Source organism: Perna viridis, chromosome 9 (genome assembly GCF_037379345.1).
Source record: "Perna viridis isolate PV_CMFRI_1.1 ecotype Kerala chromosome 9, ASM3737934v1, whole genome shotgun sequence".
NCBI classification, from domain to species: domain Eukaryota; kingdom Metazoa; phylum Mollusca; class Bivalvia; order Mytilida; family Mytilidae; genus Perna; species Perna viridis.
The window spans coordinates 3,575,531-3,695,559 of record NC_142453.1 but is presented as its reverse complement, the minus strand read 5'-3'; the positions used below and the strand labels follow the sequence as shown (position 1 = coordinate 3,695,559).

Below are 120,029 nucleotides of genomic sequence, written 5' to 3'. Positions count from 1 at the left end.
CACAACATATAAATCACAATCAATTTAAAAATAGGTCATATACTCGTATTTCAAATCTTTACAGATATACATTTTTCAACACAATTGACTTTGAAACCATTGTTCGGGTTGTGTATACTGACTACAAAGTAATTGTATACAACTTAAGCGAAGATAGCTAAAAACTAGAATTTCTAACCAGAATATTGAGTTTTATTGATTTTTGATGGAATTAGGTGGCTTTTGCTTTGGGTTATTCTAATTGATAAAAAAAGTTTTGTAATTTATGCATAGTTAATGGAAAAGCTGACCTTAAACAAAACCAAAACTATTTCAAACTTTTCACATTACTATAACCGGATTATACTCACTTGCAATATAACAAGTGCAGTTGGGGGAGCAGAACATGCTTACATTTCCGATGCACATGATGCCACACTCATTTTGTGTTGGAGTTCATATTGCAAGTGCTTTATTTTCTTTGTGTTTCGTCTTGTTTTCCTGCCTTTTATATGTAGAGTCTTCTTTGTTGTTTTCGTTCTGAATTCTCCTTCAATTAAAATATTAATGACGATACAATTTAAAATTACATTATTTCAATGACGTCAAAAGGTTATTCAGAGACAAATCAACGGTCATTCCGAGCAAAATGACAAGTGTGAATTCGTGTATTGTCCAATTAATGTTGATACTTCGGTATTTTTTGTCAATATTTGAATCAAAGTCACATACAATAATAGTTTCTTATCATTGTTTGATTAATCAGATTCTAGATATGTTTGCGTCAGGATCAATTTCATGTGTCAAAGACTACAAAATTATTGATCGCAATTCCAACCCGTATTTATCTTAAAATGCTTGAAATTATTCTTTTTCTCAGTATTTTAAAATATCTGGGGAAAATATCGAAACAACCAAATACAATGACAATTCAGAGACGTCAATATCCAAGTACAAGACGTGAAAAAAAAGAAACAGAGAGACACAGTGAAGATAAACAATTACATATAACAACTGAGGATGATATACGAACAAAAACAAATTTTATAAGCTCCTGGTTTGGAATGACAACTAATGAGGAATTCCATCAAAAGCTAAGTTTTGAACATCTTTTTAAATCTAAAACATAAGTTTCTGCAAAACTAATTTTGAGTAACACACAAAATGTATACTCAAGCTGCTAATTAACTAACGGGTGTTTCAGATACATTTGAAATTTTTTGTCGGTTTTATAGTCTCATATTTAAAAAAAAATAAATCGTTGTTTCACATTCGTGTTTTTTAACCAGTCCTCAAAATGTGATTGTTTAATCAAAAATTAATCAATCAGATTAATAACAACCTTTAAGGAAGGATGTGAAAAGTGATGATTATTCATTAAATCACAATTAAGAGACATAAAATGAAAAAAAGAGCTGATAAATACTTCCCATAACAAAAAGCGAAGAGAGCATATTAAGAAAACAAGAAGGTTCTTTAAATATTTCATTTGTATTTCTAACAAACAGATCATTTTATATTCCTCCCACCGAAGTTAACCGATTATTACTAAGTACACAAACACGTCCATTATTCTCTTCCTATATTCCAGAATAAGGATTGTCTGTACAATTACTAAATTACTAGGAAGTATTAGTCAATCATGTAAGCCATTGCACTGTTTTAACCGAGGAAAGTGATCTTAGTATGTGAAGAATAACTGTGTTTAGTACACTTTACTCTTGATTATCAAGACGTTTGTCCTTGCCTGTTGTGAATTGTAAATTTTGTATATTAAGGTGATCGATTTGATTAACTACATCTTGTAATTTGATTTGATATACTTTGTAGGCGTAATCGGCTCTGGATTTGATTTCACATTTCGACACTTTCGGTTTGAATACTTCTTGTATATAATAATTTATATTGGAATCTTGAACTTCCCAAGTATTTATTTCTTCTAATGCTGCTGATGAGAGGTTACTCCTAGAAACACATGTAAGCATACTAAAGTTTGCAATGTTTATATGAATGGTAATTTTGTATTAATAATATAATCAATGTGGACTGAGGAGAAGAAGTCAGAGTAAAAAAAATGCTAGTTAACAAATAAATAAAGTCACAACAAAGGAAGGGGAGACAACAAAAATGTTAACAAGTAATGGTGACACATTCAAAGAAACACAAAACGGACTTAGTGCACCTACTCCTACTTATTTAAAGCAATCTACCTTATTAACTACCATGTAATGTTTGGTATGAAACAGTGGAGGAACACAAAGATTACTCAGGGAAAATAGACAAACACAAAAAGAACATGAAATGACAATAAACACGTACAAAGAAACATAAGTAAATGAGAAACCCGAAAACCGCTAAAAACTTGGAGCGTGGACCAGGTGCACCGATAGTGTAAGCGTCCTCTGTTTTTTCTAGAAATCCCCTACGAGTTGTTCATAAAATGTCACGTCGACGGACAAGGAATGCAATGCTTATAATATGATAGTTAATAGACAGGTAGTACTTCCAGTTTTGTATGCGCAATACATTTATTGACGTCATGAATGACTAAAATGATTCAGAGAGTAATCAAAGGAACAAAGATTCTAGCGGAAAACTAAAGAATGTAAGATATGAACAATACCAGACATGGAAAACAGACAAACACAACAAGGTACCTAAAAAAACAAAAATAATACATACAAAAGTAAATGTGCAACTCAAACTCCAATAGAAACTGGGAGCGTGGACGATGTGCATCGGTAAGGTAAGAGTCCTCTACTTTTTTAGATATAGCTATTGAGTAACTAAAAAATCAAATCTAGGGTAGACGAAAGAGGAAAGGAAAACAATGACAAGTTGAACAAATCAGTTTTCATGGTGCAAATGGATACACCGTAACGATCCACGAGTGAATTCTGACTACAATCTTGTAGCTACATAACCCTGTTCCAGAAGCCTAACTGTAAGAAGTCTAGTGAGATACAAAAAGTCAGGTGCTGAAGGGATGTTGCCACAGATTGACAGTACGGAATGAAAAGTCATCTTGTTTGTCGTATAATTTGGTCAATAGTTTTCCTTTACCATCGATCACTAAGTGTAGGTCAAAATATGAGGCTGACTTCACAGTGTTTGTAGTATCCTTTATTTCAAGTTTTTTTGCGTAGATGCGAAGTATCAAATCCTCGAAAATAGGAATGTTTAACGATAATACGTCAACCATATAGCGGAAACGGAGTTTACAGGATCTAGCTAAACAATGTTCCTTCTTTTTGGTCAGATCAGTTATAAAGCCACCCTCATAAGAGTGAAGGAATAGGTCAGCACGTAGAGGAGCACACTTTGTTCAATGCTGACCGTTTGTTGAAAAATGCGTCCACCACACTGGTCAAATATGTTAAAAATGATAAAAAATCAAGCATTTCGAAAATATCTTTATTTCTGTATATTTGGTAGGGGATTCGGAATTTTTTTTTACAAAGTATGAGGAATCTCTACCAAGACCAAAAGGGGTTCGGCACAGGATTACTTCACCGTATTTGATTAAATGTGAATTTTAAAAGAAATCTTTATTTATCTACATTGCTTGCAACCTCAAACAGTATAATTTCAGACAATTAAAACGGCCATTGATATCACGAATGTGAACCCATGAACTGTGTATAGTTTCTAGCACTGACAGACAATTATGCTCCTCATATATAAACTCTATGAGACACTTAATATAATTCTCACTCGTGAAACTTTTTTTTGTTTTTGTTTTTGTTTTGTTTTGTTTTTTGTTTTGTTTTGTTTTTGTTTTGTTTTGTTTTGTTTTTGTTTGTGCAGAAAGTGTTCGTCACGCCAAATTTGTAGCCTGTGCAAACATGATGTATTTTAAAATATTTATTTTTGCATGTTTCTTAATTGGATTACTTTTTCATGTAGAAAAAAGCTATTGAAACAGGATAGTACTCAATCAAATTAGTTCCAATTCCGGCATTAACATGCTGTTTATTGATAGCTTTTGTAATATAGAAATATCATCCGATATTAATTACATACATTATTCTGTTCGAAACCGCAACCTCATAGGGGAAACAACCAATATTATTGACTTTCGGAATTGGTCACTTGAGAGTTCCGGATAAAACAAAACGCTCACTTGGGGGAATCGAGTGAACCTTAAATCAACTCATCAATACTGACATCAATGATTAACTTAATTAGTTAATTCATTCTACCAAGTTAACTTTTTCTACTTGAAAAATGTTTTTAAACATATGAGATGAAACGATTTTTATTGGGATATTGGGAAAAAAAATATTACTAGGCTAAATTGCAAATTACTGAACTGTTACAATTAGCTGGAAAATATAATCGCGCATGCATATGTTTGTGTATAATACAAAAAGGTAAAACAAATAAATTCACTGTTTTGCCGACTCATAATCTCGTATTTCGTTCAAAGCCATGTGATGTAGCGACATTTCCTTTTGAAATATCAACTTTTAAGAAACAAAGCAAAGCATACCTATCAGTAAGCAATTATTTAGCTTATTACAAAAGTACATTAAGAGAAAAAAGGTGTATCTGGTGTAGGTTCTCAAGTTCTTTTTATAATGAATACTAATTAATAATGCATGACCTTTAGGGTCAAATCCAAGGTTAGTAACTATGGCCAATCTATTATGTAGACCCATCAAAATTTCCCAAGCATATCATGGTTAGATTCGCCTATTCGAGCGATCCTGTTTTGGTCTCTCTACCAAATACGATGTGATCTACAGTCTATGTACTGGATTCCCAAACTCCACAAGAATCCATATAAACTACGCTACATAGCTGGATCTGCAAAATGTACCACCAAACCCCTTTCAAATCTGTTAACTTATATACTCACAGCTGTCAGGAGGACTTCAGTCCTACCACGACACTTGTTATTCCCGTAGTGATATTAATTCAATGTGGATCCTGAAAAATTCTAAAGAACTTCTGGAAACCCTCAATTCAATATTATTATCAGAGTACAAAAGCATGAAAACCTACGATTGATCAACTCATTATACTTCTATTCTCCATACTCAGTTAAAATCTCGACTAAAAAAATTATTAATAATACATTGTTGTTACGCCAAAAAAAAGACGGTACACCGCGATATATAGTCCTGAAAGATTTTGTTTTAATTTATACAGCTTTCTGGTTTAGACATGTTTATTGTTTAGACAGGTTTCTGATTTAAACAGGTTTTTAGTTTAGACAGGTTTCTTATCTAGACAGGTTTTTTGTCTAATCAGGGTTCTGTTCATACACGTTTTAATGTATACGGTCTTCCTCATTACGGACGTTGCCTTAAACTGCTCAGTTTAATATCAAACATCGATATAACTTTATTATGAATCATGAGAGGAATGCCACTATTGTAAATATTGTAAATGAAATTGAGCAATGAATCGTTTTAAAGCACTAAATTATGGATATAAAGGCACCACATTAAGACGGCTGACGAGGTCAGGTGAATACAAACGGTTTGTGATATCTCTTCCAGGCCTTAATCCTGGAAATGTAAATAACGTGTTGATTAAATATTTAAAGAAAATTAACTAGCATGGTTCAGTGAAGCACATCTGGAAATGCAACCAGTGAAAGAAAATTGTCATCGTTTTGTTACCTTGGGTTTTATTACTTTTGTTGTCGGGGCTTTTCAGAGCTTACTTAAATGTCTGTCTACACTTGCTGAAGACATTCTTGTGATCTCTGAAAGTATTTATTATTTTGTATTTAGGTTATACGCAGGTGCATTTGTTGCGTTTCACTATATCCGTTCCTTTTTCTATGGTTTGATAAGGTGTTCATCATCAATGATATCAATTTCAATTTTATATTTAAAATATTAAAAAACAACAAACAAAACAAACTCTCCATGTCACATTATGTGACTCAGTCCTCTTTCAATGTTTAGGCGGGTGTTTCTAGAAATGCAGAGAATGCTTACCCTACCAGTTCACCTGGTCCATGCTCCCAGTTTATAGTGGAGTTGCTCATTTCCTTCTGTTCTTTTTTATGCATTAGTTATTTTATGTTCTTTGGTGTGTTTGTCTGTTACCTGTCTAGTCTTTGCCCCTGGATTACATTACAAAAAATAAGGAAACAAAAACCAACACGGAAGAAAAACGAAGAAAATAAATGAAGGCACACATTACATCAAAATTTTATTTAGATTCGCCAAGGAAGTGGAGTTTTTGTACGACGGCTAAATGGACGGACAGTGGTATGCCAGAACATGTATGTCAAGAGATGGGCGGAACAAGTCATTTATACTCAAGACAAAACTTTGCATAACACGTAACACATTTCATCAATGCAAATTTTCTTTTTTGCGGTTAATTTCACTACTAGATCCAAGTTTAACCCGAGTTATCAGAACAAATTAGCCCTGAACCATGTTACGTAATCGATATGACTAATTTAAAGAACTTTTTACCTCGATAAAGTCTGTGAGTTTGATTGTTAACCATGTGTAAACATGATATCGTTAATTCGTTGGCACAAGTATCCACTTAATCACCAATATTTCAAAGACCGAAGCGGATGCTGATGGCTTGCTGTAAAATAAAGTCAGACTGCTTTTGTTGATGTGTAGGTATCGACAAATGTTAATTATAAATGTACAGTTTTACTTTCAAAACTATGTATATGCAGAGATCAATTACACATATTACAATATGTACTTTCACGCTTGATATTTCTACTAAGAAACTTTAACTTAGCGATCGAGCATACGAACACCCCGTTAATTTAAAAAAAAAGTGACCTCGTCTATAGTTGCTGTTTAATGGTATCGAATGAAACAAAAATATTGAGACAAACGGCAACTTTCATTAAAATGGCTAAATAAAAACCTCCCAAGTGAGGAATTTAAACACAATAAAAACAAAGTTGTAAGAAAAGCCCTTTCATACAGTTGAAGTTCCACTGATAATAATTTTACATGGACTCACCCTTTTGCCTTCTAATAAATTATTGACTGAATATATATGAAATCGTCTAATATATTTTTGCAACCTGATGAAGTCTGTGAAGCGCTATTAAAATAAAATGAATAGTTAGATAAAACAATTCTGATGATAACTTTTAGTGTAGACAACAACAAAAGGTGAACATACGCCATTCGCTTCTAAATTTACATTTTGAGTCCATTTGAAAATGTGGGACACAAAATATTGCAAGTTAAACCACATCCTATTGACTCGTGTTCTCGGTAAAATCAATCATACATGAGAATTCGTGACTACTCCGGATTTTCCACTATGCCCATTTATAAAATAAGTTGTATGAACGAAATTAACAGTGGATTAATAAGCGAAATCTATCAGTTCGAATAAACGTACAAAAATGGCAGAATTTTGTGGAACATGGCAAATTGACAATAGCACTGGATTCGATGATTATATGAAGGCAATAGGTAGGCATTTTTTTTTCTTTTTTTCCTCATTTTTACTGCTTCGATTGATAATAAAAGATATAAGTTTGGAATTTATACAAGTATATGTCATGAAAATTACGGTCTATAAGGTTTATTAAGATTAACGAGGGAAATAATCTCACAGATATAAAGGAATGCGTATGAAATTAGTAGCTGCCATATACACTTCTAGTTTTTTGATATGCTACTGGGATTGATTTTGGAAAGTTGTGTTTTAAATAACTTAGAAATAGTCTCGAATTACCCGTCGAAATAATTTTTTGAAATATATGTTTTTATTTATATTAATATCAATACTATCAAAACTCTCTGTACATCAGATAAACATTGTAGATATTGATACAGAGAAACTTGTAGCAAGTTAAAATTATACGATTTCTTCTATGATGAAATGAATTAATGAAATACTCCATAAACTGCTTAATATTGCATTAAACTGTAAATAATAGACATATCTTTCATTTGCCAAGATAATTGTTTTATTAGCATTCACCAAGATAAGAAAATGAAAAAGTGGGTGACCTTACTCAGACATTTCTCTAATTCATAACCTTTTACTGCTCGTTTCAAGTGTTGAATAGGCGGATATAATACGAAGAGCTGCACTTAAAACATATATTATGTTATTAAAATATTTGTAAATATGTAATATGAGTCAATTCATACTAATGAGCATTCCTTCAATTCTATATATATATAATCTCTAAACATATTTTAGAATTAAGCACACATGTTTGTAATAATCAGGCAGGATTTTTGCCAAACTTGTTTTATATACTCCCACGTCCATTCGTCCGTCCACAATATTTCTTTTGCATTTATTTCCGCAACTACTTATTACAGCCACTTGTTATTTTGACAGACGCTGTATATATGTATGCCATGACTTAAGATTCGATTTCTGACTGAAGCGACATCCACTTCCTGTTTGACAGTTTTGTTTATATTTTGATTATATGCTTACTTGGGTGGGGGAGCGGGGTTATCCTCTACTGAGGTTTGCTCACAATTTTTCTTCTTTATTGCTGTGTTAATTGATCGAATGTGTCAAAAACATTTAATATACTCTTCAAAGTTCAGATTAAGGAGGGTTATTTTAATTCTTAAAAAAAAAACTCTTTGTTTGGACTTCTTTTCTTCAAAGCTGTTCACATCCTTTGCACAATTATTTGCACCATGACTTCTACTTTGTTTATGATTATTGAAAAATCTTTTAACAGCAAAAGATAAGTTCCACAAGTATAAGTTTGATTAAAAAAGTCCGACTTTGGACACTTGAAAATGCATCGTCCCATGTGCAATCATAATTGCATCGTAGTTTTCATCTATCTCAATTTTCTTATCATGTCTTTTTAATTACCGAAAATGTATTTAATGTTTTTATTGTATAGAGTTCCTGTTAGTATCTCCATTCATGAACTTTTATTGATAGGAATGAAAGACAAAGAATTTCCACATATATAAATGGTCAAAATCAATTTAGAAGTTTGATCACTGTTTAAAATTGTTTGTTACCTTGATTTTACTGTATTGATTTTTAAGTATCGAAGAATTATACAGAGGGTAAATGCATACCGCATCTCCCATTAGTAATTCTACAACCGATAGAAAAAGAAAACGGTAGAGGAAAAATTGACTGGATATATATCGATTTGTAGTGAAAAATGCAGACAATGTTTTTTTTCAACTAATTACCAAATGTTGAACAATCGAATTGACTTCACAAGACTCTTTTTTATCCATCATTAATATGACTATCGGAAAGATATTACGTTTTAATCACAAAAACATACCATTTATATAATAGATATTGGAAAAAAAATCGGTATGCCGTACACGTATTTTAATGAGCATCCTTAGAACCCAGTACTAAGGGAGTTCAAAATCCAGAAACACATTGTTATGTATTTACAAGAAGTACGCAAGACCAAAATATTGAAGTAGAAAGCAAAAATCCAGCACCGATAAATCCTATTAAAATATGTCATAGGAACTACATTATTTCAGTTACCATGTCTAATGCAATGAATGAAAACTTACTAATACAGAGATTTCGAAATGTGTGCTACTGAATATATCGGTAATGATCTTTGGTATATAGTTAAGGTCAGGCAAGTCAAGGGGCCTGTGGGCAATACTCCAAGTGACCTAAGGTCAACCAACAGTGGCATCGAATTAGAGGTTTGACAATACACAATTACAAATCATATAAATATACAAAAATAATGTGCATGCAAGAAGAAATCAGAACCAAAATTTCGAAATAGGAAGTTGAAAAAGGGTTTTATTTGACGATTCTAGGTAAATTCAGTCATAAAAGGTCTTGATCAATAGTCAATAGTTAAGCTGGCAAGAATAATTTATTCAGTTGTTTCGTCAATAATAATATATAAGTTTCTAATTATGGAAAGGTAGTCTGACTAGATCTATATCACAGTCGTCCTCAAAGGCTTAACTATTTTACTGTATAAGAAATTTATGAATAATGAAACGGCCTTATAACGGTAGACGAAAATTAAAATATACATTTATATACATGGAAAAATCTCAAGAAACTTTCATAATGTCATGATAAATGTATACGTTTGAATAGAAGGAATAAAAACCGCTGTTAGGATTCTTTCTTTAGTAAGCAGGTTCCAGACCCCATCAAATTCATGAAAGTTTCTGCACATATAAAACAAGAAGAAAAAAGAAGATAAATTGCTTTTAAATTTGAAATGATTTACAAAATTAACACTATACATGAATCTCAATCAAAGTTGTGGATTTATTCATACCAGTCTACAGGTTATGAAATCTATCTCGTACCACTGTGACATCTATGGCAACACCGCCTGCACAAAGTCCAGTGCCCTAGACCACTCGGCTATAATATCATTGGGAATTTTTCAGACCCTTATATAAATATAGGAAAACCTCGGGAGTGAGCTGTTGTCCACGAATGTCATATATTTATGTTTTTCTCGGAAACGAATATAGATACAAATACATGTAATTATTAGTCATCAGTTATTCAGCTGTCTACATATTATATGTTCCTTCCTGAGCTTATTTCTAAACTATTGCCTATTGTTTTGTGTCAGCAAAACAGAAATCGTCTGAATATAGCTGAAATACTGCTGCTCGGATGTTAAACCCCAACAATCAATCATTCAACAAAACAGAATACAAAGGGAACGATGAAAGATGGCTTACTCTAGGCAAGCAACTTTAAATTACCGGAACGAATGATTGAATTCCAAAACCCATTAAAGAATTCTTTCTTCAATGGTTGAATATCAATGCTGTGGGAAATTATAAATTGAAACCTTTAAAATGCATTTCGCAAAACAAGCTGTATTAAACACATTTTCCCCTTGTTATGATTTAAAAAAAACGAATATTACCGGTTACAAAGATTAGCCAACATTTAGATGATATTACTACATTTCGCATTTATAGCGTTAACATACGAAATATTTTATTTTGTGTTTATGTAGGGTAATAACAAAATTTCCGAATTAATAAAATCTAAGCAGTGGTCAAGAGGATCGAATATCATTGATGATCTGTAACATCACTTACGTTGCTCAATAATAAAAAAAAGTCTACTGCATAACACTAAATTCAATGTATATTGCGAACAAGTGGTTCTGTATAGCTGTTTTCTTTAAGGCATGCATTTGGCATAATACATGTGAATTTCAATTACACACATAGTTTATAAATGCGGTAAGTGATTTAACAAAGATTTTCACACAAGACTGGTAATATATCGGCTGGCAACGCTTATTCGTGTCAACGTTTTGGATCTATAAATACGATGATAATCGGACACTCATTTCTTAACAAAATAATGAACAATTTCCGATTACATAAGTCATTTATATGGTATGCACCAGATGGTACAGCAACAACAAAAAGGAAATTTGCTGTTATGAAACCTAGTAATCCTATTTGCTATTTTTATAGCGCGTTTACTCGGAAATTTCTTTAATAAATCACACGATAACTTAAAGAGGTCTGAACGCAAATGTTGAAAGTGAATTTATGCAACATTTTTATTTTATTTACGTGTCAAAATGTGATCCATATACTGAAAGCTGTAGGTTGGGTATATAATATATTTCTACTACTTAAGGAGGTAGACCTAGGGTAAGGGACATAACTCTTAAAATAAGTGATATGTTTGTATCATATTCAATTTCACGGCAGCTCTCAAGCTTTCCTTTGAAAAATGATTAAATCGGGCCAAGTTACTTTGATGCTTCTATGCGATTGATGTAAAATGGTGAATGTAAACGTTCCAATGATTTGTATAAGAGTTGTGTCCCTTGCCCTAGGTCTACCTCCTTAAAGTTGTACTAGAATTGTAGTGTCAATTGTTTTTGCTTTAATAATGGAAAGAAAAGTGTTATAGTCAGAAATTCGTGGAGGCGAGGTTTAAGTTTAAATCATTCAGAAATAAGCAATTGTTTTTTTAAAAAACTATATCAGTATCTTAAAAAAATACATAGTGCGTACAGAACAAGGTCATGCACTCTTAAGGAAGCAAATTTATATAGTAAAGTAAGCAATTAATTTTCGTTATAAAACAATTGTTTTAAACACCGGATAACATTACTTATTGGTTAAAAGGACATTTTAAGTGGTTACCATTCGATTTTGAATTATGACTGAACAGTTTTAATTGTTTGTCAATGTCCTTTGTGTTTTTTCTTATACAAAGGAAAAGGTCCTTTACGAAAGATACAAAAACGTTTTCGTAAGAAAGTTGAAATTGACGACCTCAAAACGCGTTTTCCTTTATTTTTAAAGTGAAAAAATAGCACTGGATGTTTCATTGTTTTTATAACTTTTGTGAGTCAGCATTTACAATAATCTGGCACAATGAGATAAATCTGAAACATTCATATCCAAAACCAAGCTATTCGACAAAGTACTTTCTCTAAAGGAAGCATTCTCTCTTTTAAGGAGATAGACCTAAGGTAAGGGACACAACTCTTACCAATCATTGGAACGTTTGTATTCAGCATTTGACATCAACCTCATGTAAGAGTTATGTCCCTTACCCTATGTCTACCTCCTTAAATGACCAGGAAATCTTGTGGTTATTCTTTGATTCCCATGCCTCAAATCATCAAATTACACCGCCAATGTATTATTTCATACCACGTGATTTGTACGAAGACTGACACTTAGACACGTCGATGAAAACCTTGTTGTTCTAAATGTAAATGACATTAATATTACCAGATAGAACCGAGAGTAAGCTTTAAAAGTTTCAAGCGAATACGATCATAAAAATATCTAAATGGACTTGCATGATAGAAGAACAGAATGCAGGAAGTCAATAGAGATAATCTATGAACAAATGTCTTCAAGAGGGTGTCCATGAAGACCCATGCAGTGGGTGGCACACGCACAATTTGGTGTGATTTAATTTACTCTTTGTCACCCATATAAAAGAATCTGTCCGGTTTCTACATGAACAGTTTCTTAAATCTTATCTTAATTGTACGAAAAGTTAATTTTATTTAGTGTTTTGTGTATTCTTTTATTCCTTTTCTATAGTATTTTATCTGTTGTCTTGGTCTAGTCCTGTCCACGAATCATAAATATATTGTTATTCGTTCTAATCAGGACCTTATAGCTTTTACTTTAAATCTATTTTTGAACAATTACCAGACGGTCATGAAGTCAAATATGCGTTATGGTATTTTCATTGTGGATGATGTTGCATTTAAAATAGATCATCTGGACATTTCCCATGGCTATGAACAATCCGGCAGTTGTAAATGATATGCAATATTGAGAATTGTTACTTTAAGTTGCGTTTTGAGATAAATATTATATAGACTGTACATGAAATTGACACTTTGCAAGAGTTGTTGTTCTTGATTTGGTTTCATTTCTTGATTTTACTTTGAGATGAATGTATGATTTTCTGAAAAAGTGCAGACCTGAATGCAGAATTGATTATCGTTATGTGGAAGTATAGAATATTTAGCATCGTTTGTTTGGTGGGTTTTTCTTCACCATAAATTACTTTACCATTGTCAGTGTCTGAATTTTATGTTGACTGGTACTAAAAAAATATTCAACTTGAAGTAGTACTTTATCCCAAGATCTGTAATTACATATTTTTAAAAATTTCTTTGTCCTCCTCGGTTCTACTTTTGATTCCACGGTCGTCATTCAAAAATTGACCATGCAAATGTATGAAAAAAATCCCTGTGATACGGTGCTATAAGGTTCTGAGTATGACACTTCCCTGTGTCTCGTGATATAAATTGACCTGAAATATATCATTAGTGAATAATTTAATTTAAAATGTAACAAGCTTTCTGATTGGATAAAAAAAAATTGTCCATTATCTCATAGACCAGATTTTGTAATGTGTATAGCTGTGATGTCATCAACCTATTTTGATGATTTACTCCTTTAATTTCGATACTAAAATTAAATTATAAGGAATGACTGTTACATTTTTTTCTTTTTCAGTCTATTTGAAATAACATCAATGCCAGTAGTGCACACTTGAAAATAACCTGCAATGCATGTTATCTAATGTGCACCACGTTAATGAGGTTATTTCAGAAAGAATAAGAATCAAATCTGTGTTTCTATAACATTGACAGTATTTTGGCCTATCCTCGATAATACTATTAGTTTAAACGTATATATAAATACCTTAGATTTCATACAAAAAGCATGAACATCCCTCTGATACCGTGTTACAGAGTTCTAAGTTGAGTTATGACGTTTCCATTTAATTAAAGCACTCCTATGACTTATGATATAAATTGGTCTAGATCATTAGTATGAAAATTCTGTGATAAAACAATGGCAGAGTTTTCTGGAAAGTGGGAAATATTTAGCAGCGATAATTTTGTTGAGTATATGATTGCAATCGGTGAGTTTAGCATTTTGCATTTAAAACTTTTGAATTATAAATACAGTAGTTACGGATTCTGTGGTGAAAAAAAAATTTCATTATTTTTTGCAAGGTGGAATGGGAATATCCCGACCGTATTAAAGATAAATTTTGTTTTAATTCTAAATTCTCTTTTTTTCCATTTTATTAAATGAAAAAAAGTTTCAAAATGATTGCTATTATTTTATCAGTATTAGATAGACCAATTAATCTCATCAGCACAATAAGACAATTTTTGCATGATTTCTAAAAAACTAAACACCAAGTCCTTTATACCAGATAACATTACAAATAACAGTGTCAATAGAAGGCATTGTCATCAAGAAAATTTGACTTGAAACGTCATGCTATACGTAATGACTGGTTACAAAAGACTGTCTGCCTGAATTGAAAAGGAAACTGATAGGACTAAAAGATAACTAAAAACTGCACTTCAACTTTTGATACGAAAAAAAGTCTACTCTCTACTCTCTGACAACATAATGAGTATAACATTACATTGGAGCAAAATGATAGGTGGGATTTTATTCTTTCTGCATGTGCCATTCATATCATTTGGTCTGGCCTGGTTTCTACATTGGCAGTCTTTAATTTCTTCCCTTTTTTTTTCTTAATTGTATGGGTTATTCTATTTCATTAAGTTTTTAGTGTTTTCTTATTCTGCCCACGGATCATTAAAATATTGTCCTTTGTTCTAGTTATGGTTTCAATGCTTTTGATTTAAATCTATTTTTGAACAATTTTCAGTTAATTGCTGTAGGCAATTTTCATTGTGGATGATGTTGCGTTTAAAAGGGATAACCCAGACATGTCATATGGCTATCTTCAAGTAGGCAATTGAATTTATAGTGTAAAATGAAAACTTGAGTATCGCTTCTTGGAAAAAAAAACAATTGAGTACTTAATCAACCGGATCTGTACTTATATACGTTTTTATATAATTTCTTTGCCCTTCCCCAAATATACTTATGATTACTATTTTATGATTTACTAATTTTACGAATAAATGAAAATCCCACTGATTCGGTGTTGCAGAGATCTAAATTTAGTTATTATGACGCTTCTCTTTAGATTATGGAACTCCTATTACTTATGATATAAATTGGCCTCGATCTCCTCATTATAGTGTAAACGATCAGTTATGAAACAATGGCAGAATTTTCTGGAAAATGGGAAATATTTAGCAGCGATAACTTTGTTGAATATATGATTGCAATCGGTGAGTTGGACTTTTGCATTCAAACCCTCCATTTATTAAACAGTTAATGATTTGCAATAATTTTGTTAACTCGGTATCAGTAGTGCTTGCTTTTTTTTCGCTTTGTAAAACCATTTTAATTCATTTTAAATATTGTTTTCATAAATGTTTTTAAACTACCACAATTTAAATAAAATTTTCATTTATAGTTTTTGTATAACGTGTGTTTTTTTATTTGCTTCGTTACTTGATCGAAAATGACGACAAAGTCATATAAGACTCCCATTATCCCATAACCCCCCCACCAAAAAAAGGTTGACAATATAAAAAAAAAGGAAATTGAAGCGGTTCAGTTTGGCCTGTTAGACCCCCACACCATTTCATATTTTTTGTACGCCACTGAAAGTACTCGATTCAATGCCATGGACTAGAAGGTTCCATCATACACCCCAAACTCAACAATTTCATGATGATTAACGTTTACATTTGTATTTCCTACTTACGAATCACTTTGTCGCCAAAAATATTTGCGGATTCTTTTTTTTCTATATTTTCTAACACACTGGGTCAAAAAGCACAGATTTTTTGTGACTCAATAGTACGAGTGTTTACGTCTTCCTGGGCATGTTGGGGTGCTTGGGGTATCTAAGCCCACGTAGTTAAACTGATTTTTGTAAAAGATTTGTTAGACGTTATAAATTGATGCTGAATGCAATATTTATGAATTCACAATATATAAATATTATTGACAGACCAGCTCGTTTATATACACAGTTTGTTATCAAACGTAAAATGGATCCATTAAGATACAGATAACGAACGGTAAGAAATGCACTTAACCCAATAAGATAAGAATCCAGATAAGAATAAGGCAGGTTAGGATTACTAATCAACTAAAGATATTGCTGAATTTATATTGATTAGAGGCTTTCGACAAACAGGTACATTCTTGATACGAAGAATGGCAATGACATAAGTTGGTGACGCTTGGTACTTTTTGAGTGGTAACATTTTGAAAAAAGTGAATTTGTCATGCAGTAAATCTTTATCTACATAATAAAGAATGGTTTTTGTTTAGGTTTATTAACGATTGTATTTCTATATCAACTGTATTTCTGTTACGCAGGACTTACATATCATTAAGATCTCTTAAATTACCACTGTACAAAAAGACGAACCTGATATTAATATTCAACATCAAATACTACTTGTAGTAATCTTTTAACCGTCGACAGAAGTGTTGGATATGAATACAATGGTGTCATTTCATTTTCAAATTGGGAAATAAATTTGTTTTAACAGATATTACAAATGACAATGTCAGAAGATGACATTTTGGCCTGTAACGTCATTTGAAAAAAAGAAGGTGTGAGAAAAGAGGGAAAATTACATAATGTGTTTTAAAACAAACAATTTTTTATGTAGTGAAAATGAAATAATTTTTGTGGTGAAATTTTCATTCATCTTAGTTTTTGTGTTGTATGATTTTCGCTTGTCTGTATGGTGTTTCCGGCTATTTTTGTCGCTCGGCATTTCTTTATTTTATGCATAAAATATATCATTTTGCTAAAATACAATTATAATCTTGTTTCTTACTTTAAATGTATTTAACTGTTTTTCTCAGGCTGTTGGATATATGATATATAACTCTGATAACATTATAAACTACATACGAAATATATGACCACATCGTAACACACATCATATGTGAAGCAGATTGATTGTAGCAATCAATGCCCTCCACTTTTGCAGGGCGATTTTATTCTATTAACACCCTGCCATAAGCTCCGTCAACCTATGCCACGATTGTACTACGCTCATCGCGATATATCAACATGATTTGTTAAACCGTTTTTGTTTTAATATTGATAATACATAATTTACACGTCTTACCGGTTTGAAAACCTTCCGTACTTGACATTTATCGGATTTTAAGGAGGTAGACCTAGGGTAAAGGACACAACTCTTAAAAATCATTGGAATGTTTGTATTAAGCATTTAACATCAATCTTATCTAAGGATCTAATTAACTTAGATTCATTTTATTCTGCTTCATATGAAAGCTTGACAGGCTTTGGTGAAATTGAATATGATACAAACATATCACTGATTTCATGAGTTATGCCCCTTACCCTGTGTCTACCTCCTTGATCACTTACGATATGACGGGTGCCGCAGGTGATTCTTATCCTTCCAGAGCATATGATGTTATTCCTTGGTTTCCTTTCGTGTGAGTTCATCTTACAAGTACTTTAGTTTTTCTTTAGTTGTCTTTTGTTCCTTATATTCATTTCTTTTATTATATTAAATTATGCATTATTTTGTTCGCTATATTGAGTACTTAGATCGGTTACACAGGCAAATATTTTTCACGTGAAATTCATGTAACTTGAGCTTCACATGAAATTAACGTGATTTTCACGTGAACTTCACTGAACATGTATTCCTTCTGAACATTTCACGTAAAGGCTCGATTCGCCAGATTTTTTTCAGTTTATTTCCTTAATTCAGGTGAAAATCATGTAAAATTCGTGTGAAAATCAAGTAAAATAATTTTGCTTGTAAGCTTCCAGTTTTCAAGTATTGGCCATATATTTTGATTTTGATGTATCTGAATTGTCCTTCTGTTCTGATGCCTCCATATCAATTTTCTTTTTTCGATATACAACTTACCATGCACTATATGCAAAGTTTTCTTTCATGGAAAGTGTTGAAAATCAACGTTTAAAAAGATGAACGCAAATGATTTGGAATACTTATCGTATGGAATTAATCAGCCCAGATACCAGAAATTTTCATAAATACGGATAACCACATTTTAGGTACAAGTCCTTCTAAGAATCAGGCAACATGGGAAAAACCTGAAACCTACATATCAAATATCCACTTTTTAGACAATATAATTGCACTCAAGGAAGTGAAATGACCATTAATAGATCACTGCATTACTGGATATGTTTGGGTATTTTCATTACAATGCTACATTAAAGTTATTGAAATGTTCATTTATAGTGCACTTCGATGAAAGTACAACTCATTTTACCAAATGATATGGAATATTTTGTCTTATTATTGTTATTTCAAACCTTCCTTTCACCCATTGCTTTATTCTTACAGAGACTGATATTTATAACAAAAAAAGAAAGACTGTCCTGTGGAACAAAAAAAAAAATAAATACATTTTAAAAAATGACAACTAAATAGATGAAAATTTTTTAAAAATATTGTCTTATATCCAAGGTAAGATTCAATGCAATTCAGTTCTTATTCTTGAAAGAAAATATAAGCTTTTCGTGGTTAATCAATTGGGAAAAACATGAGAAGTATTATTACTACTTTATCTGCCACTTATAATTTTTGCCTTCGTCATCATGCGTTATACTCATTTAGTTATTTTGCTATTATGCAATTCAAAATTTGATCTGATAATAGAAGACATCTCCTGTTTACACAATGCTATAGTGTTTGCACAACTGCACTATTTCTCTGCAACCGTCAAATCCTTTTTTCAAAGTAATCTATCAAATTCTTTTCTGCAATGTTTACTTTTTTACATGGATTGATCATGCAGAGGCAAAGCTGGACCTTGACTTCAGTAATAGTATAAAAAAATGATTAAGTAAAGATAAAAATATTCAAACAAAGGGGTTTACATTCAGCATTGATGAATCCTTTGACAAATGCGGAAATATTTTCCACCGGCATTGTGCCTTCAGTAAAAATTGAAGATCTCTTGATTTTTACACAAAGTATGGTCGAAAGCTAATAGCATTTGCTTTACCGTTGACTGTAAAAACAATAAATGTACCAACCATCTGTTTAAAATTGCATCACCAGCTACATCAATAATCACAGAAATATAGAGTTATATCACCCATATAGACAGCTTATTCCAGACCGATGGTATCAGTTTTTTTATTTGAATAATCAGACATTCTTACCTATAAAACGCATGTCGTCCGAAATTCACGGATAAGGGCAATCAATTTTGTATTGTAAGCAATTTAAAAAGAGTAATCAAGGGAACTAACATTTTAGAGGAAATCAACAGATTTAATCCGGGGACAACAACCAGTCATGTAAAACGGACATACACAACAAATAAACATAAAATAGTCAAAATAATTTTTAAAAGTTTGTTTGTTTGTTTGTTGGGGTTTAACGTCCGAACAGCAATATTTCAGCTATATTCAGACGATGAACATGAAATGGATGATAAAATGAACATGAAATGATGATGAAATGAAAAAAGGATGGGACAAAAGGATAATAGGGTCGACAAAGTTTGATTGCCACTAGAAAAAAGGGTGATGGGTAAGGTCGGGCAGTTTAGCCTCTTGTGGCGGAGCGCAAAGGTTCCTACTCCTATCGTATACCTCAGCAGGGTTCTTTAACGTGCGAGGAACGTGACATCTTTCCCAACACGGTGCACCACTATGGTATGCGGTCAGGTTTTCCGTATAATAGCCTGACAACCCCAGCATGCAACATGCCAGGGGTACCCCATTCCACCACCTGGGGCACACATCCCATTTGCTCTGTGGGCAGAGCGCCTAGCCCCCGGCTAGGTTTCTGAGCATTATTTAGTCGCCTTTTACGACAAACTTGGCGCTGCTGCAGGCCTATTCTTTTAACGCCTGGACCTGCACGGGGCAAAATAATACGTACAAAGCAACAAAAGAAAAGTAAATGAGCACCTTGGACTCCACAAAAAAAAATAAATAAACTGGGAGCATGGAGGTTGTTATCCTAACACTTGAATTATTTAATTTGCTGACAACCGTGAATAAAATCAGATTAGTCATAAGAATATTCTGAATTGGGCAAATACCATCCATGTGTCCTTTTTTCACAAAAAAAAAACAAAACAAAACAAAAACAAAAAAAAAAACAAAAACAAAATACAAACAAAATCTGCACGTGCACCAACTACATATTTTTATTAATTCATACAAAAAAAAACGATACTTTATAACTTTATCGAGGGAGAAGTGATTCATATTATCAAAAACAACAAAGAAAACATCACTAATGAAGCAACGTCTTTTTGGACAATATTGTTATCTTCATAACGATATAACATTCATAGAAAAATATTTGTAAAAAGGATAGTGAACGTGTCATCTATCATCACATTTGTTTCAAAAACTTTCGTCGAACCCAAGCCACACCCATTTAACTAATGAATAATGTAAATAATGTGTATATTTCCTTGTCTTTAGCAAGCAATTGACATTTTACATTTGACATTAGCAAAGTTTGCCATAAGAAACTGCTCCAGTCATTTCCGATGGAAATGGTAGGTTAGCTGTTATTCTTGATTTTACTGATGTTTACTCAGCAATCATAAGTGAGCTGAAATAAAAAGAAAAACATTTATATAAGTAGCAATCTCCATAAAAATCAGACAGGAGGTGATTTATGCATGTAAATAAATCACCGGATTCAGCTTCATTTCCTGATCAGAAACAGTTACTGATCAACATAACCAGCCTTAGTTTGTCATATGGTTGTTGTTCTTTTTTAGATAATCATTATATAGATTATTGTAGATGAAATTGGAACTTTGCAGGATTCACATTTCTTAATTTGGTTTCATATGGTTAATTGTAGTGGGAACTTCATTGTAAAATTTTCTCAAAAATGCAGATCTGAATACAGAAATGATTATTATTATGTAAAACTGCACCATATTTAAGTTCAAAAGCATCGTTTGCATGGTCAGTTTTTCTACACCATGAATTACTTTATCATTGGTATTGTCTGAATTTTCTGTGGACTGGTACTTAAATGATAAACCCATTCAATCGATCTTGTATTCAGCATTTAAAATTTAAATTAAACGCATCTTCCACGCAAACTAGTAGTATTCACATAATTTGAAATAGGTACGAGCGTCAAGATTAAATGTTAAAAAAGGTGTAAATCTATACCTGTTCCATTTCAGATGCTTTGTAACACAAATATACGGTATATAATCCTTTTAGATTTTATCACCCTGTATGGATACTTACGTATTCATTCAAATACAACAAAGACCATTTATCTCGTTCCGTTTCCGAGGACTGTTTATTTGACGAATATCGTTTTAATTTGTTGTGTTCGAAGCGGAAGTGCAAAATCTAATGTTTAAAATGTCCAATGAGTTAAGGGCCAATATTTTTGAGAAATATCTTCGAAGAAGAATACAAATTTCAAATTGAAGAAGAGGAGGAAGAATTTATCGGAACTAGCATAGAAAAGCTTTCAAAAAAGGATGTCGCCAAGATCTTCGAATATCACCCTCTGCAAGAACCAGATCCTCAATTTGCTTTTATACTACGTGCTCCTGTGGTTCAACTGGAGAGAAAGATCAATCATTTTATGGATCGAGGAGGTCAAATTTAGAAGTGCATTATCGAGTGGGTAGTTCTTATGAGGGAACAAGAAATAAATTTCCGCTGCATCATCTGAATATGTCAAGTGAAATGCAAGGTCATTTTGACGAAGATGTGATAAACATTGCATTCGATTCAATAATTATTCATCAAAATAATTTATCTGTGCTTCAACAAGAAGATATAAGAACCTTAGTTCATCATTCAGTTGACAAAAAAGAGGCGAGTGTACTTTAAAGCGGTATCGGGAAAAAAATGGTCCTGCTTGGACATTGCAGTTTGGTTATGTAAGCGGAAGTGTCGAGAGAGTTATACATCTAGATCTTGTAGCCGTTGCAATTGTTTCCGGTGGCAACTTTCAGAAGGTTGTAGAGGAGCATTGTGGTCTAAAAGAATTTCGAAAAGAAATTCACAAAACTGGTAGAGTAATTTAAGTTAAAAAACAAGTATCCTTCACTGAAACAGAAGCACATTTTGTCAAAAATAAATTGTCGAAGGACCATAAGAAGGTATATCAGCTCTTAAAATATTTTATTCACGGGCACGGTAATTCGGTTGATATAGGTCATTCACTAGACAAACAGGAATACTCATCATACATTCTGAAAACATTGATCATTCGTCACCATGACAGTTGTAAAGAACTTCCGGGTCAGCTGGGACCATGTTTATTAGCTTTGCTAGAAGATATTTGCAAATTTGAAAATACAGAAAACTTGCCTATGTTATCTAAGCAAGACAAATCCAGGGAAAACGACAACAAGAAGCTTTTTCTGCGGCCTTTCCTTGAACATCTTAAAGATGATTTAAAATCTATTGCTTTATCAAGTACCGAGAGCAACTTTGATGGACTAACGAAGCAACAGAGCCTGGCTATATCTGTCAATGCGAAATACAAGAATAGTCTTTAGGCTTTGATGTGCTTTGTTACATTTCTGTGTCATTTGGTAATAACTTGGAAAGGTTTACAGACCACAACAAGTAAATCTATCTTGAAGTTTAGTTCAGGGCGCTGAAACTTCAGATTAAATTACTCTTATCATTTGTTATGAGAAATATCTTTAATTTCTGGTTTTACACATTCGTTAATAAGACGAGAGCCATTTTTCGAATGGTAGTTTAAAATCCATAACGTATTTTGCATAGCATGCTTCATTTAAGAGAGATACTCTATGAAATACCCCACTCACCACAAATATAAATAGTTGATATTGCCCTAATGAACCCTGTAATGAAAAATATAAGGTAAAATAAACCAAGAAGGTTTCATTCTTGTTTTAACAAAGAATATCAAATACCTGGCGGTTTTTTTGTTTTAAATTTAATTGTTATATAGTTTTAAAAATATATGTTTTTATTTACAGAATGCATATAACGTAACAAAAGAATATAGAATAAATAAGTCAAGAAAATAATGATGTTGAACTACTCGCTAATTATGTTTTTATCATACTTTTAACATTCAAGCGCGTGAGAATGACCACTGATTATCAATGACCTCTTTTGAATTTCTCCCTCAAAATCTAAAGAGCACAACTAATGTTCAAACCTGCACGATTATTATACCGACTGATACCAGGTTAAAGTTGTACTTCTATCAACAGTGCACGTGCAGACTTGTAGAGTTACGTGTATATTAATTAATTCTGCAACTTTAGCCATGTGGTCTACATTATAACAATTATATAACTGTACTTTTATTAAAAAGATTATATGAATCATCTTAACCATCTCGAGTAGTACTACATGGATCACATATAACTGCTTTCACTATGTGAACTTTTGTTGCTGCTCTCATCTACAACCTTTTTGAAACATTGGAAAATATATTTGAAAATAATAGAAACTGAACTACTACATACTAGTTTCGCAGATGTTATAGTAAGGAAGTATTGATATACATATTTTCATAACAGAAACCTCTTTGAATTAAAAATAAATCACATACCAAAAACTTTTCGACTTAATGGATAATTAGTTTCATGAGTAATAACCTAAGATGAAAAGAAAAAAAAATCATTTAAGGTTACAGCATACCTTAACCAATTATTGAATTATATTTACAAAAATAAGATATTTACATTTTAATCAAAGGTAAAAGAGCAATGTTTACATTACTAATCATATCAAAATATACCTAATATAAGATAAAGGCAATCACATGTTCTTCCACAGAGATTTTACTACTTGATTACCACTAAACAATTAAACGGCATTCTCCCAGCGTCGAGATAGGTGATATTTGATCACGTTTTCTGCTTTGTTTGGCATTATCGTACCTACAATGTTTACAGGCAAACGAATAGTCAGATTAAAGATATTTTCATTACCCTACGATTTTAAAAATGAGCAATACACAGATAATGTATTTCAGAAATCTAATGAATATATAAACTGAAAGGGGGACTGGGAAAGAAATCTCCAGTAGAGTATGATGGTAAAATATTAATTATTGATGAAACATGAAAAATATTCTCTATTTTCTTTTAACTATTGGCATACCATGTCATCCCCCAAAAAAGCAAATCATTTTTTAAAATTCATCACAATTTACTAATAGTATCTGAGATACGGGTGTCATAATTTATGCAATTGATTCTTTGCAGACAATAAGAAATGCAAAACAATTTTCTAAAAGTTGTTAACAGATTAACAAGTGCCATAAGATATTAATATGTGAATACTTCTAGGGTTTTCATTCTTTTTTTTTTCATTTTTAAAAACCGCCTTAATGATTTTTATTGAAATGTCTGGTATATAAGTCACTCATAGCTTGATGAAGCCTGGATTGAGTATCTGTGTGTTTTATGTTTTTTATGCTATTTCCTGTCCTGTAAATGAGAGCAGAAAAATCAAATATGAAATTATTTTTATTAATGATCTGATAAGATTATGCTTTATCTTCATATCGCACACTGGTATATAAGCATTTAAATTTACTAGTATTTCTATTTTTGTCTTATGACCATTTCTTTTGACTACTGCTTAAATCTTATTAGTACGGTAATTTTGTTATTATTACACTTACGACGGATTAAAAAATAAGTATAGAAAATATTCACGGTTACCAAAACCTTATCTGCCCATATACATGATTCACTCCATTTATAATGAGCGTTTTTTTCAAAGGGACATGACCCACAAACACCTGGTTTGTGGTCTCATTTGGTAAAGAAAGAACAGTAAACATTTTTCTTTGAAACTTAAGTAATTAACACTACGGTTAGTAGCTAAATGGTTTGAAATTAATTATTCAAAAGTCACCAAGTACTTACTGCAGCTACAAAAAGTCAAATATTTGTATTTGAAGTCTACTGCTGTCCATTGCTCCAATCGGACGGACAGTAAACCAGTCTGTCAGGTTGGTAGGTTACTTCCTTCTGTTAGAAAATAAAAAAAAAACAAAGTCGAAGTCGGGAATATGAAACAGGTCTTTTAACTACTTTTTTTTATTTGTTCTAAATCGTCCCTCACAGTATTGTCTATACATTAAGGCAGCAACAATTTTTTGACAAAATGTTTGTTTCTGGAAAATGTGGAAAAAATAGTTTGACTAATCACTGGAAAGAAAAAAAAAGTTTGTTTTAAAATTGACAAAAAAAAAATCATGCTGTAATAGTGAAAGGTGCTATGCAGTAGTGACTTGTAAAAACAATATTTTCAATATTTGGGGAAACAAGTATTTGATTTTGAAGTTATTTTTATTCAACGGAAAAAGTTTGTCTCAGATAAAAATCCATAGCCCCTCTCCCCCAATAGAGAATCAAATGGCTGTTGCCTAAGTTGGTAAAGCAATTTGTCTTGCTATTATTCATTATGCCTCTGTTGATAGATTGATAGATGGAACAATGCAATTATTGTAATAATTAGCTTGAAGACTTATTATCCCTACAACAAAATTACGTATTCGCTGCATTCTTTGTCTCAGAACGAGTACAAAAATCTGAACTAAATTCTGTAATTGGTAAACCAGTAGTGTCGAATGTAATCGACAATATGATATCAAAAATATCATGTATCGTTTACTACATTCTTATTTCATATTAAGCAACATACCAAATTTCACTTCAGATATTTCACCATATTTAACGACAGCCTTTAAATTAGCAAAATGTGCGTCCAAACTAAAATTTCTTGAAAAAAACATAGTGGCTGCCAGATCTCGTTTGAATACAAAAAAATACCAATCATATAATATTGCATATTTCGATATGCCGTACACGTGTTTCAAGGAGTAACCTGTCATCAGCAGCGATATGCTGTACACGTGTTTCAAGGAGTAACCTGTCATCAGCAGCGATATGCTGTACACGTGTTTCAAGGAGTAACCTGTCATCAGCAGCGATATGCTGTACTCGTGTTTCAAGGAGTAACCTGTCATCAGCAGCGATATGCTGTACTCGTGTTTCAAGGAGTAACCTGTCATCAGCAGCGATATGCTGTACACGTGTTTCAAGGAGTAACCTGTCATCAGCAGCGATATGCTGTACTCGTGTTTCAAGGAGTAACCTGTCATCAGCAGCGATATGCTGTATTCGTGTTTCAAGGAGTAACCTGTCATCAGCAGCGATATGCTGTACACGTGTTTCAAGGAGTAACCTGTCATCAGCAGCGATATGCTGTACACGTGTTTCAAGGAGTAACCTGTCATCAGCAGCGATATGCTGTACTCGTGTTACAAGGGGTAACCTGTCATCAGCAGCGATATGCTGTACTCGTGTTTCAAGGGGTAACCTGTCATCAGCAGCGATATGCTGTACTCGTGTTTCAATGAGTAACCTGTCATCAGCAGCATTAAAATACGAAGGAAGATCTAAATAAAAAAATGTATGCAGGGTGTTCTCAAATCCAAATGTATCGGAAAGAACTGATTCATTCATCTGACTCTAATGGGAGGTCAGAATGGTCTCTATAAATATCACATCAATTCATGCACTCTAAGTCATTTTTATTTTTTTTGTTTTTTTTGTTTTTGTTTTTTGTGTCATATTAGTTTAAGTTTAGCGCCATTGAGTATCTCCCTAATTAAGCTTCAATATTCCTGTTACAGACATAGATACAAACCAGTCAGGATACAGAGACTCTTAAGAGCTTCGAGTTTGATTTCAATGGAAACCTAAATATGACATTATTTTCCCAACACATTTTCTGGTTTAGTGGGTCGTATTAAGTTTGATTAAAACCTAATGAAGCAGTAACCTTAATTAGCTTCAGTTTCTGTTCTTGACACTCAAGGGGCGACCTAATCTTGTTAGTATATATAGAGAGACTCTTAAGGAGAATTCTAGAGAGCTTTGAATTATTTTAAGTACCAGTACATATAAAATTCAGACACTGTCTACTATTATGTAGAGATGATTCATTGTGTAGAAAATCCAACCGAAAAAACAATGCTTTTTCGGTCTACATATAATATATTTTACCTAACAATAGTCCTTTCTGTATCCAGATCTGTACTTCTGAGAAAAGTTTACTCTCATCCTCCACTTAAATCAACCGAATCAAACCAAATTAAATAGGATAACTCTTGCAAAGTACCAATTTCAGACATAATCTATATAATTGTTATCTCGAAAGTGCAACTATTCAATGACCTACTATGACTGGTTAAGTGGTCTGTATATATTTCTGAATTAGAAATAAGAGTGACGTTGGTGGGTATTTGACATTCATGCATCACCCCTGTCTGATTTTTATGAAGACTGGCATTTAATACACCATTTCGTGTAAACAGCCGGTGTTTCATGAGCATGCTTGCATTGGAAACTTATTTCCCACACCTCTTTTTATTTTGTCATTGAGTAGGATTCTATAATTGCATTTGTAAATAAAATTAAAATAGCTTACATCGAACATTTGACATAATTTTGTTCTACTTGATATCATCGACTTTATAGTCAATAGTTGAAAATATGTAAGTACTACTACTGTGCTGCTAAAAACTAACCACTAACTAAATGAACTTTTAAACCCAACATAACAGACTTAATATTTTGTTTTCCTAGTATATAATAAGCATTTATATTTCTCGTTCAATAACTCCAGTCTTTCCAGAGGAATGAAAGATAATGTACATTATTGTTTACTAAAATGTTTATTTTGCAATTATATGTAATTTCCTGTGGTTTATACAGTCTTTAGTAGTGACTGGAGGCAATTACCATTTGTCACGAAAAATGATGATCAAAAGAGAGATATATTTTCATACAGGTAGGGCCTAAAATTTGAAAATTTACGCAATCGTCTACGTCCGTGTCAACAAATTTCGTTACTTCCGTCAGAATATTTTATTAGCCACTTATAATTCTGGTCTTACATTCTACATATTTAGGACGTCGCTGGCGCTCCGTCCATATAAACTTTTAAAATAGGCCAGTAAATAAAACAAACATATATAAAGATGATTAAAAAAGCTAAAGCAATTTCTAGATCTAGAATTTGGACATGACCTTTATCTTTATATTGATTAACAGCATGCACATGTATATTTTTATACGTTGATCATCTTGGCAATTATTTTTGACATCTGTTCATCGTCGGTTAGACAGTTAATAAATATTAAAATGACTAGATGTAAACTAGTTAACATACTTTTTGACATGGACATATGCTGAGATTAATACTAAAGAAATATTGCAATACTAATTGTGCTCTGTTGTTTTAAAGTACCCCGACACAAAGCGAGGAAAATTTGTTAAAACTTGTTTTAAAAAAAAATATGCCTTTTTTCTAAAAATATGATTATAAACTTAATTTCCCGAAATAAAAATATCCTTTTTTTCAGGTTATACAACTAAGATATTCCTGCCATATTTTGTGGGCATTGGAATGTTTACAGCTTCAACCATAAAGATCATAATGCAGTTAATTTTTTTTAAATATTATTGCTTCATCGATCATTCTTTTTAAATACTACTTATCCAAGAAGTGTGGTTTGAACGATGACTTTTTATCATTGGTTAAATTAGCGTTAATTGGCGGTTTGAAGAGTAGAGAGCGCGGTTTTATACCTTCCACCCACTTTTGTTTTGGAAAATTGTGTTCATATTTGTGCAAATTCCAGGCAAAATGAGCAAACGGAGGCCTTGCACCAATCTCTTTTTATTTTTTTTAAATTACTGGTTCTGCTCCTGATTTTTCATGATAGTTCAAACACAAAACATAAATTACTTCAGCTTTTCGAATCCAATAAGCATATAAACACAGTGTAGAAATAACATCATGTTGAACCTGATATACCATAAAACAAGTAGATAATCTGAGACAGAAAGTAACAAATAACAAAACAGAACAGTCAAAAGACGTTATGTGTTCAAGACCGTACAAGTAACTTGTAAAAATAAATACACCATTCATCTAAGCCTTTAGAAGTATGCCTGTCATGTGTGGTATGCATTCAAAAATGTCTTGAGATGAACAGACTACGCATCTTATCTTATAGTTACCATATGACTTTTATGTATTTTTGTTGTCTGTGGTTATGTAATCTCATATAAAGATTGGGGTTTTATACATGCATTTCTGGTGGCAAGCTCATATTTTTCGACTTTTTGTTAATAAATCTGACTGCATTCTTTTTGGAGGATACATGGCGTGTTCTATAACATATTAATTATCCGAGAGTATGTTTTTTTCAGTATCGTCTTTGTAGTTGCAAAGTAATTCAACATCATCTTTGTTCATGTGTCTGGTTTTCAATCGAAAACAGGAAATAAAATGATACGCTTTTAATTTGCTTTGTTTGCCAACAATCTAAGGTTAGGTCTATGATAGAATCAGGCAGGTTCTGCAGCAAGCTCCGATCACTGTCTTAGTCTCAACTCTATACTCTGCAGGCTGTCTTCTCAGACAGTACAAAAATCTTGGAATATCTGGATTTACAAAATTGTTATACGCTACTTATACAATTGTCGAATTACACCTGATTTAAATATTGACCGATAGATATTTTCTGCATTGGGTAGTTATAGAGAAAACGAACAGTTGCCGCTAAGTTGAGCATGATTCAACAGTATAACTTGTACATCAAAATAATTTTGCAGAATTTTGAATTGCTGAAAAGCAAAAATTGATATATTTAGCAGATCAAGGATTAAGAAGAAAGATTGTATCATTCATTATTGATTTGATTAAAATTGCATTGCAGAATTCAATCGTTCAAACAAAATAACGATTTCAAAGCGATAATCATATAATTGAGGAACGATGTGGACTACAGAGAGAAATGAATGCCATTAATTCTTGCATGATATAATGAAAATTCACGGCTTCTTTTCTTTCTTTCTTTATTTTTTTTTGAGGGAGTGGGGTGGGATCATCACTTTTGTTTATGCTCTATTTTTGTTTTTGTTGGTCTTAGTTTTTTTCAACAATAATGTTATTATTTTTTTTTGTCTATGTGAGCCAGACAAGTGGTGATCCAGATCAATTTATTCTGAAAAAATGGTCTTCTGTATTTTTGTACATTTTCTTTTGAATTCCGAGTGATGTCTGTACTGACCTTAGAATTGTAATGCAAATTATTGCCAGTGAAAGCAGTGTAAATAAAATCAACGGGTATATTAAAAACTAGAGATGTGTATATTTTAATTATACAGCATACATAAAAATCGCCCTATTGGCGCTTATCAAAATATACTGACGTTATTGTTTATGGAATAGTTTTACTTCTTTGCAGGCGTCCCAGATGACAAAAGGGCGGTTGCTATGAAAACATTGGGTGATGACTCCAAAATGACCTATTCCATTAGTAACAGTGGTTCTGATTGGACGTTTGGGGTATCTACGTCAGCAGGGTCACGAGAAATAAAATTTACTTTGGGAACAGAAATAGATACAACTACTTTAGATGGAAGACCACTGAAGGTAAGCAATGTTTTTTTTTTTCGAAAGATGAAGGTGAAATCAAAAATACTTTAGGAATATCAAATAATTAAAAAAAAAATAGAAAAACTATTTTATAAACCAACAGTAATTCTACCGATTGGAAACAAGAAGAAAACTATACGAAAAGATGTATTGCTAGACATATAATTGTACTTAATAGTTTCAGGTTAAATTCATCCCTGAACTGAAAGATCCTTAAAACTGGAAATTTGCTTGACTCCCTGTCAGCATAACCGAAATAGTTTATTGATTTTAGATACTTTTATATATTCCAAATCTATATCCTCTCTTTAGATGACTCAAAAGCCAACAATTACGTCGAATACATGTTTATCGAACCATTGTTCATGCGTTGATTGCTATATGCTACAACAGTAATATCCCTATGTTTGCAAATTATAAAGTGATTTGCATTTATATTACCATAATTATATTTTCCATTTGAATGCGAATGAATTGATTGCTAAGATGGTTTTGACATGATATAATCATGGATAAGTCTCCAGTAACCTAAGCATATTCAATATAATGTTGCTTTTTTTGTTATGTCTGAAAAGCTGTATCAGCGTTTGTAAGCGTCATGCCTAATTTTTGGTCGCGAAGTTAACCTTTTATTAGCGATATCAGAATCGATCAGACATAAAGCTTTCAATGAAAGGGTAATCAAGGGAACCAAGGTAATAGCGGTAATCAAAAGAATGTAATCCAGGGACAAAGACCAGACATGGAAAACAGACATACACAACAAAGAACATAAAGTAACTAAAATCATACATACAAAGTAACAAAAGCAAATGAGCAACTCGGACTCCACTAAAAACTGGGAGCATGGACCAGGTGCACCGGTAGGGTAAGCGTCCTCTGCCGAGTTGCTCATAAAAAGTCAAGTCCGGGGTAGACAAACGAGGAAAGGAAAACTATGAGCCGTTGAATAAATCAGTTTTCATGGTGCAGATGGATACACCATAACGATCCACGAGTTCATGATGACGACTTTCAATCTTGTAGCAACATAATCCTGTTTGCCAAAAATTGCCCATATGTTTTAGATCTATGGTCGTAACCTAAGAAGGCAAAATTTCAGGCAGTAATAACAATTAAAAATTAAATATATTGCCGATAAAATTTCGTTAAAGACGCATAAATGACAACCAAATCTAAACTACACAGATGTCTCTTTTTTTGTGTATTTTTGTTGTTGTTAATGTTTTGTTTTGCAGAGCAATTCCTATTAACCACATACATGTACTTGTTTCATACTGGTGACATACTGTATAAACTCTTCTGTTAGTTCTGCGACTTAAAATTCTGCTTGTTTGAATTGTTTCTGAATTGAAATTTGTTGGCAAATTAAATAATGACGACTGATTATATTGTTTAATTGTAGGCTTTGTTTACAATGGACGGGAACCAGTTGGTTGAAAAACAAAAGGGACCAGATTTCGAATCAGTGAATGTTAGGACCGTCGATGGTGACCAGATGACAATGGTTAGGTTATGGTGTATTTCAAGTATTAACATGTCATATGTAAATCATAAAAGTTTTATCATTAATAGGTGTTTTAAAAAAAAATCAGGCATTAGAACCCACTTCTGTCACGTCAACAATGACAATTTATGTAAATTCTAAACTCGACTTGAATCTTTTTGCTGCAATTTGCATAAATGAAGTTAGAAGTTATGAAGTAAGCTTTTATTTGTAACTATCGAGGCTAAATTCGTAGGGTTATCAACATTGACAAAAATACGCGTTTTGTGTATACTTATTGTGCATTGATCGCGTTTCATGTATATTCAGTTAATGTTTTACAGCATTGTAATTAATTCGCTTTATATCAGAATCTTTTTCTTCAACTTTTTCGATTTCACATAAATGCTTTCTTTTCTTATTTTTTTTTTGCATTTTTTAGGTCATGACTGGTAATGGTGTCAGCTGCACCCGTAAATACAAGAAGGTGTAAATGCGTCAACTGCGCCATCTATTTCCGACACTGCCTTTTATAAAGTGTCTGGACATATAGTTTAAATGTGCAAATGTTTTGTTGAATGGTGTAATAAGTTCAAATATATGCATGCTAACTATGTTTAAACAATGTTTATCAGTAAATGTTATGTACTGTTTTATGGAAAACCGAAAAGTCGAGGAATCTGAAAAAAAATATACGAAAAGTTCTGAAATCAATGACCTCACACGAGAACTGGAAAAGTTCTGACTGTAACAATAAAAACTTTTTTGGATAGCTTTTTGTAAATGTAGATCTGCCATGAATTATTTTGTTCATTAATTTAAATGATACATTCAAACAAAGAAATAATGTTAAGTGCCTATCTTTCCAGTATTATTTATTTTTCATTCTCATTATATGTGTAGATGTTTATTTACTTGTTGTGTAGACATTTCAAATTTTTTTTATCATTTTCGCAAATAAATTGCAATACTGTCGTTTATGTATGTTGTGAGTAAAGAAATGTCTTATGAAATATGAAAGTAATATGAAAGATGAAAGTTTTGGGTAACAAAACCATTTTGTGTTTTTGAATTTATTCTTTGCATACAAACTAAATCTAAACCATTAATGTTCATTTAAAGAAGTAGCATGCATCACAAACACTGTATTTTGTAATTAGTGAAATTAAGGGCTCTTTAAGGATGTTCGTTGGTGTAGGTCATTTTGAGCCATTTTTGTCAGATTTTCGGACTCCTTTGATATTATCCATTTCATAGCATGTTTTGCTATAGGCAAGAAACATGGTGATAAAACATTGGATAGGCAAGAGACATGGTGATATCAATTTATATCCTTAATATTCCTTCTTTAACAATGTAAACACTAAATCTGTGACCTACACTATGAGATAACAATTTGATAACTTGCAATAAAATTGTGATAACGAGTGTAAAGGTATGACATCATAGGTAGGTACATATACACAAAGCAACATAATTGCTATCGGGTGTCCACAAAGGAAGATAATCAAACTTAATTTTTTTTGTCTGTTTAGTGTACTGTACGTGAGGGTCGTACTCAAAGCGGTCACTCACAGTTCTAGGTCTCCATTGACTATCAGTTACATTCACATTTTCAGTCAAGAATGGTTGTCCTCAGATAACAAACAATACTAATCGTATGTATTGTAAATTTCTATCTGTCGGTTTCAAGGAGTAACCTCTCATCAGCAGCATTAACATCAAATGAATATGAAGATCTAAATCCAAATTATAATTGTATACAAGAAGTACTAAAAGCCCAAATTTTATAGAAGCTATCACCAAGAGTAATACAAGGAATGAAGCCTAAGTGGTTTCCTTATTTTGAAATTTACGGTAAATTTTGATAAATATGATAAATAAAATCTGATATAATTCGTGGTCAGACAAGTCTGACTACTTGATTGGTGAATAAATTTAGTACCAAAGCATATTTGATATTAAAAGGACGAATATTCAATGACCAAATAAAAGTCAATATTTTCGATGAGCAATAACTTTTCTGGATAAACAAGTGAATAAACCTCTAATTATTTCAAAAAATATAAATTACCAAATGATTCAAATTACATAAAATACATATTCATTCTAGTTGATTTATACAAGTTCATTTGCAATAACTGTAATAACTGCAGTTCCCTATGCTGCTTTCGTAATCTTAGCATAAAATCATGCAACACAAGTAATATTTTCCCTGATAATAATGTCACGACATCTTACTTTATAATCGTAATTTACTGCTTCAGAGGAATGTCCGATACAACTGTCACTGTACACAACATGGGAGTCGATGTTTGTCTTTTTTAAAACTTATATTGGAACAGTTCGAACATTTTTTAAAAATCATCTTTTAAAATAGTGAAATATCTTACAACATTCGTTTTTTAATACTCGGATTCGCTGCTTTTATTTTAAGTTATTGAAAAACTTTCTTTCCTTCAAATGCCTCATATAATATGTACAGAAATGTGTTCTCGTTTAGCTAGTTGGTGTATAAATCTAAAATTGGCGAACATGAATAAATCATTCCTTAAACTTAAAGCAACCGATTTAAGTTAGTAAACATACCGTCTTTTCATGTTGATTTTGATGTCCCTCAACATTATCTCTCACAAGATATCACATTCCTCCACTTGACATCCTACTTCCTGATGCATTCTGCTTTATTATTCTGATTCCCGGTTACCTATGAATCTTGTCAACCTTTAATCTTTAAGCGATAAGTAAATTATGCGTGTGTGTGTTAGTATTTTTTTCCGAAAATAAGTTGTCTCCGACTCGCATAGTGCATTATTTTACATTTGCGACTTAAAACACAAGGAAAATATAAGTACATATTCTCAATGATGGCAGCAACATTTTTTGTGTTTATACTCCTGTTTATCGTCGTATGTGATTCTAAAACCAAAGAGGACTGGAAGTCCCGGGTAATTTATCAGGTAAGAGTTCATGTGTAACAAATTGGGCGTCTTCGATCCATCATGTACACATGGATAACATGTTGAATGTTCATGCATCTTAAGTCAGGATACAAGATATTCAACACACACACACACACACACACACACACACACACACACACACACACACACACACACACACATTAAATTGAAGTCTATAAATGTTAAAAAATCATTTAAGTCAGTTACACTAATATTGGCATTACAGCAATAGACAGTACTATTTTAGTAAAGTTGATCAAAATTGAAGTCTTCATTTCAAAAAAGTTCTACGATAATCTTCGTGTATGACCTGATCGCCTAATATGAAATGACTGTTTTACAAAAAGAACGGCGACTTTCAACTGTCAGGATTGTCCTCCCTGCTCGCCGGATTTAACTTTAATCGAATGGTACGATGGGTTTATTGCAATAAGCAGGAGCTGCTTACCGTCGTGGAGCACCCGATTTAACATCGTTTTTATTGGTTTTCGTGCTTATTTAGTTCCTTGGTATTGCAAGGTTTGGTGTTACCAATATTGTCTAAACTAAGGATGTTCACTAACAATGTGTGCCATTATGTATTACTACTAATTCAATAGAACGCTTCTTGTTTGTGTGTCTTTTGACGAAATATATTTAAAGGATATCAGCCACATCATCCGATCTGAATACAAACCTTCCTTACATTGCGTTTTTGTTTCTTAAGATATACAACGAGAATAGATATAGTGAATTTGTCAAAGAGGCAACAACCCCACCAGGATGAAAATGTCAGCCCAAGGCCACCCATTGGCCTTCAATGGACGACGAGGAAACCAACACAGCCATAGAGTGGTTTACATTGCCCATTTGCGCCATAAACAACCCCCCATTCCCCATAGAGAATCCCCATTTTCTATTGAAAAATCACAATTATTCATAGAATCTCATTGTAGTTATCTTAATTGTTTAAATTTGGTACTTTGAAGTCTTCGTCATTTAAACTATTGTCGGAAATAAAACTATATATATAATTACATGTGATACTATCTAAGCCAATCTCAACATTAAAAATCCCGATTCCCAAGAGATACTATCTAAGCCACTCTCATCATTAAAAATCTCGATTCCCTGATCTGCTTCCCCATGTACAAAGCAAAGTTTCCCCATGTAATTGCTGCAAGAACACGTTCAAGGAGCGCATTCTAATATGACATCACGCTATATGTTGAGCGCACTCACGTGACTGACCCATTTAAATGTAATCAATATTGAGTATATTTTTATACAAAGTAAGATGATCCCACCGCGACAGGCTTGATAATGTTATATGGACTTTCCATTTGACTATTGCTCATAATTTATCAGTTCGGTAATGTTATTACCCTTCATCAATTGTGATGACGCCATTATCAAGAGCAAAAATGTCATTTATTCCTTTGTCGATAATTTATTGGTAAAATATGGAAAATATATTTTAGATTCGGAATACTGCTGAGAAATATCTTAAAACGAAAATTAAAAAAAAATTATCCCGCACTATTTTATTTTTGATGATTTATTTGAGATACAATCCATTCTAATGTATCACAAGTTTCAACATTGAACGCAGTTATGTAAGAGATTCGCAGTTACTACAGTGTGTTGTCATTGTCTTGATGAAAAATGACGATGACGATCACAATCACCTGATGGTCACATTAGATGACGTGCATACTAAAAAAATGATATGCTGTTCAAAGACTTGTATTCGATTGATTTCGTCTGTAATGATGATAGAGTAATCAAGGGAACCAAAAGAATGCATTCAGGGACAAAACCAGACCTGGAAACAGACACAACAGGGAACATAAACAAAACAATACATACAAAGTAACAAAAGTAAATGAGCAACTCTGATTCCACTCAAAAATGGGAGTATGGACTAAGTGCATCGGTAGGGTAAGCGTCCGTTTCTATTCAAGAAACACCCTCCGAGATGCTCATAAAAAGTTATGTCCGGGGTAGACGTAAGAGGAAAGGAAAACTATGACACCTTGAACACGTTGAACAAATGAGTTTTTATGGTGTAGATGGAAACACCATAACGATCCCCGAGTTTATGATGACTACCATAAAACTTCTTTAATGATGACTTCAATCTTGTAGCAACATAACCTATTTCATGAGCTTAATTGTAAGAAGTCTAGCGCGATACAAAAAGTCTGCGTAGTTTCGGCAAGCTCTGCTATAACGAGTTGTGATATGAAAATCCCATACGCAGGTGCTGAAGGATGTTGTCACAGATGAAACGAAAGTTGACAATACGTCATCGCGTTTGTCGTATAGTTTGGTCAATAGTTTTCCTTTGCCCTCGATCTCTATGGTCAATATATGAGGCTGACCTCACGTCTGTAGTATCCTTTATCTCAAGTTCTTATGGAGAGATGCGATGTATCAAATCCCAAAAACTAGGATCGTTTAACGATAATACGTCATCTATAGAGCGGATTCCCAGATGCTCATTTATTTGCGTTGCTTTATAAGTGTTATTTTATTTTCTTTGTTGTCCCCGTCTGGACTTTGTCCCAGGATTAAATTCTTTTGATTTCTGCTAGAATCGTGATTCCGTTGATACTTTTTCACCTTATCTTGATATTACAAGATTCTTGCATATCTAAGGGCATTAAACGTCAGAAAATGTTCAGAGCTTGAAAGGATGTATATTTCATAAGTAAACCGGGTCGTTCTTCCGGTTGTTATTTGAATCTGAATTTCCCTTTTTTCTCTACTGGTTTTCTCGATGTTTTATTTATTTATTTTTTTGTTTTTTCTGCCTCAACCTTCAATGCTTAATATTTGTTCCATGACTCCCTGAACTTCAAACCGCTGTTATTTTAGTTGTCGAGATTTTACATACATTGTCATATCTGTTCTTACTTGGAGTATTCAAGGCAATCAATATTTGAGCGGTGATCAAAATAATATATTCCAATTATAAGGGATAGGGGAAATAGTTTCACACAACACAGAACAAGGAATTGCCAAAATAACATGTACAAAGAAACAAAAGTAAATGTGCAACCCGTGCTCCACTAAAAACTTGAAGTATGAACCAGGTGCGCCCGTAGGGTAAGCATCTTCTACTTTATAAAGAAAACCCTACCGAGTTGCTCAAAAAACAACTCATGTGTTTATAACCTGTTTACATATCCTGTTTGTTTTTTGTTTTTGTTTTTGTTTTGTTTTTTGTTTTATTGATTATTTTTAGTCTTAGCTCCACATTAGTCTAAAAGGAAATATGTATTTATAAATCATGGCACATTTGGTTTTTTTTTTTTTTTTGGTTTTAGATACTGACTGACAGATTTGCGTCAAACGACCCAAATATTCAACCTTGTAATGACCTTCGGAGTTACTGTGGGGGTAACTTTAAAGGTATTTTTGAACAACTTGATTACATAACTGGAATAGGTAAGTAACAAACCTGCAAAATACACATTTGGGTTGAAGAAGGGCAATTATGATTAAAAATCTCTCATTTTTGTCTTAAATATTGTATTTCAGAAACAAACACATAGTCAAAATCTTTGCAAGGTTTCAGATGCATACTTTTTAAAATTTCCATATAAACAGTTTAGTTTTGTAGTATACTTTGATAACAAGAGACATGTGTGCACGTTAAACATATTCGATGATCGACTTCTTCTCTGTGTAAACAAATAGTGTCTTTCTTGTAGCTAAATCGGTAGCCACTGCTACTCTGCCAGGCACGCCGTGTTTCTGGGAACAGAGTGATGTTTTGTTGGTTCGGAGTCAGAATAATGTGTCCGAGTGGGGTGGTATGCAAATCTGCGGGCTGTTGCTTCTGTGAGCTATTACAATAAAGATCCAGTTCAGTGTGTCGGACAGTATAGAACAGATTCTGTTCGATTTGTAAAAGTTCTCGTCCTGAAATGCATGAAATATCTACCATATAGGACGTTAAACTTTAATCAATCGATAGATCAGTCAATCTTGTAGCTAACTACACTGTTTTGCTGATGAGAGGTCACTCCTTAAAACATATTTACAACATAGTGAAATCTGAAATATCTATATGACTGGTATTTTTGTATTTAGACACCACTGGGTCGATATCGGTGTTTATGGTCCCCGAGAGTATATTTTAACTGAAATTTGCAATATCACAAAATTCAAAACCCAAATAACACAGATGTCCTTCCTTGTATAGCAAATAATAAATCTTATCGGTGCTTGATTTTGATAACTACAGAAGTTTTATGGTCGTCATCATGAACTCGTGGATCATCAAGTTGTATCTATCTGAACCATGAAAACTGATTTGTTCAACGAGTCATTGTTTTCCTTTTTCCTCTTTCGTATATTCTAGACTCGGCAACTCGGTGGGTGTTTTTCAAAGAAGCGACGTTTACCCTACCGGTGCACCTGATACATGCTGCCAGTTTTTAATGGAGTCCAAGTTGCTCATTTACTGTTGTTACTTTGTAAGTATTATTTAAGTTATTTTATGTTATTTGTTGTGTGTGTCTGTTTTCCATTTCTGGTCTTTGTCCCTTGATTACATTATTTTAATTTCCACTAATTCCCTTGATTACTCTTTCGATACATTTGGTTTTGAGCACGTCTTGTATTCAATTGTTTGTTCAATATATATCTTCCAGTTGATAGATTTTGTTCTACTGCTGCTGGTAAGTGGTTACTCCTTTAAACACGTTTACAGTATACCGATATTTGCAATATTTATACGATATTTTTGAATTTTGTACTAAGTCTGTGTTACTCTAGCAAATGAAATACTTGAAAGTAAATTGTTTTTTCGTTCGAACTGTAAATTAAATTAATCGTACGATAACTTTATAAAATTACATTTGTTTACATTGTTCAGTGTTCTATACGGCTATATTTATTGGCAGCAAATAATTTGCATCGCTAACATATGGTGTCAGAGCAAACCAATCGATATACCGTCTGTTTTATCTGTAATGCTGACCTTACAGAAAGTTTGAATAAAAAGTTGAAAGAGTAATCAAGGGAACCAGATTATAGCGGTAATCAAAAGAATGTAATCCAGGGACAAAGACCAGACATGGAAAACAGACATACACAACAAAGAACATAAAGTAACTAAAATCATACATACAAAGTAACAAAAGCAAATGAGCAACTCGGACTCCACTAAAAACTGGGAGCATGGACCAGGTGCACCGGTAGGGTAAGCGTCCTCTGCTTTTCTAGAAACACCCTCCGAGTTGCTCATAAAAAAGTCAAGTCCGGGGTAGACAAACGAGGAAAGGAAAACTATGACTCGTTGAATAAATCAGTTTTCATGGTGCAGATGGATACACCATAACGATCCGCGAGTTCATGATGACGACCATAAAACTTCTGAAGTGATGACTTCAATCTTTTAGCAACATAACCTTGTTCCAGAAGCCTATTTGTTAGAGTTCTAGAGCGATACAAAAAGTCTGCGTAGTTTCGGCAAGCTCTGGCATAACGTACGAGTTGTGATATGAACACTCCATACGCAGGTGCTGAAGGGATGTTGCCACAAATGAAAGGAAAGTTGACGATTCAAGCTGAATGAAAAGGCATCACGTTTGTCGTAAAGTTTGCTCAATAGTTTTCCTTTACCATCGATTTCTAAGTGTAGGTCAAGATATGAGGCTGACTTCACAGTGTCTGTGGTATCCTTTATCTCAATTTCTTTTGAGTTGTAGTTTTATTAGTATATGAGATTTAGAAATATTTCATTATTAGCTGTGTAAAGAGCAATTTTAAATACAGAATTTGACGTAAGTAGCACAAATCTTGTCAGATTGAGTAGTCTACTTTATACATATCAATATTTCTACTAAAAATGGGAAAAAGTAATCAAGGGAACCCAGATTCTACCGGAAATCAAAATAATGTAATCTAGGGACAAAGGCCATACAGGGAAAACACATAAAAAACAAAGAACATAAAATAACCAAAATAATGCGTATAAAACAAAATAAAGAAAACAGAAAATGAACTCGGACTCCACTTTAAACCACTTATCACAGCAGGATGCTGATCAGAACGTATGACATTGTGTCTAAAGACATTATCATGTCAGAGCTAATTGGATCCCTTCCTGCTTATCAGTCAAGTATTAATCTTTATTTACTTTGGAGATTTTAAGGATGAATCAATTGATGTCAAATCAATAATCATGTGTAAAAAATGCTAATTGTAAATCACATATACGGCAACTAAAATGCCAACCCTTTTCATATATCACTAATTATAAAAAGTAGATCGATAAGGGCCGCACATCTGAACTTAAAGTACCCCCTCCCCCTCGTGCGTATGACAGGTAAAAAGTGAAAAGAAAAACAACGAGATATATCTGAGAAATCGCTTCATCGGTGGCGGCATAGAATACATTTAAACTATCACCCGTCATGAAGTAATATAACCCTATCTTCTTACTTTCTTTCCTATCACATAGGGGCCAATGCAATCTGGATATCTCCAATAATTGAAAACACGCCGAAAGGTTACCATGGATATTGGGCTAAAGATATATATACAATCAACCAACACTTTGGAACTGAAGACGATTTTAAACTCTTGATATCAGAATGCCATAAAAGGGACGTCTGGGTGATGGTTGACGTGTAAGTTGAACTATGCAGGCAAGGTTATACACATGCAACTGAAAGTATTGCACTTGAAAATCAAATGTTTCTCGATGCACATGTAAAACATGTGTTAATTGCATGGTAAATTTAGTGTGTTCAAAATATAATTTGATATGTTAATTTCAACTCAGTCATGCATGATCAAAGCATGTAATAAGAATATTGTTTTGTTTATTATCCCATGTAAATAATGTGTGAATTGTGTGAAGCATGTATTAATCACGGTAATGCCACGGTAAAATATTGCTCGATTAATATCTAGGTCATATGTAACAACTGTCAAAAACAAAAGAGTTGTGCAAATAAATTGGTAGAAACATGGCTCCCTATTTCGATATCCATTTTGAATATAATGCCATCACCATTTTACACCATTACGTGACGGTATCACCTAATGTTCCATTAATGTCCTATTCTTTTTTTATTTGGTATTTCTAATATAACAAATGTTTAAGGATGTTTGTTGCTCATATTCAACGATATGTGTCATATTTTCGGAATCCTCTGGTTTTATGCATTTTTATAGCATAATTTTTGCCACGAGCCCCCACTTCTATCAAAGTTTATTTAACACATCTGAAAATGTGTTTTTAGGAGTTTTTTTTTAATGAATTCCTTGTTATTTTCTTAATAGATAAAACCTACTTCGACAAAACCTACCGAAAATCAAGAGAAAACCTTTTCCCGCCATGACTTCAAATCCTTATATTAAAAAACCGAGCGCAATGACCCATTTTTTAACTTACATTGTTCTAGCATGGAAGGTCTCAAAAGCTTTCACAACCCAAAATCCGTATCATTCTGTTAAAGAGTAGCAAGCATTCTTAAACTATTATTCATGATCATTTCAAATTGAATTTTCAAATAAAACATTACTTATTTAAAACATATGTTAGCAGACAATACAGAAATGATTTGCAAGTGTAATAGCATAATGACAATTATTTTTATTAGATCTGTTATACTTCCTTAAGCACTAATCTAATTGTCTCTTACGTATTTTAGTTGTAAAAGAATGGCTGAAATTTTTGGCTGATAAGTTGTCAAACGTTTACAAGTTTTGATATAAAACTTTCTCATCGTATTCAATTAACTTTCAATCAACTATTTATATATATTATATTTAGCCTGCGCTCATATTTTACTGTTAGATTGTCTATTGATATTTGTTTTAGTAAGGCTCTGAGCTCGAGTCGTTTGTCATCTATTTAAGTAGCATACCAGCTAAGAATCATTCAAACTGTGATAAATGGTTAGAAAGCCTACATATGTTTTTTTTTAAATTTTAATATTTTATTTAAAAAGCAGAAAGTATTATGTGACTGTTCGTAGAAATCTTAGGAATTTAAAAATTGTATAAAATGCACTATACAATTCAAAACTAAGGGAAATAACTCTGTAAATGACAATAAATTCAATAGAACTGTTGGGTTTTCCATGTGGATTATCTCATAAGGTTAAACAGATTGGAACGATTACAGATTACAGATCTCATCATATAGACATATAAAGCAACTTAAAAAACAAAAATATGTAACCTTTTTTGTGTGTATCACATATTACAGAATTTGCATGATTTTTACGAAGACTGATACTTAACTAATTATTTGTTTAGTATTTTGTCTCAATAAATACCAATCATATAAATATAACAAAATTATGTGTCCTGTATACGATTGTGTCAAAGAAGAATTGAAAATAAATACATAAGAAAATTACAATCAATTTGTACTCAAGAAGTATTCAAAACCAAAAAATATCGAAAAAGATAGTCAAATATAGTACCGAGAAGTTATATTATGTGCAATGCAAGGAATGAAGCCTCAGTGTTTTAAGGGGACTAAATTTCGCGATACTGCAATTTTCGTTTTATGATATAATCTGGGTCAGATATGTCTAAAACACGTGCTCATTATACCGAAATTTGCAATGTTCATCTGATTTGTAATTTTTTCCTCTGGATTGTTGAAAATATTTTCTTCAAATCAAAAACATCGCTCAAGAGTCATATATATTCATACATTTACTTCTTGTTTTTAGAAAACTAAGTATTTTAAAAGTATTTTAAACAATAAAAACTTGAAAAAGTTACTATTAGGTTAAAATGATGCACTAAATAGACGTCATTTGGTCAAAACGGTATTACCCTAAAAGTGTAGAAACTGCCATGAATATTAAACAGTTCCATTACAATTTAGTGTGGCTAATCACATGGGATACAACGATGGTTGTTTCTGGGACATCAATTGCAACATATCACAACTCACCAACTTCACTGGATTCACCCCTTTCAATATGGCCGAACACTACCATAGCCACTGCGAAATTACCAACTTCCGAAATCAAACTGAGGTTAGTATGCTATGTTATATTTTGTCTTTTGTTGCATATTAAATAAAAAGATCCCAGTCACCACGATACTGTAAATCTAAATTGTCAAAAAACTTGGTCAGACAAAAAAAAAAGACAACAACAACAAACATTTAACAACGAAAAACAGAAAGAGAACAAGCTAGAGATAAGAAAAAATGCCATTTATTCTTTAAAACAACTATGTCTTATTTTAATTCTTATTACCACTTGTATGTTCACATTTTCAGTGTTATTACTAACTTATAACTTCTATAAATATACTGTAAGGTCATTGTTTGCTTCTGTTATAGGTTGAGCTGTGTCGTCTTGCAAAACTTCCCGATTTAAACCAAACAAATAAATACGTCAGGTCGACGTTGCTGACATGGATAAAGCATCTGACAGAAAAATATGACATCGATGGTTATAGAATAGATACAGCGGTTGAGGTGACGGTTTATATTCGATAGAAATAAAAGTGAAAATATATTTTACAGAAAATCTCAATATAAGAACTACAATGAACATCATTTTGGGAACATTGTGTTATTATAATTTAATGCAAACATTGAGCAAAAATGCGAGAATGATAGACTGAGCCCCCGTTTCTTTGAAGACCAATTTAATCCTTTTTTAAATTTCTAATGAAATAATAAACGTTCAAGTGGAAAAGAGAGCATCTTTTGGTCTAAACCAAAGTAAAAGTTTATGACTCGATCATAAAGAAAATGACAAATTTTACATACAACAAAAATGCAGCAGTCTATTAAGACCATTTGACCTGAGACTTTGATGATTTATTTTTAAGGAACGTTTTGTTTCTTTGAGGTTTTTTTTTTTGGTCTTCTTTGTTTTTTTTTTTATTTTTCTTGTTTTGTTTTGTTTTGTTTTTGTTTTTTTAAATGTTTTTCTGGTTTGTAGGTTCCAAAAGATTTTTGGGCAGAATTCCAACTAGCTTCTGGTGCATTCTGTCTTGGTGAAGCAAACAATGGAGACAACATGACTTACCTGTCTCAGTACCAGGGTCCACTCGATTCAGTCCTCAATTTTCCTCTCTTTAAATCTATTACAAGGGTGTTTACCAAGAATGCTTCAATGGTGGATTTGAATACCACCATTGCGGAAGAGGTACCGTTCCATAGTTTTCTCCTTCCTACTGATCGAGTTGTTTACAAAAGGCAATCTGAAATTAAGTATACGAAAATGGCGTTAATATAAGTCTTTATAAATACATCTTGAGGCAGAATGATTTGTGGCGTATTTGGGTAAAAATCACAGTTAAATTACAAAGCGTGTGTGTAAGATCGTACATACATGAGTTGAAGAGAAGATTATTATATTTATGAATAGAACTGTAACTAAGAAAATAACAACTTGGCGGGTGTTTATAGAAAACGCCTGAGCAGAGGACGCTGTCCATGCTCTCAGTTTTTAGTGGAGTTAGAGTTTCTCATTTACTTTTATTGGTTTGTACGTATTATTTTGGTTATTTAATGTTCTTTGTTGTGTGTGTCTGTTTTCTGGTCTTTGTCCCTGGATTACATTCTTTTGATTTCTGCAAGAATCTTGGTTCCCTTGATTACTCTTTTGTTTGGATGCATCACATCCCATTCATCACATCTCATACACTTTAAAATATCGCAAATGCGTTCCTTTCGTAACCAAGTAGTGTTTTCTCTCTTAAAACATTTATCAACATTTTTACCTTGTAAAGCCTGATGAATTTAGTGTTCATAACACGGTCTTTTTGATAAGCTTATTTTATTCTTCATTTTCAGCGTCAGCTTTATCTAGATGTAACCGTCCTAGGAAGTTTTGTTGACAACCATGATTTTCCGAGATTTCTACATTTAACACCGCAAACTTCACTACTTATGAATGCTTTAACCTATGTCCTTCTTGGACAGGTAAGCCATTCTAAGGGTGGATTAGGATTAGAATAAATAAAATTATCCGGACTCTCACATAGTCCTTCCCTAAAAAACCTCTGTATTTTTCTTACATTTATCTGGGTAACTTAGACGTTGTATTTAATAGCGCATGAGCTAAGAAATAAAAACTTCTAAAAAACGATTTGCATGATAAGACGTAACCTCAAACAAGATTTAATAAGTACCAATATTAAAGGTAAAAATTATAGAGAAAATATGATTATAGTGAAAACAACAACGCAAAACAAATGATCAGGCAAAGCACATTTCGTAAAACATATGAGAAACCAAAAAGTGCACACAGAAAAAATAACAAAACATACTAACTTTATAGATTAAAGAATAATCAGGAGAACTCAGATTCAAGCGGAAATCAGAAGAATGTAATTCAGGCAAAAGACCAGACATTGAAAACTGATACACACAACAAAAAACATAAGACCAGGTGCACCGGTAGGATAAGCGTCCACTGCTTTTCTAGAAACACACGCCCAGCTGCTCACAAAAATTTAAGTCCGGTATAGACGAACGAGAAATGGAAAACTATGACACTTTGAACAAATCAGTTTGTTTTCATGGTGCGGATGGATACACCATAACGGTCCACGAGTTCATGATGACAATCATATAACATCTGGAGTGATGAGTGAACAAATCAGAACAGAAAACAAGCCTCATGGGTTTAATGACTGAATCAAGACCATGTTCATCTACAAATGGCTATATAACTATACATCTTCTAATTACTGAAAATGTCTGCCGACTGTTTTTGGCGAATAAGTTGAAGTTTCCAAACAATAATTTGTGCTTCATTAGAACTATAATGTTCATGAAAAATATAGTTATAAGTTGGAGCCATGTTACAGAATTTCGTTTTTCCTTTCAGGGTATACCTATAATATATTATGGAACTGAGCAAGGGTTCAATGGCAGATACGATCCTGAGAACAGAGAAACATTATGGCCACACTACAGTAAAAACACAACTCTGTATCAGGTAACGACCAAAGAAACTAAGTTGGCATTTCAGGGACCGTACGCAGCCATCTTTACGGCGTGTCTAAATTATCATAATTCTTCACTTTCACCATATCAATATCACTCAACTCTCTTAATGCCATATTGACATTTTCTTTAAAAAAAAAGAACCTTTAAACAGATATTACAAAAGAACTGAAAACATTATTCTACCCCGGACTTGACCTTTTATGAGCAACTCGGCGGGTGTTTCTGGAAAGCAGAGAACGCTTACCCTACCGGTGCATCTGGTACATGCTCCCAGATTTTAGTGGAGTCCGAGTTGCTCATTTGCTTTTGTTGCTTTGTGTGTATGATTGTAGTCACTTTTTGTTCTTTGTTGTGTATGTCTGTTTTCCATGTCTGGTCATTGTCCCTGGATTGCATTATTTTGATTACCGCTAGAATCGTGGTTCCCTTGATTACTCTTTCCTAACATAACCGTTGTTTAGTATTCATGTTAATTGGTGATATTGTTTTGTTTCTCAGTTTATATCGTCGCTTACAAAGTTCAGAAGACGAAGTGCCATAGACTTTTCATCAGATGCACAAAGTGAGTTGTTTGCTGATGCCAACTTCTTCCTGTTTTCTCGTGGGAAGGCCCACCAGGTAGAATAGAATTAAGTTTCAAGAAGAGTTTGGAAATGCTGTGTGAATCTTTTTGAAAATATATACACGAACTTACTATTTGAAACATGTAAAGACTCGAATCATGCAAGCCATTATACTTGAACATATGGTTTACTGATATCAGTAAGGGCTATCTTTGAAATCTGAAATTCAGGGGACATTATCAACTAATAACGCTACAGCAGCCATTAACTGGTAATGTGACGCAAATGTTTTTGCACGTGTCAACTTAGTGTCCTTTTTCCAGGACAGTGACGAAGTACAAAAAAAACATAAATAATTCCAATCAGAAATAGAAACAACACATATAAACATAAACAGAAAAGTAGAAAAATGTGTAAAAAATGCCCCTTTATTGGAAACATCCACATTTTCTCTTTTTCTCTAGTAAAAGAAAATTATACTATGTGCATTTTCAAAACCAGCCAAGTGAACAATTAAAAGCAGAAAGGATTGTCTACATATATAGCAGTCGTCAGTAATATAATTAATGTGCAAGAAATAAATATATATATTCAGATATCATCTTTACAGGTTTTGATATTCCTAACCAACAAAGAAAACCATGAAAACGAGACCAAAACATTCGATGTCAGTTCTATAGACAATGGGACAGGTAGGTTAAAGTTAAGGCCCATTTGGTGACTCCAAAAGTTCAAACAACTCATCTACAATAAATGGTTAAGACCCAATACAGACAATTGTTAAAAACATAATAAAAATGTTTATTATTTGTATAGCAATATAATTCCCCCCATAGACAACAATGCAATGTCAGCGTGCAGTAAATTTCCATATTACACTTGTGAAAATCTGTGACGTATTCGTGACAATATTTCATTTTAACCAGGACTAACTTATATAGCCATAAAATAAAAGGGTTATTGCTTGAATACTTGGGAATATTATCCCTCGAAAAATGTATATTGCCTTCGTAAACTCGTGCTATATCAAATTCAACTCGTGTTGGTATTTCTCAGTATTTATGAAATACATGTCAACTTATAGTATACATTATTCAGTAATAAAATTATTAAAATATAACGAGAATGGACATGGTGAAGATGTCAAAGAGAGACAAACCCATAGAGATGAAAAATCACAGCTTAAGGTCACCCATGGGTCTTCGATGAACGAAAAGGAATTAAACTATCACACCCCAAGTCAGGCTGCAGCTTGGTCCAAAACAACACAATATATAAGCAGGTACAAGGAAATAATTACCGTAATTATTCCAGCAACATTAAAGTAAACTGAAAGTGAAAACGAAACGATATATACAGAGGCATTAAGAAAATTCTGATTTGGGACATGCACAAAAAATGCGGCGGGATTTAAGTACTTTGGCGTGATCACAACACTCCCCCTGTTTTAATCTGGCCACTGTGAAAAAAAAATATTATACAATTAAACACACCTAAAAATCATTTCAAAAAGGCCTGAGCCTCTCGTCGTGCCAAAACCTCTTTTTAGATATAGTGTGTTAATTTCTGTTTAAAGACCCTATGAGCAAACTAATGTTAACACCGCCCCCCCCCTCCCCCCCCAATAAAAAATGCAATCTTTAACGATTTGACAACATCATTACTATATATTTTACAAATTAACCTATTTAATGGTTTTATGAACTTGTTGGGTGAGGAGTATTGCTCTTTCAATGTTTAGTGAATAATATTACCATTAAATATAGGGTGTAGATACCTGTACGTATTAATTGTTTACCAGTACATCTGTGTTTGAGAATGAGTTTCTTGTATCGTTAGAAAAACATTGATCAAAGAAAGTTATGCAGGATATATATCTTTTGTATAGATATTGAAGTCGTCGTTGTTAAGAGCCAAAATAAGTTGTTACCATATTAATCTACAATTTGTTGTTTGGAAGGGTTTTTATGAATTATAGCCATAAATTGTGATTCATATTAATACAAAATGAAATGAGGTCCGTAATAAGTGTTACACCATTGGTCCACATGGGAATTCCTATAACTTGACGATAAACAGTATCGCCAAAGCGAACGGAAATGTTGTCTAACAGTAATCATGTCAAAAGAAGTCCAATCAACGTAGTTTTTTTTTTTTGTTTTTTGTTTTTGTTTATACTAAAAGTGATCTACAAAAATTCGAACAAATATATTCTCGTCCTGATTTATCAAAGGACTATTCGATAAGGCATGCGATTTTTTTTGTTTTATGAGATTATGTGGAAGTGTAGTGTATAGCGTAGAAAAATCAAAACTCTGAACAGATTCGAAATAATAAATTATCAAGCACTGCAAGCGACTTTTTAACACTCCAAAAATCATTATTTCCGCTATTTTCATCACCTTTGTTAAAAAATGTATAATTGATAATTTATGGTATCGAGCGTACTAGTGAGTAAAATATAAAGTATGGTTGTTAAGAAATTACTTGAAGAGGAAACAAATCTTTATTTATAAGGTGATTTGTGAAGATTGGGAAGCCATTTCATACAATATAGTGTGAACATTCATGCTACCAGGCTCAGCTTGTGAAGCGGAAGAGATAAGTTTGTGCTTGTTCACATTTTCACTTTCTGAAAATTTAGTCAGATGGAATGTAGGTGAATTCGTAATTTCTTTTTGTAGAATTTCAATATAAAATTTACGTCAAGTAATAAAAAATTTATTTGAAGCTTATCAACGGGAATTAAGACAAATTCCTTGACCAGTTCATTCAATTTGTGTTTTATTCGTGAAATACGGCTTTGATGTTTTTATTAGGAATTAAGTGTTCTCCAAAATGTTTTCTTGTCAACTATATTCATAACAGTTTTGAAAAAAGAGTCTAATGATTTGTTCTCTACTTTCTCATGTTTTATCCATTTTATACAAAACGAATGGAATGAGTCCTGGATAATGTTACGACATTTATTCCAATTGACAGTAGCTGGACGACGATACTTAGGCCCTTTTTGGAGAAATGTTTTCTCCTCTCGTAAGATTACTTCTTGTAACATTAGACAATAGGTATATTTTTTCAGAATACTGGCGTGCTATAATTAGACATAGTTATGTGTTGGCTTTTTGTAAGTAAAATAGAAGAGAGTTCGGTATTATTAAAATAAGCAGGGACAGCTTCCTGTATAACTATAGTAGACTTCCTATAGTAGAACACTCTGATTCAAAGAGAAAGTCAATTTGATACCTTTATATGGTTTGTGGTTGGAAAAGACGTGTCAACCGTATTTTTGTTATATTTATTTCCGATATTATCACGATATCTTTCATGTCTAGGAATGTTTTTAAAATGTCTTCCTCATTCAATCATCAATCTTCAAATAGATTTCATTTTCTCCTTGTCATATTTTGACTAAAATGCTGCGACATACCAATATTTTGTATCAATATGCATGATCTTTCCCACCACTGAAAAAATTAAAAAAACACAAACAAAATCCAAAAAGGAGCCAATTACATTGACAACCTGCAAGTCGTTATCCTATTTATATAATTAGTTTCACTTTAATCTATTATAGAATATCAAAATGTAAACGATCTAAATGATCGTATTCGGATACTTGATGGTATCGTTCAGATCAAATGTCACAGAGGAATGCCAAAAGTCTATCAAATTATCACTAGTCCGTCTGGTACTTCTGGTTCAAGTGGCGAAAGAATGACAGGAGTAGCGTGTCGTACACTTACCGTTATGATGCTGTTAGCGTTTGATGTTTTAGGCTGGCTTAAAGTAAAGCTATGATCTCGAATTTGTGATGATTGATTTGGGTGAACTATGACCAATGGACCAATCATTTTGAAGGAAAAATAAGTTTGCGTTTATCAAACGTTTGCCTTAATATGAAAAAAATAATGATAAAATAAAATGAAAACTACGAAACAAATTTAGTCTGAAAATTATTTCATGCAATGTGTGTTGCATCTTTAGGAGTATATGATATACCGAGAAAGAATGAATATTTCTATTTTTTTCTGTAGGTAAACTTCTTCATTTTAATCTTTTCAACAAAACCTTTAATTTCACTTAACAGACATCAAAACCTAGGTACATGGCCTGAACGTGAAAACAGATAACAAAGGTTATTTACATACAGAAAAAAAAATTATATATGTAGATAAGGAAAACTAGACAGAACACCAGAAGAAATTAAAGCAATAGTAATATGAACTCCAACAAAAAAAACCGGAAGTGACACAAAGCTTACGTAAGACTTGCGTGCATGTAAGACTCATTGGTTTGTTGAGGATTTACGAGTACGCAAGTCGTACGAGTGTTTTGTAAAACAGTGCCCCGGATAATAAAAAATCACATGTAATAATACAAACTGTATATGTGTAAACGCAAAAAAAAATTGATTTCGAACTTTGAAGGGAATGTTTCAAAGGGAAAACAACCCTACCAAACAGTAACAAAACAGGCGCGTAGCTGAGGCCAAATTGAAGTGTAGGCAAAATTACGGCAGGGCGTCTGGGGGTCGCTTAAGGCCACCAGCAGGTCCAGGGGGGCAAAGCCCCCCCCAAGCTCTGCGGAGATAGCGTTTTAGAGCATCATTTATGCCTCTCCTGGATGTATTTATCTAAAAAAAAACAAAAAACAAAAAACAAAAATTGGCAAAATTAAGTGTAGGCAAAAGCTTTTTTGCCGCCTAACGGCAGCTACGCGCCTGCAAAATATTCAAAGTAGTCCTTCAATGAGTTGTGGGAAAATTCCAACATCCGTAATCAACCTCGACAGGCCTCGGGAACCAACTATCCGGTTCTGTTCATCCTAGATATATAAAAAACAAAATTCAAACTTATGGAAGTTTAACATGAGCTATAGTTCCCAGATTTTGTACAGGCACAGAAGATGAGGCCAGTGGGTTTAACCAAATTTTATTTGGACAAACCTTCCCCGACATTTAGAAACTAATTAAAACCAACACAACACTTGCTTATAGGCGCATACTATATGCCACACAGGAATAAAAAAACTCATTGGAAGAACTATATAAGTCAGCTTTGATGAAAGAATCAACCAATATACCCGGTATATCAGACCATGAAATAGTCATTACAGATACGGACATCAAACCACATTTCAATAAAACAAATCCCCACTAAGTTTATCTCTGGTCAAAGGCAAAACAAGGATCTAGATGACCTATCAACAAGTATTACATCAGAAATACAGGATAATGAGAATGCTAATTGATAAATGGATAAAGAAAGCAAAGTCACGGTCAAACTTTCGACACTTCCAAAAAACCTGCAAAAGAGAAATTCGTTAATCAGAATGGAACTATACTAACAACGCAATAGTCAGAGGAATGAGCAAGAACAGTTCTAAACCATTCAGGAAATATGTAAAGTCAAGGAAACAGGACAATATAGGGGTCGTCCCGCTTAAAAAACAAGGCCACCTTGTCAACGACAGCAAGAAAAAAAACAGAAAAATAGTGACCATTAAAACAACTTGCATCGGTATTAATTTTACCAAAGGTACAGTACCATCAATGCTTTCAACAAATACCAAAGATCCTATCAATCAAAGAACTGACGAAGTTAGAAAATTATTACAGGACATTACTCTAAGACTTCTGGTCCAGACAACATTCCTCACAGAATGTGCGCTGAAGACCAAGCACCAATTCTAAAATCTAAGTATCTCTAACATCAGTTCCATGTAAACTCCTTGAACAAATTATCTGCCGACACATTTTAAAACATATAGAACGCCATAACGTCTTAAGTAGCTGTCTTTGTAAGAATCATGCAAAATCTGAAAAATGATACACCCAAAAAATAAGGCTACATATTTTTATTTTTGTAATTAAGTCGTTTTATGGGTCTATACTATGAAATGTGTAATTATTCATTCAAATCTGCCTGCTCTTAGGAGATAATCAACATTGAAAATCCAGTAGATTCTATTGTATTTCAGCGTCATTTACAGAGTTATCTCCCTTAATTTTGAAATCTACAGTGCATTCTATACAATTTTTATCTCCTAAGAGCACAGGTTATATGAAAAACCACATGTTAATTTCTGTTTACTATGACATTTCAAACAAAATATCAAAAATAAAAATATGTAGGCTTTTTACTCATGAATCACATTCTGCATGATCCTTAGATGGAGTGCTACTTAACATCCCTAACCCATATATTTATATCGGGTTATTCATGTAAAACTCAGCTTGCTAGAAGCCATCCATGATATGCTTCGAGACTACGATAATGGGAATCAGGTCGACATTGCGAAAGCATTCGACACTGTATCCCTAGACTACTGCAGACGATTCACAAATATGGAATTCGAGGAAACGTTCACAAATGTCTCACATCATTCCTAACAGAAAGGAAAATAAGATTACAGCTATAAGGAGAACACGCAGTGCCGGGAACAATACTCTTCTTGTGCCATATCAAACTCGAATCACAAAAGATTAAAAATCAAGAGATGAGGGATTCCTGACCGAAATGCTAAAGGACATCAAATAAACAACTTTACATACCAGACGCCAACAACCCCAGCTGATTTTTTTTTATTTCAAAGTGGTTGAGGGGCTAATAACAGCACTTCCACCGAAGCAACTAATTAAATTCCAAAGACCCAAAAGGTTAGAGCAACAAATTACATAGACTGTGTCACAACCAACATTACTAAGGACCAAGTCTGTAACAAAACACGAGCGGTAGTTGTACCACCAATCGAAACCAGACTCGTTGTTTGTACGCACCTCCTTATAGTGGACCCAGCTAGAGGGCAGTACTCAGTAGTATGCCTCGAGAAGTCTCTGGAGTTCAGAACATCACTCCTCCGCACAGACCATCCCCGTCACTCAGTAGCCCAGCAGGGTATCTGATGTACTCCTACAGATACAGTTACAGAAATCAAGACAACAAAATACTTGATTAAACTTAATTCAAAAGAAGTTAAATTACAATGTTAAAGTAGAAAATATTTACAAACTAAGAATAAACACAATTTAAAAACCAAACAAACAAAAACAAAAACAAAAGCAAGTCAAGTCAAGTAAACTTTATTTTATATTAAACAATAAACATAAGCTCTGTAGAGCTTTTAAAATCGACATAAATAAAACACAAGACAGACATATTATCTGAAGTCAACATGACATACAAATTATAAATAACATGCAAGTAATCAAGCACACACAAAAGCACTATAATAAAAGCAATGCAGACTAAATTTAAAAGCAGATGTTTCTAAGCAGATAAAAGCATTAAAATTAACATGCCAGCAAGATTATAATAATAAATTGAAAGATTTTAAGGAGATGATGTTGCATCTGTCAGTTGGGTAAGCCAAACTATTGGCAAAAGGAGCAAGAACATCCCTTCCTCTCCCACTTATTTATCAAACTTTTAAATTGATCAAGGCCCATGTCCCCTCAATTCATTTGGGAGTAAGTTCCAAAGTTTAGATGCACCATAGCTGACAGAGTACAGGCCATACCTGGTTGCGTTTACTCTTGGTATGTTCACCAAGTTTGTATACCTAAAAGAGTAAGAACTTTCTTTAACAGTTATCATATCATGTATAAGTATACAGGAGTAAGTTTGTTTATTATTTTATATACATGTATATCTAAAAATTTCAATCGTCTTACTCTTCAGGATGGCATCTTAGACTTTATCAACAACTCTTCATATGTACTTTTATCATCATTATAAATAAAGCGTAAAGCTCTTTCTTGAATCTTTTAAAACTTTTTTGTACAGCTTTCATTACAAAAATGCCAAACTAATGGACAATAGTTGAAATTTGCCAGTATAAAAGAATAATATATTGTAAGTTTGCCAAATTTACTTAGATTAATTCTTTTTAATGCATTTAATTGTTTTGATGCCTTTTTACATATATTAGAGATGTGGCTATTAAAGTTCAATTTAAAATCAAATGTTATACCAAGTAGATTTACCTCATCCTCACTTAGGATATCATTACCATCTAGATTAAATATAATGTTCTCTTTTTGAGTCTTATTGCCAATCGCTAATGATATTATCTTATGATAATCTGAGAAGCAAAAGAGATAGAGAAAGATTTTACATCACCAGTCCACTTCCTCTTCTAATTATATAAATCCATATTTCACTCTATTTTTTAGGTTTAGAAGATTGATAAAAAATCCATGCCACGCTGTTTTATTTCGATATGACTCATATTTACGTCTACCGTGAATGTATGACTTATTCAGTATATTTCATTATCATTATTATTATTATTATTATTATTATTATTATTATTATTATTATATTATTATTATTATTATTATTATTCGTTTCGAATAACTTTTAAGTATTTTTGGAACAACTGAAGTCGGGAAAGCCATGCGGGATAGCTGCGTGTGTTTTAAACCTTTTCTTTCACCGGAAGTGCACTGAGAGTCTGCGCAATTGAGTCATCAAGATTTGACAACTTCCCAAAGACCTATTGTCATCTCTCACAGCTTCAGATGCAGTAAATGTCAAATTTATCGATATATTCTGATTGCAACATGATTTGTTTGTTTAAAGGGTTTTAGAGGTTTTATCCTTTTTTAAATAAGGGAGCTTTACTCGCCCCATTTCCGAGAAAACCAGCTGTCATATTTTATCTGCATCCCATGATCTCACAACGTCGGTTATCACTTTGCCCTTAGGCGTAGGAGTTACTGTTCATAATATAGTTTCTGCAGTTTCTTTGTTACTGAATACGATTTCTGATATAACTATATTTATTTTTTTCTGTATTTGGAAATAAATATGAGACCTATAAATCTGAAGCACTCCTGTCGTCCTGAAGTTGGCTGAACAGCTTAAGAAACTGAATTTTTTTCTTTACAGTTCATATGTACAGAATATCATACTTAAATTAAATGACACTAGGCAGGAAAACCTTAAAAGGGGATAACTTTAGGGTTTTTTCATTAGAAAAAGGCCTTCAGTGTACAAATGATCAGTTTCGTAGAGCCTTTCAATATCTGAAGTTGGAGAAAAGTGCCATGCCAGAGACTACATGTCTAGAATTTTGTATTAGGCCCATAGACCATATGGCTTTAAAAACCACACTCATATTGGTCTTCTAACTTATTTTTTTTTATATTTACCCAGTCATAATTTATTTGTTCAGCTGCTATAGCTTCATTTTTCTCCTTGAAAATATTGTTTTTAAACCCCCCAAAAAAAGAGCTGTAATTGTTAAGCAATCACTTACAGACAAACGTACAACATTGCAAAATAGCCATAACACATTTGTACAGTTACTGAACCATGAGAAACCTAATATATCCTGGTCTTAAAGAGCACTTCTTATTTGACCTGCGACAAATTCTGCCATTGAATATATGTTTAATTTGAGGCAGGTGGATTAAACAAATGTGCAGATTAATATTTGAGAATCCCATAATTGACACAAACATGAATCAAGAAAGGCTTAGTTTTAAAGATCAGTTGAAAGAGATAGTTACCTTTTATGTACTTTAAATGTCTGTAAATTTTGTTCCTACAGAAGACATGTTGTTTGTGCTCTGAAGTAAACAGTGGATTGTTTATGTGTAAATACATCTCTTGTTCATGAAACATTGAAAAATGTTAAAATGAAAATGTGAATAATTGGCACCTGACTAAATTAATTTTTAAGAAAAACAAAGGGAGATTTTTCAGACAGCAATAATTATTTGACTATATGAGCAAAAGACCAATATTGAATAAGGATAACTTGTGATGTCCAAAAAAATGTCATTAACAATGACCGGTATGTTTAATAATTTTTTTAGCTTTAGAGTGCTCTTGAGTATTTATTTTGTTTTTTTTTTTAGGATCATAATTGAAGAAATGGTTTAACAGTTGAAATCCAGAGTTTAGTGTGAGAGGAGTGAAAGATTGAAAGGCAGGTTTTGCTAGAAGCTTCAACAGAAGTTTGAAATATATCAACACTAAAACCAGATATTGTAGAAGAGAAAATATTGGCCACCTGTCTGTAGAATGTAGTAGAGTAAAGTAGGTTTTTATAATTTTGATATTTACAATGTAAAATGTGCTTATTTTAATAGCGGTTCACCAATTAGATCATTTTCTGGGAAATTATATATGGTGTTCAGTGTCCTAGCTAGAGCAAAATGGAGGGTGCCGCGCCCCTCTGTCCCTATTGAGTGCCCATTTACAATTATCTGAATGGCCCTTTAAGATTTCCTCTCTTGTTGATAAATTACCCCAAGCCAATTAAGACGTGTCACCATCATTAACTACATCATGTCGTAATTAACCTTCAGGTAATTATGGGTGATCAATCAGCTGACCAGGGTTATCGGATAATGATAGACAAGTAGAAAATGAATCCAGATTGGATCTATAACCATTTTATGGACAGCCAATCATTGGTTAATAATTAATTTCTACTGAACTATTAATTTTACAAATATTTTCAAGTCTCATAGTATGTCATTAATATAAAAAATCACTTGCCCTTATCACTAACAGGGGTTAACATGCTGCCTCACTGCAAGAACATTGACAATTTTAGTCCACACAACTATCTGATCATATTGAAACTGAATTCTGAACTCTCTCACAGGGGAACATACGGCTTTAGTAATACAATTCCAGCTCATTCACCTCTATATTTGTGTGATATATAAGATGTATCTGTTTTCTAAAAGCACTTGGTCATGTAAGAGAGGTCTTTCTGGTACTTCCTGTTACTTTAATATAACCAAATATTGATAATGTCACATATCCTTCTTAAATATTACATTTCTATGTGACAAAAGTAAGTTATAAAGTAAAATAATATACCAAGACTCATTTCTGAATGGTTTTGTAAAAACTTACACTTTTTTCACTGTCTTGCATTCAAGATGAGAATTACATATTGTGTACCTAAGTACATGTTATTGAGATTTCATTCACTTAAACTTACTAAGAAAAAAACTTTTAACTTTTCAAACTTTGTTTACATTGTTTCAAGGTCAATGGGAGATAACTCTTTACCGGGTCCTACTAAAAACATGATTTTGACTCTGATTCATTATCGCAAACTCTGTAAATGGTGTTTTAATTATGTGATTAAAGTTTTAATTCAGGTCCAGTGGGTGAATTAAATTTAATGACACGATCAGCATTTTTAATGATTCATTGAATTTAATGACAAGTTGAACAGCAAGTTAATTACATAATTAATTTTAATCAATTGATTAAGGTTTTTTAATTACTAATTAAGATTAATGACAAGTTGAACAACAGACCCCTGGTGTTGCTTACTACAGTATTAATATTGCAAAGGTGCATTTTGTATCATTTCTAGGGGTTTGAATAATTATGCAAGAAAATTTCAGCAGTTTTAACATTTCTTTTGCAACTGCTTACTTACATCATCTTCAATTTATTTCATCCTCATAAATGTTTTCCTCACTGATGTTTTAAAGGCAAATAATCCAACTTAAAGGCTTTACATGTTACAGATGGGTATGTAACTGGGTCTGTTTAGTTAAAACTTGAACTAGATCGGTTGAGTTCTCAGAAAAACAGGTCATTGACATAGTGATACATGTAGATTTGTGACTTAATTTTACAGATGAGTTTACCAAGACCATCAGGACTGAAGGCCCCATCCAAGATTGGGAAGCCTACTGGGTTACCTCTTCCAAAGTCAGCATCCACACCAGCCCCAGACAGAGCCAAAAGTAAGTGTGGATACTGGACCAGCAACTATTTCAAGCTTGAAGTAGAAAACCTGTAATATTAGAAATAATTTTATTAGAAATAATGGTTTCCCTTTTAATTCTCATTAACATTCATTTTCCAAATTAAAACAAATGCAATGTAATGATATTTCTATAATAAACATTGCTCCTTTTTACATCTGTCCAAATGAGTTATATTTGGCAAAGAGAAAACAAAATTGTCAGGTGAATGATCTGCCAATTAATTTATTACTTGTTATGTCTTTGATCTTTGTATTTATAACTGTGTACAAAATGTATGTGCATTTTACAATAGACTGTTCTTACTCAGAATATTTTATAAATTTATTCTTAAATATCAAAAAATAAATGTAAAACAAAGATTATGATTATGGTGTAATCATGACTTATTAGTTTAAAAATACTACTATTATGTTAAGTTTGTTGTTTGAAGTTAATTGTTTTGCATGCTATACATCTAAAGCTGACCTCTCAACTTCGAATAGTTGACCTTCAACCTTGAGATAGATGTGTAAATTTCTTGGTTTTTATTGCAGGAGTTATTCCAAGTAAGTTCAAGGGTTATCAATGGATCATCTGCCATTGATGCTTTATTTGTAAATAATTGGGTGTTCAGTAGGCCACTCCAACATAAATATGGACAGGGCATTTTCTCTGCATTTCCTTACTTTAATAATTTTTTCAAGATCAAGTTTCAAAGCTTCAATTTAAAGCTTTTAAGTGTAACATTAACATTTTTATGTGAATTTATTATGACCGAAGCAATATTGAGTATGAATACTTTTCTTTACTAAACAAGACAAACTGTTTCATTGAAAACAAATCTTCCTTAGTGCATGCATTAATGTACATTCTGAAGACGGCCTACATGTACATTTTTAACCATTTTAACATCTTTAATTGGGTTTCAATGAGTGACTACTGTAACATGGAAGTTGTACATGTATATGTTAATTTCTAACAAGTGCTGAAGATTTTTAAGGCTATAACAAATAATAAACATTCTTGGATAATTGGAAAAATAACATAAATGATTGTAATATATTATACATTTAAGTCAAGTTTTTTATTTGATGTAATTTGAATATACGATAAAGTTAGTTTTTTTACTATCATATTTTCCTCTAACAACTGGCTATTCAGTCTTAAGAACCTAGGGTTTTTTAAGTTATAACTGATTTAAAGTTAATGGTATTGAAAAAAATTGTCCTTGTTCTCTCCATTTAATTTCACTATGCTTCATTGCATGCCGGCAGCCACATTCCTTTTCATGTCTTCTTGCATTGAAAAATCACGACCTCGCACACATGAAGCTGCTGACTCATGATAATGATGAATATCTTAAAACTTAAACAATAATGTGTTATGATTGTAGGGATTTAACATCCGAGCAGCAATATTTCAGCTATATTCAGACGAGAATAATGTTTTAAAGAATATAAATTTTAACTTACTTTGTATATTAATATAGTACACGTTATTGTCAATTTTATTATCTTAACTCTTATCAATAATGACATATTTTCATTTCTCAATGTACAGAATCTATAGAAGTATATGATTTCAGGGATGATTTTCTTCCACTATTTAGGGGACTTCATTTTTTCAAATCCTGATTTTTACCTTTATTTGACTGTATCTGTACATGAGATTTTGCCAATGTCAGTCTCCCAGTTGTTTCTCTGAAAATCATCCCTGTTGTTTATAACATTTGTAATTTTAATACAATACCACTGAAAAAAGTTTAAAAAGTCTTATTTACAAATAAAGAAAGAGAGGTTCAGGAACTATCTGTGCTGGGCAATGTACAGTCTGCTTTTGTCTTTCCTGATCTATTAATGACCTTATTTCTTCCTCATGTGGATTACCAGTTTGGTTTACTGTATAGTAGTTTTGATCTATTTGGTAAAGGATTGTTAATTGACTTTTGTATTCAATTCAATTACGTTAAAGTAGAAATAGATTTAGTGAATATATACATGTAAACAAAGATGTTGTATCGTTAATTCTTATACATAGATAATTATTTTTGCATGAAGTTTGCAATTTTTTATATGACACAAAATACCTGAATGAAGTTTAAATGATCTTTCTTTTATTTTATGATTCTTCTTTTAGAATTGTCTTCAATATTATTTTATGGATGTCATAGATGTTTTTAACTGTGTTATCATTAATGCATTGTTGTCCCCCCTTTTTTTTACTAGAATAGTTCTTGTCTGTGTATGTTGAAAAGAATTGAATGGTCTTCAAATTATGTGGATAAATGATTGTATTTAGATTCTTCTTCAGTAAAGAGTGGTTTAAATTATTTCACCACTGGAGATGGTAAAATTACAATTTTCAACACACGAGCCTTAGGGAGTATGATAAAATCTTAATTTTACCATAGAGAGTGGAGAATTAATTTAAATGAATAAAAGGCTAAAGGAGAATCAGTTTCTCCAATGAAATCTTTTGAAAACTTTAATAATGTAAAATTGGGGCAGGGGAATCTTACAGAAATTTGACCTCCACCTGGTGGTTAAAAGTCATAATAATAAAACAAATAAAAATAATCGTACACAGACAGCTGTAACTTGTTTTCTTTATTTACTAAATAGTGTTTGACCAATGGTTATTATAAAAAAAAATATGGAACAATGTGTAATACATATGTTAAGTCAAAAGGAAAAAATATTCTTCAAGCAATTTCCATGAAAGCATTAACTTTTAAAAAAATGAAGTTGAATAGCCATTGGGAGATTACTGCCTTGAGAATTGATTTTTATTTTTTGTGTGATATTTGACACAATTCTACTGATTTTAGAAATGATACTGTGAGGATTTTAATCATGTCAGAAGATTTTGCTCAAGAAAAGTATGGTCATTCTTTTGTGTATTCAGGTATACATGTATCTATTACCTACATGTATCTTGTCCTTAAACTCTGTAATATACATATACATATTTATTGGATCTCTAAGCTTCATCTCAAGTTCTCAACAGTGCACATGTATTTTGATGCTGTTGTGTGCATGTATCATTTCTGAAATCAGACTTGTATAATAATTACCTCCCTTTATATCTGTGTTGCTATCATCTTCGTTTATGTGTTGCTAGGTGCCATAGCTAAAAGTGCTCGTGCTGCAGGTATAAGTGCTACTCAGGCAGATAAATATGCTTCCAGTGTGCTTGGTAAACTTCCAGGTAATTTATCTTTCAGGGGAGACAATTAAGATATTTATTGGCAGTCAGTTATGTCATATATCTGTCTGTTTGATTGCCTGAGTGTATTTGTTCTGTTCATTCTCATTATGGAATATTGTGGGTGTAAGGTTCAATTAACTTGATGAATTATTGGCAATAAAGAAAAGTTATTGTTATTGTGTTTAAAATCCCTTTGATCTTGCTATACGTTGATTTTCAATCTCATGCCTGTCAAGTGAAAATGAAAATTATCCTATAGCTGCACAACATACGTGACGTCACATAGCACTCCCCCGAACATTAGTCTCGAAAGAAAACTTTACAGTCCTTATAAAACTAACATATTTAGGTGAGGAAAACTGAAAATAAAAGAAAACTAATAACTTGCACTTTAGCACAACAGCAATAAACAGATCATTTATATTTTTTCTACTTGCGGGAGTTTCTCAATGCTCATCTCGTCTGGCAGCTAAGCTGCTCAAAGAGATCAGCATGAGGAACTCCCTCTCATTGAAAAAGTATTCAATAATCTAATAATATCAACATGTAAGCAAAGGAAGTGTGATACCAGGTTTAAATGTTTATTTGGATAGTTTTGGTAGCAGCATGCTTTTTTGAAAGAATTTCCATAAAAATCTATTTAAGAGGTGTCTTGTTAAGAGAAATCTTCAGGATTTTAAGGACTCTAAGGAGGGAAAATATACTTAAAGTAACTCTAATGGAAGGAGAATCAAGAAAATAAAAGTAATTACCTCAAAAAAATTATTGTACTGCAAACAAATAAGAAACTTACCATCACCCAAAAAATGACAGGGAGGATTTTGGGACAGAGAAATTTAGATACATGATACATGTGTATATCTGTCTTGTGTATGCACATTTGTAGCAGAGTTGAAATAGCATATAACTGTCTTGCTGCATGACATGAAATAAACCCACTAGTCTATTTTTAGAGATGAATTATGTGTAGACATTGCAGTGGGTTTGCTTTTTCTGTTGTTGTCGTGCATGCTTGGATTTTTATCTTGCATCCCGTGCTTTTTACTCTGTTGTTTTAACTATATGGCATACAAAGGATGAACTCAAAGCTTAGAATCAGATTCTTAAAGCACATTTTCTTGAATGGATCTTACTGTCTCTTTATCAAAGGGTTGACCAATGTATACATGTACAGAGAGTTGAGTTTTGACCAAGTTGAAAAACGCATGTTATTTTCCCATGGAGATCGTAAATAATTTTCCAATAAGATTTAGTTATTTTAGATTACTACTGTACTTTTGATCTTATTTATTATGACAAAATTTTGTGAAAACATTGGCTATGTTTAATACATGTAGTGAGACAGCTAAGAATTCACACATATTGAGGGATCACACAGCTCATCTGAAAGCTTTAGTGGTCAAAATATCCATAAGAATCTGTCTCCACTTAAAAAAAAAACCCTCCATTTACAGTTTCAAAATAAGCAGCTTACACTTCTGTTTGACTAAATTGAGGTTTTTCACACACTACACTTGCTAATCTAAGGCTTGCTAATGCCAAGTAGTGAAAGCAAAAACCCATTTGGGAGGAGTCTAATAGGCTAGTAAATCTGGCAGTTATTGTTGATTCTATGTCAAAAACTGTCTTGTAATTCTATAGGTCATTAAAATTACAAAAATATGTTCCTTTTTTTTTAAGTAAGGTTTTCATGTGTATAAAATATGTTTAGCTTGCTCAGTAATGGTATGTTAATTACATATATTTGGCACTGATTAAGTACAGTAAGAATACACTGTAGGTAGTACTTGACTTTCCTGCCAAATTATAAAATACTGTATGATGCTTGACAGGAAGTTTAACCAAGGAAAATTAAACTGTGAAGTTATTTAAGTATTTTATTTTCCTATTTTAACTATTTTTTTTCAGCAGTAAAAATGCACTTAGAGAAAAAAATTGTAAATTTAACAATTTTCGATGGGTTTCAAGTACATGTAATTATGTTCAATTAAAAATATAAGTACTGGTACATGTATTTTTTAATTAATTTTTTTTTGCTGTTTTATACAGGAATATACCTATTACTTCTGATTAGTCAGTATTAATTTTTTATTTACTGGATGTTTTAATTTATAAAAGAAATGAAAATTTTTGCTTTCGAGCTAAAAAAGAAAGATTTTCAGTTGGGCTATAGGGATTTCTCTTTCAGCTACTAGTGAGCACACTTGTCCCTTATGTTTTAAATATATGGAAGGGCTTAACTACAAAACCATACCGTATAACATACATGAAATGTAAAGAATGTTAAATATATGGAAGGTCTTAACTACAAAACCATACCGTATAACATACATGAAATGCTAAAAGTAGCAATCTTACTGTGACTGCCATATTTCTTTACAACTGTCTACATGTTTTGCCTGCCAGGCAGATATCTATCCACTCCATTAGAAGGAGTTGAGCATGATGTTGGTTCATCTCTTTTCAGTTAAATGTGTTTAAATTATGTCACAGGTCCAGAAGTAGAGCCACCACCTTCACCAGTAGATGATTTTAAGATTGGAGACCGAGTATGGGTAGGAGGCAGTAAGCCTGGTGTTATTGCCTTTCTTGGCGAGACACAGTTTGCCGCAGGCGAGTGGGCAGGAGTTGTCCTAGATAAACCAGAAGGCAAAAATGATGGGTCCGTTAAAGGTGTCAGATACTTTCAGTGTGAACTTGAACGTGGTGTGTTTGCCAGGATATCTAAACTCTCCAGAACCCCTGGCGTTATACCAGCTGCCCCCAGACCAGATGATGGGGCATCAGAATCTTCTTCCTTAAGGCCAAATGGGATGGCAAATAGACCTACAACCCCTAGTGCTACTAGAGCAATAGGCCAATTTGGTTCTAATACTAGTCTTAACAGGGCTTCTCCTGCTACTGTGCCAAAACCTTCCACTAAAGCCCCATTAAAGATTGGTGACAGGGTGTTGGTTAGTGGTAGTAAGATGGGAACTTTACGATACATCGGTGAAACAGACTTTGCTAAGGGTGAATGGGCTGGTGTGGAATTGGATGAGAAACAGGGTAAAAATGATGGTGCTGTTGCCGGCAAAAGGTATGGTGATTATAGGATATGATTGATTGATTGTTAGGGTTTAACGTCCGAGCAGCAATATTTCAGCTATATTCAGACGGTGATTATAGGATAAGAAGCATAACAAGTGGAAGCCAAAAATTAAATTTTGAAAATAATGGAAAATGAAACATTTAAGTGTCTTTAACACTGACTTGGCAAAAGAAAATGCCAGTATTCTCCATTCAGTATGTATTTAATAATGATACATGCTTTAAATATGATGTACAAGATTCAAATAAAACTGAACAATAAAAAAGAAGGACATATTAGATTTGTCTATACTTCACTTTGATTCGATGAAAAACTAATGTAGAGAAAAAAAATTTCCATCCCTAAAATGTTAGTCCTCTTCAATAGCACTGACTTATGATTTTTTTTGTTTTGATAATCTGCAAACAGTGCATAATACTGTTTTCAACAGAAAAAATATGTCTAATTCTGCAAATGATATCATTGTAGATATTTTGACTGCAGACCTATGTATGGGTTGTTTGCACCGGTCCACAAAGTAGCTCGTCTCACATCAGGGGCAGGACCGGCTAAAGCCCCGCCTCCATCCACACCCACTTCTACACCAAGCAGATCTTTAATGAACACAAGTCTCCGCCTATCAAAAGAGAGAAGTGGAAGTCAGGAGTCAGTCAGTTCTATCAGCTCGTCTGCGTCAAGTGTGTCGCGCAGTCGGGTAAGACTTGGAGTCACATCGTTAAATAACCAGGTACATGCAGTTTACAATTTCTATTTCTATCTGTTTTATGCTTTTTAGATTTCGCAACTTGCTTTACAGAGAGTGATATTATTATTGGGACGGGAGAATTTATTCTCATAAGGGATGTGACAGCTTAATTTTCTTTGAAAATGTTTTTTTTTTTTTAATGAACATTCACTACTTTCATATAAGATGTAATGGTTAAAATTATCTAAAAAATCTTGCCTTCTGAGGACTGGAATTGGCCAATTATGATACTTTAAAGTGTCCTTTTAAGATAGTTTGAATGACTTACACTATTCAGATATATTATTTAATTGGAGATTCTCCAAATCACAAAATAATTCAAAAGTTCAGGTGTTAAACAAACATGATGATTAAAGTTATTATTTATTTTTTACAGTTTTAGATTATTTTGCACAATAAAAACAACACAAAAGAAGATTATAACCTCATTTTATTCAGAAAAAGAAATTCATTCTTACAGAACTGTATTTTTGGAAAAGTAAAGATTTGATCAGAAGAAAAACACTTAGTTTTATTTTGAACTTGAATATTTGAAAAAAAGGTTAAAATATACCAGAAACTAAAATGACGATATTGAATAACATGTGCTTAGTGGCACATTTTAGTTTTTAGGAAAATATTTTTTTAACACACAGAGATATAAGATGGAGAATAACATTTAACTAAGCTGTACTTTTTAGGAAAATTTTTTTTTTAATACACAGAGATAAAAGATGGAGAATAACATTTAACTAAGCTTCTATTACTTAGTAGTACGTGTAATACAATTATAGCCTTTTCATTTTTCCTTTGGTTAGTTGTAGAAATTGAGTGCTGATTATTTATTTTTAAGTGGATAATAAAATTCATAATTACATAAATTTTCTTCTATAGTGAAACTGGATTAAGACTTTTATGGTTTAGTTTATACAGGTTTTGCAGTATATGACACAAAGTTTGGTAGATTGTATATTGAAATGATATTATAAGGTCTTCAAATTGCCAAAAACTGAATTTTTATTGATTTTTTTTTCTCAAGGAAAGCCATTAAGACTTGATTCCCAAAATTTAAATACATGTATCCTCTATTTGTTGTGTGAATCGTTATGTAGAACATTGATGTACATTTCCAATGAAGAGGCTATTTTTGCATACTTTGTCAGGATTGGGCATAGAAAATAATATCACACTATTTAACAGTCACTAAATTTTCAAAATAATTTGCCTTAAAATCAGCTCCAGGAGGTTTTTGACATTCTAGCACTCCATACTTTTTTGTACCCATCATTCATTCATGTTCATATATAACTTCACGTTATAGTCACATTGTTAATGTTAAGTTTTTATTGTTCATAACCTTGCAAGGAACTAACTTGTATTTTTTGTGCTGTTTTTCTTTTTGAGTTAACATAATAACAGGTGTGTAAAAGTAATTATTTTTCATTTGAGATTAAAATGTTTAAACAAAAGGAGGAGTATGAAATTTTTATTATAATTACTAGTCTGCCAAATCTTTACAAAGCAATCAGTCACACTTAAACTTTAGATCTCTCTCTTACTAACCCCAGCAGATTGGTCTTCAGAAGTACTTTAACATTTTTCAAATCAAACTGATGCCAATTGGATAATATTGTAAAATCAATTTGTTTTTGTGGACTTATGTGGCTTTTTCTGATAGGGCTGTCTGCAGCATCAAGAGTATTTTTTGAACAGAAAATGCTGTTCAGGGCTTGCATATGATCATATCTGATGGTCGTATAAGTTTTGCCTTGCCTGTTGTCAGGAAACCAAAATTGTAAAAAAAAAAAAATTTAAAGACACACCAGTTTATTTATTAGGTAATTTTCCCAAACCATGAATGGAATTTATTATTACCATCTACATGTACATGTGTAATTACTTAATTTCACAATCCTTTAAGTTTGCAGACCTTGTCAATAAATATAAAAATCCCATATCAGATGGTAAAAAATTGTCAGAATTTATAGATATGAGACAACTGTATGTATTGAATGTTTTTGTGCATGGTTTTTGCTGTGTTGTATATACTCTAGCATTGCCTGCTTGCAAGTGGCTGTTTGTTGTGAAAGATGTTGTATTAATCTATTATTTATCTGTGCACTTCTCACTTAATATCAAGTCATTTAATGATACTTAACTGAACCATAGAAAACATACATATGTATATATGTGTTATATATCTATGTATAGAAATATTATACATTTTGGATTTATGATTTGTTTTGAGTTTCTGAAATTTTGACATTTGAACAATTTAAAATGATACAATCACTGTATGAACATATGTCCAATTAAATATTAAATGAAGCAGTGATCTCCCCTTCCATAAATAAAGAGTTTTGTTGGTTAACAACACTAATTTTTTAAGCTTTTTGCTAAATAAAACTAACTTTGATATGGCTTGTACAGTGAACACTGAGCTTTAACATTCAGTGTCCATCGATAGGGGAATAAGTCAATCGGCCAAACTTGAAAAAACGAGTGCAAGGTTAAACTTTTTTGCGTTGATCATATAGGAATGTTTGTATGTGTAGTAAGTATGATACCCTCCTGAATTTTTAGTAGGACATGAATTGGCTACTGCATACTGTAAAGCTGATTCAGTATGTTTTTCTTCATATCAAATTTATGGTGAGAACACTTACTTTAGTTAGAATTTCTGTATCGACCATCTTGGGTCCTATTGACACTGCCGGAAGATGAAAGGATTGATTGATTGATGGCTTGATTCAAGTTCAAAATGCTATTTGACATTGATGAGAGTTAAATATTTGTTTGTAGGATTGGTCATTTTTAATGCAATTAGAATTTTAGTAATTCATTCTTTTAAATTCTGAAAAAAATTCTGGTCTTAATTGGGCTTTTTCACCAGACATGTACTGAATGACACATGTCCCACTCTTAACATAGTCACATTAAGTGTATTAAGATCACGTAAGGATATGAACATTTTAAAAGGAGGGTGGACTGTATCTTGTATCAACTTTTAATTTGTTTTTTAGTAGATGAATTTACTGAAAAGATAATAGTTTTTGGTTAAGGGGGATAACTCCATTTTTGCCTGTTCGGCATGTTGCTTTATTCCAGTACATTTTGATTCCCGTCATCATGATTTCTGCTTGTACTGGTCCGAAATGATTGTTTTGAATGTTTATATGAATGCATTCAGAAAGAAAAAATTTCATTAACAAAACCTATATTTTACTAATGTGTTACTAATGTATTTTGTTTAACTCATTTACTTTGAAAAGTAGAGTTTATATCCAAATAATTATTGTATTCATCACCATCATCACTATCACCAGTACCATCTTCATCAATATCATCACAATCATTATCACTGCCATCATCATCATCATCATCACCAATCATCCTGGAGCTGTACAAACACAAACGCTTTTTTCTCCAGTCAACAAGTAAACTGCATGTTTCCTACTATTCTTTGTGTTTGTGTGGTAGAGTCTCTTGTATTTTTTTATGGGAGGTAACTCTATTCATTAGAGTTAGCTCCCCTAAATGTTCTTATTTCAGGAGTAGATAACTCTCCATGACTTGTATTTAACTCCCTTTCTTACATAAAAATGTTGTTCTGATATATTTGTATGTCTTGATGCAAGTGTTGTTAATGAGAATGTTCCTCATATATACATGGCTTATTTCTAAACTTCTTGCTTCTCCTTCATTTAATTAAGACTCTAATAATACACCAGAGGTACTGAGAAATATCACAGTTGTGAAACAAAATGAAAAAAAAAATGATTCCTGAAAACATAAAAAAGCATGTTCAGATATTAGCAGTAAATAAAGCAGTTCCTCATCTTACTGAAAAAAAATTCTTTACCATTCATGCACAAGTCTGTTGCAGTACTGGGGAAAGTGTATCTAAATAAGCACACAAAACACTTGTATAACTTTGAAGTATTCTATTGACAGTAAGCTGATAGCTGAGGGCCATAATGAAAAACTGTTAGACCTGTATAATCCAGAATCTTTTATACCTCCTAATTACCGGGGTAAAAGCAGGAGGTATAGAGTGATTATGTTCCCTGTCAGTCCATTTGTTCCTAGTTTCTTTTTGTAAATCTCCTGATTCTTGTGAATTGAATTGAATGAAATGTGCACACATTCTTCATTAGATGAACCTATTTCTTGAGATGGGAATTGGGATATCTAGTGAGCTATGCTCATAGTTTATCTAGTTATAATTTTAATTTTTTGATTGATTGTGGTTCTAAGTGTTGCTGGATTATACAAGTTTCCTGTATAATGCATGTCTTTCCCCACAGGTAGAATGTATAGATGGATTCATACTTTGGGTGCAGTTAATCTGATTTAGATTTACCTTCATATGTAAAATAGGTATATTGTAATGGTATAGCATTAACAAGTTAACTGTTCAAAAATTTTATATCAGAAATTATCTCGGTGCTCAAAGAATAGTTCTAAGTGCCCTGATGTTAGAGGTTGTGATAATGATTTTTTATGCTTTTAAAATGAGCCAATTTCAAATTCGAACAGTATTTTAATGACTCGTTCATTCATTGCTAAACTTTAAAATTTCCATAGAAGTTCTAAACATTTTCAGTTGTTAATACTCAAAAGTATATGGCCCTTTCTAATGTGAATCATAGGTCTTAGGGATTTAATGTTTAGAATCCATTATATTTGCTTGATTGGTTATATAATGGGTGATCATCTTTATCTCTCATAAGTTTTCTTTTTGTGGTACATTTTAGGAACCTGTGTGTTATGGACACAATATGTTACTTTTGTTAACATAAATTTGATTTAACTTTTTAGTGGCACTCAAAGTATGACCCCAGCTTGACCCAATTTGATACAAGTAGGATAGATGTCTTTTAGGATAAAATTATATGTAACAGGTGGCACATTCTGCTTATTGGACAGGAGTAAAGCTAAAAGAACACTAGGACTACTTCACTTGTAACACAATTTGTTTTTGTTAAAAACAGGTCGAATTATTCTGTAATAGACAGTTGTAGTCAAGAGTTCATTTTCTTTACTTTGTGAAAATTGAGGAAATGGCTGAAATAGAAATAAAAATGTCAGCAACTTCAGAAACCAAGGGAGATAATTTCGTTCATTTTTTTTTTGCCAGAGCAAAATAAGCAATATTTTGCATAGGTGATGGGATTGGCAAGAAAATTTAATAGAAAGCTTTCAAGAAAATCAAATTTTATGCTGTATAAATATTACAAATTTTAGTATATTAATGGGTACCTGTTTATTTTTTTCAAAATAAGTTAAGTGAAACCTATGATTAGTATGGAATGTGGCTCCTATAGATTAGAAAGTGTTAGTTCATTAAGAAATTCTATCAACAGCTACCGTTACGAAAACAACGACAACGGGAACTGTCCAGTACACCATTATCGGTAAATTTTCATGCTACTTCCCTTAAGAAACATGGCATGTTCATGGTTTGGAGCTAGAAAAATAACAGCAAGCAACTATGTTCAGTTACATGCTTAACCAGATTGACAGAATTATGATATTTCACACAGATCTAAAGACTAGTTAAAACTTACTGTGAATAAATTTAGTTTATGAGAATTGTTTACTTTTCTAGTAGGGTTTACTTCTTTCTTGGATTTCTTGGATTTCTAACATGTAAAATTTTCATGTCTATAAATTTAGTCGTGATAAAATACAAAGTTGCAAACCTTTCATTTATATTCTGGTATATGCAAACATGATATTTTGGCTCTTTGGTTTAAGAAATTATTTATAATATCTATAGTAACTCAATGATACACTACAGCTATTGTGAATTTTCCTATTGACATATGCCCTTGGTGGTGAATGGTGAAATGCTGATAGATTTCGTCATCTCTTTATAAAACAGCTACTTCAGCCCTCAAAATGATGCAAATAACCTTAATTAGTATTCCCCTCAATATATTTAGTTGCTCTAAAACATGTGTAGCTCAAAATTGTTCTGTTGGACATAACATATGCAGTTAAGAAGTGATTGCTTGAAATTTTAATGCAGCGGCACAGTGTGTGTTCGAAGAAGTCTCTTATATTCTCATTGGTTTAGACATCAGCAGGAAAACAACATAGCAGTGCATTTTCAACAAGGTTAAATGTGATTTGAGTATGAAAAGCTTCGTCCTTCAAAAGCAAAGCCTTAAATCCTATTAAATATAACCGATAGTAAAAAATGATTATCCACCATAGGCCACCTTCCACCAAAGGAAGTAGAAATTGCAAAATATACTCTAGCTGTAGTGTATATTTTCTAGCTTGAAAACAACATCAATGTTGCCACCTCTTATATTTTTAAATTTCAATTTGTTCAAAAAATATCTTTTAATGACATAGTGAACATAGTCAAAATGGTAGTATATAAACTGAATGTAATTCTGCTCAGCATGGTCTGATTTGCATACTTCAAATTTCCACATGAGGGTTGTTCTTGGGTTTAATCCTCAGTAGCCAGGATTTAAATTGGTCTTTCAGTAGAATGTCTGAGTTTTTTGTGCATTTTGTAACATGCTTTTTGTGATGTGAAGAACAGAGCTTCTACCTTTGTTGTCATTATCTGCATGAGTTTTTTTTTTCATAGAGGAGCTTTAAGTTTAATTTTTCTTTATTACTATGTGAGATATTTTGCTTCAGTTATTGAATTTCTATTGTCTCATCCTTTGCTTCCCAAATTCTGTTGATTTCCTTTGTATCAGTGTCCCTTTTCAGCTTGATAAGACTTATAATTTTGCATGTGAAGCCTTGATCTTTGTGATGTGTATGGCTGCAATAGCTTGATTTTTAAATGAATCAGATTTGCATGTTGCATGAAAGATTTACTGGTAATAGGAATTGCATGCTTAAAGAATTGGCTATGATTATTGTATATGTGCATATTTTATTTATTTATTATTTTACTGAACTTAGTTTTAAATCATGTCTTATGATTTTAATGTTTATATTTAATGTTACTAGGAAGTGATTTTAATTTTTGAATAATGCGGTTTCGTTTAATATTTTGTTTAATGTCAGTATATAAAAAGCTTTTATTATTATTATTATTATTATTTGCTTTTTATTTTAACTGTCTAAAAACTTATTTAAAAATTCAACTAAATTAATTTCTAAATTATCAGGGGAGTGTGGCAGCAGGTATTGCTGGCACTACCAGTAATGTGTGTTGATACAGCATGACGTACCTTGATATCTTGTTATGTATTAAAAAGAAAAAAACAGAGTTTTAGGGTTTTACTCAGCAACAAATTCAAACCATTCAAATGTGTTAGTAACTCCCACCATATCAGTCAAGAATTGAGTGCTACATCTCTGAATATGTGAATGATTGTGACCGGTATCGGACTTCTTTTCCACATCAAGAGGAAGTCTGTATTTTTTTCTCTTTCAAATACTAGTAATAAAATGAGTGATGGTATTTATGGTAAAAATTAGCAGTAAAAGTAGGACTTACATAATAACAGTTGTTTGATAATGGTTATTATCAACAATGAACATCCTTGAAACAGACAAAATAATTCCCTGGTTTGCTGTGTAATATAATGTGTGAAGAAAATGAATTATGGTGTATGGTAAAAAATTTATGATTTTTGAAATTGGAGCCGCCTGTTTTAAAAATTATTCAAGATATTGAACACATGTTTTAAATGTTTTTTGACACTTACGTGTTTTGCTTTGTACACAGAAGAATATCTTAACTTATGCAAGGTAAAAAAAATTTACTAATTTTTTTTTCTCAAAAATTCACAACCCAGAAATGACTTAAGGATTTTCTTTCAGTATGTACATACCAATATTTTCTCGTTAAAATGAAAGGTGTAAGGACCATTTCAATTTTATTTTGAAGGGTTTATTTTTAACGTAAAACAAGCTATTGGCTGTCAATGCCAGGGTTGAAGGTCAATTTACATCCTGATAGATTAACCTTTAAACTTATAATGTCTTTGACCTTGAGCACTTGACTTTCAGCTGAGTTCCAATCTTCATATATGTAACTACTTTCTGATTTTTTTGTGTGGGGCCAACTAATACACCTTAAGGCATGTGAAAAAACTCATTATATCTTCATTCCCTTTCGAATGGTATTTTTTTTCTAGACTACAGATATTTAAACTCATAGATTTAGTATTTATATGAATAGATAGAAACATCCTCTGATAAGTGCAATATAGTATAGTCCAAATCAAGCTATTATTTTATAGTATCATCGTTATACGACCTCTATAAACACATGACCATGGTTTACGTAGTCTCCTACAGTAGTGTTATATTGTATTAGTTTTGTTTTTGTCTAAACACACATTCCATCAGCTAGATAGCTTGCATAAAAAGTTAAGATATTCATTTAGGTGACTTTTTGTTTTTGCAGTATCTTTCAGCAATATTACCTCAAATGCGCATTTCTCATTTTTATCCGTGCACAGTTTCATAAAGAATTGAACTACTTAGTTAATCTATTGAAATTTCAACCAATCAGATGGCTTGAGACCAAAAGATTTGACAAAAAATACTCATGCTTATGACAAAATATTCAAGTAATATGGTTTTATATGTGCAAATTTTGATATCATAATTAGTTTGATTTTTGACAAAGCAATATTTTTACTGAAACAATGATTTAGTTCAATCATTTTGGCCTGTCATAAGTGAAAATTCTCTTCGTTTTGGGGGATAGAGTTTCCACATTTAATGAACTGTTCCTCACACTTGGCTTCCAGGTATGATAAAGAAAAAAAAATTAATTCACAAACCATTGAAGTGATATTGCTGATAGAGCCTTTATGGATTATAAGGAGGTTGACTTATGTTTTAATGTTTTAGGGTTTACAGGCTGACAAACTGCCTTCAAAAGTTCCTGTGAAGTAAAGATTATAAGAAAAGATCATGAAAATCAAGCTCATTAACTATAAAAGGTCAATCTCCTTTTGGTGCTGTCTTGGTCATAGAACTTACACACATTTAAAAACACATATTTCACAAATCAGAAGAGAAAATTCTACATTTTTTAACAAGTTGTATGACCAAGCTAGCATTGTATTAATTTGCATGGCTTACTACTACTAATTGGGGTGTACTGATTTCTGTCCTTTAATTAACACAGGCCAAACCAGGTCATCGACCCAGCACTCTAAATATAACTGCTACAACTTCAGCTCTACAGGTAAGTCTTCTATTTATAGTAGTAACAGTCAAACACACCCCTTCCAATGTCATTTTCCCATGTCACATTTTGGTCATAATTTTCCTTTTTTGCATGACACAATGTTGTTTCAAGCACAGAAGCCTGAATAGAATACCAAAAGTAGCTTGTGAATAAGGAGAGATCAACAACATAAATGCTCTATACACATTAAAGATTGTTTTCAGAAAAGCTATGATGTTTGATTTTCAGGTCTTCATTTGGTTACACATGTATCTAAGTTAATGTCTTTGTCTTAACAATCTGTTGTTTTTCAATGAGTTTTATTTCATTTCCACTTTTAAAACACAAATCTGAAATTATGGTAGTCTTGGTCATTTAGAAATCAATGAAACATCAAAATATTTTGGGTTTTTTTTTGTCTTATTATATGGTTAATCTTTAACAGGGCCTTGTAGTGTTTCTGTGACTTTTTATATAACAACTGGTGGCTTGATACAGTATACACAATATATATCTTTTTTTCGCTTTTATATCCTTTTAGCTGCTATTGATTGAACAATGTGAAAGAGATTTCAAATTTAACTAGTAGTCTGAATGAGTTTGAACTGATTCATCTGTTTGACCAGTATTTTAGTACCCCTCATGAAATAGATGCATTCCTTGTCATACCTAAGGTATTCATTTTTCCTTGTACCAAGGACAACTGTTCTGGAACCTTTTGTTCGATTTTGATAAAACTGTAAGGTTGAATATGAAGAGCAGATTTATGAATACATGTAGGGTGTTTACAAAGGGAGATAATGTAACTTTCTGGTCTGGATTTAAGAGGGTGTCTATGGAATACCCAGGCAATGGGTGGCACATTCCAAATTTTGTTTTCAAAATGTTTTCATCTATTTGAGGTCACCAACTCATTTTTTTTAATGGATGTTGTTATGTAATTTACTGAAATAATAAGAATGAAATAAATTTTATACAAAGCACTTCAAAATATGAAATAAAGGGAAATAACTCTTTGATCTGTTCATAATTTAGTTGATTTGTCAGGGAACTTTGAAGATATACTCTGATTCATCCACTTTTGAAAGAATTATCCCTATTTTACCTGTCCTCATAATGAGTTTAACATTACATTGATGGGATAAAATTTTTCCTGTGCCACTCATATCATAGGATCTACCTGGTTTCTACATTGACAGTCTCTTAAAATGTAAACATCACATAAGCACAACACTTAATCCACCCAGTAGATTATGATTTTATTTACTGTTTGGTTGTATTGGTTATTGGCTCTTTGTATTTCATGTTTCTAATTTCTATTTTGATGTTTAGAGTTCAGGTTTGGTGTGTGGCATCCTTTTTCAGTCTATTCACCATATTTCTAGTCCATCTTAAACCCTTGTAATGTCAAAATACTCAGTTAAAACTTATTGTTTTATGAATACTGTTCCATGTACTGTTTTCTGTGGTCCTTTGGTTTCAATGTGGCTATCACCAGTTGACTGCTGTTTTTTGTGTTGGAAAAAGCTTCATTGATTGATGTGGCATCTGATTTAAACTTCATTTCTGTTTATTCAAGAAATATGGTTTTATGTATTAACAAATTTGTGTGGATTGAAATTCAAAGGATGCTTCATTAATTACATATGATGTAAAAAAAAATGTAACTTGGATCTAGGTAGTATGGATATACTGCTATACATTTTCACCGTACTTGTACAGTACTCCTGTATTCTATTATCACCGTACTTGTACAGTACTCCTGTATTCTATTTTCACCGTACTTGAACAGTACTCCTGTATTCTATTTTCACCGTACTTGAACAGTACTCCTGTATTCTATTTTCACCGTACTTGAACAGTACTCCTGTATTCTATAACCAATATACCAAATCATTTATTGTTAGTAAGTTATATTAAAATTGTTTCCAGAGGAAGCTTTGATGCTGCAAAACAGTCATAACAGAAATAGATAGTCAATACTTTAAATGTGGACATTTTCATGAGGTGCAATTTTCACAATTTTCTGTGTATAACATTATGGTAGGAATAATCTGATGATTTAAACAAATAAATCGTGGAAATGTCTGCATAAGGTGTTTCCTTGGACAGGAAATGTATCTCCACTTGAAAATTTTTACATTTACAGTATTTCACTGAAATTAAGGATTAGTTTTGCCATTATATGTTTCCCACTTTTATGAGTTAGAAAAAATGTCTGTCTTGTAGAAGGCACTTAAAGAAAAAGAGGAACATATTGAACAACTACTCAAAGAGAGAGACCTTGAAAGGTCAGAGGTTGCTAGAGCTGCTGCCCAGGTAGATGAGGTAGGTTATTTATATTGAGGTCAAGGGTCACTTGAGTCAGTGATGTTAAACTTGCATTTGGAGATATGCTTGTTGTTAGGAATTTTGGTTTTTACTTCTGTGTTTTAAAATATGGTTAGAGACAAAGTCTAGATTGCAGTCAAACATAACTTTGTCTTCAAATCCTTCTTCATCACTCAGTCGTTTTTCATGAAACATTACCCAGGATTTCCATTGAGACAAGTTTCTGAAATATAAGACTTAGACATCACACATTCTGAAGGAGATATAACTTCCTGTTAAGGGCAGTTCTAGTTTAAACATATATCAATGTCTGTGTATTTATTTCCAATAGCCTTGTTCAGTGTCCATGTATTTTGTTGTTCATAGGCAGAAGGTCAGATGTCCATGATGCGTATGGAGCAAGAGAGATACAAGATGGATGTTGATGACACGGTCCACAAATTGCGGGCCATGGTTTCTGAACTACAACAAGAGAAGCAAGAACTTGGTAGTCAGTTAGATCATGAGAAAAGGTGTGGTATAATTGAGTATCTACAAGTATTTACTGCTACACGATGAAATTTCAGCTCCACTGTAATAAATGTTATGGCTAAACTAAGAAATGTCCTCTCATCTGTTATAAATTTAAGTTATTTTTAAAAGACATTCATTGAGTAACAACTTTCACTTTGTGAAAATGGAACTTATTCAAGATAGTTGCCAATATAAATGCAAGTAACGTAACAAAATTGATTGTTGTAAGATTTGTCCTTTAAAATTATTTTAAAAATCTGAATATACACATAATGGACTTACCTTAATAAACAGAATTTCATATTTTCTAAGAATACATGTTTTAAGAGTATAATAATCTGATGCCAAATTCAGGCTTCCTATCATAGAACTTACAACTGTCTGATAATCAGTTGAATTGATTTTCAGGAAAGTCGAAGACTTACAGTTCCAAATAGAAGAGGAAGCCATGACTAAAGATGATATGGAGGTTTGTTCACTGGAATAATTTAAATTCAAAACTTGATTGGATTCTGTTATATGCCCTGCAAACTAAATTTGGGGAAAATAAAGGAATTGTCCTGTCTGTATGCTTGTCTGTACCCATTTCTTAAGCCTAACTTCTTAACCATTCGAGGGATTTTGATGAAATTTTATAGGGAGGTTTTGATCATATGTAGATGTGCATGAAGGATTCTAATTATTAGGGGAAGGACTCCAATCGAAGATTATCCAACTTAAGGAACCTCATAAGTGCAACTCAAAAACCACTCCAGGGATTTTAATGAAACTTAATAGGAAGATTATACATCATAATGGAATACAATTAATGTTGGAGGGCTCCAAAGGGAAATGATACAACATAAGGGTTTGACATTTAATTCCATTTTACATGGGGATATTCTCTTTGTGAGCTTGCTCACAGTATTTCTGGCTATAATTTCAAAACTTGAAATGGGGTTGTCATCCTAATAATTAAGACTTGTATGTTGGAAATTTTTTGTAGAAAACAGAAAATATAAAACAAGTATTTGATGAAAAAAATGGCTATGTCCTTAGGACCACCGTTATTTTTTTTTACATCTAAATTATGAATGATTTTGTTTTAGACCAGAACAGAAGAAGAGGAGATGAGATTACGAGAGCTAGAGAGATTACAACAACGGGAGAAGGAAAGAGCTGACAAACTAGAACAGGAGTTGTATGCTATGAAGGTTAGGATTTTTGTAATTAACAATCTATTGATTTTGTGATTTGGTCTACCCAAGAAAACCACAAAAACTGGTAACTCACTAATGAAAGTAGTTTCACAGTATTCTGTGTGTCATAGATCATATGATAACTCAAAAATACTTATACATAAAGGAATGGATAAAAAAATTCATGGGTGAGGGATTAAAACAAAATTACTGAACTGATTAAATCAATGCAATAGTCAAAAGGGAAGTCTGTATTACAAAAGACGATTTGAGGGTTAAACCGGAAAGCTGGAAACCATTGCAGCAATTGTCTTGCTTAGGTAAGGAGTAGTTTCATCCATATTTTTGTTTGCCATTGGTTGTTTGTCATTGAATCTTTTTACCGTATTTTATTAGCACAGTCAATGACTTCATAAATTACATTTTATTCACTGATTAAATCAATGCAAGTTTACACAGCAGACAGAGATTAATATAGTTCAAAATTAATTTGGAAGCTTTCCAAAATAAAAGAGGGTAATTTTTTTAGGTATATTCTGGAGTCAGGTTGACACATACACGTGTATATTATCCCCCACTCAACAATTTGGTGGTATATTGAATTAACCTTTTCCACCGTCAATCCATCCATCCAAATTTCATCACAATTATCTTGGCTTCCAATGGATGGATTGATTTCAAATTTGATGTGTAGCTTTACATAGATGGGGCATAACAGGGATGATTTTATTCCGCTAATGGAAATATGGATTTTACCGTTAGGATTCTCTTTTTTTACTGTTTATTTATTTCCGAATTTACCAATTTTAGCTTTGTTTGACATCCTTATAAAATCATCCCTGGCATAAGTTTCAAGTTTTTTTTGTTGCTGTCTGATGTCAACTTCTTGTATGAGTGGGGGTATGCCTACCAGTACAAAATGTGGAACTTGATGTTTTTTTTTATATTTTCAACTTTCCATATTTCATGGCAAACAGGTAAACCCTTCATGAGCAGTAGTGTAGAGTTGTGTTATTTTATCATATGATATTTCTGAGAAATGATATCTAGTAAGTACTCATTTATTTTTTAGGCCATGTCCAAAGACAATGCTGAGAAATTGGCAGCCACTGAGGAAGAAAATGTAGCATACCTGGACCAGATAGAGGAAATCACACACAAATTGTCACAGGCTGAAAACAAAATAAAATCCTACGAGTCTAATCGCCTGGAGGAAGGTGCTAAGGTAAAAATCACGCAAGTTGTCACAGGCTGAAAGTAGATATATTCTGTGAGTTGATTTGACAAGGGAAGGTGTTAGGGTTATTTCCTCATAATAAAATACAAGTCAAATTGACTCTGCATGATGCTAAGTTCAAAATCACACACAAGCTGTCGCTAGCTGGAAATAAACAATTTGTATATGAGTCAAATGAATGGAAGGCCATAAGCTTGTTGGTATGTAGAGCTTCGCTATTACATCTCAAGGTTAGGTACTTGGTGAAGTGCATGTTGTGCGACATATTTTCTTCAATAGAATTTAAGTTTTACATGCTGTTCATCCTCCAGCCAGTCAGTCAGTTAGTCTGGCAATTCAATTTTCCATACTTTTTTTCCATCATGCTTGCAGATATGCATTTGATATTTGGTACATTGCTTAACCATGGTAAGTTACAGATCTAGTTCAAATTTTGTTTTGGTTCATTAATTTTGTATTCAAGTTATGGCCCTTGGACTAAGAAAATTAATGCAAAAACTCATATTTTGCACTTTAACAAAATATGCATGATATTTCCATACTGTTCTCTACAAAAGATTTTTCTTCCGATAGGGGACTTTGTATTGCCATGCAATACTCCCAGAATGCTTGCTCTTTTCCAATTATTGTTAACTGAAATGTTTAAGAAAACCTAGAACCTTTTTTATAAACTCTATTTCAGACAAGTCAAGTTAGTATAGAACTAGAGGAGAAGGAACATAAAGTTACAGAACTGGAGGATTTATTAGCTTCAAAACAGAAGGAGATTAAACAATTATCTAATAATTTACAGGAAGTGGTTAGTATATGCTTGCATTGATGTTTGGTAGTATGTAGTTGGCATCTGAGGGACTGTATTTTTCTAAATGGTACATGTAATTTTCTTGGAATTTGACTTTAGTTTAAGAGAAAGTGTGATTTGATAACTTTTTTTAAAGGAAAGGCATAATATTTGTTGCTTTTGAATGTGAAAGGAGTAATTTTTTTTCACTAATTTCTGATATAGATGAAATCTAATTTTTTCCTTATTACCATAAATTAGATTTGGAAATTTTGGAAATTTTTACTCAGGATTTGCTAAGACTTAGAAGTAGAAATTTAACTTGGTTAGCTAGATGATTGCACTGTGTATGTGTGACTTATATATCCTTAAACACTTGGAGCACTCTCTCACTAACAAATGTCTGTTTCTCCTCAGAAATTTGGTCTGATTCAGCTGGAAGCTTTACTTGGTTCTGACCTGTTGCATTAATACAAACATTTTGAAGGTAAGGGGCAGACTCGCACATGCTCAGCCCCAGTCCACGAAAATTCACCTGCAAAGTCCTCCTTTGTGATGCTTGCATGCACTTATTTGAGGTTTTTCACTTAATTACAGTTTTTAAATTCTAATAAATGACAATTTAAAAATTGTTTTTATCTTGTATGATGAATGAAAATCTGTTAGACAAAAAGAGTAGATGTGCATCTTATGGATAAATTTCTATTGGAAAAAAATGCAGTCATAGTGATTTTTTTCAGTCACAGTGAAAAATGAAATAAATGCTCCTGATTTGTGTCTAACATGAATTAAGAGACAATGGCTTTATAAGGAGCTTTCCACTTCTTTCTTCTCGCAGTGGATATTGGAAGCGTACAAGTCCTTATGAGGTGTAGGTTACATAATAATTTTAATATTTTTGATTGGTTACCATTAAATAATTGAAAACAGATTTTCTCTACCAGGAAGGTCATTCCTTACCTAAATTGTGCTACATGGTCTTTAAGATATGATGATGATAAATTAATGAACCATGCTCTTAGTTTGACGGTCCTAATGTGCAGAGTTAGACCTGATTTTCTGAAATGTTAAACCAAAATATTACTTTTTTTTCACATCTATCTCAACCAATCAGGTTTCTTGTTATAAATTGTTTTTGGACTATCGCTATTGTGTTGGATTTTGAAAAATCAGGTCACAGATTAAGCAATCTAAGTTAAGGGAGGACAGTGCAGAATTTTCTAGTGAGAATGAGAGATTTTTATTTTTCAGTTTATTGTTCTTGTTTTTTTTTTTACTTCTATTTTTTTCTTTTTGTTCTAAATCTGATGTATTGCTTTCATGCATCTGGGATCGGTTTCATAAAAAATCTGAAATCGAGATACTACTCAACTCAAATTTCAACCAATGAAATCATTTGCGATTGAAGATTTTAGGACGAACTCAAGGATTGGAGGAAAATCCAAGTTTGATATTTTATTTTATGAAGCCTAGGCCTGATTCAGAACTTCTATTCTTAAAACAAAAATGATGGTTAAGTCTTCTCTCATTCTCTTTGGAAATTATACTCAGGAAGATTTATGGCAGTAAAAAACAAGGGTTTCAGGATTGCATGCTCATGTATGTATAGCTCTTAACTTTTCCTTGTAATAATTTTTGAAATATATAAAGTTGTTGGAGAATTAACCATCAATATATATTTATATAGCTTCAACATTACACAATTTCAGCATGGATGGATTAAATTTTTATTCAACCTTTCTATGTAATTTTTGTTTTGCAGTCTGTGCCAAAAAAATTTAAAAACTAGTTTGAACTATTGGTTTTGTTAGTTTTCTCTACATGAAGAAAATTTAGTATTTCATCAGTGAATCAATTATTATGACTTAAGTCCCTGGCTAAGGTTTAGTGGTGAAAGGCACAGACTGTTTTTGTTTTTATGTGATAAATTGCTTTTTATTACTATATTGCATGTCCTATTAGTCTGTTGATACTAAGGTGAATTAGATGAATAGTCTAATTGTTTATGCATGGTTCAGAGTTTGCATGTTATGTAATGGTCCGGTTTTATGGGCTTCCAGCTGAATTTCAAAGTCTCTAGTTTTGTGTAAAAGTTAATTTTTAAAGCATGTACTGTTTTAGTTTATGTTTCCTTTAGTAGAACTATACATGATATATCTTATGGAGAAAGGACATTTTAGTTACTGCTATGGCTTTTTACCTGTGTCTATTTTATTAAAGGTCCTGTGCTTAAAGTGAGCATGGGATTTTTAAATTTAGAATATTCAAGATCATGGACCACAAAACTGGTATCATGGGGCAAGTGTTAAGAAATTTCTCAAACTTTGGTAATTTTATACCCCAACTAAAAGAATGGATGATCATCTTATCTGTTGGTCCATCCAAATTTGTTATCTTAACTCCCATTGGATGGATTGATTTCAAATTTAGTACATGGCTTCAAGATAGATTGGCCATACTTCATAAGCCATTTTGATTGTTGTGAGATTTCAACTATCTGTTTTGTTATACCTGTTTTTCACTGTATGAAACGAGTGGTGGTATACCTAGCACGAAATTACATGTAACTTTATTGTAAGTTTTATGGTAATGGAACCAGGTCCTTATGTCTTTACTTAAATTTACTGATGAATGGTTGCAGAAGTGTAATATTTCATGTTTTGTTCAAATGATATCATGATTCATAAAAAAATGTTCAAGAAGATTGATGAAACAGAAATGATTGTCCACTGTTCAGTTTTTTGTCGTTAATTTTCTTGAAACAGTTTTTTTCATGAATGTTACTTTACAAATAAAGGCAATAGTGCAACATGAATACTCCTACCATATTGTGTATGTAGAAAATAAATAAGATTTTAGAAATGGATGACCATGTAGAAAAATGTGTTTTTTAATGAAATTACTAACACACACATTTGTACCTTTATATTAGTGATATCTTATACTGTAAATTTACTTATTTTCATGGTGGACAGAAAATCATGAAAAATAGTAACTGTAAAATTGATTTTAAACAGTATGTAAAGCTAATCTTTTTTTTAAGTCACAAAAATTGGTACCCACGAATATATTCACTTGAAAGAATCCACAAAAATTAGCAACTGCGAAAATTAATACATTTACATTTATTCTATTCCAATAGTCTCTTATTACACCATAACTCTGATAGAAATCGCCACTTTGTCTGTACTTAGATCAGTATGCCCATTTGTATCAGTAAATCCTTAAGTATTGAACAGAATTCAGTAAAATTGTTCACTTGTAATGTACCTAAAGATGATGAGCGTTTGAAAATATCATTAAACTGTTCAGCTATATAAACATCAAGTCATATTGCAATTTTCAAATTAATTATGCAAATTCAAAACTTATACTAAAGCTTTTTTTTCAAATTTTTGAGAGTAATATTAAGTTAGCAAGGGGTATTTTAAAAAAAAAAATAGAACAACCTTTATCAGTGGCAAAGCCAAGATTGTTATCCCACATTTTTGTAGGAAATAGTGTAAATATCTTAATTTCATGCATTTTTTAGGGAACAATTTTTCAACAATTGCCTAGTACTCTCTTTTCCAGCCCCTTCCCCTAAAATAAATATAAAAATAAACAACAAGTATTTTAATTTTTTTTCCTGGTCTGTAATAAGAAGAATTTAGTGTGTAATCTAACTCATTCATTACTTTTTTTAAGACTGTATTTTCTAGTGTGTTAGTTGAATTTCAATTGTAGACAGTCACTCATATTCATATTTAAAAACAAAATAACTAATGATACATAGTGCTCTTTGTGATTTCAGCAGAAAGAACAACAATTTAGTTTCTATAAAATAGTAATATATGGCTTCAGAACATTACACTATGTCTGTTCTATGTCAGGAGTATGCCTGTACAATGTCAGGAGTCTGAACATTACACTATGCCTGTACAATGTCAGGAGTCTGAACATTACACTATGTCTGTTCAATGTCAGGAGTCTGAACATTACACTATGTCTGTTCAATGTCAGGAGTCTGGACATTACACTATGCCTGTACAATGTCAGGAGTCTGAACATTACACTATGTCTGTTCAATGTAAGGAGTCTGAACATTACACTATGCCTGTACAATGTCAGGATTTTGAACACTACACTATGTCTGTTCAATGTTCTGAGTTTTCTTGACAGGAAGAAGATTTACAGTTATCAAGAGAGAAAAACAACAATTTACAAAACCAGGTTGAAAGTAGGTTCTTACTGGATATAATCTGATCTAAAATCAGGCTTTAATTTACTTTGAAGAGTGAAAGGTCCTAGACCTTTTTGCATCCTAAGTAAAAGGTCCACCAAAAGAAAGTAAAAGGTCATCAGTTAAAGTAAATGTTAATTATGGTATGTCCAGGACTTAGAAATTTAAATTTTCAATGATCCTGCATCAGAAATTGGGGGTCCTGGACCTCGGATTAGTGCTAAATTGGGGGTTCTTGATCTCTGATTAGTGCTAATTTGGGGGTCCTGGACCTTTGATTAGTGCTAAATTGGGGGTCCTGGACTTCCGATTAGTGCTAATTTGGGGGTCCTGGACCTCTGATTAGTGCTAAAGTGAACCACTATAAATTTTTGCTACCATGTTGATTCTATAAATTGACTTTATAAAGCTTGTAAATTCTTGGCCTCTGTTCTTTGTATACACCTGTATTCTTCTGTTTGATGCATTTTCCATGTATGATTATCTAAGAAGACATCTGCATGAGACTTTTTCCATTAAGGCATTATTGACCAATCATTAGAAAATCTCATTTTCTTTTCACTTGTTTAACTGTGCTTAACTCATGTAGACTGAATTCCTTAACACTCCTGTGAGAAATCCGTGATTTTCAGAAGTGACTTCCGTAAGAAACTACTAGCCTTTATCTTCTCTGCTATTTCAGAACTGAATACTCAATTGAATAACCAAAGTAAAGCTTCAGAATCCTTCAATACTGAACTACAGCATCTTAAATCTCAAATCTCAGGTAATTATCTCAGCATGGAATCTCAAATCTCAGGTAATTATCTCAGCATGGAATCTCAAATTTCAGGTAATTATCTAAATAGGGAATCTCAATTCTCATATTATTTTCTCAGCTTATATCAAATTTAGAGTAACTATCTCAGCATTGAATCATTGATCTCAAGTAATGGTCATACCATGGAAGCTCAAATCTTAGGTATTGATCTCAACATGGAATATCAAAGGTCATGTAACTTTGTTAGATCTCCGTCATTATCAGGTAATGTATCAACACAATATAAAAGGTTCCTCTTAAGTCTAAATATAGGACATTACCAGACAAATTATTTTCATTTGTGATTTCACTAATGTGTGAAGTAAATCCCTGAAACTTTGCTAAATACTTCTTAATACGGTAATCTATCCATAGACATGGTCCATTGTCTTATAAAATGTGTAAATACTGATGTATTTTGCCAACAACACAAGTGTAAACATAATTTTTAAAAAATGAATCGATAAATTTACCAGGACATCTTTTTGTTTGGAGGTGCACATATTCTGTAACCTAGATATTTAGTACAGGGCAGTTAGGCACTTTTTTAAAAATATTAACCAGATTTTAATGAAAACTTAAATATTTTGTTATTATTATTATTGATGTTGGTATTTAGCTGGACCTCAGATATACTATCATAATTTATCAAAATTTGAATGTTATTTTACAATTTAAAATTTTAAAATTACAATTATTTTATTAAAAAAAATGTGGCTTGCTCAGCTTAATGCATTTAGGATCAGGAATGTCTGAATTTCAGTTTTTAAATCTGAATTTTAAAAGCTGTAGATTTATTTAAAAATACTTTGTTTACACTTTTGGGTTTTTTTTGTGAAACAAAGAAGTTTGCAAATATTTTTTTTTTTAATTGACACAGGTTTTTATGTTTAATGACACATCAAGATATATATAGGAAAGTTTCAGAGCTATGTTTAATGCATACTTTAAATGATGAATGAAAACAATAAAACAAGAAATGTCCTAGATATTGACCGAGTGGAACCATAAAGTTTTTAGGAGAATTTCTCTGTCTAAAATGGCATCAATTTCATAGTCTTCATCTACAATCTGAATGTCTCCCAGTGGTATCTTAAGGCTAAAAATTACTCCATGGATTTAAGATAACTGTAAGTATTTAATTATTGCATCTTTGACTTAATTAAAACTGGTAACTCATCACTGCCTCAAACATGTCAAACATTGGTAGTCATGTAAATTTAGTGCAAATATATCTCCAAATTCTTATAGCTTGAAGATATATGTATTTTTGTGCTTTGATGGAAGTTGGACATAAAAGCCTTGAGTTTTCATTGTGGAGATGCATGTACCACTATTTATCCTTGTTTAAGAGACTGGAATTGAACCCCTATATGCAGTGTGTAAACTGTTTGTTATTAGATATGTCATGTTCATAAGATTTTGCAGTTGTATAGATGTATGTTTTAATAGACATAGCAAAAGTATCTTAAAGTGTCTTTAAGTAAAATGCAGAATTTTTTTGTAATGAATTATAATTATTTCAACTTGAAATTGTGAAAAGTATCAAGAAATCTGAAGAAATCCCCCATTAATAAAGATCTGATAGCACCATATGGACATCTGTACGAGTTGAAAATGAATTTATTTTTAGATCTGCAGAGGAAGCTAGAATCCAGTGATGAAAAGGCCAAGCGCCTTGGTGATGAGAAGATTCAGCTTGTAAGTGTTGCCATGGCAACTATTTATGTTTTTTTATTACTTAAATGTTGTCCTTATAAAAAAATGTTTATATTTATTTGTGAATTCCAGGGTTCAGATGTTGTAATTATTTTTTGTTGCCAAGGATTTCAATATTCAATTTCCAACTCCAGTTTACCATAGATCTAAAAATAAGTTTAGTTTACACAGCATCTAGTACAATGGATATTTATCTCATGTAAATTGAAAAAAAAAACGAACTTAAACTTGATTTCAGTATACCTTGTTAATCTAAGGTAGTCAGTACTATGAACATCCCCACATATAAAGATATTTTTATTCATCAGAAATATTGCATGTTCAGTGCTGTAGCTAGGAATGTATGAGAACAGGGTATATGGCAATCATGTTTTTGTTAAAGATAAATGTGTATGAAAGTTTTCTGGAGAGATGAAAAGAAGAAAAATAATTGGTTTGAAACATTATTTTTTTTTAAATTTAGAGAAATTAGAAAAAAAGGGATTTGAATGTCATTTTATCTCTGAAAAAATGAAATAGGGGAGGATTTACTTTTACACCTACAGCATCCTTCCTGGCTACAGCCCTGATTATGTGTGCCCCTCCAACATGGTAATTGTAGTTCCCTATCAGCAGTGTGCCCGGGCAATATTGTTTTGTTATGAATGGATTTACATGTAGTTCAAGTAGATGCATTAAGTTTTCATTCACAATTTCATATTTGTTAGAAATCAAAGCTAACCTTTAAATGAGGCAATTGATAGGTCGAGTCATTTATTTTTGTCAAACACAAGTATTTGGCCGTTTTCATTATAAATACTATGTCAGGAATATGTGTTTGTGTTTTATTTCCATTTGGCATTACGAAAGTAATTAAATTTTTCTTTACAATTTCTTATAAAATTCAAATATCAGGGGTTTTTCAATCCATTTGATAATTAGAAGAAAAGTATATAGAACTGATATCAGTCTGACTGGACTCATATTATATGAATTATTGATATATTGCATTGTAAATTGTATATATGTCATGCTTTTCAGTGTGTCACACATACCTTTATGTTCTATGTTTTGGTTTTATACATATTTTGCTTTAGATATTGTTGGCTGTTCATTGTTTTCTGTTTACCTGTATTTCATACTTTATTTCAACTTCTGTCATATGATTGAAAGCCCTACATGATATTCTTGTAAATGGAAAGTAAAGATTTTAGATATTGGCAAAAAAGTGGTTATTGTGCATAGATTTATCTAGAGCAATGCTGAATGTGCTGAATAGATTCAGATATTTTCATTTTATCTGTGGTTCATCAGTCACCTTCATCATATAAAAATCATACAAGGGGCTAAAAACTAAACCCTTTTCCTTAAATTTAGAATTATGTAAGGAAGATTCAGAAATTGAATATGGCTAAAAGATGTAGATCTTAAGTTTCCCCTATAGAATATTTTCTTTATTCTTGTGAAACGGAAAAATATCATCTGAAAAAAAGAAAAAATTATCTCCCTTTATCGATTTTAATAGATGAATTGTCACCCTTTAGTAAGGGTCAGAGGTTAACTAGGAACATTGATTGTGTTTTTAGGAACAACAAATGAATGACTTGATGAGAAACTCTGGTGACAGCTCCAAACGTCTGTCGATTCTCACTGAACAACTTCAGGACAGAAATAGGTTTGTTTTATTACCTCCCATGTTATGACTAATCTCCATATCACTGGTGAATTGTGGACAATCTCAGTTTTAGGCATATAATTCACAGCTAAACTGAAGCTTAGATTATATTGTTCCAGAAGACTAAAAAGAATATTTAAGATTTTATGCTTAGAAAAAAATGTGTTGTAAGAAACATAAGGTAAGTATTCTGATCTAGAAAAGAAGGTTATCCACAATTTATCAGGCTTCTTGTTGACTGGTTCCACGATTTTTTCAAAAATTACTACTGTTTCTGTTCAAAATTTATTTAAGGAAGGTTTTTTTGGCTCTAGTTAATTCCTTTAATTTCATAGAGTTGAATTATTAATTTTTACTGGCGTTAAAATTGACCTACAATAACCACAACACTGGGTGCCCCAGAAAACATACTACAATTTCATAATGTAATTTTTTATTTGAAAATACTTGCTATTGAGGAAAAGAAAGTGAAGATAATATCTGGAATCAGTCAGCTTAACCTGGTATTGTTTCAATGCTTAGTGTCAGCTTTCCCATACATTCGATTTCAATACTAATGAATATTTTATACTTTACAGGGAAAAAATCAGCTAAAAATGTTCCATCTGCTATATATCTTTTATTCAAAGAGTGATTTCTTTCCAATTTCAATATTTTGAACTATCTACATTATGTATTCTTATATAATACTATTGTTTGTGGAGTACTAATTTTCATGGTTTTTGTGGGTAGGCCAAACCACAAATTTGGTTACCAATGAAATTTCCATTGATGTGTTTATTGAAAACCTCAAAACCATAAATTCAAGAATCCACAAACTTCTGTTTCTTCCCCAATCCACAATAGTTGGTATCAATCAATGAAAATACTTTCACAGTATGATAAAATACAAGATAAATACTTGTTCTTGAAAAATGAAGAAGGTGCATTGCATAGACCAAATTGAAAAAAGTCCATAAATCATAATTCATACATAAACTGATCAAGTTGAGAATAAACAGAAAAAAATGAAATTGTCCTTGAAAGAAGCAATCCGGGGATTATGATAAATTTGTAGAAGAAATATTAGATTATTCTATTTTATGAGAAAAATAAGTGAGCTCTGTTGTAAAGAAAGACAACTCTTACAAAGGGAGGTAACTCTGTAAATAGGGAGGGTCTGTAGGGAACCAGTTGTTGGTAGAGCCTCTTTTAAAGGATAGACATTGGAAATGTTCATAGATCAATAAATATTTAGTTTTTATAGTTTATTTATTTATTTTTTATGTTTGAAAACAAGGATTTGCATGTCTATAACTGGCCTTGAGCATGCTATTGAAATTTTCATTGGAAATTTGAGTACAGATATTGTTTAACAGGATATTGTGTGTCTGTATTATTTATGATAATGCATGAATTAAGTGTTGTCATGGCAGTCAAAGTGAATATTTATATTTCATTATCGTCTGTAACAGTTAACAATAAAAAAAAAAGAAAAGTGACAATACTTTCAAACTATAATTACACGAATATAAATGTTTTATTATATTTTGTGGGACTCCTTTTTTAGATCTGATCTGATAGAGCTAAGTTAGATAAACCTTATGTTACATATACTTCTTGGTTTTACCACATATAAGTACCAATCGGATTGTAGCTGTTAGTACTCCAAACTTTGTTGTTATATATATATATATATCCCTGATGTCTTATCCAACTGTACTAAGCAACACATCTTATAACACATGATGTTTGTCAGCGTTATAATTAAAACAATCACATCCTTACTGCATATGTCACTTCTGACATTGTGATTGTGAGCCATTCGTGTTTTGACAGAGAATCTACCAAGCTCCATGCAGTGGCAGACATTCGTTTCTTCTCTTACTAACTGCTGCAGAAAGGCCTTTTGAAATTCTAGGACATTATTCAAATTTAACATTGTTTGACAATTGGATAATGTCACGTAAAATCATCTAACTATTCCCGACTTTACAAGATTCTTGCATTTTCTAAGAGGGCTGGCTGAAGCGTCTAGAGTGAGTTCATAACGTTCATAAAGTTCATAGCTAAAATAAATAGTTGGCTAAAACTGCATTGATATTTGAGCAAGGTGTATTTAAAGTTCAAGCAAAGAGACATGTACTTCTACATCTAGTAGTAAATATCTGTACATGTCATTGTAATGTAATTTCATTTGAGGTTAAGCAAATATGTGTGCATGTAAAATATATAGAGGTCATCATAACATAAATTTATGTTAGAAATCCTAATAAAGTAAACACTTAAATAATAAAAGATGCAAATTAAGCCTTTATTAATGATATATACACATACAGATAATGTGTGGGGCATTTTTTTCTCAAGTTCACATCGCTTTTAAATTAAATCCATCAAAAATAAGATCAAGGAACTCATGAGTCAGATTTAAGTATTTGGAATGCATTGATTTTTTGTTTTTGTAGTATGTTTTTGTTGATGTTGATGTGCAGATTAATAATATTTGATGATAATAACCCTATTTAGATAAAGTCATTTTCTTTTTCAGAAAAATCCAGGAGCTACAAGCCGACTTGTCAAGTTCTACTCAACAGTCAGCAAAACTTAGAGAAGAAAAAGACAAGTTGAGGAAGGATGGAGAGAAAGAGAGAGAGAATATTACTGTTAAGCATAATGAAATTGTCAATACCATTAAGTTATCTTTACAAGATGTGGTGAGTTATTTCCCTTGTACAATTATCTCCTTTTATTCTTTTCAAGCATGCTCCAGGAAATTTTTTTTAGAGAATCGTACACTTGCTAAATACTAGACAGAAAGATGAATCACAATCTTGACAAACAGTGAAATAAAACTGAATAGACTCAGAATTAGGAATTTTATGAAAAAATTGGGTGTTTTGATTACATGAGATAAATGTTTGCAATGAAATTTTCCTAGGCATAATTTCACTCTAGAATTACGTTTTTACATGTTCATATATTTTTTTGCATATTTGTAGCAAAAAGAATTAAATAAATCTAACAATAAAATGACTGCAATGAAAGAAGACTTTGAGAAAGAGAAAGAAGAAGCATTAAACAGGAAAACCTCAGAAATAACCACACTAAAGAAAAACCTAGATCAGTATAAAGATGATCTGGAAAAACAAGAAGTTCAAACACAAGCTCATAAACAGGTGCTGGAAAAACTCAACATGGAAATGGAGGCACTAAAGGTTAGTTGTTTGTAGATACTTGTTGACATCAGAGATTATCAACTCAAAGGGTTGGGAAAGTTGGTTTGGTTCTCAAATTCAAGTTCACTTAGACATACTTTTTTGGTGGTTACCAATTTGCATGGTATAATATAAAAATCAGTAGATTTTCAAATTCTTCATACAAATGAATGGGAAATTTCTTTTTCTATGAGAACAAAATGTTGTTCTTTAACAAACCCACAGAAACCACAAAATTTGAATGATAATAATTTTACACTAATGAAAAGGTGTTTGATAAACTCCATATGGAGGCTTTAAAAGTAAACTTCTTGTACATAGGGGTTGAAAGCAATCATCTGCACAAATAAATCAACAGGGTACTAGATTCAAGTTAAATGTAAATGCTTCAATGAAATTTAAAACTATGACCTTCAAAATATTAACACAGTTTTTCTAAACAACAAAAATAATAACTCTCAGGGAGATCATTGAACATTACTTAATGTTTTGTTATTCAACTGCTAAAACCACAACCTGGTAAACTGTTATGCTTGTTTTGTGTGTCCATCTGTCAGTTGATTTCCTGTTACACTTTTCTCTCCCACCACTCTTCACACCTGCTTGTTGATGTTTCTTTTGATATGCCATATTGTGGATACAGTTTCAAAATTGATACATCAACTCCCTACTTCTCATGACAAGCAGGGCTTTTCGCAACGAGCAATAACTCACATTACTTGTCTCTTTTGTTGTTTTTAGTTTGAGAAAGAGAAAGCTGACAAATTGGTGAAGAGGTTAGAAGGTGAAAAAGATTCTATCAACACTGATCTGATACATATCAGGGTTACCAACAGTAAAGTACAGCTAGAAAACGAGAAAATGGTGGATGAGAAAAATCAACTTTTACAAGAGATACAGGATCTAAAGGAAGACAAGGACAGAGTCGCTGATTCTAAGTCAACAGTAAGTAGCGGGGATATTTAAACTCCAGTTTGTGGGGGATGGGGGTGGAATAGGTTTGCCAAGTTACATCCATGTCCAATTGGGAAGTACTTAAAAAATTAAAGTCATGAAAACTGTGGGTAATTAGGATGTTAGTTTTACATTTAGGTTTGTCTCTGAAGTTTTGTTTGCCACATCATTGTGATCACTTTGTGAGAGTGGGAAACCACGAAATTTGTTTCCCAACAAAAAGGAGATTCCCATTGATGTGTTTACTGAAAACTTCAAAACCATGAACTTGTGTATCCTCCATGAAAATTAGTATAGATAAATTAAAGTACTTTAATAGTATTTTATTTTGAACAAAGAATTGTCCTTTACTTTCAAAATAAATTTTGATTTAATTAGGTTCAAAGTGAAAAGGATCAGTTGATGACAGAAAAGGCAGAGCTATCAGAAGAGAGAGATAAAGCCAACAGGGAACTAGTCCAAAGTAAAGCATCCCTGCAAGAGAAAGAAATCCAGATTGAAGAGTTAAAGAAAGAGGTATGAAAATCAGTGTAAAAATCATGGCAAGTGTGAAAAAATAAGTAATATTTATTTTGTTAAAATTTATTCATTGTGCAGATTGTCTGTGTGATTTAAAGATATACATTGAACTGTGCTTAATTTGAGTAGATAACTTCAACAGTTATGTTACACTTTGTTGACTTAGTTAGTTTTTTAATTCTTCCATTTACAAAGGTGAGAAAATGAAAATACATTTTGTCAGTAAAATATCTCATCAATTAAGCAATATCCAATGAACAGATAATTGTTTTCTTGTAATGATGATTTCTATTTATATAGGTGGAAAAATTAAAGACTGATGTCTTTGAAAAAGAAGAAACCATGTTACTACAATCACAAAACCAGTCACAAGACATGCAATCACAGGTATGTTATACAGTCACATGACATGCAAGCACAAGAATGTTATATGGTCAAAAACCAGTCACATGACATGCAACCACAGGTATGTTATACAGTCACAAAACCAGTCACATGACATGCAACCACAGGAATGTTATACAGTCACAAAACCAGTCACATGGATATGCAACCACAGGAATGTTATACAGTCACATGACATGCAATCGCAGGTATGTTATACGGTCACAAACCAGTCACAAAACATGCAATTACAGTTAAGTTCTGCAATCACAAAACCAGTCACAAGACATGCAGTCACAAGTATGTTCTACAGTCACAAATCCAGTCATAAAACTAGACACACACTCTCAAATAAAAATTTGCTTTTTTTCTCAATTTTTTGTTTGTGCTTTGTTAGAGATGCATACTGTAGAAGCTGTTGCTTTACAAAAGTTATATTCTCTGTCATGTATTTCTGACCACTTTTGTACCTCTGCTCAGAAGGTGGGGTATCCTATTTTTTCTTGTATGTCTGTTACATTTTTTAGTAACAAATTGCTGAAGTTGGCATTGGTTACCTATTCTCTATTTTTCAGGCAAAAACATCTGTCAGATTTTCCTTAAATGGAATATTAACCATCAAAATATTAGAAAGCAAATGCATGAAAAAACCTCAATGTAACAATTTCAAGATAGAAAATAGTATCAAATATTAATTTATAATAATTTTTTTAGGTGGAGAAGGCTCAGGCCAGGGTTAAAGAACTAGATGGAATGTTACAATCAGAGATCTCACTTGGAGAGAAGAGGGTTAAGGAGTTAGAAAAGAAGTTACTACAGCAGACTTCAGACTCTGATCAGAAATACAACCAGCTAGAGGCACTGTTCAAAGAGGTGGAGGATGAGAGAGATACCATGAAGGCTCAGCTAGAGTTCTCTAACCTGGTTGCTGAGGAAAGAAAAAGGGTATGATAATAATACTTCTTCATTCTAAGAGGTGTGAGAGAAAGAGAGAGCGATTATGAGTCTCAACTTGAGTTATCCTCCCCTAGCCCTTAAGAAAGATACGAGGATATGATAACTACTTTCAAGGGTTTTCTTATAAGAAGATTAAAGTTCTCTCAACTTGGACGCACTTGAAAAAATATGGAAATTTAAACCAAGGCTTAAAACTTTTCTTAGATACACAACCAAATGTGCCACATATGATAATCATATGGTAATCATATGAAAATCATTTGATATTTATCATGTGATAGTCATATGATTCTCATATGATAATATCGGCTTGAAAACATGATAATCATATGTTTGTGAAAAACACGTGATTATCACATGATAACCATGCGATTATCATATGGTGCTTGATTCATTTGATAATCATATTTTGCGAACCATATGATTCCATGTGTGGCACATTTGCCTGTGTATACCTTGCCATTTTTCCATTTCCACTTCATAAATTTCTCAGATTTAAGCCAGCTCAGGATCATTTAACCATTCTTTTACAGATCTGCAAATGCTTGTAAAAGTGTATAAAGGACTAAGTTAATGCAAAATTTTAATATTTGCATTGCTTTTATTCAAGCACATTTCCTTTTATCAAAATGTATTAATTTTGATCCATATCCTTACAGTTAATAAGTTCAAAATGTAAATGTATATGTTATTGTGTTTTACAGTTAGAAGAACAGAACATGCAGTTAAACCAAGACGTGGAGAGAGCTGAGGAAAGGTTAGTAATCTGTACTGTAGGGCTGAGGAAAGGTTAGTAATCTTTACTGTAGAGCTGAGGAAAGGTTAGTAATCTGTACTGTAGGACTGAGGAAAGGTTAGTAATCTGTACTGTAGGGCTGAGGAAAGGTTAGTAATCTGTACTGTAGGGCTGAGGAAAGGTTAGTAATCTGTACTGTAGTGCTGAGGAAAGGTTAGTAATCTGTACTGTAGGGCTGAGGAAAGGTTAATAATCTGTACTGTAGAGCTAAAGAAAGGTTAGTAATCTTTACTGTAGGAAACACAGACAAAATACACACATTACAGGCCTGTGGTCTATTTTACTAAAAGTTATTAGTGTAAAAATGGTCATTAGTTGTGATGTTTCAAAGCTATATTCCATCATGATGTTGTTAGTTGTACATAAATAATTTTGGACTTACAATTTCGTGTGAAATCCACAGTTTATATAACTTTTAAAGCTGTATCAAGCTTTTAAAAAAATAATTGCTGTACATCTACTTCTGATTTTGCTACTTCATATTTGCTATTTTAAATCAGGTCTGGTATACCATATAAACCCTCAATTTATCAGCTGTTTTCTGTCAAGAGTTTCAGGAATTACTTGATATTAAGTTAATCTAAACCCTATTAAAAATTATACCAATGAAGTATGTCTCAATGTACATTTCTAGATATAGAAACATTTAAAAAGGTGTTAAAGAAATCATTTTTTTTTAAAATTTAAATCTTGGTAGGAGTGCTGAATAGTAGTTGAATCACATTGTATTAATGGGTGTTTCTATTATATACCCATCACATTATTGTATAGTACATAACAGAAGCATTGAATATTATTAAGATTCTGTTTGGTTAATAGTCTGAGAATACCATCCCATTCAAAAGTCTACTTGTCACATAAAGAAAACTTTCTTTCATACAATTTTAATTTTGTTATTTTTAAGTTGCTATGCCTTTCAGTATAAATTACCAAAGTTTCAACAGCAGCCTTTGTTAATCAAGGAAATGCTATAAGACTATTTTAGTATTGAAAAAAAAAGCGTATTCTATGATAGATGGGAACTATGCCTCATTTGATGACGATAATGTTGGTATTGTTATTACACCAGTTTTTGGAAGAGTGTACTTATCGTCTCATGCACTGATTAGCTGGCTGAACAGCCAAAAAGAAAACTTTGATGATAAGTGTATGCAATACACATGTACATGTCTGTGTTGATTATAAAACTCATGAAAATATGTGTACCCAATGTAGTTAAACTTTCTTCCTTTAAGTTGGGCTAAATATAGAAACATAAATGATAATGTACATGTATTCTAAAGTAGATTGTATTTTTTTTTCATCTCCACCTAATTCTAAACACTCACTATGTGTGTGTGTGTTCGTGTGTTGCTGTTTACACCTAATGGTAAGCTCACAGCTGCATGCAAGTTCAAGTTCTTGCTAGAAATGTTATAGCACAGCTTCTTATTAGCCTTTACAGCTATGATAGTTGGCCATTACTTTATTTCATTGCTAAGTTTCCAATCACTGGCTTGGTAAATTTACATGCTTTTAAAAATAAATTAAATGTTTCAGTTTTTTTTTCTTCAAATTTTTGTAATAGTATTTTCAAAGCTTAGTTCATTTGTTAACTTGTTATTGAATTGATATAGACTATTAAGTTATAGAACATCTTTTCAAAGCATAATATACATGTAAGATAGTTGTGAATGATTTGATTTTGTAATTTTTCTGCATTTAGGTGAATATTTAATTTTATTTATTAGAGAGATGGCTTTACAACAGCTGTATGAAACAGCATGACTTGTACAGGAAGTGATTAGAAACTATTAATGATGAAAGCTGTGGCCAATTTTATTAAAGTTATTTAAGTTACGGGCTGTTGTGGCTCATGTTTGGTAAAAAGTTCATGTCAATTTATTGCATTTTCAGACTTTATCAGCAAAATGAATGTTGCTTAATAAAAATTGTGTAATGAAATAATTATGTCTAGGATAAAATTGTGTAGAAAACATAATTATTGCTTGATAAATATTATTAGATAAAAATTGTGCAATAAAATAAGTAAATTTTCCAACCATGGACCAAAATAAGCCTTATGAATAATTTAACAACTGTGTTATTCTTGATGAAATATGAATGTTGTATTATTTTAGACACAGTATATGGATTTGATATGTTATTGCCATGTTTTTTATTGAATGTTGTTGTTGAATGCATGTTGTTAGAAATACTTTAAACCAACAAATTTCAGAGCAATTGGTTTCTGCAATTTTTTTTCCCCAAAAAAACAAATTATTGTAGAAGGAAATAATTTCATGAAGTTGGACTTGTTATATGATTATAGACCATGAGAAGTTGGACTTGTTATATGATTATAGACCATAAGAAGAACAATTCAAAGAATGATTTTTATTGCTTTGAAATTGCAATTATTGTGAAAGTATTTTTATTAGTGGGGATTAAATTTTCATAGTCTGTCAAAATTTCATTAGTTTGAGGAGTTATGGTTTATTGATTTTATTTGACCAACTTAGAATTTATTGGAAATTTTATATTTTTGAGGTGACCAACTTAGATTTTATTGGAAATTTTATATTTTAGAGGGATTTTGACCAAACCACAAATATCCCAACAATTGGAATCCCATAAAAAAATAGTTTTTCCAGGGGGTGTAGTTGTACGCTGTGGTATTGTTGGTTTAAAGTGTTTCATATATCATTACATGATATGGTAAAATCAGACATACCTTATTCATTGTATTAAAGTTTTCAGCAATTACATCTTCCGTTCCATCCATTTGGAACCTTTAATTACATGATATGGTAAAATCAGACTTATACCTTATTAATTGTATTAAAGTTTTCAGCAATTACATCTTCCGTTCCATCCATTTGGAACCTTTAATATGATGAGTTGCCCCCTTACTTACTTCTACTTTCTGTTTTCAAAGTCTTGTTGATATTTATAATAAAAAGTATCCTTAACACAACATTTTATGCAGGCTCATGTTTTACTAACAGCATGTTTTTTTCTGGCACTTTATAGAATAGTGAAAATTTCCTGGCAAAATGCTGATATTGGATAATTGAATTTAATTGGTCCTGTTTATCCATGGACACACTACAAAATAGTTAGAATGAATGCTGTAATCATTATTATTATTTTAAAGAAGATTCAAGTCAAAGTTTACAATTGACTTGTAGCTTGAATTTTTATCAAAAAGGTTACCAAAGCCTTTTCTCCTGTAAATAATAGTTTTGTAAATGGTTAAGAGTTGAAACAAATGTAGGTAATTTTGCTAAAAAAGACATTTAGCAAATGTTTTTATTATATTGCAAATAGGCCTTATTTTCACAGTAATGTTTTGATTTTTATATAAACTTACAATTTTTTTTAAGCTTGTATGCATGATATAGATGCTAAAAATAGAAACTTTGCCACTTTCATAATTTTATGAATGTAAGTAATTTATGTACTTCAAAATGCTTCTGATTTTATTAATATTTTTCTTCATAAATAACTGTTATTTAAATAAAAATGTTTTTTTATTTTCAAATTATTTGTAAACATTTTTCAAGTATGGACTAAGGGATCTAGGAGAAGAGTATAGTATATGTTTTTGTAAGTATCAGTCTTTCTAAAAATCAGACAAGGTGATTCATGCATGTCAAAAACCCACCTAATTCATTTTATTTCTTGTTTAAAAACAGTAACTGATCACATGACTAGTCTTATTTTCTCATTTTGCTGTTTCACTTTTGAGATAAAAAAAAATATATAGATTTTATATGAAATTGGCACTTTGCAAGAATAATTGTTCTTGATATGGTTGCATTTGATTGATTTTAGTGGGAGATAAATTTATCATTTTCTAAACAGTGCAGATCTGAGTGTAGAAATGATTATTGTTATGTGAAAGTATAGCATATGTAGACTGAAAAAGCAACATTTGTTTGGTGGGTTTTTCTTCATCATGAATCACTTTACCATTGACAGTGTCTGAATTTTATTAGGACTGGTACTTGAAGACACAACTCAAGTAAGACTACAGCTAATCCCCTTACGGTAGGAATACATGTTAGTAGAAATCAATTTATTTAGAATATGTTTTTATTATTTACATAGTTATTTGTCAAATTGATCATTTTATGTATTTTGTAGCCACAGAAAAGAAAGAGAAAACTTGGAAAAGACCAACAATAAATTACAAAAAGAGGTACTTTAAATACATTTAAAAAAACTGCTCAAGCTGTTAAAGTTTTTGTGAAGGACTATGAATTTGCTCAAATAAATTGATGACTACGTAGCATTTCAATGAAAATTTTGTGATTTGTTGCAGCAGTCGAAATTTTAAGTGTTGAATAAAATTGAAAAGCATTAAGACCAACATCTTTAAAATCTTAGATGAAGACCTCTCCTTATCATTTCCTCCTCAATACAAATATTGACCAATCGGAATAATTGAAATCAAAGGTCAAGAATATGAGGGGAACCTCTTGTTTGATTGTTTTATGAAACTCAGCATGAAGACGTAGGTTCTGTGACAGATGTCATTGAAGGTAAAAGCATATCTGTAAAGAACTCCAGAAGGTCTATGTCAGCTGAGGGCTTTAATTGAAACAACAATATGGAAATCAAGCTTTTCTCTCTACATAACATGAAAATTGAAAAAGGCTCAAATGAGTTAACTAGGTCATAGACTTTGCTACTACTTAATCAAGCTGTACCCAGAGCAAATCTTGTCTCAATTTTCTCATCAAGTTCAAAAATTGTATAAATAACAATCCCAATTTTTTTGTTTTCTATGGCAGATTGCCAACTTGAAGAACGAGAATGCCTCATTGGACAGTTATAGACAGTCTGCTGAGAAACAAGAGAAAGAAAATAAAGATCTCATAAGCCAAATTAACTCCCTGAAATCTCAGATACAGGAAGTTAACAGTAATACAATAGGAATTACAGGTAATAAAGTCAAATTAACTCCCTGATATCTCAGATACAGGAAGTTAACAGTAATACAATAGGACTTACAGGTAATAAAGTCAAATTAACTCCCTGAAATCTCAGATACAGTCACAGGAAGTTAACAGTAATACAATAGGACTTACAGGTAATAAAGTCAAATTAACTCCCTGAAATCTCAGATACAGTCACAGGAAGTTAACAGTAATACAATAGGACTTACAGGTAATAAAGTCAAATTAAATCCCTGACATCTCAGATACAGCCACAGGAAGTTAACAGTAATACAATAGGACTTACAGGTAATAAAGTCAAATTAACTCCCTGACATCTCAAATACAGTCACAGGAAGTTAACAGTAATACAATAGGACTTACAGGTAATAAAGTCAAATTAACTCCCTACATCTCAAATACAGTCACAGGAAGTTAACAGTAATACAATAGGACTTACAGGTAATAAAGTCAAATTAACTCTGATGACATCTCAAATACATACCCCTGAACAAACTGCCTTGTAGTCTAAGGGTAGAGTAGTTGCTTCAAGTTTAGGAGGTCATGATTTCTGTCCCTGCCAAAGTCATGCCAAAGACTTTAGATTGGTAGTCACTGCTTCTCCACCAAGCCCCTTTGGGTCCCTTTGGTAGCAAATTTAGGGGTCATTAAAATATGTACAAGTAGATTACATCTTGCATTGAACTACTATACATGTTTAATTATTGTTGTTCTTTCTATATGTAAACAAGTACTTGTTCTGAAGTTATTTGTTCATTCAGTAAGGGAATTTTGCTTTTTAGCTTTATTGCATATTTTCAAGTAAAACTTTCGACATACCAAGTGGGTGCATATGGTACATGGTTTAAGCGCCATTAGATGGTAAATTTAAGTCAATGGCGCAATGGTGCTGCCTTGAATGAACACTGAAGTTGTAGACATACATACCTGTTGCTTCTGTGAGCTAGCACAATAGATCCAGCATAGTGTGTTGGACTAGTATGAAGCAGGGTCAGTTTCATTGATCAGTCATTCTCATCCTAAAATGTGTAGGATGTTATACCAAAATCAATCAATCAATCACAGGAAGTCAACAGCCAGGACCATAGGATTTAAGTAGCTGTCTGTGTAAGAATCATGTAAAATCTGAAAAATGTGATACATCTCAAAAAAGGCTATATATCTTTATTGTGTAATTGAGTTCTCTTATGGGTCTATATTATGAAATTTGTAATAATGCATTCCAATCTATCTGCTCAGGAGATAATCAACACTGAAAATCCAATAGATTCCATTGATTTGAGTGTTATTTAGAAAGTTATCTCCCTTAATTTTGAACTCTACAGTGCATTCTATATAATTTTTATCTCCTCAGAGCATGGGTTATATGAAAAACCATATTTTAATTTCTGTTTACAATGACATTTCAAACAAAATATCTAAAATAAAAATATGTAGGCTTTTCACCCATGAATCACATTTTGCCTGATTTTGAACTGGAGTGCTACTTAAAGACTTGTGTGATTCCTTCACTTTAAAATACATTGAAATCTGATGTTGTCAATAACAATAATTAGTTGTAATGCAAAATGTACATAAGTCATGTGTATTGATCTATTGATATCAGTCTTCAAAGTTTAATGAAAATAAGTTGCATTGTTCCATTTTTTAAACGTTGTTGATATGAAGAATTTCATATATTTCTATCTTCGGTAAATGGAGAAACTTGTAAAGCTGATCATTTCATTGTAATATATTTTTTTTCTTTGCAGCCAATCAGATTGAAGATAAGCAGGGAGTTGATGGACAGGTAAATATTCTGTTGCTGTAAAAATGTGGGAAAGATTTTGTTTCTTTAAATTTGTCTGTCTGTCTGAAATAAAATATCTCATACTTTTTCATGAAATGTTTACAATGAAAACTAATTTAGAGATAGATTAATTTTCTCTTTAGATTTTTAATTTAAATCTCCACAGCTATGAAAGTTACAGAAAATAAACAATATTTTTCTTACACTATATTGCTTGAAAAACTTTAATTTAGTTTTCATTTGGTTGAAGTTGTGTAGCGGTGCCTTATATGAAATATGATAATATTCTCTTTGTCTAACACTGTAACTTATCAGGTCCTGTCATTTAAATGTAAGTAATTTCTGATATCTGGTATCATATGCTTTAACTCAATCCTACATGTACAACTAATGTATAATGAAATTAAACAACAAAAGATTACTTTGAGGCATATAGTGTAGACTAGAGATACATTACCCCACATCAAGGACAGATCCAAAAGCCGCCCCCCCCCCTACCCCCCCACTTTTTCCCTTTTCACTTTCTTGATCTATCACCGCCTTACATGGATATGTCAGATCTATAGCCATGCAAATGATTACAAAAGAAATATATGTTGTAGGTTGAGTTCCTTAACTCTGTGATAGTGGATCTTCAGAAAAAGAACTCTGAGCTGAAAACTCGACTGGAGGCCATGGAGTCTGGAGTAGTGACTAATGGAGAGGCTGATAGCTCTATAGAAGAATCGTAAGTTTGAATATGTGTGCAATCTAATTCTCTCTGTCAGCTACTCCAAAAATTGAAAATTAGAAGGTTCAGATTTCATCTTATATTTAAAGGATCATTTACATTGTAAAATCTAAGTTGTAGATCTTCCATCATTTATGAGAGCTTTTGAAGTTTCAATGGGTGAATCTTTCATTTCATTCTGAAATCATAATTTACCTCATCAAAACTACTTACAGAATACAGAGAGAAAAAACCCCTGTCTAAACCACATTTGAGTAGACCAGAAACCTGTCAAATATCTACTTAATTGAGTTAAACAAACACCTTCTTTAGTCGAATCATTTGTTTCAATGCATTTTCAATCTGTGTAAACTGAACAACAAAATAACAGTTTCAATAGTCACTTGAAAATAATTTCTTAACCAATAAATTCTCTTTTTTACAGTGCTGAAAGTAAGAAACCACCACCACGTCTTTTCTGTGATATATGTGACATGTTTGATAAACATGATACTGAAGATTGTCCTTGTCAGGCAATGGATTACGATGATGATACACCATCGCCATCTCATCACCATGGAGACCGTAAACAGTTACGACCCTACTGTGATATATGTGAAGGTAGGTTGTTATTACAGATTCTTGTGGTTTCATTTCCTCTTCTGATTTTGACTCTTAATTGATGTATAATTTTTAAAATAGGAAAACTTATTTGTTGTAGTATCCCTCCGTTGTCTGAGTTCAACCCTTTTTGACTCCTTTTGTATATAAGATCTGAGGTCAGCATCTGTTCATGATATGCACATATGCAAACTGAAATGATTTGTTGGAACCAGTTGCCCCTCCTGTATTACGTAACTAATTGTACTCTTGCTCTATAGATAGGGTTTACTGTTTCACCTTTGTTTTTTTCTATAAAACTAAATTGGACTTGAAAGTTATTTCTTCTCTGCAAACTGTTTTGTCTGGTATTCATGTAGAAGCTGCAGTAGGAACATACCCTGATAACTATCTCTGTAACTTGGAAAGGGCTGGCCATATCATGCTTTATATGCTTAGAAATTTCATTTACAAGAGAATTCAATGTATTGTGTGCATTTTGAATGAAATATATCACTCAACAGCATTTACAGCATGAATTATACCTTCCTTTCAATCAAATTAACTCTCATGGTTTTTAAGTTTCTAATGTTATATGTATATTTTTCAATAATTTTATTTTTTTTTAATTAAAGTTTGCCCATGTGTCAAAGTACTATGTATGTGCAACTCTTCCTAAACCATTCAGTTTTAAAATTTATGTACCCCTCTTTAACTATTATACTTTTTGGAGTGCAGTGATAAAATCTGACTGGATTATTCATTACTGCCAGAAAGTGTCATGTACAAAAAGAAACAAATCATAAATTAATAGAAATTGTGGTAAAACTGAACTTAGTTAAACTTACGTACACTATTTGTGTCCATCCTTTAAATTAATACCTATTTGTGTTCACTGATCAAACTTGCCATCAATATTTACCAGTACTAGAAGGTGTGATGCCGACTTTGATAATTTAACTAGCAGGGCCCTCTACGATGGTTACCCCTCTGTTATAATTTAACCAGCAGAGCCCTCTATGATGGTTACTCCACTGTTATAATTGAACCAGCAGGGCCCTCGATGATGGTTACCCCTCTGTTATAATTTAACCAGCAGGACCCTCTATGATGGTTACCCCACTGTAATAATCTAACCAGCAGGGCCTTCTATGATGGTTGCATCATCTTTTCTCTTGTTTAAGACTTTTTAAGTGCTCGCTAATCTGATTGAACAATTACTTTATTAACTGCATGATATGGCCAGTGAAATAGTCCCTGTGTTTCCAGCACTTGAATTCCATATATTATTTACCTGTATTGATCTTTTTCTCTCTTAATGAGTGCAGGAAATAAGGAGTTTATTTCTGGCCTACTCATTTCTCATTTGTCTTCTTTAAGGAGGTAGACTTATAAGGGACGTAACTCTTGGAATAAGTGATATGTTTGTTTCATACTTAATTTCACCAAAGATTATCAAACATTCATTTGAAACAATATGAAATTAATCCAAGTTACTTTGAAGCTTACATTAGATTTATATGTAATATGGTTTACATAAATACACCTATGATTTGTAAAGAGTTATGGCCCTTAACCTAGGTCTACCTCCTTAAATTATGCATTCTAACCAAATCTGTAAAAGGCCAAAGTGGTCTTTTTTATGGATTTTATTGATAAGTCATTGTGAAATTTTTAAAGTTGTTAAAGAATTTTCTTACTGACAGTTAAAAGTTAACATCCACATTGTCAAGATTGCTTTTTTGAACTTCAAAATTTGTCAAAATTGTTTCATTCAAATTTTGTCAAGTACAGTTTTACAGTTTTACACATTTGTCAGTTTGGTGTTCCCAACTATGTACAATTTCTTAATTTGCTTATATTTTTCTATGATTTTCACAGTGACATTCTTAATCATTAACTAGAAGCATTTCTATTTTGTTTGCAGTTTTCGGTCATTGGACAGAGGAATGTGATGATGAACAGACTTTCTAACCTATCACCAATAGTCTTTCATTTGAATGAAGTTATTCAGCCAATGGAATGCTGTGTTATATCAGGGCATGATGGACTTCCTTCCTATCTTTTTGTTTTGTTTTTTTGTTGATTATTTATTTGGAAAGTTGTTGTTTACGCAGATGCCTATGTTTTGTTTATAGTTTTGTTTATTTTTTTAATCCAAAAAAGTGTGTTGTTATGTCTAACTTAGGAAGGAAAAGTGCCGTCAAAAAACGAAAGAATATTTTCTAACGAGGTTGTGTTTGAACAACAATGTTCAATTTATACCTGTAGTTATAATCGGACAGTTTTAGCCGGTCAACTTTTGGATGATGCATCATGGGTATATTGATTGTGCCTATACTACTACCAGGCCATATTCAGTGTTTGTATCAAATGGCTTAAAATATCATTCTCAACATTGACATTGTAATTCTTAAAGGACAGATAAAACTGCATTTATTCAGCTGTAGAACACATTAGCAACAATGATAATGTTGAGAACAGGTATTTGCTTTAATTCTTTTGATAAAAGGAGAGCCACAAGATGTACTGAATATTATCTGCTGTCGTGCTTGAATTTTCCTGTGTGTGTATTAACAAACTAAGAGTGTGGATGCTTCAAGTAAGATCTACAGAAACCAGTTAGGGCTGCTTACAGAAACTACCATATTTCTGGGCTATGTAAGGCTTCTGGGACTAACAAGTGTTATGAAGAAATTATACACTTTCATTGCAGTCATAAAAATTACTGTTCTGATTTAGTGCTGTTGAAAAATGTTTGCTTCCAGGGTAGGATTCCAGAGATTTGAAAAGGGTGGGTTCCAGGGAGGTTTCAGAAAAGGAGGAATTCCAGTAAGTTATTTGCTTATTTTTGCCAAAATTTGCCCAAAATCTTCAGATCCACCACCTGTTCAAGAAAATGTCTTGCTTTTATTAGATATAGACTTGTTTGAATTCTTAAAATAAATTTTGTAAGTGCGAAATTACAAAACATAAGTGAAGCACATTATTTCAACATCTCTATGTCATAGTCCATGTGATGTTGATATTTTTATCAATATCATGTAATATCACAATTGTGTGTTAATAATACAAAACCGTAATGCTAAATGGTTGTGATTTAATGCTTAAAAAATACTCAGAGCGTGTCATAGTTTTTGGTTGATGCATTTTTCTAAGCAATGCCTTGTGTGAAAGTGCTTTGTATTATCAAAGTTTGAATTACATTTGCATTACATTTTTTTACAAAATTTTTCACAATGAATCTCAATTGTGTTTGAATGCAGTGGTATTGAACAATGAAAACATTTTTGTATATTTATTCTGTGGAAACAAAGTGATAGGTGTTACATGTTAAAGTCTCTCCTATTTTCCTGAACACAGAGGTTTACACTGCCTGAAATTGCTTAGGACTTCAATGACAAGTCAACATTATGGCTTTTTCATAATTAAATTCTATTAAATTTCAACTGAAACATGTAGTAAAAAGCAGTTTTGTTAAAAAAAAATGTTCACATAATGTGCAATTTTTCTTCTGAATACTGTGTGCATTATATTTTGTATTTTATTTAAAGTTAAACTACCCTCACCAAAGACCATCCGGAGACTCTTGGTGCTGCTTGGATTTGACATCGTTGCCAAGACAACCAAACTTTGACCCTCTATTACAATTGTACTGTTCAAGTATGAATGAACTCATTTAGTCTGTGCTAAAAACTTCTTCACATACCAGCTGAAAAAAAACTAAATACAAACATTTTGGGCTTTGATTGTGAACTAAATTCTACTGAATTTTCCCTAGCCTAAAAAATATTTACTAGTTCTGGAATAGTTCTTAAAGCTTGAAGCACAGACTGCTCATTAAATCACAACAGATATGGGATTCATGAACATTTCTCAAAACCACATTTTCCTTAACTTCATTTGTCCTGCCTCAAATTCTGTTTCCAGAGATTTCATTGGTCAGAATTTGAACTGAGGAAGATTTGAAGGAAGTGTCTAGTTTGTTCTGTGTTTATGAAGCCTATGCCAAGAGAATTTATGTTTATTTATGTCATTTCATTTTCATTGTGCCAAAACTGATGTTAACATTTGACTCTTCATTTTCCAATTCATTCTGGATATTAACTTTTATATGGGAAAATATTGCTGTTCAAATATTTGTTATTTGTTATGAGGAAACTTTGTCTTCACAGAGCTGAAGTTTGTACATAAACTGCAGGATTAATTTTCTTAGAAAACTATGTGTATTTTTGAAAATGGAACTCATTTTATGCAAAAATGGATAGAAGTACAACAATTTCAAATATGTTTTTATATGGAAAATGCTACTTCATAACATAGTATTCAAATAAATTTCCTTAAAAAAAAATGTCTTGTCAACAAAAATTGTCCTAATACTGTAGTTGTTGTAAATCAGTGTATGACAATATAGTTTGTTGTGAATGATTTATGATGCACATCTTGTAATGATAAAACTACATTGTAGTAATGACATAATTTGACTGTATTTTTTATTGTGTTTGAAGCCACTGTAAATATGTAACAAATTTGTAAGTATTTTAATTTATAGAATATTTGTAATATGTAGATATCAGCTGAGTAGGTTTCAATGGTCAGTGACAGTAAAGATAATAACAAAATCATAATCAAGAATCAGAAGGAGATATTAAATTTAAGAAGGTAGACCTAAGGTAAGGGACACAACCCTTACAAATCATTGGAACGTTTGTATTCAGCATTTTACATCAATTTTATGTATGCATCAAAGTAACCTGGACTGATTTCATTCTGTGTCAAATGAAAGCTTGATAGCCTTTGGTGAAATTGAAAATGATACAAACATATCACAGACTTCATGATTTACGTTCCTTACCCTTGGTCTGTCTCCTTAATGTCATGCTACAAAGGTCTTTATATATGGCCACAGCTGTGGTTAAACTTTTATAAACATATGACAAACATCTTAGAAGTAAAATAATCTTATTTTTGGGGTCATAGATAAGTTTTACCCAATTTTACTAACATTGTAACAGAATTTCACTCCACACAGTGGCCATTGAAAACAATATGAAAGAACTAGTCCGTGATCCATAGTTTTTCCTGTGATATATGAATTTATCATGAAAACAGAAAAGGAATAAGTTTTGTAGTTCTCCTGATTGATTATTATTTGGAATGTTTAAATATGATTTTCATTTTGTAAACTCCAAGTGAGATTTGACGTTGCCCTGTGTAAAACAAAAAACATGGACTTTTTCACTAGGTATAGCATTTAGTACTAATCTTGAAAATGTTATTAGTGGGAATTTTGTTTAAGTTATCATTGCTGTAAGATAATTAGTAATTTATGTAAGTCACATAGCTGAATCACTTATCATAACTTACAGATAGTTTTACATTAAATGAACATTATTGCTGTATTTATTGCTGAATCTTACTGCATTATAAACTTCATGCCATGTAAATATGGAAATTGTCATGGGTTGTTATTTTCGTTGTTTCGTTGACAAACCAGGTTTGCATGGGGGAAATCTTTGTACCAAGCGTAAACAGTATAAGTATTTTACTACATTGTCTTTTTATAATGATTTAGAAGTGGTTATGTTAAAAAAGTGTCAAATATTGAAAATAGCCCCCATGCCATAATTTCTATATTTACATGTACATGAATTTATATTACAGCACTTACATACTGATTACCCTCCCTTCTAAGTCACAGCAATACTTAATTTTATGAAATTAAAAAATGTCATTTTAAACAAAAAGCTAAGTAAAATTATTTTATGAGAATAAATTTGAATAGGAGCCTGACTTATAATGCTTACAATTCCCTTTACCTCAGAATAGTTCTTTTACCAGTTACTGCTTCCTTCTTAAATATTTCATGCTAATTGAAAAAAACACACACACCAGACAGATAGGTCAGCTACCTCATCACATAAAAGGCAGATTAGTTAACAATATTTATTTGAACTTAATTTTAAATTATCTTAGTTATCTGTTAGCTGTTTATTTCTTCCCTTTACTATATGAAACAGCCAACCAATTTGATGTGGGAGTTATTCCCTTTTCTACAAGCAGCAGCCAAGCAGTCTGCTTTGTGTTAGAGTTACTTCTCTTTTCTAGATGAAGCAGCCATCAATTTGCTCACATGGGAGCTATTTCCCTTAACATTACCTGTCTAAGAACTTTAGTGTAAACTGTATAAAGGATCATTAAATGGTCTTCCATTTCCTGTTCTTCCTTAGAGTGTAATAACAATAAGTGTATCATTTTAATAATAAGGAAATGAGTGTTATCCTTCCTTCAAACTAACGTCACAGTCCAGGAAATAATTGGACTCCATAAGTTTCCTAAAAGTCAAATTTTATCTTTAACAAAATCTGTTAGAAAATACTAATGATACTTAACCTGACCTTGAACTATTGAGCTGATCATTAAGTACATATATGAGAAGTGCTCAATTTTTGTGCATGAAGTTTATGAATTAATCCATTCCTGTGTAAATACCGTGCATTGTATTTTAAAATTCAATTGTGAGCAATTAGACAGTGTTGATCACAATTTGCATGTAATTAATCAGTAAGGCCACATTTTTAATTATCCGGGGCAACAACTCCTCACTTTGTTGGGCTGATTAATATAAATATTTGAGACTGTGAATGGGTTATTGCCCCTGTTTTTTTTTCTCAACACAGGAATTTTTTTTTTTTTTTACCACAAATGTGTACAAATTGATTTCTAGTGCTGCATTTTTTTTAATGTGTGATGAAAGGAGAACCCATTGTTAACTATTTCAGAAGAAATATTGTAATGTAATTCTAAGTGCTTTGTGAGAATTTATGCTGCATTTTTCAATGTGTGATGAAAGGAGAACCCATTGTTATCTATTTCAGAAGAAACATTGTAATGTAATTCTAAGTGCTTTGTGTGAGAATTTATGGACACCGTAGCTGAACTATTGACATTGTAAACTATGTTGTTTCCCTCTACCCTTTTTTGCTTTAAAAACTTGACAATTGAATTCATATTTTTCCATGGATGCACATTCTGATGTAAGTAAGTGATCTCCAAACCATGGTTATAATATTAATGCAGTACGATGTGGGACATTGGTTACATTCTTTACATGCTATATATCTGCAGGTTTTTTTTGGGTATTTTTTTTGTAAACCATGTAATACAGTGATACTTGTCTAAACCAAAGCCCCTTTTAGACATTTAAATTTGTTTGGTTTAGACGGGTTTTGGTTTACAGAGGTTTAGAATACATTTAAAGTGAAATGACGGGATTTGAAAAATCGCAGGGGTTTATATTAGCAGGGGCCCAATTGCCAGTAGCCACTAAAATTTGGTGGTGGGTACTAAAATTAAAATTATAAAGCTTTATTGTAATTGTAAAGAACTAAACATTTTGGCTACAAAAATTTAAGCTGTGAACTATCAAGTCACATTTTCGGTTTAAACCCTGAAGAGTGGATTATACAGGTTTTTGTATTATTCAGGGTTTAACTTAGACAGGTTTTTGGATCATTCAGGGTTGGTTTAGACAAGTTTTACTGTATTACCATTGCTGAGATAACCATTGTAATCATAGTCTAATGAAGTTCCAATATATTGAGTTCAGCTTACTGTTTTATAAGCGCGCACATTATTTGCAATAATCAAAAAAGTTTTGGTGCCTTTTATGTAACTGTTTTTGCCAGTTTTAGCTGCCTTTTCCTTGTCAATATTTGCCTTATAGTGGGAGAAATATAGTGTTTTTGGTTTTTGATAAATGAAATCCCAGCATTGAAATGATTGTTTTATTGATTATATTTCCAATAAAAATCCAAAGTAATAGAATATTATGGGCTTCAGAAAATTGTAGCAAAAAAAAAGTTTTTAAGTTTGATGACAGTGTTTAAGGTGTATAAATGTGCCATACAAATTAAATATTTGATACTAATAAATAACAGAAAGTTTTGTGTGGAGGTCATAAATTGCTATATTAATATAATAAATGATGCAAGTTTTTCATTCTTTAAGTTTTGCAATTTTTGGTCTTAACCTGAACTAAAAATTCCAAATTTATTTGTTATCTATTTCATACTTTTGACTATTTTTGGTTAAGATATTGTTTCATTCTTTGGAAACTTGGCAATTATACAAAATACTGTATTCTTTTGAAAGTGAATGTGAAGAAAAAATAATAAACAATATCTGGTACATTCTATATACATGTAGTTTTATTTAAGAGTATAAATTAAACAAAATCAAAAATAAAAAGAGGGATATCTAAAAAATACAACATTACCCAGAAAGTATCTATAAATAAAATATTATGTGGTATTTTGAAGCTGTTCTGATGGTATCAATTCCTGCCTTGAAAATACTGTGTTACATATCCATATAAACAAGGACTGTAATAAAAACTCTTTGTTAAGATAAACTATAACATTTGTTCTCTGTGTGTAACAGTTCTTCCTTCATTATCATTACCTGAAAATTAGCTATACTGATAAAATATATGTATACTATACATGTATAGAAACTTATAAAGCAGAGCAGTACCTGTTACTGTAGTCATTGGCTGAGTGGTGTTATGAATATTTTCCTTACTTTGCCAGAATTTCACAAATACTTGTACTTTAAATATTTTATTTGTATCTTTATGGGAAGTATTTAAATTACTATTATTAGGATTTTGGTATGTATTTAGAAGAATTATTGCATTTATGATCTTCACTATCTTTTTATTATTGAATGTAAATGACATAGAACTCTGTTTATTTTGGATGTAGACTTACTTCAGTGTGTTTTATAATGTCTTAGTAACATATTTGGTATATGTTAACATTGGAAGCTTTATCATGGGATTCAAATTAGTTGTAGTCCAAAGTCTAGAACCCTCAGTTTTTGACTAAGAACCTTGAATTTTATTTACCTTGGTCAAGTTGTCATTTAAAAAAAAAAAATAGTAATTGTAAATTAGTCATAAGTCATGACGTCAAAATACTTCGATCTTTTTCGTCATAAAATATGATTTTTGTGAAAAGGACTGCTTGTCCATTCACCCTTTTTTGGACACTTTGTTGACAAATGTTGATTTTCTCTAAGTGGACCATTGATTTAAAACCTGGAAAAATCCATGACATTCTACTCATCAAAGTAAATGTTAACCTCTGTTTATAAGTTTTTGAAATTCGAATGGATTACACAAAAGAATTGTACTTTATGTTGTAATATTTGAACTAAAAATATATGAAAGGCAATAGACATACTCCATGGAAGACAACTTAAGTACATTGTACTTACAGCAAAGGACTAACTATAAGATACAACTGAAATACCCCTACACCAAAATATTCAAGTGGTCAGTTTTATTTGTAGTTATTTTTTTCATGGTTCATTAATACAGGTCAAATAGATATGATTAAGTATTATACTAAGTAACTAGGAAGAAGTATATGTGTATTTACTAATTGTGAATGGTATACTTATCTTAAAATAGAACACTTCAGTTGAACTAATGGGGGTGTGATAGATACATGTAGGTATATTTAGTGTGTTTCTTGGAACAGGCTCAATTTTTTATAGTGATGGTGGTATTTTTTTATTTATTTATTTATTTTTTGCTTTCTTTTATAAATTACCTTTCTTGCTGTTCACTCTTTTGATGCCAAATAGAATATGAGGTATATTCCTCTTCATACCATTATGTTATGATATGTAAATTTGTCCTAAAAGATGTAAGACGACCTTTACCATTTTATTGTCATTAAAACAATAATACTTTTCAAAACTTTCTCCCTTACAGAATATTGATATACTCAGAAATTTAGCTAAATTTGTAAAGATAATTATAACAAAGGTTGTACCTCCAAGTTAATTTCAATACATGATGAATTATTTATACATGCATTTTATGTTACCTTATCAATGTTGGTTTATTTTCTCAATAACTGTTTATACTGAGGATAAAGTAAAGTATTAAAAAACCAGCATATAGCAAAATTCTGTTACTTGGTTACCACAGCAAAAACTAAGTCTGTTTAGAATTAGTTATTATTGTCTAATTTTTTGTTTCATTGATCTGTAAAGGGACATTTTGACAATTCTAGTGTTCTGTTTTAAGATATGGTTACTATGGTGATATCAGGGTGGATGTTAGGGTGATTTATACTGCCATGTTCACATTATATATTGCAATTCCATATCATTTATATGCATTATTAAATTGAGCTAATATGTCTGTATTGTATTTGTTATTTCATTCTCAAGAGGGGTCATAAGGTATCGTGGAAAGGGGGTGGACTCAAAAAAAATTATATGTGCCCCTCCCCATATGTACTTCATTGTTCTTCTGTAGTTTCGTATAAGAAATTCATAAATTGTACCCCAAAATGACCTACTTTTTGTGGCTTGGCCTTTGATTCTATTTACGGGGACGGACTCAAAAAACTATCTGTGCCTCCCATATGTACATCAAATCCTATTTACGGGAATGACCTAAATAATATATGTGCCCCTCCCCCAAAGGTACATGAATCATTGTTCTTCAGGTGCTTTGTATATGAAATTCATAAATTTTACCCCACAATGTCTTGTCTTGTTTCACTCGGCCTTTGATTCTATTTACATCACTCTTACCGAAAATCCTAGATCTGTCCCTGATAATTCTATAGAGAAGTTCTCAATGTCGCGGTCTGGTGTCTGCAGACGATTTGGTTACCGAACAATTTGCGTGAAAATGTATTGATCTCGATGAAATTGTACGATACGACAAAGTGCCGTATGTGCCACACATTGTGCCTTACAACAAAAGAAAGACATCGATTCGATATATCACTGAGGTTATGATTTAGATTGGTTAGGTATTCAAGGCGAGAGCATTTTGCTGATGTCTGGTCAATAACTCAACAGATCCAACAAGTTCAAAACAAGTGAAGGACTGAAAATCTCCCTTACTATAATTAATTCGTCGAAACTGTTCTTCTCAAATCGTGCTGATGTCCATTTTTTAATTCATGGAACCTAAATAAAGCAAACACAATACGGAACAAAAAGTACTAGTCACCGTAGAAGTGATTGAACAACACCGACTCCGTCAACATTTTAGAGCATACAATGTGCTCCGGTAAGGTAAGCATTCTGTTAAGAGCACCTGCAGAGTTGTACATTTTAACTGCGGTAGACTATCTATGTGAAACTACAGTGATGTATAACGCAGGAAAAAAATGGTTTCAATACGGAACTTTGAACACTATTAGTAAATAATCAAAAGGATATGGAGACGGTCAGGCTGTCAATTTGAAGGCCAATTATTACAGCAAGACAAGACGAAAAAATAGTCTATGTTATTGCCACTGAACGCATATAAAACTTTCTTTTTAGAATTTGTTGCATGTGTTTGCGTTGCATGCTGTTACACAATTCTCATTACTGGAATCTTTTTAATATTCACTCATCTTTGAAGGAACGTTATAAGTCAGACGAATTAGCTAGGTCTGAATCTGATTCGTTTCTTATAGTGTATGTAAGTCTCGGTTCATTTTCATTTTCCTTACCGGAATTTCTTATTTAGGATGTATTGAAATCCGAAGACCGATCTGTAATTTATTGTTTACTTCCGGGATCTAGAAACGCTGCATTTGCAGTGCAAGATTTTCTACCTCGTGCTTTTTTCTAACACTTATCATGTAGAAATAGATACTAGTCATTTTTTATCGGTACTTGTACACGAAAAGATGTTATGCTTTTAATACTGAATTCATCATTCTGTAAGTAACAAATCTCCATGCATTTGAATAGTAGACTAGTGCCCATTCTCGTGAAACCACGGAGTCACATGACGAGACTTAAATACCCTATTGGCAAATTAGATTTAAAAAAATTGTGTATAAAATTCGACTACAACCATTATTCAAGATATTATTTTGTAATTTACGGCAATATTTTTTTTACGCGACGCAAAAAAAATCGACAGCGGCCTGGTTCGTCCGACTCCGATAGACAATTGGAGTCCAGACAATAACTTAAGTATAAATGTTCAGATCATAAATGTAGGTGGTGAATTGAATCTTTTAAGGAATATGGGCTAGAAACTATAAAGCATTTTCCGGAAAATTACTGGAGTAAAACTTGAGCATGGGTCTCTTTAAAATTGTACTATACGATGCCATACCTCAGAAAAGATAGCTAAGTTTGAATTTCGAGCGTTGTTACTGTATAGTCTGTTAGAAAATAAGGACATAATAGAGGTCAGAACAGAAATTTTCTCACTTGAGTAGAAGTGTAAGGATATCTTTGAAATGGTACCACAAGTTATGATACCACAAAAAGAATAGGCTTGGTTTGATTTAATGAATCGAGTGTGGGTGCAAAAAGGGGCCTGAAACAAGAATAGTCCTGGTGTCTGCTTCCTCAAGTTGCCGATATTGCATGACTACGAGATCTTTCTAAAAATCTATAATGGTTGTCTGTCGGTCACACTTACGACCCTTTGAGCATGTTTGCTTGGCTATATTTTAGTTTAACTTAAGTTGAATATGTTGTATTTTTTTTCTTCAGAATTTCACGACCCTTGTGAAAATCTAGAGATAGCTGTACCACGGGAAAGCATTGATTCCCCTGAGACCAACAACCAGGAACCAAGAGTACGTTATCGCAGTGGCAGTGATCGGGTTCATATTGAGGACTGTAAAGTGAGCTCGCAAACATTTTGGGAAGCCTTGGGAAATAACGGTCTACCGGACTGTGAAAATGGTGAAAAACGAGAACAAATATTCAAGGAAAGCGGTAATGAAACTGTTGATGGGACACGCGGGTATAGTATCCATGATATGATGACGAATTCCCAACTTGGGATATACGACGACGAAGACGATGATAATGGCGATGATAAAGGGACCGACTCAGTCGATGATAATGTAGACCGTTTTCAGTTGGATTGTGAACATGAAAAACGTATTGACTCTACTTGTGACGAAAGCAAGGAAAAGGATATCAATATGGCTACTAACAAAAATCGATCAGTCATAAATGATGGATATTTTATTGAAGACGAGACAATGTCAGAGCTAGAGGAAGAGGAAATTGGAGAGGAAAATTTAGTAAGAGATGTTAAGAGTTTTGAAAACGAAATGCTAGAGGATGTGGTGATAGAAGAAGAAAGTAGCGAAAATTCAGCTACAGATGTTGAGAATTTTGAAAACAAATCAGAAAGTGTTGCAGAAAACACAGAAAATCCAACGATTAATGGAAGCGGTACACAATCCCATTCAACTAGATCAGAGGATGCACTGTTAGAGAAAAATGTTCATTCTATAAAAGAAACCACAGAGGAAGACGTGGAAGGCAAAACCGGTGACACAAAACTTCGAGAAATCCCGAATAATGACCCTGTTGATTCAAGCGGTCTGTGTTTCGAAACAAAAAATGAAGAAGTAATATCCGAGAGTAATAAAAATCAAGAAAACATCGGAGTGGTTTCTAGTAGAGTAGCCAACAAACAGAATAACGATACAAATGATCCGAATCGAGACTCTTGTGAAATAAGCTAGAAGCCCATTTCTAGCTATTGTAACTCCACAAAGACAAACTGATAGGTTTCATGCAGTCACCCTGTCTGTCTGTATGTTCGTCAGTCCGCTACATGTACATGAATCTCTATCTTAATATATAGATATATTCGTATATTACTGCCACATATTCGTATATTACTCTCTGTATTTTGATGAAACTTGTTCTAATCAACGATTATTTTTCAACATGGTCAATTTTTTGTTGGCTTTTCGCCCAGTAACGGTGCCAAACAAAGTTGTTTTTTTTTCATGCTAAAACACATCTTTTTTATTGCTTTTGGTGAAAAACCTAAAACGTCAGTACAAACTTGCTAAAAGCCCGGTGTTTTGACCGCGTTCAAGATATCTACATTATGGAATGGAATCCAACAAAAAAGTTGGGATAAATAATCTGTTCAAATTAAGTTTAAAACATGTTGCGTCTTAGTTGAAAAAAAACTTAACCCCATTTTTCAAAATGTATTAGTCCTATTCCCAAGGGGGACATACGTGTTTTTTTCATATGTTTCAATACCTACAAAACATGGAACTCCTCGCGTGCCCCCCCCCTCCCCCCTTTTGTTCCCCGTGTTGTGTTTGTTAAATTGTTATTTTAACTATCTGTATATTTGGCAATAGAGTGTAATCCGTGTGTGTATTCTGGCTTACAAGCTTGGTGTACTATTTATGTATAATATATTGTTCATTACTTGTATTTGTATTTTGTTCGTTGTTCTCTGATATCGTTAATGCTTGTTTAAAATGTAAAATAAGTCTTTCTTAATTTAATTTAGCCAATACCGACTGCCAAGCTCACAGTTCCAACCAACCAATTAGGGAAGTCAGTAAGAATTTCACAATATTATATTTTAGGTCCACGATCTACATTGCTTATTTAGTTTAATATCGTATAAAAACTTTCAAATTTTTATAGGACTGCAAAAAAATGTGGTCGTATATTGTTATGATGTTGTTGTTGTTCGGTGTTGTTATTTATTTCTCTTTGTTTCCGCGCGCCAATTTTAGTTAAAGTGAATTGAATGTCGCTTGAGGAAGTTTGTTATTTAAAATGGGATCAATGCCCCTACCATTCTGCATATAAAGGACCAAAAATTTTAAAATATGTGTTTATTTAAAATTGATTATAAAATTTTGACAATTCCTTTTTCTTAACTTCAAGTTATTTCTTATTAAATAATACATATTAAGAGATTTTTAATAGCATTCTGCATGTCAGTCTCTGGGGGCAAAAGTGGGGCCAGAACTTAAAAAAAAAAACTTTTTTCATTTCTGGTCCGAATTTTCAAAAAAAAAAATTAATAGATTCCTCATGGAAATCGCTGCAGATTTCATATATCTCTTACGGTTTTCGAGTTATAAGGCGCCGAAAAGGGGGGCACGATCCCCCCCCCCCGCCACCCCAAATGGACTATTTTAAAAAAAAAGTTTGGTGCAATTTGGAAATTAGATAAACTCTATTATTTACTGTTATTGAGATAATGAGGTACAAAGTGTTCCATGAATGCACACTGTAGCAGAACTTTTTCCGAAAATTAAATTTCAAAA

At 32.2% G+C, this 120,029-nt stretch overlaps 4 protein-coding genes and 3 long non-coding RNA genes across 35 annotated transcripts; 4 read left to right on the top strand and 3 right to left on the bottom strand.

Moving 5' to 3' along the window:
* Window positions 1-5,261: 5,261 nt before the first annotated feature.
* Window positions 5,262-10,360, bottom strand: LOC148606156 (uncharacterized). Its single transcript, XR_015915544.1, has 4 exons — window positions 10,205-10,360; window positions 6,940-7,023; window positions 6,423-6,543; window positions 5,262-5,495 (listed from the first exon to the last, which is right to left on the bottom strand). It is a non-coding gene; the product is annotated as an uncharacterized LOC148606156 (long non-coding RNA).
* On the top strand, window positions 7,243-33,250 carry LOC148606154 (sodium/calcium exchanger regulatory protein 1-like). Of its 5 annotated transcripts, XM_088547022.1 has the most exons (5): window positions 15,471-16,363; window positions 18,364-28,128; window positions 30,596-30,783; window positions 32,192-32,293; window positions 32,715-33,250. In XM_088547022.1, exons 2-5 carry the CDS (start codon window positions 28,095-28,097, stop codon window positions 32,763-32,765), a joined length of 375 nt encoding a protein of 124 aa, XP_088403148.1. In that variant the 5' UTR covers window positions 15,471-16,363; window positions 18,364-28,094; the 3' UTR covers window positions 32,766-33,250. The 5 variants fall into 5 exon arrangements, with proteins under 5 accessions (XP_088403143.1, XP_088403147.1, XP_088403146.1 ...); XM_088547017.1 differs by lacking the exons at window positions 15,471-16,363; window positions 18,364-28,128 and adding an exon at window positions 7,243-7,403; XM_088547021.1 differs by lacking the exons at window positions 15,471-16,363; window positions 18,364-28,128 and adding an exon at window positions 11,427-11,511.
* Window positions 20,963-25,324, top strand: LOC148606155 (uncharacterized). The gene is made up of 3 exons (XM_088546010.1): window positions 20,963-21,038; window positions 21,693-21,923; window positions 22,354-25,324. The coding sequence occupies exons 1-3, from the start codon at window positions 20,963-20,965 to the stop codon at window positions 22,827-22,829; spliced, it is 783 nt and encodes a 260-aa protein (XP_088402136.1). The 3' UTR covers window positions 22,830-25,324.
* A 333-nt stretch (window positions 33,251-33,583) lies between the features above and the next one.
* LOC148606153 (uncharacterized) lies at window positions 33,584-34,991 on the bottom strand. The gene is made up of 2 exons (XR_015915541.1): window positions 34,862-34,991; window positions 33,584-34,011 (listed from the first exon to the last, which is right to left on the bottom strand). It is a non-coding gene; the product is annotated as an uncharacterized LOC148606153 (long non-coding RNA).
* Window positions 34,992-35,027: 36 nt separating this feature from the next.
* Window positions 35,028-51,679, top strand: LOC148606152 (uncharacterized). Of its 6 annotated transcripts, none has more exons than XM_088547012.1 (11): window positions 35,028-35,232; window positions 38,547-38,631; window positions 41,693-41,861; window positions 44,084-44,237; window positions 44,549-44,686; window positions 45,159-45,365; window positions 46,016-46,144; window positions 47,055-47,165; window positions 47,675-47,794; window positions 48,350-48,431; window positions 51,314-51,679. In XM_088547012.1, the coding sequence occupies exons 1-11, from the start codon at window positions 35,137-35,139 to the stop codon at window positions 51,535-51,537; spliced, it is 1,515 nt and encodes a 504-aa protein (XP_088403138.1). In that variant the 5' UTR covers window positions 35,028-35,136; the 3' UTR covers window positions 51,538-51,679. The 6 variants fall into 6 exon arrangements, with proteins under 6 accessions (XP_088403138.1, XP_088403137.1, XP_088403140.1 ...); XM_088547011.1 differs by having other exon boundaries at window positions 38,547-38,667; XM_088547015.1 differs by lacking the exon at window positions 35,028-35,232 and adding an exon at window positions 38,934-39,063 and having other exon boundaries at window positions 38,547-38,667.
* Window positions 45,288-55,938, bottom strand: LOC148606151 (uncharacterized). 2 transcript variants are annotated; one of them, XR_015915543.1, is made up of 4 exons: window positions 55,855-55,938; window positions 55,258-55,299; window positions 54,518-54,650; window positions 45,288-45,420 (listed from the first exon to the last, which is right to left on the bottom strand). It is a non-coding gene; the product is annotated as an uncharacterized LOC148606151 (long non-coding RNA). The 2 variants fall into 2 exon arrangements; XR_015915542.1 differs by having other exon boundaries at window positions 55,724-55,930.
* Window positions 55,939-56,203: 265 nt separating this feature from the next.
* Window positions 56,204-119,178, top strand: LOC148606150 (uncharacterized). Of its 19 annotated transcripts, none has more exons than XM_088545314.1 (31): window positions 56,204-56,265; window positions 57,605-57,785; window positions 59,359-59,467; window positions 62,591-62,677; window positions 65,171-65,756; window positions 66,237-66,462; window positions 71,859-71,909; window positions 75,617-75,676; window positions 77,888-77,986; window positions 78,356-78,501; window positions 78,911-78,971; window positions 79,591-79,695; window positions 80,753-80,905; window positions 81,600-81,716; window positions 85,860-85,917; window positions 86,603-86,686; window positions 88,353-88,420; window positions 90,004-90,092; window positions 92,620-92,785; window positions 93,071-93,286; window positions 94,028-94,231; window positions 94,619-94,756; window positions 95,060-95,146; window positions 95,858-96,088; window positions 96,805-96,857; window positions 101,025-101,079; window positions 101,675-101,825; window positions 103,591-103,628; window positions 104,231-104,355; window positions 104,783-104,958; window positions 117,472-119,178. In XM_088545314.1, the coding sequence occupies exons 3-31, from the start codon at window positions 59,359-59,361 to the stop codon at window positions 118,461-118,463; spliced, it is 4,731 nt and encodes a 1,576-aa protein (XP_088401440.1). In that variant the 5' UTR covers window positions 56,204-56,265; window positions 57,605-57,785; the 3' UTR covers window positions 118,464-119,178. The 19 variants fall into 19 exon arrangements, with proteins under 19 accessions (XP_088401440.1, XP_088401439.1, XP_088401438.1 ...); XM_088545313.1 differs by having other exon boundaries at window positions 66,237-66,495; window positions 101,031-101,079; XM_088545312.1 differs by having other exon boundaries at window positions 66,237-66,495.
* The last annotated feature ends 851 nt before the right edge of the window (window positions 119,179-120,029 follow it).

Excerpts from the sequence above, each read along its gene's own strand:
- LOC148606154 (XM_088547017.1), top strand. The coding sequence starts at position 7,334 with ATGGCAGAATTTTGTGGAACATGGCAAATTGACAATAGCACTGGATTC. Across the intron at positions 7,404-30,595 it reads TGATTATATGAAGGCAATAG|GCGTCCCAGATGACAAAAGG; the intron begins GTAGGCATTTTT and ends ACTTCTTTGCAG. Across the intron at positions 32,294-32,714 it reads ATGGTGACCAGATGACAATG|GTCATGACTGGTAATGGTGT; the intron begins GTTAGGTTATGG and ends TGCATTTTTTAG.
- LOC148606155 (XM_088546010.1), top strand. The coding sequence starts at position 20,963 with ATGCATGTAAATAAATCACCGGATTCAGCTTCATTTCCTGATCAGAAA. Across the intron at positions 21,039-21,692 it reads GATCAACATAACCAGCCTTA|GGCCAATATTTTTGAGAAAT; the intron begins GTTTGTCATATG and ends CAATGAGTTAAG. Across the intron at positions 21,924-22,353 it reads TATGGATCGAGGAGGTCAAA|TTAAAAAACAAGTATCCTTC; the intron begins TTTAGAAGTGCA and ends GAGTAATTTAAG.
- LOC148606152 (XM_088547011.1), top strand. The coding sequence starts at position 35,137 with ATGATGGCAGCAACATTTTTTGTGTTTATACTCCTGTTTATCGTCGTA. Across the intron at positions 44,687-45,158 it reads GAATAGATACAGCGGTTGAG|GTTCCAAAAGATTTTTGGGC; the intron begins GTGACGGTTTAT and ends TCTGGTTTGTAG. Across the intron at positions 47,166-47,674 it reads AAAACACAACTCTGTATCAG|TTTATATCGTCGCTTACAAA; the intron begins GTAACGACCAAA and ends TTTGTTTCTCAG.
- LOC148606150 (XM_088545312.1), top strand. The coding sequence starts at position 59,359 with ATGAGTTTACCAAGACCATCAGGACTGAAGGCCCCATCCAAGATTGGG. Across the intron at positions 94,757-95,059 it reads TTGAAGAGTTAAAGAAAGAG|GTGGAAAAATTAAAGACTGA; the intron begins GTATGAAAATCA and ends CTATTTATATAG. Across the intron at positions 101,080-101,674 it reads ACAATAAATTACAAAAAGAG|ATTGCCAACTTGAAGAACGA; the intron begins GTACTTTAAATA and ends TTTCTATGGCAG.